General features: G+C 45.2%; 1 protein-coding gene across 1 annotated transcript; it reads right to left on the reverse strand.

Annotated features, from left to right (window-relative positions):
- Positions 1-21,513: 21,513 nt before the first annotated feature.
- LOC143933243 (nicotinamide N-methyltransferase-like) lies at positions 21,514-83,228 on the reverse strand. Its single transcript, XM_077456130.1, has 3 exons — positions 83,078-83,228; positions 31,172-31,379; positions 21,514-21,937 (listed from the first exon to the last, which is right to left on the reverse strand). Exons 1-3 carry the CDS (start codon positions 83,226-83,228, stop codon positions 21,514-21,516), a joined length of 783 nt encoding a protein of 260 aa, XP_077312256.1.
- Between the last annotated feature and the right edge of the window lie 60,951 nt (positions 83,229-144,179).

Here is a 144,179-nt window from a genome sequence, read left to right on the forward strand (position 1 = left end):
AGTCGCGTTCTGTAGAATGTTGGCACCTCCACACATCAAACAATCCCGCTTTGGACATGAAGTGCGCAAGTGTGACCCTCGCCCTGGATTTGTGGAGACGAAATGAGACATCCAAAGTCTGGTTAGGGATAGTATTGAAATCACCGCAGAACAAAAGGAAACCCCTGCGCACTGCATCCACTTTCTTCTTTACTTTATGTAGGAAGGACAATTGCTTACTGTTCGGGACATAAACATTCACTATTGTATATACTGTACCATCAATCTCTCCAATTAAAATAATGTACCTGCCTGCTTTATCTATTTCGACCTGTAGACATTTAAACTGAAGAGTATCTCTAATCAATATTGCTACCCCCCTATGTTTCTTCTGAGCATTCGAGAAAAAGGATGACGGGAAACGTCTGTTACTCAGTTGCGGATGTTTAGAGTCCACAAAATGGGTTTCCTGCAGACACAAAATGTCACTATTGATTTTAAACGCTTCTTTCCAAAGCATGCTCCTCTTGTGAGGGCTATTTAAGCCTCGTACGTTAAATGATGTTATCTTGAAACCCATGTTGTGGCTCTCTCAAAGTTAACCTCTTGGATGAAAGCACTTAGACAGTATGGAGTAGTTTATCACCAGCAAGTCCCAGTATATATTCAGGTAAAGCCCAAAAGGAGCACAAAACCACCCAGGAAAATAGGTATATTGCTGAGTCCAAAAGTTAGTGTGAAAAAGGATGAAAAACCAAGGATCGCTGACTAATCTGCGACCAAAACAAATGTTCCAACAGAAACCTGCCCCCTCCCTATGGGAGAGATCGTAGTCCGTATTAAACCCCAAGTAGCGTGCCAGAAACTGTAGTACCGTATGACTAGATTGTACCAAATACACCTTATCAAAAATTTTTAAGAACAAAAACAAATTTAAAAAAAAAAGATTCACGCGAATCAGTGGGAAAAATAACCCTTAACTGCTAGAGGGTATAAAGAGCTTAACCATAGTCCGCCACACACCGGAGCCTAATGAATGATAATTGGAAGTAACCCTGAGCTATCAGTCCGAAATTTGCCTCGGCCAGGCTGGAGATCCTGTTCGGGATGAAGGAGATCCGGAGCGAGAGCCATCATCAAAATCCAAGATCCGCCATTCGCGAAGAAGTCGAAGCCCGTCTTCCACCGATTTAATAGCAATTGTCGCACCGTCCTTTGAGACCAGAAGTTTCGCTGGGTATGCCCATTTATATGGGATGCGGTGATTTCTTAATGGCTTTGTAATGGTTGCCATACCTCTGCGCCTCTGCATCGTGAAGGCTGAGAAATCAGGGAAAAAGGATAGGCCTTGAGCAGATGGAGGAATGTCATCAGGATTGCGGACACACATAAGAAACTTCTCTTTCGTTTGAAAAAAGTGGATCCTTACAATCGTGTCTCTCGGTAGATGGTCCGGAATATGTTTGGGCTTAGGGAGCCTATGGATCCTGTCTATCGAGAGATCCGCCACTGACGCTTCTGGTAAAGCTTCCTGTAGGATTTTTTGGAAGTAGACAAGGAGGTCCGGATTCTTGACCGTTTCTGGGATGCCTCTAATTTTTATATTGTTCCTCCTCGAGCGGTCCTCGAGGTCGGCCATTTTTCCCTTCAGGGCTAAAATTTCATCTTCCCTCTCATTATGAGCGTCAATTACTTTGTTAATAGTCCCCGCAAATTCACCCATCTTCCTTTCCACATGTGACACCCTTGTATCTACCGCCTTCACTTCTTCCTTAAAGTGTTTAGTAAGTGATAGAATATCTGCATGCAGCGTACTTCTGAGAGATACCAACATATCTTTAAGTGTGGTGTCAATTACTGGCAAATTATTAGTGGGGAATTCAAGGATGGAGTCTTGCAGTTCCCTCGTGTCATCAAGGGGAGCATTACACATGCCTTCCTCCTCCTCTCTCTGAACATGGGGCTGCTTGGCTTTAATGGGGCTAGATGTGGAGGAAGCTGTAGGGGAAATCTGATTACCTCTCCCCGAAGTGTCCCTCCGGCGTGTAGGCATGTCTGGCATCTGTAGATCCCCATCAGCATGTTTACTGCTCTCCCCGCTCTCCGACCGTCCGGCGCCATCTTGGGCCTGTACTCCGCGGGGCTGACGGTAAAAATCCGTCATGCGGCTAAGTCGTTTAGCCTCCTTTCTCCGTTTCGACATGGTCCGCACCTCTGCCCGACCACAGGGGGATAAAAACCGCCGTTAAAATCCGCTCAGGGATGTCGTAGATTGCTCCGGTGTATTGGCTGTGGACGGAGCTCTTTCACACTGCGGCCATACTCCTCGGCTGCCGGCCACGCCCCCCAGGTCCAAGAGTTTCTGAAAGTGTATGTACATAGAAAGCAGGTGTATAAGAAGGTAAAAGTATCAAATGCTATTTCACTGTTTCATTGTTTTTTTTCTGCACCATTCTAAACCCTGTGTGTATTCCTCCAGTTTGTAATGAGGAGGAAAAGGAAGATGATAATGGTGAGAATCACAATTTTCAAACCAATAATACTAACCGCTCTAATTTTAGCCAAGTTTGTGACAGGTGACTGGGCCATTGTAAAGAAGCTTGAGGGATGGGACAACTGGGTCCACAGTAGCCAATGCAAGAAGCTGCTCAACCACACCAAAGGATGAGGAGTATCTTTGTTTATTTATATTTTTTAAGTATATTTTCCAACTAGACATTTCCAACATGATTGGGTCTACTCTGAGTCTCCACTGGGCTCTAGTGCCCCAGTGATGACAGCGGTACATGATATATAGGATGTTCATATCGGTATGAGGAGTTTTGACAAACTGGTAAAATCCAGACACTTGTCAATGGAATTTAACGGTACATTTCTAGAGGGTAAAAATAATTATAATTTTATCAATAGCTCTGGTTCTTGCCAGCTTTGGTATCGGGATAACTAGGTAGCCCACAAGTGTGTTTTAACTTTAGTTTGGTATTAATGTGGATCTACAGCTTATAAGGTAATTCCCCCTAATGCAGGTTCATGCGTCCGGGTGAAACTCGTCCGAACATCTTATCCATTGAGGATTGGATATTTCATGTAACTGTTGAAGCTATAAGGAAGTTACCACAACCCAAGGGGGGTTTCTGGGAATTCATAAGTAAAGATTGTTATACCTGGTTCGGGGATACTAGTGACAAAGTTCAGGCCCATATGGATAAGGTGGAGAGCTCTATACTATAGCTCTATACTATAGCTAGTGAAGTTTGAAGTTCTTTCAAGGGTCTGGGAATCTTTGGGAATTAAATTTTTTTATTTTGCAGCGGATCATAGTTGAAGGAAGTAGAGATATATATATAAACTCACGTTATTTTTGTTTCTATTCCTTCTATATGTCGTGATGAGGTGCTACTGTTGCCTGATTGGAAGAATGAACAGAGCCTGAGCAGATGACGACTCCCTGAAGCCCAATCCACGTACAAGACACAGAGGATCCCAGACCAACAAGCCTTCATGTCCTCTTCTAAGTCATCCCTCCTGAAGAACAGAGTCTACATGTCAAGCCGTGTTTTCCTTTTTATGGACTTATATGTACTGTAAGGACTGATTCATTTCCAGGTGTAAGAAGAAGATCATGACTCATCGAGGGGCACATGGGAGCATATGACAAAGAGGAGGGACTGTTGTGGAAATGTTATGAAGATGTATTTTAATATGTATTGTCATAAGTGTCTCCCAGTGTTAGTACTCCCGTAACCCGCTCTAAAGAGCTGACTGGGGCAGATTGACACAGGTTGAGATGTTTGGTAGTGAAAAGCTCCTTAGGGATGTAGAGAGGTGTTTGCAGAGTGGGGACACGTCCACTAGCAAAGGGCCCCTGTGTGATGCACAGAACAATCGTCTGGGGGGGATGTGTTCACTTTGCAAAGACATTATCGGTTTAGCGGATGTGCACTCGAGTCACCCCTGTAATGCCCGATCAACATATTTGTGGTGCTATGATCATACAAGTGCAGATAATCTCTCATCCACAGAGACAGTAGTATAGTCCGGGTATGCCATGTTCTCTGAATAACGCAGAATAAGGATTCACGAACAAATGATAAGAACAGGATTCTTTGAATCGTTGTGGTCGGGAGAAGTGTTCATGATCTCAGGCTTCCTGTGATCATGCTGACAGAGACAGGGGGCTGGAGATTGTACACGCTGCCCCCGCCCAGACATGCCCATAAGACTCCCCTAGTCATTGTTCATTGGTTGTTGTATAAATACATTTTTCCTGTGTTGTTACATCCTTATTTGGTCATATCCTGTGAGGTCACATCCTGTGTAGGAGATGATTGGCTGTTGGAGGCTGGACTTCCAGTTTGTGGCTTCCTGTTTGTATGTGAATAAAAGAACCAGTGAACCGCTCACCAAGGCAGTTGTGCTGAGATGAGGACGTGAGAATGTGGTAATGTCTGTTTACTGGGAAAAGGGGGAGACATGGGTTATTTTAAGATGCATTATACCATTATGGTGAAGGGGTGCTTATTAGCACAGGTGAGATTGGTTATGTATAGCCAATCTCTCCACCACAAACATCAAAGCTCTTCTGGATAAATAAACAATATTTAAATGGATGCCATCAATGCTCTTTAAAGGGGTTGTAAAGGTAAAAAAAAAATTCACCTTAATGCATTCTATGCATTAAGGTGAAAAAACATCAGACAATTCCAGCCCCCCGTTTTACTTACCTGACCTCTCTAAAGTCCCACGCTTGCACCCGACATCTTCTTCGCCGATCAGCCTGGCTGCTGATTGGTTACAGTGGATGGATTGAAACCAGCGCAGCCATTGACTCTCGCTGCTGTCAATCACATCCAATAATGCGGGGCGCCAGGGGGGGCGGGGCCGCCAGCTGTATCACGAGAGCGTACCCGGAAGTACTTCTCACCATGCGAGGGAGCTTGCATGAACGGGAGAAGTCCTTGCGGGGGGGGACGGAGACAACCGCCGAGGGACCCCAGAAGACCAGGTTCGAGGCCACCCTGTGCAAAACAAGCTGCACAGTGGAGGTAAGTATAACATGTTATTTAAAAAAATATATATATCTTTACAACCCCTTTAAGTATATTTTCCAAATCTGACATTGTTTGATACTATACTATTAACCTAAAAATATAAGTGACAGTAGTGATGGTCTATAAAGTCCATATAGAAGCTGCACTCATCACAGTAATCAATCTTGCAATGATGGGTGCTTGAACTGAATGCCACAGATGGTGCCCAAACCAAATGCAAAGATGCAGATTCATTAAAACCAAATGTTACAATGTTTTGAGGTTTTCCTGTGTTTTGAGAGCTGGAGGTAACCAGGATGTAAGGGTTAAAGTGACACTAAAGATATTTTTTTTAAATAACAGACATATTATACTTATCTCCACTGTTCAGCTTGTTTTGCACAGAGTGGCCCCAAACCTGTTTTTCTGGGGTCCCCCGGCGGCTGTCTCGGCTCATCCCCGCATCAGATAACCCCCTGGGAGAAGTCCTCTCCCGGGGGTTACATTGCGGGGGCGCTTCCGAGTCCACCTTTTGGTGTCCATAGATGCTAAATGCAGGAATCGGCCCCACCTGAGGCCGCGTCACTGCATTTGATTGACAGCAGCGGGAGACAATGGCTGCGCTGCTATCAATCTATCCAATCAACAGCCGAGAACCCACTAGCAGAAAGACGGCTTTGAGGGTTCAGATAGGTAAAATGGGGGGGGGGGGGAGCTGGGGGCCGGTCACTCACAGGTGTTTTTTCACCTTAATGTTACAACCCCTTTAATGTGTTTCCTGCCATTTTCAGAAAGGTTACTGCCCCCTACAGGTCAATCCTCATAAAAGGTGCTAACTCCAAACCCCTGGGTCGAGCCCTGGGGAAATACTGGCAAAATGTAGCCTGTTACTAAATATCAATGTAAAAAAGACAAATAATTCCACAGTAGCACACTAAATTAAATGATCAACATAAAACACCCATACATAATGAAAAGTGTTCATATGGCATATTCAAAAATATATTTATGCTCCAACATATGCAAATCAATATGGTTATACAGTCCACCTTAAAGTGATGAACAGATAGTGAAACAGAATCTCATTGATCAACCAAAATCCTTCACCAAAGTGATGTGTGCCAATGCCACTCCCTTAAGAATAAAGCTCACCAGATGCTGTTCCCATTCACATCTAATTATTAAATGTTATTGAAGAGCCGCTTTTACACGCCAATCTCCATGCAGATTAATAAAGACACTCTCCACATGTGGCGATAGAAATTGAGACAGAGCCTCCAATAATGTAAAAATACCTTAACCACTTACAGACCGGTAGATTTGGCTGCTTAATGAGCAGGCCATTTTTTGCTATACAGCACTGCGTCGCTTTAACTAACAATTACGCGGTTGTGCAGTGTTGTACCCACACAAAATTAACGTCCTTTTTTTCCTGCAAATATAGCTTTCTTTTGGTGGGATTTGATCACCTCTGCGTTTTTTATTTTTTTGCGCTACAAACAAAAAAAAGAGCAACAATTTTGAAAAAAAACAAACAATATTTTTTACTTTTTGCCTCTGGCTTTAACCATGTGCTTAAATAGTTTTGGGAGGCTGGTGGGGATGGGCATTAACATGGTGGCAGTCAAAACCAATCTATCAGTGTGCTACAGTCTTGCACAGTCAAAATAAATGTGAACAACAGTGCCAAATAATGTAGCAGCAATTACTGATACCATTGTAAATCATTTTCTACAGAAACGTCACCTCTTTTCCTTCCAACCCTGTGAGATTGGTTGTAAGAAGGTGCAATCTGCATTCTTCCCCACTGCAGGTGGCGCCTGACCAAAGCAGCATCACAGCTTGGAGAAGAAGTCTGTCTGTGGTTTCCTGGTTCATGGGGGCAGCATTCCAGTTAGCTGCGCTGCATCCAGGTGGTCCTTGGTGTCCATCTTGGGTCAGCAGAGTCTTTTTACGTCCCTGCTCTCCAGGTTTTGGTGGGCATTCACGTGTGGGTAGTGTAGGGACAGGTCTCCAGTCTGTCAGGGACAGTATTACCGGCAGATGAAGGTTCCAGACAAGAAGGGAAAGCTTAGGGCTTGCAATTTCCTTAGACATATTCCCGTTTGGGTATGAGACGGCCAGATCGCATTCTGCTCCTCCAGACAGACAGTGTCAGTTCCGCTGATTACCTGCTCAGCTACACACTGTTGGCATTCATGAGTGCTGTCGATTGGGCCCTCTCCCACTGAGTTTGCTGTGAACTGTTTTGCCCTTAATACGAGACAAGTTCTACTGATTGCACCTGTATGTTGTTATAAAATAAAGTGCTGTGTACATACATCGGTAGATTAACAATCTAAAACTAAAAAATAACTAAAATCTAACAGGAGCTTTACATGTTCATGTAATTCCACATTTTATGTTTAGTTTTTTTTTTTAATCTGAAACTAACATACAATAATTCCATACAATAATCCCTGGGATCCTGCTTTGAAGATATATCCTGTTTGTAAAGGTAAATGATCACTGTCTTCCAACTGTTCTTCTACCCCAAGGTTTCAGGTAGCTGTTTCAACCCACCCTGAGAAATGCCATGCAGCCATGCTTGGAGTGCATGTAGACAGTAAATGGCTGAAAATACGTTAGCTGCGTGAGAACAACAGCTTTGAGATGTAACAAAAGATGGAAAAATGATTTAGTAAACTAAATTTTGTGTAGCACCCTTGTCCTAAACAGGGCTGCTAGTAAACTTAGTTGTGCTGGGTGGCAACTAGCCTGGCTAATTTGTAGTCTTGATAAACTGTATTTTCTCCTAAGCTTGAGTTTAATTGTAGTCTCTTTCTTCTGTCAATAGGTGGCACTGTTGTCTTTGACATTAGGATGATAGATTACAGTGAATTCAGGTTATGAGCAGATATGTTGTCTCAGCCAATCAGCAGGAGTTTTCTTTGGTCGCTGAGCATGCTGGGATATTCTATTTATTTGGAGAAAGTCAGGTGATCGGGATTCAGTCCACCCGGGTTGCAGCCTGGCTGGGTGTGTGTGGAGCAGTAGCCAAGGTGTAGGCCTAAAGCCTGGGGTTTAGCCACGTGTGGAGCCTAATCGCTGCCAGGAGGCAAAGTAGAAGAAGTTGACAGAGGGTCAACCATTCTTGTTGCCAGAGGCAGGTGCAAAGGGATGGAGTTCTGAAGGAGTACCAGATGCTTCACTAGCCTGGGAAGGTGAAGTATGTGGGAAAGATTCAGGAGAGAACTCATCCAAGAATACAGGGGGTAGCTGTGGGCAAAGTGTGAAGGAGTGCAGCATGTAGCTGTACTTCCAAAGTAAGACTTTGTCTCCCACTGCTCTGAGCCATACAATATTTGATCAAAGCAGATAGCTGTAAGTAAAGCTTGAAGAGAAGTACTGCCAGTAGCTGTGAGTAAATCTTGAGGGATCCAGCGGGTAGCTGTGAGCCCGAGGAACCCAACAGGTAGCATGGGTGAAGCTTGACGAATACAGTGGTACTGTGAGTTGAGCTTGAGGGATCCAGCAGGTAGCTGAGAGCCCAAGAAGTCCAGTGGAATACTGCCAGCTGTGCTTGCAAAATACAGCAAGTAGCTGTGAGTGAAGCTTAAGAAGTCCAGCAGGTAGCTGTGAGCTAAGCTTGAGGATCTACAGTGCGAATCTGTGAGTAAAGTTGTTGCTCTACAAGCCCTTGTACACACGGTAGGAAATTCTGACGGAAAATGTCCAATCGGACCGTGTTGTCAGATAATCCGACCGTGTGTCCGACCAACAAAGTTTGAGAGCTGGATATAAAATTTTCCGACAACATGATCTGATCAGACTTTGTCCGATCATTTGTAGAGAATTCCGATCGAACAAAGTGCCATGCATGCTCAGACCAAATTACGAGACCAAAGCTGTAGGCTACTAGCCTGAACGTAGTCCCGTCATAACGAACAAACGTCATCACGTTCTGAACGATCAGATTTTCCAACAACTTTGTCCTACCGTGTGTATGCAACACCAGTTTCGGACAAAATCCATCGGAAAAAATCAGACAGATTTTGTTGTCGGAATGTCCGACTGTGTGTACATGAGCTAAGAGATAGCTGCTGCTACAAGATGCAGATCACTGCATTCAGCTTAAAGGAGTTGTAAAGGCAGAAGTTTTTTTTTTATCTTAATGCATTCTATACATTAAGATAAAAAACCTTCTGTGTGTAGCAGCCCCCCAGCACCCCCCAATTTCCTACCTGAGCTCCTTCTCTCTCCAGCGATGTCCACGATCCCCTCAGCCATCCAGTACACTCCTGATTGGATGAGACAGAGCAGCCACGCCATTGGCTCCTGCTGCAGTCAAAGTCAGCCAGCCAATCTGGTGGAAAAAGGGGGCAGGTCCAGGTCGGGGGCTCTGTGTCTGAATGGATACACGGAGCTCTGACTTGGCTTGGTTGCCCCCATAGAAAGCTGCTGGCTGAGGGGGCACTCAAAGGAGGGAGGAGCTATGAACAGCAAACGGGGGCCCAAGAAGAGCATCTAGGCTGCTCTGTGCAAAACCAACTGCACAGAGGAGGCAAGTATAACTTGTTTGTTATTTAAAAAAACAACAACTAGACTTTACAATCACTTTAAAGGCCCTTTTTCTGTATTGCTGTCTGCCTAGTTCTATATAAATGTAGCACTAACCCCCAAAGGAGCTTCCGGTTTTTGCTGGGCTTAACATTACCTCACCTGTTCACTGTGTCCGTCCTAGGGGTCCCGTTGTAGAGTGGATTAAAGAATGTTAGCTCCGACACTTCCAGAGGACAAACAGCTTCCACAGGCTGGATCTGGCAACCACCAGATAGGCCTCTCTCACTGACCTAGCAGCCGATGAGATGCTCAGACAAAGTCTCTGCCACAGACTTGTCAATTCAACGGAATCGTTGTGCAATCCTCTGCTACAGGAAAGTGCAACCAGCAACTTGTAAAATTAAAGAGCTGTCATACAGTGCCAGTTTCTTTCAGCCAATCCGGCGGTACTGTGTGGTAGGTGACCCGGGATGCATCCTCCAACTGAGTCTCTAGGATCTTCTAGAGGCACCGGCCTTGTTGCTCGGTCCTCCCTCTGAAAAGTCCTCCCCTGGACCCTCCAGTCGCTTGACTTCTACCTGCAGGCAAGACAGTTCAGGACCATCCCTGGATTGGTAGGCCCTAAGACATCGCTAAAGCCTGCTCAGTGCCCAACTGCAGCCTCGCCTTTGTCCATCATTGCAGCCTGATGGAAAGTAACTACCGTATTTATACAATGCCCTTTTTCACCCTGAAATTTGGGGGCAAATCACGTGTGTGTGTTATATGCCAATTCCTGGCTGCCTCGAAGTGGAAGAAGGGGTGAGCGCCACTGGATTACACAGAGCCACGATCTGTGTACCCGGCGATCAGTCACACACAGTCTCGCTTCCTGGCCCGCCTCCTATGATATACAGAACAGTGGTCCAATGCTGGGCCAGGAGGTGGGACTGTGTGTTACTGAGCGCCAGGTACACAGGAGATCGTGGCTCTGTGTAATCCGACAGTGCTCGTCCCCTCCTTCCACTTCGAGGCAGCCAGGAATTGGCATACAACACGCACACATGATTTCCCCCCCATTTGCAGGGGGGAAAAGTATGTGTTATACGCCGATAAATACGGTAGTTGCTTTTCATCAGTAGCTCAATATTGTGAGTTTTACTGTTATCAATAGTATTTCTAACTTTTTTGCAAAAATGGCTTGCATTTTTAAATTAATTGATTCATACATACAACTGCTGCATATATATATATATATAGTGAAAATTCATAATTGGAAAGTTCAAAGAATTGTAGCACCCTTGTCTTAAACAGGAGCTACTGGTAAATTTAGCTGTGCTAGGTGGTAACTTACCTGACTAATTTATAGTCTTTGTGGTCATTTGGGTTTTCTCCTAAGCCTGGTTTAACTATGGTTACTCCCTTCCGTCAATAGGTGGCACTGTTGCCTTTGGAATTAGTATGATCAGCTGCAATGAGGCTGAGTTATGAATATGCATATCTCTTTAAGCCAATCCGTAGGAGTTTTAGGCCACAGAGCGTGCTGGAAGAGGGTATATATTTGGAGGAAGTCAGGTGATGGGGGTGCACCCACCTAGACCTTGGTTTGGTGTGGATGTGTGAAGAACAGCTTTGTTGGGTGAGGCCTGGCCATGTGATTGAGGCTCTGCCAGAGAGAGCCTGTTTATTGCCTTGGAGCAGGGGAGAAGCTCTGCCAGAAAGAGAGAGCTTTTTGTTGCCTGGAGGTATATAGAGAAGGATGGAGTTCTGAGATGAAGTACCAGAGGTTGCTCTTCATGAGATGGGGAAAGCGCCAAGGGGAATTCATCCTGTATGGTGTTGTGAGTTTTCGCTATAGGAGACAGCTGTTGCTATGTAAGTACCGAATATTGGTTGCAGGCCTAAGGCCCTTGTTCTGGATTGCTGTCTACATGGCTGTTTTGCTTTTGGAGTTTGCTGATCTGTCTGCATATTGTCCTAGGGTGTCCTGTGCCCTAACACTCTCTTCCACATTTTTCTGCTGTGAGCAATAAACTCACTTTTGACTGGCTCCCATCATTTCTGCAAATGTCCACACCCATTATGCCTAAGAACCAGCACCCTGAGGTGAAATGTCAGCCCTCCCTTGTTAGGAAAGTAGAATTCAAGATAACTTCTAGCATCAAATCCATGGATGTGGTAACATTTTCAACACAGAATCTATCTTGTGATTTTAATAGGGCCAAACTTATCTTCTTTCATTTCAGCTTTCTAAAAAACTTAACGTTCAGTTTATATTTGTCTGTGATAAATAAGGTAAATCTATTTTAATGTTGCAATAATTTTGTTTATTAAATTCACAGGCCAGTCATGGGGAATTCAGCTGACAGAGCCCTTAGTGCCCTTTCACACAGGCTTTATCTGCTCCATTAGGCTGGGTTCACACTGCTGCGGTGTACGAGATCGGATGTGATTCGCACCGCACTGCAGTGCAAATCACATGCGATCTCTGTGCGATGCGATTTCAGCCATACAGATAGTATAGCTGAATTTGCATCGCATCCGGCCCAAACTCGTACAGGACCCTTTTTTAGGTCCGCAGCAGAATCGGATCGCATGGGTGTTCACACCATGCGATCCAATTCCTGTCCGAGTTTTCAGATCGCACTGCGATATGCGAACTGATTTGGAGGTGTCATTAACTTTTCACTGGCACTCCCAGCAGTTCGCATAGGACAGTGTGAACTGCCGCCGGGAGGCATGCGATGCAGGAACCCGCAGTAGATTCGCAGCATTCCCACATCACAGCAATGTGAACCCAGCCTTAAGCAGAAGATCCATGAGCAGACCCCCTGCTGAGACGGAGCTGAACAGGACATAAGTCAGTTTTTTTCATCCGCGCCAGTTCACTTATAGTGTCCATTTACATCAGGCTACTTCTGATCCATCACATTTAGATGCAGAAAAAATAGAAAGAAGACACAGCCTTGTCTTCAGCCCTAAGCATTTACTGAGGGAGCGGAGGCAGGTAAAACCACTCCATAAGGGAAAGGATTTGGGCAACTACAGCTGGCCAGAACTTTGAGTATCGAGACCTGCAGGGCAGCTTATGCATTTACCAGCTTATTCACCCGCATACCAAAAATTAAGATACAGTCCCTTTTTGCTTCTGCCAACTGAACTTCTCTGTTCAACTGAGATTCCTGAGAAAATGTAATTTAAGTCCTGGCAAGTGGCAAGCCTGGGAATGGTGGTAGTCATCTATTAAAACCAGGCATGTACTGTACTGGCCATTGGGACTACAGGGAGTTTCTCGGTGGGCCGATGGCTCAGTGGGCCGGTTTCAGTAACAAAGGCTGCGCAGCTCGCCCTCACCTTCATGCAGTGATGTGAGAAAGATGAGAAAAATACAGAGGAGAATAAGTGAAATAATAAAAGAGGTTAGTGGGGACTCCTTATGTTATGCTACTTATGTGTGCGTATAGTTTTATAAACTGTTTTTGTTTTGCAAAATTAAAGTGGGCTGGTCTGGATAAAGTCCAGGAGCACATTTTTGTCCCAGTCCAGCTCTGATTAAAACCGATTGCATAAGCCCATAAATGAACAATAATGTTGCCCAGACCCCTCTTGCTGAGCTGATGGGGCCCAGGCTCTGTATAGGAGAGCCAGTGGTATTGCCTTCTCCTCAGCTACAGTATAGTACAGCACAGTGTTCTCAGAGTGGGATGGCAACTTACCTTCCTACTTCCAGATAAAAACTCAGGATGAGCACCACTCAGCTTTGTATTCTTTGATTGGCTGAGATGGAGAGGCAGGTGAATGACATTACGATTTCCAGCTCAGCCAATTAGAGGAAGTTTTGCATTCTCATTCAGAGAATACAAATTTGTTTTTAAAAAATTCCAGGATGCATTCCTAGATACACTAAATACAACAGATATTAAGATGTATGGATAATAGCACCAGAGATGGTTGATTCGGAGAAGATCTGATTGCTTACTGGGTGATCAGGAAGAATTTTTATTTTCCCATCTGAGGAAATTGGATCATAGGTTTTATAGGTTTTTTTTTTTTTTATTTCATCTGGATCAACTGTAGAGTATATGGAGGTTTCTATTTTTTTTTTTTTTTTTATGTTGGCTGAACAACCTGACTAACAATGTAACTACTGTATGTACCATTTTTTGGTCTGCAGTGTTTTTTTGTGGGCACAGCCATCTAGGTAGGACTTTGCTTTGCTGAAGACTGGAGTGAAATCATACCTTTTTTGATAAAAGTCTACAGGGAAAGTAAAATGAAGGTTTTGGTTTTAAAGTAACTTTGCCAAAGGGATCTCACCTACAGAGCAGATTCAGAAAACAGATTACTGGACAGGTAATGCTGATTTCTTTACAGGGTGCTGCCATTGTAAGATTGTTAAAACAGTGATTGGGTCACTTTAAGGATTCAATAGATTTTTAATGGCTCCTGAAAATTACAGAAGCTTCAACTATTTACCTAGGGCCTGTCCTGGTACTAAAAACAGACCCAAAATAGAGACATTTTATTCTATTCTTTTCTCTTTTTATTTTTGTTTTAATGAAAAGAAAAAAAAAGACAGTAAAGAAATAAGGCCTCATGCACACGAGACGCAGATGAAACCTCTGTTAAAAAAAAGCTGAAACGCGCGTTTAGAAACGCGCGTTTTGCCGCGTTTGCATGCCGCGTTTAGACGCGTTTAGACGCGTTTAGACGCGTTTGCGTTTAAACGCGTTTATAAAGATAACATCATGTAGACCCTCCCCAAGCTCTCAAAGCATTTTTTTTAACTATTTCTGCTATTTTGATCAGAGTGAGCAGCAGCAGCATAGAGAGCAGTTGTACACTTGCATTTGCCGTGTCACTTGCCACGGCACCTGCCACAAGTTGTGGATTGTCCACTTGCCACGTCACTTGCCACAAGTTGGGGATTGTCCACTTGCCACATCACCTGCCACGTCACCTGCCACAAATTGTGGATTGTCCACTTGCCACGTCACTTGCCACATCACCTGCCACGTCACTTGCCACGAGATGTGGATTGTCCACTTTCCACGTCATCTGCCATGCCACCTGCCACAAGCTGTGGATTGTCCACTTGCCACGTCACCAGCCACATCACCTGCCACAAGTTGTGGATTGTCCACTTGCCACGTGACTTGCCACATCACCTGCCACGTCACTTGCCACATCACCTGCCACAAGTTGTGGATTGTCTACTTGCCGCGTCACTTGCCACATCACCTGCCACGTCACTTGCCACGTCACCTGCCACAAGTTGTGGATTGTTCACTTGCCACGTCACATGCCACGTCACCTGCCACAAGTTGTGGATTGTCCACTTGCCACGTCACTTGCCACAAGCTGTGGATTGTCCACTTGCCACATCACTTGCCACGTCACCTGCCACATCACTTGCCACGTCACCTGCCACAAGTTTTGGATTGTCCACTTGCCACGTCACTTGCCACGTCAGCTGCCACGTCACTTGCCACGAGATGTGGATTGTCCACTTTCCACGTCATCTGCCATGCCACCTGCCACAAGCTGTGGATTGTTCACTTGCCACAAGCTGTGGATTGTCCACTTGCCACATCACTTGCCACATCACCTGCCACAAGTTGTGGATTGTCCACTCGCCACGTCACTTGCCACATCACCTGCCACAAGTGGATTGTCCACTTGCCACGTCACTTGCCACGTCCCCTGCCACAAGTGGATTGTCCACTTGCCACGTCACTTGCCACGTCACCTGCCACAAGTTATGGATTGTCCACTTGCCACGTCACATGCCAGTCACCTGCCACAAGTTGTTGATTTTCCACTTGCCACGTCACCTGCCAAGTCACTTGCCGCGTCACCTGCCAGGTCACTTGCCACGTCACCTGCCACAAGTTGTGGATTGTCCACTTTCCACGTCACTTGCCACTTCACCTGCCACGTCACTTGCCACAAGTTGTGGATTGTCCACTTGCCACATCACTTGCCACCTGCCATGTCACTTGCCACGTCACTTGCCACAAGTTGTGGATTGTCCACTTGCAATTGCAATTGTTTAAAATATTTTTCTAATGGTTTTTCATCATTTGCAATCATTTTTGAGATTTTTAATGTAAAAAAAAAGGTCACCTTTAAAAACGCATATAAACGCAAACGCGGCTAAACGCGGGTGCCGCGTTTAGCCGCGTTTAGCCGCGTTTAGCCGCGTTTTGCGTCTGAAACGCAGAAATTTTTGTTTCTGAACGCATTTTTTTGCTTCTGGAAAAACGAGATTAAACGCAACTGCATATAAACTGAAAAAAACGAGACTGTGTGCATGGACACATAGGATAACATTGAATGAGTTCAGGTGCAGTTGAAAAAACTGTCCAACTGCATCTGAACGCGCGTTTAACTGCGTCTCGTGTGCATGAGGCCTAAGAATAAAACAATTAAAGTAACAATCAAATACAGAAACAAAAAAATATATATTCAAATACAAATAACTCTGAATAAATGATCTTGACTATCCTTAATTTCCTCTTCTATTTAGTTTAATAATAAAACTTAACAGTTTCAGATTTAGCATTATTTTGCCAACAACAAAATCATTTTCATTAAAATACTCTTTTTATCCCTAGCAGTGTGTATGTATTATTAGTTAATACAAATAATTAATTAACAAAGTAATTTATTGGTTATACGGTACCATTATAACACAAAAGTCATGCATTTATTTCTACACATATTTATTAAATTCATTGTTTTTTGTTATTATTATTTCTTGTAAACTACTAGGAATTTTTATACATTGAACCAGATAATGTGATTTAAAAAAAAAAAAAAATGAAATGTATTATTAAATTATTACATCTTATGCTATATTTTACAATGGCTCAAAACAGTTTTTTTTTTTTTTCATAGGTTTAATTTTTACATAAGAAAGTCAAAAAGAAGGTGACAGTTTCTTTTAACTGGAGAATGGCTTGCCGGTTTCTTCCTTTCCTTCGTTTATGCTATATTTTAATATCATCTTAATTTATGGTCCTGATAAAGATGACCCTGTAATTGCCCTAATGATCATTGGCTATAGATAGATAGATCAATAGTTGCTAAATGCTTAAGGCCGGGTTCACACCACTGCGGGGGGAGATCCGGATGTGATTCGCACCGCAAATCACATCCGATCTCCGTAGCGATGCGAGTTCAGCCATACAGATAGTATGGCTGAATTCGCATCGCTCCCGCAGCAAACTCGCACGGGACCCTTTTTTTGGTCAGCAACAGAATCGGATCGCATGGGGGTTCACACCATGCGATCCGATTCCTGTGCGAGTCGGCAGATCGCACTGCGATATGCGGACGGATCTGGGGGTGTCATTAACATATCATTGACACTCCCAGCCGTCCGCATAGGGCAGTGTGAACTGCCGGCGGGAGTAATGCGATGCGGGAAAACGCATCTTTACAAAAGTTCATCTTTACAAAAAAAGCACAGCAGCCATTGGGACCAACGCCCCCTAGTGTGACAGGAGGGAGCGCCATCCTGTCCCTTTGGACAGTTCAGTTTATACTCTCTCCTGTCACAGCTGCTGTCTTTGAGCCAATGAGGAAGGAAAGAGCTGGGAGAGATGCTGCTCTTGTGTGCATTTCTGGATTGAGATCGTGCTCAAGTAGGTATAAGGGGAGGGGGAGCTGAGCATTGAAGGTTTTTTACCTTAATGCAAAGAATGCATTGGCCACTTGAAGACAAGGCTTTTTCTAGCACTTTTTGTTTACATGTAACAATCTTTTTTTTTCTTCTTTTTTTTGCTAGAAAATATCGTAGAACCCCCAAACATTATATATATTTTTTAACCACTTGCTTACTGGGCACTTAAACCCCCCTCCTGCCCAGACCAATTTTCAGCTTTCAGCGCTGATGCAATTTGGCACTGGTGGGCACTGATAGGCTGCAATGGTGGGCACTGATAGGCTGCACTGGTGGGCACTGATAGGCATAGTTAAGGCGGCACTAATAGGCACAGATAAGGTGGCACCGATAGGCACAGATAAGGCAGTACTGATGGGCACAGATAAGGCGGCACTGATGGGCAAAGATGGGCACAGATAAGATGGCACGGATGGGTGGCACGGATGGGTGGCACTAAGGGGCACTGATAAGTACCATTGATAGATGGGACTGATAGGCACTGATAGGTGGTTCTCATAGGCTCGCTGATCACAGAGTGTGCAGGCCGCTTGTGCACGGGACGACGTCAATAGACGTAGTCCCGGCAAAGTAGGTCCGTGCTGTAGCCGTCATTCAGCTATAGCGCGGATCCCTAGTGGTTAAAGCAGAGGCCCTAGAGAATAAATTGGTGGGTTTTGCAATTTTTTAGGTCACACAATACTTGTGCAGTGGTTTTCAAATGCAATTTATTGGAAAAAATACACCTTTTTTTAATTTTAATGCAAAAAAAAACACAATGCATAACCCAACTTTTTTGTAAAATATAAAAGATGATGTTACTCCAAGTAAATAAATACCAAACATTTCATACTTTAAAATTGTGCATGCCGCACAGCAGAGACAAATGGCGTATATTTCACTATGCATAGGTGACATTTTAAAAGCTGTTATAGGTAACCACTTTAGAAAAAAAAATTGAAATAATTTTTTCACAGTGCTTCTGGGGAAGTAGTCAGTAGTAGAGTCAGTAGTTTTTAATTTTTAAGTGTTAATTTTTTTACAATTTAATTTGCTTTAAAAAAAATTCACAATGCTTTTTGGGGGGAGGGGGATGGGGCAGTGGACAGTGTTGGTAGGGTAGGGGAGAGTGGTGTCAGTTTTTTTTTTTTTTTTTTTACACTTTAACTTTTTAGAATTTTTTTACAATAATGTTTTAATATTTTTTGGGGGCTTTGGTGAGATATCAGGGGTAGGGAAGAGACCAATGTTTGAGTCGAATGTTGGGTGTTCCCTTGTTCAACGAACAGCAAACATTATGCAGTGTTCGCAGTAAATTTGAAAGCTGTGGAACATCGTTAAAGTATATGGGACATTAACATGAAAAACCAAATGTGTTCATTCTAAAGGCTTATATGCAATTTATTGCCATAAAAAGTGTTTGGGGACCTGGGTCCTGCCCCAGGGGATCGATTTACATCGTGGGACATTTATATTTTTTTAATAAAGGACTTGTCCCAAAGTGTCTCCTGTCTTTTTTACTATTTTTGACACTTTTTTTGTGAAATGGTAGGGGTACAATGTACCCATTACCAATTCACATGGGGGGGGGGGCCCGGGATCTGGGGGGCCCCTTGTTAAAGAGAGCTTCCAGATTCCAATAAGCCCCTGCCCACAGACCCCTACAACCACCAGGCAAGGGTGGGGACAAAGTCCTCTGATAAGGGTCTGGTATGGATTTTGGCAGGGACCCCTATGCTTTAAAAAAAAAAATAATTGAGCGCAAGGTTACACTTAATTTCCATACCAGACCTGAAGGGCTTCGTATGATTTTTTTTTTAAAAAATTTGGTTCGGGGTTCCCCATAATATTCATACCAGATCCAAAGGGCCTGGTAATGGACTGGGAGGGGGGGCAAATGCAATTTTTTTCAATCAGTTTTATGTATACTGCAGAGACCCAACAATTAATTAAAGCCACGATCAATTTTAAACATTGTGGCGATCGGTGGTGCGGTGTATCAGTCTGACACACCGCTACACAGATCTCGGTAAAGAGCCTCTAGCTGAGGCTCTCTACCACATGATCGGCCATGTCAAATCACGGCTGATCACAATGTAAACAGGAAGAGCCGTTGATCGGCTTTTGCTCACGCAAGTAAAGGAGAGCCTATCGGTGGGGGGGGGGGGGGGGGGGGGGTCTGCGATGATTGTTTATAAGTGCAGCCCCTGCTCAGATGCCCACACTAGACTACCAGGGAAGCCCCCAGGAGCACCAGGGAAGCCCCCAGCATGTGGAGGGCCAGGCACATCCCTCATGGCCATCTACATGCAAAAAAATATGTCCAAAATTTGCCAATCAGTGCCCACAAATGGGCACTGACTGGCACCTCTGCAGCACATTACAAAATAGGGATGCCCAACAATGCCACCCATCAGTATCATCAGTGCCACCCATCAGTGCCACCTATCAGTGTCCATCAGTGCCTATCCGTGCCACCCATTAGTGTCACCCATAAGTACCCATCAGTGCCCCCCATAAGTACCCATCAGTGCCGCCCATAAGTACCCATCAGTGCCACCTATCAGTGCCCATCAGTGCTGCCTATGAGTGCCCAGTGTCACCTATCAGTGCCCATCATCATGCCCATCAGTGTCACCTCATCAGTGCCACCTCATCAGTGCCACCTTATTGGTGCACATCAGTGCCGCCTTATCAGTGCCCGTCAGTGCAGCCATATCAGTGCCCGTCATTTATGTACGTGTCCCATAGACTTTAACGGTGTTCACGTGTTCATCCAAATTTTTTGCCTGTTCACAGGTTCTGGTGTGAACCAAACCAGGGGGGGTGTTTGGCTCATCCTTAATCAGGGGTCTAAACAGACCCCTGACATCTCCCCTTTGACACAGAGAAAGGGACTGAGGACACAGATTCCCCAGTCCCTTTCTCAGCACTGAAGATGAATGAAGAGGAGACAGAGGCTCCTGTTCATTCATAAACTGAGTAAACACAGTTATCACAGGACACAGGAGCGATCTCGTTCACTGTGTCCAATTCCTGACAGATCCCCCGCAACTGGTAGGAGAGGAGAGTAGGGGAGGCGGCTGTGGGGGATGAGGGGAGATGGAGGACACACAGAACAGCTGGGAATGATCGGTGCGGCGGGAGGGACAGCTGTGAACACGATCTCCCTGTATAGCTTTTTAGCTGACAGCCGCTTCTCCTTCTCTCCCTTCCGTTGCTGACGGCTAAAAAGCTATACAGGGAGATCAGTGTTTTTACAGCTGTCCCTCCCGCCGCACCGATCATTCCTGGGAGATTGCGAGGTGCTTGCGGGTGTGCGGGAGCGGCAGCAGAAATGTGGGAGACTCCCGCACCTCGTGGGCAGCCCATCAAAGATGCTCAGGTTGCCTGGTGGGACATGAGAGCCCGAGAGAGCCACAGAAGGCAGCGGGGGGATAGGATTTCCCCTTCTGCTGCTTGTAATAGCAATCAAGCAGCTAGTTACTCTACTTATGCCGTGTACACACAAGCATTTTTTCCGAAGGAATTCCGCTCAAGCTGTCTTGCATACACACAGTCACACCAAATTCCGACTGTCAAGAACGCGGTGACGTACAGCACGGACGACGGGACTAGAAAAAGGAAGTTCAGTAGCCTGTAGCCAATAGCTTCCATCTCGTGCTTGCTTCAGAGCATACATTGTTTTTGGTCCTTCGGAACAGCATACAGGCGAGCGGTTTTCCCGATAGGAATTGGTTCAGTCGGAAAAATGTAGAACATATTCTCATTCTAGGTCAGAATTTTCGACAGTCCGATGGGACATACACACATTCATCGGAATATACGATGAAAGGCTCACATCTGACTTTTTCTGTTGGAAATTCCGCTCGTGTGTACACGCCATTTGGCTCTAAAAACTGGAACCATTGTGAAGCTGCAGGCATCACCCTGGTACAATCACTTGAAGTACAATGAAGTACCAGGTAAGTGATTGTGCGACAAGAACTTTAAAACTGAGAATAATGCAAACTAATATTTCTAACTTTAGCACAGTGGTGACCCAATAGGGGTTATTTACTAAAGGCAAATCCACTTTGCACTGCAAATGCACTTGGAAGTAAAGTCGCTGTAAATCCGAGGGGGACATGCAAGAAAAAAAAAAACAGCATTTTAGCTTGCACATGATTAGATGAGAAAATCAGCAGAGCTTCCCCTCATTTCAGATCTACCCCTTAGATTTAGAGCGACTGCACTTTCAAGTGCACTTGCAGTGCAAAGTGGAGTTGCCTTTCGTAAATAACCCCCAATGAGATGGATGCGGTCAGCTACAATCACCTACTCCCCCTTGTGGGCTACGGTGAACATAGCAGCTTTATAATCGATGCTATCATTCATATGGCGTCTCCTCTGCACTGCGCAGTAATCGATGACTAACCCCAGCTTATCGAAGGCATTTTTTACAAAGCTCTCATTGTATTTTAAAAAATGTAACCGTTCCCCTCTGACAATCATGTAACTTTTATCTATTGTTGAAAAAAGTAACAGTTGGCCTCCGGGTTTCAGCAGCTTTATGATCTTTTCCAGGTTCCTCATATAATCATCTTCATTTTTACTGATAGCTTCCAGTAGCAAACCACTGACCACGCAGTCAGCGAGCGGTAACGTCACCGGGGAGATTATGTTTTCCTGTTCAAAGTCACATTTCAAAACCTGCTTGATGGACGACTTTAGGCGCATTTCTATGTCCTGATGTTGATCTCTAAAAACATAATACGGGCATTACAAGGAGAGTTTCAAAGTATGCTGCAAGTGAAGAAATAGTTTTGTAGTTAATATAGCACAGCAAAGAAAGCCCTGCCTACACTTATATGCAGGCCCGGATTGGGACATAAAATAGGCCCGGGCATTCTAAGCTGAGCAGCCCATTAAAAAAAAAAAAAAAAAAATTATAAATAATGGCAACCGGTTTCTCAATGTATTTTGGGGCCCCCCAACCGCTCTTAGACATTTAACATATAGCAGTAAGACTCAAAATCCGTTTACTGCAGAAGATCAGGCAGCAATTGCAATTGGTTGCCAGAGGATACAGCATATTATTACTGATCACTGACTGGTTGTTAGAGGTTACAACACATAATTTCTGCTTCCTCATTCATTGATGGAGGATACTGCACATTATTACTGCTCGCTGAGAAAAGTACGACAGGAGATGACCAGAGACTGCGGATCTAATACAGGAGATGACCAGAGACTGCGGATCTAATACAGGTGATGACCAAAGACTGCAGATCTAATACAGGAGATGACCAGAGACTACAGATCTAATACAAGAGATGAACAGAGACTACAGATCTAATACAAGAGATGACCAGAGACTGCAGATCTATTACAGGAGATGACCAGAGACTGCAAATCTAATACAAGAGATGACCAGAGACTGCGGATCTATTACAGGAGATGACCAGAGACTGCGGATCTATTACAGCAGATAACCAGAGACTACAGATCTAATACAAGAGATGACCAGAGACTGCGGATCTATTACAGGAGATGACCAGAGACTGCGGATCTATTACAGCAGATAACCAGAGACTACAGATCTAATACAAGAGATGACCAGAGACTGCGGATCTATTACAGGAGATGACCAGAGACTGCGAATCTATTATCGGAGATGACCAGAGACTGCGGATCTAATACAGGAGATGACCAGAGACTGCGGATCTATTACAGGAGATGACCAGAGACTGAGGATTTAATACAGGAGATGACCAGAGACTGCGGATTTAATACAGGAGATGACCAGAGACTGCGGATTTAATACAGGAGATGACCAGAGACTGCGGATCTATTACAGGAGATGACCAGAGACTGCGGATTTAATACAGGAGATGACCAGAGACTGCGGATTTAATACAGGAGATGACCAGAGACTGCGGATTTAATACAGGAGATGACCAGAGACTGCGGATTTAATACAGGAGATGACCAGAGACTGCGGATCTATTACAGGAGATGACCAGAGACTGCAAATCTAATACAAGAGATGACCAGAGACTGCGGATCTATTACAGGAGATGACCAGAGACTGCGGATCTAATACAGGAGATGACCAGAGACTGCGGATTTAATACAGGAGATGACCAGAGACTGCGGATTTAATACAGGAGATGACCAGAGACTGCGGATCTATTACAGGAGATGACCAGAGACTGCAAATCTAATACAAGAGATGACCAGAGACTGCGGATCTATTACAGGAGATGACCAGAGACTGCGGATTTAATACAGGAGATGACCAGAGACTGCGGATCTAATACAGGAGATGACCAGAGACTGTAAATCTAATACAGGAGATGACCAGAGACTGTAAATCTAATACAGGAGATGACCAGAGACTGCGGATCTATTACAGGAGATGACCAGAGACTGCGGATCTAATACAGGAGATGACCAGAGACTACGGATCTAATACAAGAGATGACCAGAGACTGCGGATCAATTACAGGAGATGACCAGAGACTGCGGATGTATTACAGGAGATGACCAGAGACTGCGGATGTATTACAGGAGATGACCAGAGACTGCGGATCTAATACAGGAGATGACCAGAGACTGCGGATCTAATACAGGAGATGACCAGAGACTGTGGATTTAATACAGGAGATGACCAGAGACTGCGGATTTAATACAGGAGATGACCAGAGACTGCGGATCTAATACAGGAGATGACCAGAGACTGCGGATCTAATACAGGAGATGACCAGAGACTGCGGATCTAATACAGGAGATGACCAGAGACTGTGGATTTAATACAGGAGATGACCAGAGACTGCGGATTTAATACAGGAGATGACCAGAGACTGCGGATCTAATACAGGAGATGACCAGAGACTGCGGATCTAATACAGGAGATGACCAGAGACTGTGGATTTAATACAGGAGATGACCAGAGACTGCGGATTTAATACAGGAGATGACCAGAGACTGCGGATCTATTACAGGAGATGACCAGAGACTGCGGATCTAATACAGGAGGTGACCAGTGTGAAAGGGATCTCTAAGAGAGACTGACCACTTTTATTTTTTATTAAGATCAGTTTTAGGCTGGGTTCGCACTGCTGCGACTATGAGAACCGGATGTGATTCGCACCGCACTGCAGTGCAAATCACATCCGATCTCTGTGCGATGCGAGTTCAGCCATACAGATAGTATACAGATAGTATGGCTGAATTCGCATCGCACCCGCCCCAAACTTGAACAGGACCCTTTTTTTGGTCCGCAGCAGAATCGGATCGCATGGGTGTTCATACCATGCGATCCGATCCCTGTCCGAGTTTGCAGATCGCACTGCGATATGCGAACTGATCGGCGCGTGTCATTAACATTTCACTGACACTCCCAGCAGTTCGCATAGGGCAGTGCGAACTGCTGCCGGGAGGCATGCGATGCGGGAACCCGCCGCGCATTTGCGGCGTTCCCGCATCGCTGCAGTGTGAACACAGCCTAAAGCATTGCCAGGCATGAAATAAAAAAAAAAACACTATCAGCCAAGAAAAAACACATTGGCAGGCATGATAAAAAAAAAAAAAAAAAAACACTATCAGCCAAGAAAAAACACATTGGCAGGCATGATAAAAAAATAAAAAAAAAAACATTGGCAGGCATGAAAAAAAAACACATTGGCACAGGCATGATAAAAAAAAAAAAAACATTGGCAGGCATTGAAAAAAAAAACACATTGGCACAGGCATGATAAAAAAAAAAAAAAACATAAAAAAAACATTGGCAGGCAATGAAAAAAAACACATTGGCACAGGCATGATAAAAAAAAAAAAAAAAAACATTGGCAGGCATTGAAAAAAAAAAAACATTGGCACAGGCATGATAAAAAAAAAAAAAAAAACATAAAAAAACATTGGCAGGCAATGAAAAAAAACACATTGGCACAGGCATGATAAAAAAAAAAAAAACACACATTATCAGCAAAGATGCATAAAAAAATATACATATGAGGCAGGCAATATTGTCACTTACCTTTCTAGTTGCAGGTTCTTTTACGACAGTAAGAAGATGAGTTCTCCTCCAACTCCTTCCCCTTCGGTCACATGACCTCTTCTCTTCTTCATTTCCCTCCAAAGGTGAAAGGCCGCGGAGGTGGCCGAGGAGATGTCTGTGGTGAGCGGCGCTGGCACAAGGAGAGTCCAGCCCGCAGCCCAGCCCGCAGCCCGCAAGTCTCTGCCAGTGCCAGAAATAAATGCGGCCGTCTCCGCGGAGTCGGCCGCGGAGCCGGCCGTGGAGCTAATGACTGGACCAGCTTCCCAATGATATGCGGCCCGGCGGTCCGCGGCCCACCGGGCAAATGCCCGGTGTGCCCTATGGCCAGTCCGGGCCTGCTTATATGAGAGGCCCCTGCTGCCCATAAGATCAGCTTCTTTTCTCTGCTGAAAAACTCTGCTCTATAGAGGACTCTGCTCCTTCCTCTATCCAACTCCTCTCCTAAAATACTCTGCACTGCTGGAGAACTCTACCCCTTCCTCAAATGGCGCGTACACACGACCAGACTTTTCGAGGGACTAGGTCCGACGGTCTTTCTGGCGGACTTTCGGCGGAGTTCCGACGAACTTTCTGAATGAACGGACTTGGCCACACACACAATCACACCAAAGTCAGACGGATTTGAACGTGATGACGTACGACCGGACTAGAATAAGGAAGTTCATAGCCAGTAGCCAATAGCTGCCCTAGCGTCGGTTTTTGTCTATTGGACTAGCATACACACAAACGGATTTCTCGGTCCGGCGGAGTTCTGGTGGGAAAATTTAAAACATGTTCTAGTTCTAAAGTCTGCCTGATTTTTGGCAAACAGCCCACACACGATCGAATTGTCCGACGGACTCGTTCCGACGGACCTTTACTATCAAAAAGTCTGGTCATGTGTATGCGGTATAACTCTCCTCTTCTGAAATACTCTGCATTGCTGGAGGACCTCCGCTATTTTTCCTGTCTATAGCTATATGCTATGCATAGCAATTTAACCACCACAAACGCAGCCGGCTAGTTCTGGGAGGCCTCCGGTGTGCATGCAGCCAGGAGTGTCCATGATGGCTGGGTCCTAGGGGCTCAGCGTATCACAGATTGGGTAAAAAAGGACGATCGCAGCAGCCCTTTACCATGCAATCGCTCCATCCAATGACGGAGCGATCACTTTGTAAACAAACCATCGTCATGTCCAGTTCAGCTCTCTCCTCTCCTCATACCGATTGATACAGCATGTGAGGAGAGGAGGGAGACAATGTAGCAGCGTGAGTGGGCTGGATTTGTAGTGCCCACAGTGCTCATCAGTACCACATCAGTTCCATCACAGTGTTCATTCATGCCACATCTGTACCATTACAGTGCTCATCAGTGCCCCATCAGTGACATCACAGTTAGAGTTGCCACTTCATCCCTTTAAACCTGAACACATATTAATTTACACAGGTTCTGTGGCTGATTAAGGTGGTAATGAAATAATGAAACTCACTTGGTGCCTTATGTGCATTAAATTAGGCCTCAGAACCTGTGTAATTCACATGTGTTTAAAATAATGAGGTGGCAATCCAAATCATAGTGCTCATCCATGCCACATCAGTGCCATCACAGAGCTCATCAGTACCACATCAGCAGTATCACAGAGGTTATTCCATGCCACATCAGTGCCATCAGTGCATCCCAATGCCCATCAGTGCCATCACAGTGCTTATCCATGCCACATCAGTGCCATCACAGTGCTTATCAGTGCCCCATCAGTGACATCACGGTGCCCATCAGTGCCATCACAGTCCCCATCAGTTCTATCACTGTGCTTATCCATGCCACATCAGTGCCATCACAGTGCTCATCTGTGCCACATCAGTGCCATCACTGTGCTCATCCGTGCCATGACAGTTCTCATCCATGCCACATCAGTGCCATCACAGTGCCCATTAGTGCCACATCAGTGCTATTACAGGGCTCATTTGTGCCACATCAGTGTCATCACAGTGCTCATCAGTGCCAACACAGTGCTCATCCATGCCACATCAGTGCCATCACACTGCCCATCAGTGCCCCACCAGTGCCATCACAGTGCCCATAAGTGCCCCATCAGCATGCATCAGTGCCATCACAGTGCTCATCCGTGTCACATCAGTGCCATCACAGAGCTCATTGGTGCCATCACAGTGCTCATTCATGCCATCACAGTGTACATCAGTGCCCATCAATGCCACATCAGTGCCATCACAGTGCTCATCTGTGTCACATCAATGCCATCACAGTGCTTGTCTGTGCCAGATAAGTGCTCATCAGTGCCACACCAGTACCATCACAGTGCTCATCAGTGCCATCACACTGTTCATCAGTGCCATATCAGTGCCATCACAGTGCCCATCAGTGCCATCACAGTGCTCATACTTGTCACATCAGTGCTATCACAGTGATCATCAGTGCCACCTCAGTGCCATCACAGTGTTCATCAGTGTCAAATTAATGGCATTACAGTGCTCATGAGTGCCACTACAGTGCCCTACAGTATCCATCAGTGTCACTACAGTGCTCATCAGTGCCCCTACAGTGCCATCAGTGCCCTACAGTGCCTCACAAAAGTGTAATATGTAGTCAGGAAATTAGATGTGTAATTTATGTCTCTAGAACACCTGACAGTTCTCCCTGCATGTTGGGCCTCTGTATGTGGTCAGGCTGTGTAAAAGTCTCACGCGTGTGGTATTGCCATACTCTGGAGGTGTAGCAGAATGTATTTTGGGGTGCCATTTTTGGTATGTACATGCTATGTGTTATAAATATTATATAAATTGACAACTTTGTGACATGTCAGCTGACACCCGCCACTATCCGATCCAATCCTTTCCGTGAATTCCAGATGGATGGAGACCCTATTTTCCATTCGTCTGGAGGATTGGATGGGATCGGATGAAAGCAGACAGCCGGACCGTTTTTATCCAATCTCCCTATAGAGGAGAGAGGGACTCTGACAGGTCCATCTCTGCACAGTGAGCGGAGACCGACTTGTTGTTTGCATGCTTAGCCGGGGATTAGCAGATCGATTCACCTCTGAGCAAAGTCCATCATGCCCCAGGCAGTGACATCACAAGGGGGCAGGGCCTCTGGATAATGTGACCGGATGGCCAAACCCATGTCTATAAAAGAACTCGTTCAGAGAGCAGAGCTCGCACTACTGCGGGAGCTAGCGTCAGGAGAAGATCAGAGGAAGAACTAGCAGATGAAGAAGACAGCAGAGAGAGAGGAAGAAGACATCAATGCAGCGAGAAGTACTGACGAGAGGAAGAAAACATCAGTGGAGGAGAAAAACCGGAGGATGAAGACATAACCGGAAGAGAGAAGAACCAGTTGGAGAAGATACAATACAAAAAAAGAGAAAGTGCGCCAGACTAAGTGCAGTATATGGAAAAGCATTTATTTGAATAAAAGCATACAGCCAAGTGGCTACTCACAAAATTGGTAATAATCGGGCATGTAGGTAAGTAAGAGAATTAATCCACGTCACAGGCAGGTCCATGGAGATGCGGAGGTGGAATAATACTGGCAAGCCAAGAAAGAGGGCGAATAGCCAAAACCGGAAGTGCGCCTCAGCATGGAGCGCAAGCTCCGTAATCCAGAAGTTACATGTCAGCCAATTCCGGTTTCGGCTATTTGACCATCCGGACGCTGTAAGAGAAGCCACACCATTGCCATCAAAATTTTATATCACCGATGAGGACGCTGAGGACTTTTTATCACTGCCCTCTTTCTTGGCTTGCCAGCATTATACCACCTCTGCATCTCCGTGGACATGCCTGTGACTTGGATTAATTCTCTTACTTACCTACATGCCCAATTATACCTACTTTTGTGAGTAGCCACTTGGCTGTATGCTTTTATTCAAATAAATGCTTTTCCATAAATACTGCACTTAGTCTGGTGCACTTTCTCTCTTTTTTACATCGTATCTTCTAGAGAGCTGTGCTTCTCCTCTCAAGATTGCTGCTGCCGATGGTGCATCCTCATTTAAACATTACCATACCATATTTTACTTTGGACTTTTAGTCTATTTATCCTTGTTTTAACTGTCTAAAGAGACTTTACAGTGATTGGTCCCTCGCACCATCTTACCCCATGTGTGTTTTTATCTAGTTGGAGAAGAAACGCTGGAGCTGCTATAAAAAATGACTTTGTCAAAACCTTTGTACTGTTTTTATTTTTTACACTTTTTTGGGTGAATGAGTAGGGGTATGTACCCCTACTCATTCACATAGGGTGGGGGGCCAGGATCTGAGGGCCCCCTTTAAAGGGGGTTTTGTAGATTCCGATAAGCCCCCCCCACCCAAAGACCCCGACAACCATCGCCCAGGGTTGTCGGGAAGAGGCCCTTGTCCCATCAACATGGGGATAAGGTGCTTTGGGGTGGTGGGGGCAACGCCCCCTGCCCAAAGCACCCACATTACCATATTGAGGGCATGTGGCCTGGTATGGTCCAGAAGGAGGGGGGAGCTCACTCATCCTTTCCTGACCTGCCTGGCTGTGTGTTTGGATAAGGGTCTGGTATGGATTTTGGGGGGGGATCCCGCTCCGTTTTTCGGGTGTGGGGGTTCTCCTTAAAATCCATACTAGACAGAAAGGCCTGGTATGGAATTGGGTGGTAACCAGTTAAGACGGCTTTCATAGGGAACCATTGATTTATACACGTCATGCGACATGTGCTCCCAATGTCGGAGCCTCAGGCTGGGTTCACCCTGGAACACGCAGCTTCCATTCGCCGTTTCAGGTTCAATTTCAGCCCGAATTTTGGACTGAATTTGAATCTGAAATGGACCAAAAGATGCCCTGTGTTCTGGATCCGCTGCGGAGATGTGTGAACCAGCTCCATAGAGTGGCGGTCACAATCTCCTGCTATGCGAATTGGATGCGAGGAAAAAACGCATCCAATTCGCATAGGTGTGAGCCCAGCCTCAGTGTCTCAAGAAATGAGATAGACCTTCGGTACATCAGGTGTGATAATTTTTAAATGATTGGCACCATAGCTTGTAGGTGTAGACTCTATAAGCTTCACAAAGACCAAATAATATACACTGATTTGGGTTATTTTTACAATATGTAGCAGTATAACTTTTGGCCAAAATTTCTGAAGAAAAATTACAAATTTTCAAAGATTTATAACAGAAACACATTTTTTTACAAAAGTTTTGGTCTTTTTATATTTACAGTTTAGTGCAAAACCCCCCCCAAAAAACAAGGATTGATTAAATACCACCAAAAGAAAGCTCTATATGTGTGAAAAAAGGACGACAGACATTGCATATGGGTACAGTATTGCATGAGTAGTTGTCATTCAAAGTGTGAGAGCGCTGAAAGCTGAAACTTGGCCTGGTTAGGAAGGGAGTATAAGTGTCCAGTGGGCAAGTGGTTAATGGGCCAGTGCACAGTTTTTTTTCTCTTAATTTCTTTTACCATATAACCAAAAATACAAAAAAAAAAATAGAAAAAAAATCAAAAAGGGGCAATTTTGGGCGGAGGGGTTATTTTGTTTTACGTTAATATTTTAAAACCCTCTAAAAAAACAACAAAATAACAGAAATGTTTTCACACCAGTTTTTTTTTTTGAGTGACAATCTTACATTGTGGGACCACACCACAAGCCAGCGTCTGGTTTGCGTTTGTTGTGCGCATCCCACCCTTTGCAAGCTGAGTTGAAATTGCCACAGCCATGAAGCACAGCATCACAGCCATGGCATATGTATAGTCCTGTCAGACCGTAATATTAAAATTGGGTGGGTTGGAGGTGGTAAAACCATGACTCGGCTACCTGTTCCCTCCCCCCCCCCCCCCACCCTTCCTTTTCTGCAGGTGTGAGAGATCCTCTATAAATAGACATGGTGTGGTTTAAAAAAAAAAAATCAGACAAGTACTGAAAAATAAAGCCAACAATCGTGGAACCATTAAGGGACATGTTACCTCTTTTCTTCTAAGTCGGCAACAACAGATGATGCATGCTTCCAATCATACGCTCCGGTGCGGTCGTGTAGCCATCTGTTCAGTTCCATGATACATTTCTCATTGGATTTTAGTACAACCATTTCTTTGAAGAAATTGGATGCAGAATAGAGATGGTGGATGATAGAACCAACAGTGATGTCAATGCAAAAATTACCCTTAGCTTGACCTGCAGGAATATTAAAAAATCTGATGTTATGTACATTGTAATTAAAATAAAATTCCATTCATCCAATAAACCTTGGTTCATGAGGCTCTGGTGCTTAGCTGCATCTGGAGGCCAGAGGCAAACTGTCCAGCCCTCCAGTTGGCAGCCTGTCAAACTCTATGAAAGTCTGACAGCTGCTGTGACTGGATGGGGCTGGGAGGTGCATCTAGTATGTACGTTTAGGGCAGTATGCACCCAGGGATAGATGCCCAGAAGCATACTACCTTAAAGTGTTTGCAAACCCATACAGCCAACTTTGACCTACAGGTAAGCCTAAATTAAGACTTACCTGTAGGTCCAAGAAATATCTCCTAAACCTACATGGTTTAGGACAGGGATATGCAATCAGCGGACCTCCAGCTGTTTCAAAACTACAAGTCCCATCATGCCTCTGCCTCTGGGTGTCATGCTTGTGGCTGCCAAGAGTCTTGCTATGCCTCATGGGACTTGTAGTTCTGCAACAGCTGGAGGTCCGCTAATTACATATCCCTGGTTTAGGAGATATTTGCCGAAAGACAGTCACTGCTGTCTACGGCGCATGCGCCGTAGACAGCGGCACGCAGGCGCACTGAGTGTGCCACGGTCAACGATGATATGCCGCGAGTGGCGGCTCCCATGAGCATGAGCAGGAGTGATGTCATTGCGGCTTCGCCGAATCACAGCGGCGGAGCAGGAGACCCACCGAGAAGATGGATGCGCCGGACTACAGGGGACAGCGGTGACTTTGCTGGCTCCTGTGTCAGGTAAGTGACACATAATGGACTACTATGCGATGCATAGTAGTCCATTATGCTTTACCTTTGCAGGGAATGAAAGAGGAAGTAAACTCATCAGGGTTTACTTCCTCTTTAAATGGAAGTACTACTGAGTACATCACCCAGCCCCATTCACACTTCAATATAGTTTGACAGGCTACAGGAAGCAGGGCTGGACAGTTCACCTGTGCCATCCAGCCACAGCCACATACCAGAGCCATGCATGTCAAGTGTGCATGAGGCCCTAAAGTGAACCTGTTAAGTAAAAAGGGCATGTCCTATTAACACCTAAATGCAAGCACCCCAAAATGCTTGTACTTATCTTTTATAGGGCTCAGTTTACCAAGTTGTGGGCGTTATTTTAAAGTGTATATACAGTGCATCTGGAAAGTATTCACAGCGCTTCACTTTTTCCACATTTTGTTATGTTACAGCCTTATTTCAAAATGGACTAAATTCATGATTTTCGTGAAAGAAGTTTGTTTGAAATCTTTGCAAATTTATTATTAAAAAAAAAAAAACTAAAAAAATCACATGTACATATACATGTGCACACTGAAATATTTTGTTTGGGAATTTTGGCTTCGTACGAAAAATGTATTTATTCAGTTAATCCCAAAATTAATTTTTATTTTGTTTCATTTAAAAATGAATTTGTGCAAAAATCAAAACTAATTAAGGTTGAATCTGTCAATTGAAGGCTGTCTGTGGGGTGTCTGTGGGATGTTCTAAGAAGATTCAACGAAGCAGTTAAACTGTACGACACCGCAATCTTACATTTCCGGTCAAATGCTCCATCCACAAGCTATAGTAGAATTCTAATGCTGTTTGACTAGTAATAATTATAATTATGAATTATTATTACTAGACAAACGACATTAGAATTCTTCTATAGCCTATGAGCGGAGCATTTGACCGTAAATGTAAGCTCGCAGCGATCGTATGTTTTAGCTGCTTCACCGAATCTTCATGTTGAAGGGTATTATACATATTTTTGATCGTATCGAATTATCTTGTTTGTTTCTGTTCATGTCGAACAGTCTACCCCAACAGCCAATGGAATTGTGTTGTATTGAAATTCAAGCATATAACTTCCTTCCTTTCACTTCCTTTTGCACTCCTAATGGTTCTGGTTCACACTGGTGATGGCAGCATCCGACTGTGGCTCCAGGTAGTTAGGCCCCATGGAGGTTCCTGGCCTTTTTATGGAGGTAGCAGCAGCAGCACCACCACCACCGTCAAAAAAGCACAGGAGAGGGACACAAGCTGCAACCAGCATGAAGCTTAACCTTCTGTGGACTCACATTGAGTCCCAGGTCCTTGTAGGGGAAATGCTTCCTTGCTGGATGCAGCTGTGTGGCACCCGCTCCAGGGAGACTACTCCGGAGTGGAAGCGGGAGAAGTGGGAGGAGATCTCCCGAACAGTTGAGGAGATGCAGCGACCTGTGACCTGTCTGCCTGTTGTAAAAAATTAATCGAAAATAAAACGTTAACGTGTCTGATTATTTTATTCTTTTACATTTAAAAAATTCCATATTATGCCCAAAAACAAGTCCCCCTCCCCACACACACACATAAACATATATTATTGCTATCACATGTCTTTAAAGTTACGTGAATTATAATTTTTTTTTAAAAGGAAAAAAATATTTTCAAATCGTCCTCCCTCCTGTGAAAAACCTAATTTGCGCATAGTTTGCATGTTAAATATTATCACCACGATTGTTTTGTGAGAGGAATATTTCCATGGCTGTTATTTGTTCTTATCACTAAATTGATGAGCAGTAAGTGCATTTAAGTTCCACTTGACCACCTGTAGATTATGCCCCCTCCATGACCAGGCCATATTTTGCTATTTAGCGAGCTGCAAGTTTAACTTGTGTGCTCCTGAGATGTAGTACTCAAATTAAATTTACGCCCTTTTCCTGCCACATATAGAGCTTTTTTTTTCGTGGTATTAGATCACCGCTGGGTTTTACATTTTTTGTTATTAAAACGAAAAAAATTGTTAAATATTTTAAAAAATTAATAAAATTGTTGTGTATCGGCAGCTGGACTTAACGAGCTTGTGGACCCGCCATATATTTACTATGGGCGGGTCTGCATCCGCAAGTGGTTAATGCTTTGCAAAGGAAAAAAGAAAGGAAATTTACACCATTTCACAGTTCACACAAGCGCGTAATTAGAAAGGTGGACTGGACATATTATTTAGTTCTAACAGAAAATGGACTGGCGATAGTGATCAGACCGGCAAGCAGGTAATGATGTAAAATCAAATGAAAAATAGATCACAAGAAATAGAACAAAAACAACAAATATTCCAGAGTTGGTAAAACTACCTGCATGCAGGTAACAAATTAGGGTATATAGAATCTATATAGAATCTATAATATAGAATCTATAATGAAAAATAAATCCCCCCCCAAAACAAGGACAGGCTCTGGGGCTATCACAACTAGGGATGAGCTTTGTGTTCAAGTCGAACCCATGTTTGACTCGAACATCGTCTGTTCGTCCGTTCGGCGAATTCCGAACATTATGGGCCGTTCGCGCCAAATTCGAGTGGCGTGTCATGGCCCATAATTCACTGCAGCATTGCAGTGCATTGCTGGCTGATGATTGGCCAAGCATGCACTATGACCCGCATGCTTGGCTAATCACAGCGCCGTCTGTACAGAGAGCCGTAATTGGCCAAAGCCAGGGTGGCTTTGGCCAACTATGGCTCAGGCGGTTTAGTACATGCCTCACACTATATAAGGCGGCCTGCGTGGTGGCCTTGTGTAGTGTGTTGCGGCGGAGACAGATAGACAGAGAGACAGTGTGATTTCTTTTCATTTGAGTTAGATAGAGCAGGCAGGAGGCTGGTCAGTTAGCTGCAGTCAGTGTATATATATATATATATATATATATATATATATATGCATCCTAGGTATACTGTATTCAGTTTAGCTAGATTTGTTCCTGTGTACTGTGTCCTTTGCACAGTGTTCACTTAAAGCTACTTCAATTTCTGGTGTTCTGCTGATCCTATTCGCAGGCAGCTGTAGCAATTACAGTTGGTGTATCGTGCCATCTGCACAGTGTGCACCTAAAGCTACCCCAATTGCTGGTGTTCTGCTGATCCTATTCGCAGGCAGCTGTAGCAATTACAGTTGGTGTATTGTGTCATCTGCACAGTGTGCACCTTAAGTGACCCCAATTGCTGGTGTTCTGCTAATCCTCTCCGCAGGCAGCTTTTGCATCCTAGGTATACTGTATTCAGTTTAGCTAGATTTGTTCCTGTGTACTGTGTCCTTTGCACAGTGTTCACTTAAAGCTACTTCAATTTCTGGTGTTCTGCTGATCCTATTCGCAGGCAGCTGTAGCAATTACAGTTGGTGTATCGTGCCATCTGCACAGTGTGCACCTAAAGCTACCCCAATTGCTGGTGTTCTGCTGATCCTATTCGCAGGCAGCTGTAGCAATTACAGTTGGTGTATTGTGTCATCTGCACAGTGTGCACCTTAAGTGACCCCAATTGCTGGTGTTCTGCTAATCCTCTCCGCAGGCAGCTTTAGCAATTACAGTTGGTGTATTGTGTCATCTGCACAGTGTGCACCTAAAGCTACCCCAATTGTTGGTGTTCTGCTGATCCTATCTGCAGGCAGCTGCAGTAAATACAGTTGGTGTACTGTGTACTCTGCACAGTGTTCACTTAAAGCTAACCCAATTGCTGGTGTTCTTCTGATCCTATACCACAGGCAGGCAGCTGCAGTAATTACAGTTGGTGTATTGTGTCATCTACACAGTATGCACCTAAAGCTACCCCAATTGCTGGTGTTCTTCTGATCCTATACTGCAGGCAGCTGCAGTAATTACAGTTGATGTACTGTGTACTCTGCACAGTGTGCACCTAAAGCGACCCCAATTGCTGGTGTTCTTCTGATCCTATACCACAGGCAGGCAGCTGCAGTAATTACAGTTGGTGTATTGTGTCATCTGCACAGTGTGCATCTAAAGCTACCCCAATTGCTGGTGTTCTTCTGATCCTATAGGTACTAACATAGGTAAAGTTGATCCAGGGAAAATCCGATCGCCTATTGGGGGATCAGGAAGGAATTTTTTTCCCCTGCTGTAGCAAATTGGAGCATGCTCTGCTGTTTTTTTTTTTCACCTTCCTCTGGATCAATTGTGGGCATAAAATTGGGTATCTGGATTGTACGATTATTTTTTATTTTATTTATTTGTTTTTAGGGTTGAACTGGATGGACTTGTGTCTTTTTTCAACCTGACTAACTATGTAACTATGTAACTATACCACAGGCAGGTAGCTGCAATAATTACAGTTGGTGTATTGTGTCATCTGCACAGTGTACACATAAAGCTACCTCAATTGCTGGTGTTCTTCTGATCCTATACCACAGGCAGCTTCAGTCATTACAGTTGGTGTACTGTGTACTCTGCACAGTGTGCACTTAAAGCTACCCCAATTGCTGGTGTTCTCATACTACTAATACTACAGGCAGGCAGTTGATTCTGCTAGCTGCAGTATATCAGTATCAATGGCATCAGTCACTCCTTCCCTAGCCCCACCATGTCCTCCTGAGGAGTCCCCCAACCTGCCGCTTGGGCACCACATGCTTGACCAGACATATGTCGACCTGCCATGCAGTTCATTGGCAAGCGTACCTAAAAGACCCACACCAAAGAACAAAGCGGACCTTTCCTTGCTCCTCATCAGCTGGGATCTCCAACCCCACTATACCTTCAGTCCTCTCTGAAACCTGCGCTGAGAGGAATGAAGGTGTAAAATTAAGTCACAGTCACAGCCAAGTACTTGCGGGCAATCTGCTATCGGTACACTGACGCCCGATTGTACCAGGCAAATTTCCCTGCCCCAGCTGCTGCACCGCAGAAAGAAGTTAACTCCCAGCCATCCACATGCCCAGCGGTTGAATGCTAGCTTGGCTAAATTGCTAGCACTTCAACTGCTGGCTTTTCAGTTGGTAGACTCTGCCCCCTTCCGTGAGTTTGTGGAATGTGCAGTTCCTCAGTGGCAGGTTCCCAAATGCCACTTTTTCTCACGGAAGCCGATTCCGGCTCTCTACTGGTATGTGGAAGGCAATGTCTTGGCCTCGCTGGACAGGGCGGTCAGCGGTAAGATGCATATTACCGCTGACTCATGGTCCAGCAGGCATGGACAGGGACGTTACCTATCTTTCACGGCACATTGGGTGACTCTGCTGGCAGCTGGGAAGGATGCAGGACATGGTGCAGTAGTGTGGGAGGTTGTTCTGCCACCATGCCTCCAAAATGCTTCTACTGGTGATTCTGACACACCTCTCTCCTCCACCCCTCCTTTTCTTCTTCCTCCATGGCCTCTTCCTCTGCTTTTTCCTCGGAACCAGCGGTGCTCCGTTGGCATTCAAGGGGCTACGCAAGTACGCAGGCAAAAAGATGTCATGCGGTGCTTGCGCTGGTGTGCTTAGGGGACAGGAGCCACACTGGGGCAGATATTCTGGCAGCTCTGCAGGGGCAGGCTGAGAGGTGGTTGACGCCATGCCAGCTTAAGCCAGGAATGGTGGCTTGGGACAATGGCAGAAAACCTCCTCTCCGCCCTCCAACAGGGACAACTGACCCATGTGCCCTGTGTGGCTCATGTCCATAACTTGGTGGTGCAGCGGTTCTTGGGCAGTTACCTGGGCTTCCAGGATGTCCTGAGACAGACGAGGAAAGTCTGTGTGCATTTCTGCCAGTCATGTAATGCCAGTGCTCAACTGGCTGACCTCCAAAAGGAATTTAACCTGCCCAAGAACTGCCTAATCTGTGACATGCCCACCAGGTGGAACTCAATGTTGGCCATGCTGCAGCAGCTGCACACGCAGCAGAGGGCCATCAATGAGTACCTGTGCGACTACGGCACCAGGACAGGGTCAGGGGAGCTTGGTTTTTTTCCCACACCAGTGGGCCATGATCAGGGATGCATGCACTGTCACCATTTGAGGAGGCCATGAGGATGGTGAGCAGTGACAGTGCATGCATCAGTGACACTGTCCCTCTTGTCCACCTGTTGGAGCACACGCTGCCTGGAATAATGGACAGGGCACTTGAGGCAGAACAGAGGCAGGAAGAGGAGGACTTCCTTACCTCTCAAGGCCCCCTTATCCAGACAGTGTTTCTGCTGGGCCGCCGATCACACAGGAAGAAGAGGAGGAGGAGGATTGTGTCAGCATGGAGGTGGAGCCTGGCACTCAGCATCAGCAGCAGTCTTTTAAGGATCATTTACAGTCCCAAGAAACCCGTGGACTTGTACGTGGCTGGGAGAAGGTGGCTGCAGATCATGTCGTCTTTAGTGACCCAGAGGACTTCGGACCGAATGCCTCAGCTAACCTACGCTGCATGGCCTCCCTGATCCTGCAAAGCCTGCGGAAGGATCCTGGTATTCATTGGATCAAGGAGAGGGATCATTACTGGCTGGCAACCCTCCTTGATCCATCCCTGTGCTGTGCTGACTTCCTCCTGGGGCTGCTTATTATGAGGGGCTCCCACCATCCCTGTGCTGTGCTGACTTCCTCCTGGGGCTGTACCTCTGCTGTGCATATTATGAGGGGCTCCCGCCATCCCTGTGCTGTGCTGACTTCCTCCTGGGGCTGCTTATTATGAGGGGCTCCCATCATCCCTGTGCTGTGCTGACTTCCTCCTGGGGCTGTACCTCTGCTGTGCATATTATGAGGGGCTCCCACACTCCCTGTGCTATGCTGACTTCCTCCTGGGGCTGCTTACTATGAGGTGCTCCCACCATCCCTATGCTAAGCTGACTTCCTCCTGGGGCTGCTTACTATGAGGGGCTCCCACCATCCCTGTGCTGTGCTGACTTCCTCCTGGGGCTGTACCTCTGCTGTGCATATTATGAGGGGCTCCCACCATCCCTGTGCTATGCTGACTTCCTCCTGGGACTGCTTACTATGAGGGGCTCCCACCATCCCTGTGCTGTGCTGACTTCCTCCTGGGGCTGCTTACTATGAGGGGCTCCCATCATCCTTGTGCTATGCTGACTTCCTCCTGGGGCTGCTTACTATGAGCATCGACTGTCATATTGAGGTATATTTTTGCCTTTAAATTCATCGTAACAAACGTTCATACAAATTAACAAACCTAACGACAATTTGTATTTCGTACGAAACGAAACGGAATTTCGGACACGAAATACGAAGTACGAATTAATTTTAATACGAACCGTAACGGAACAGAACGAAACAAATTTATTGACGGCGCCCATGTCTAGCTCACACCTTTGTCCAGTGTCAGCTATGGCACAGTTTTTCCTAGTCCGACCGTGGGTGGAGAGCGCTCTATTTGTACATAGGGGTGGTTCTTTTCTGTCAAAATTCCAGTTTACGGCACTGTTTAGAAAATGCTTAGCTGCAAGGGTTTTGGTTCCTAAGGAATTTTCGACTCACTCTTTTCGTATAGGGGCAGCCACTGAGGAGTCACGGTGGGGTCTTCCAGAAGAAGTGGATTTTCACGGTGGGGTCTTCCAGAAGAAGTGGTCAAACATATCGGTAGATGGGATTTTTTGTGGTATCATATCTATGTTAGGCCCCATTTGTTGTAAAATGGTCAGGGCTGCACGTGGGGGGTAACAATTTGGGACTCCGTCCCATTAGGCAAGTCATCAAAGATGTTCAGTGGGATTTCCTCAGATTGCAGTCCTCTTTTCCAGACATGATTGTGGTGTGGTCAGACATTGTGGCCCGCATGTCCTAAAGAGGGGCACGGCCCCTTGAGAAGCTGAACAAAGCCTGCATTAAGGTCAACAAAGAGATGGGGAGTTTTGTTGCCCGTAATGGTGGGGTGGTGGTATGCCATTTAGAACTGGAGGTTGACACGTGGAGGTGCTTGAGAGGGGATGGAGTACATGTCAATGCCGTGGGGATTGATTTATGGGCTTTAGGCTTGCAGGATGGTATCCAGAGGGCTTTGATGGTGTGGTAGTGGGCACAAGTTTAAGGTGTCACACTTCTGCCGCTGTGGCGATTGGGGTCCTTGATGAAGACACAAACATTTTTATGTTGATAAATGCGGTTGGATCCATCTCAGGTATGGAGTCCTCCTGGGTTGTCTAGTTCAGTCTAGACTACCAGGTAGTAAGGTGGTAGGGGTCCGTGGTCAGTTATTAAGTCCTCGAGGCGGTGTTGTGGCTGGGGACAGAATCTAACTTAGAGGTACCACAGATTCCAAAAGTTTTGGATTGGTGTCGTCAAGGATCTGTAATCATCTTTCATATAAGGTTTATGGTTGAATATGTTTTTGAGTTAATAAAAGGCTAAGCGGCCATTTAAATCCAACACAGTGTACGTGTCATTAATGGGAAAGGAAGGCAAAGGTTGAGGTAGACGAAGTCTAGTGAGACGAAACGCGTCGGTTGACTCCATTGTTTTTATAAAGCTCTTTGAAGGTACTTCTTAAATGTAAGTGCACTACTTACTAAATATTTTGCTATATTTACGGAATTACACTATGTGGCCCTCTCTTTATTCCTCCTATTTATTGAGTATCAATTGACATTAACCACCCGTTGGCGGAGAGGCAGTGTCCACACGTTTTGGGACAAGATCCTGATGGGTTATCCATAAGGTTCGGGACAAGATCCTGACAGGTCACACTCCAGCTACCAGTGGACACCATAGAGCAGGGATATGCAATTAGCTGACCTCCAGCTGTTGCTAAACTACAAGTCCCATCATGCCTCTGCCTCTGGCTGTCATGCTTGTGGCTCTAAGAGTCTTGCTATGCCTCATGGGAATTGTAGTTCTGCAACAGCTGGAGGTCCGCTAATTGCATATCCCTGCCATAAAGCCTTATTGACTCATAGAACATACGTTCTTTTTGAGTCTGCATCTTCTGGTAAGCTCACATCCTCATCGGTGGTGGTGTTGTCACATGGGTGGTCACAAGAGTATGTCCTAATATTTGGTGGATTTTAAGATTTTCAAAGTTTTGATTACTATGGATTTTCACATTACTTTTTTGATCTAAAATTTAGTGTTTACACACTTTACTTGACACATGCGAGTGTTGCTAAAACATATTATTTTTCGCATTTACTAAATAAGCGCATAGTTCAAATGTGCGAATAATATTTTTTTCATATGTTGTTTTTTTTGGTTTATGTCACAATATTTCACTCATACTTATGCATGATTTTGCCATATAAATCTGGTGAGTTTTAGCGCTGCACCATATGCACTTTTTACACTTGAGAACAAATGTATCTGTTTGTTGTGCTAGCTGCTAATTTTGTTCTATTTAATTTTGGTTGCGCAGGGTATTTTTATATATTGCATTTTTAAAGGTTGGGTAGGTACATAATTGAGTTGGGGCAGTAAGTTATCTGAACTACCCTAGTCAAGAAAAAGCTAAGTTGAACTAGCTTGCTTCACTATCTGTTCTGCTGCTGTGCTTATTGCTTAATAATTCAGATTGTCTGTTAACAAACAAACGGACCAGCTAAGATTGACTGTCTGAAATGATTCAGTGTGTTTCTCTCTGCTAGCAATCGTAAGTGAAAGTAAGTTGGCTGTACGTGTATACTTAAGTTGTAACTATTTTACTGCTCCTCCTCTTTGTTTACAATTAGTGATGGACGAACTTCCGACGGGACGTTTCATGAACGCAAACCGCGAAAGCGGGCAAAAGTTAGCGAACCGCAAGGTTTGCGGCGGACCCCATTGACTTTAATGGCAGGCGAACCTTAAAAACCTCCAGGTCATATTTTCAGCCACAAAATACTTACTAGCTGTGCACACATAGTCCCACAACATGGACACTGACATAACAAAAGTATTAAGTGAATCTGGGATCGACAACGACAAGCATTCTTTTTTTATCTATGAAATTTTGACAATTCAGGAGCGCATGAAGGCCATGGAGGAGAGGCAAGGTCAGGCCAGGCTATGAAGGGGGTGCAGGAGATGATCAGTGCCACAGTCAGGGCAGCGCAGTCCTGTGCCAGTGTCCCAGTGTGCCAACCTGTGCTTGAGCCCCTCCCTCTGCCCGGCCCTTACCCCAACCTATGCAGGGCTCCACTGTGGGGGTCCGGAGGTGCCAGTCCAGTGCTGATCCTCAGCCATGGTGCTGGCACTGCCTGCTGATTGGCTTCTCCGCTGCTATCTCCCTCACTGTCTGAAACCAGCACCATGATAGAGACCGAGCACTGACACCAGCACGAGATAGAGAGCACTGACACCAGCACCGTGATAGAGAGCACTGACACCAGCACCGAGATAGAGAGCACTGACACCAGCACCAAGATAGAGAGCACTGACACCATCACCGATATAGAGAGCACTGACACCAGCACCGTGAGAGCACTGTCACCAGCACCGTGATAGAGAGCACTGAGACCACACCAGCACCGAGATAGAGAGCACTGACACCAGCACTGTGATAGAGAGCACTGACAACAGCACCATGATAGAGAGCACTGACACCAGCACCGAGATAGAGAGCACTGACATCAGCACCGAGATAGAAAGCACTGACACCAGCACCATGATAGAGAGCACTGACACCAGCACTGTGATAGAGAGCACTGACACCAGCACTGAGATAGAGAGCACTGACACCAGCACCGTGATAGAGAGCACTGACACCAGCACCGAGATAGAGAGCACTGACACCAGCACCGAGATAGAGAGCACTGACACGCGCATCGAGATAGAGAGAGAGCACTGACACCAGCACCGAGATAGAGAGCACTGACACCACACCAGCACCATGATAGAGAGAGCACTGACACCACACCAGCACCGAGATAGAGAGCACTGACACCAGCACTGATACCAGCAACTCGCTGCGGGACCCAAAAATATGACACCACTCAACCTCTTCAAACAGGAGGGTACAGTCATATAGTACGGTGTGCTTTTTTTGTACAAGGAAGTGAGCCAAAGGTAGAAAAAAGGTCCGTGTGCTAGATTAAATAAATCTTTATAGAGTTATGCATATACATGGTCTACTGGTCACATGTGTTGAATTCCTCTGAGATCCATGCCTCATTAATTTTTATAAATGTGAGGTAGTCAACACTGTTATTGAGCTAGGCAAGTGCCCTTATCGGTCACGATCCCCCCTGCTGCGCTGAACGCCCTTTCGGACAGAACACTGGACAAGGGGCAAGCCAACAGTTCCATTGCAAATTGGGCAAGCTCTGGCCAAAGGTCAAACCTGCCCACCCAGTAGTCCAGGGGTTCAGCACTTCTCAGAGCTTCCACATCGGCCGTTAACCCGATGTAGTCGGACACCTGTTGATCTAGGCATTCCCTGATGCTGGATCCGGATGAGACCTGTCGATGGGTCAGCTGAAAGAATGACCTCATATCAGAAGTCGCCAACACATCTTCAAACCGCCCTCTTCTTGCAGGCTCTGTTGGATTGGTACCCGCAACTCTTTCTCTGGGAGTGGGAATTCCTCCTCTGCCAGCGCACGCAAAAGCAGAATGTAGAATTTCTCGAAGCAAGGCCTGGAAGTGCTCCATTCTGACAGCCCTCTGTGATGGTGGTAACATTTCCGCCATTTTGTGTTTGTACCGGGGGTCTAAGTACGTTGCCACCCAGTACTGGTCCTTGACATTTATGCTTTTTATACGGGGGTCCCTGTTAAAACACCGGAGCATGAAGGCCCCCATTTGCACTAAACTGGAAGCGGTGTGGTGGCCTGGCTCCTGCTCATCATGCAGGATAATGTCGTCCTCCTTGTTCTCCTCTCCCCATCCACGCACAACAACAGGGATCCCAGAAAGGTTTAAAGCATGCTTTTCTTGCTCCTCCTCATCCGCCCCGGCACCATCCTCCTCTGACTCCTCTTCAGACTCCTGTTGTTGACTTGTCTCAGATAGAGTAGCCCCCCTGGGAATTCATCCAGCATTGCGACTTCCTCATGATCCTGCTCCTGCTCCTCCACGGCTTGATCAATGACACAACGCAATTCACGCTCCATAAAGAAGGCATAAGGTATCATGTCACTGATGGCGCCATGGCTGCGACTGACCAGTTTGGTGATCTTATCAAATGGCTGCAGAAGTCTGCATGCGTCATGCATGAGCAGCCACTGGCGCGAAAAAAAACAAGCTCCCCAGAACCTGGTTTGCCGCAGAGTTCGTACAGGTAATCGTTAACTGCACGTTTCTGCTGGAGCAGCCTATCAAGCATAAAGAAGGTTGAGTTCCATCGCATTAGGCAATCGCAAATAAGACTTCTGACCGGCAGATTGTGTCGCCACTGAATGTCAGCAAGGCGAGCCATGGCCGTGTAAGATCTTCTGAAATGAGCAGAGATTTTCCTTGCCTGCCGCAAGATGTCCTGGACCCCATGGTATTTGACAACGAATCGCTGCACGACCAAGTTTAAGACGTGTGCCATGCATGGCACGTGTGTAATTTTGCACTGTTTCAATGCACTAAGCACCGTTGTCACACACCACTTTACCAACTGTCAAATTGAGCAGTGTTAGCCACTGATCTGCCTGTGAACGCAAAGCTGAAAGGAGTTCAGGGCTAGTGTGGTTCTTGGCTTCCAGGCACAACAGACGCAGCACAGCATGGTAATGTCTCACCTGGCATGTCGAATAGGTTCTGGGGATCTTGGGCGGCGCAGCGGAAGAGGCGCTAGCAGTGGAAAAGGAGGAGTCAGCCAAGGAGGAGAGGGAGGAGGATGGAGTAGGAGGAGGAGAAGAAGAGCCAGGCCTGCATGCAATCCGTGGCAGTAAAACCAATTCTACACGGGTGCCACGGGTTACATGCTTGACAGCCGTCAGAAGGTTCACCCAGTGGGCAGTAAAAGTTATATACCTTCCCTGCCCATGTTTGCTAGACCACGTATCTGGGGTCAGATGTATCTTGGCACCGACATTGTGTGCCAGAGATACATTCACTTGCCGCTGAACATGGCCATATAGCTCTGGGATGCCCTTCTATGAGAAATACTTCCTTCTTGGGACATTCCATTGTGGTGTTCCAATGGCCACAAATTTTTGAAAGGCCTCCGAGTCCACCAGTTTATATGGCAGTATTTGGTGGGCTATCAGTTCTGACAAGCCAGCCGTCAACCGTTGGACAAGAGGGTTATCCGGCGTCATCATTTTTTACGCTCGAACATTTGGCCCACGGAAGCCTGCCTTTTTCCAGAAAAACGTGAAGATGGCATGATGGAAGGTGGAGTGGAGGACAATTTTGAGGAGAGAGGAGAAGGAGAAGTAGAAGACGAGGCTGGACGGTGAGAGCCTGTAGTGTGGCTATGTGGGTTCCGCTGTTCCCACTGGGCTCGGTGATGGCAGGTCATGTGCCTCCTTAAGGTGGTCGTCCCTAGGTGAGTGTTGGGCTTACTGCAACTTATGCGTTGACTGCAAAGATTGCAGATGGCAACACTATTGTCAGCAGTGGACACGTTAAGAAAAGCCCACACTGCGGAGCCATGTGCCGGCGTCCTGGGAGCGCCAGATGTGACCGTACATGGTTGATGCCTCGCTCCTGATACATTAGCAGTCTGCTTTGTCCCTCCTGTGCAATCTAAGTACCGCCTGCTTCTCCTCCCTATCTGCTGGTCCATATCTCCCTCTGAACTCCCCTCCTCTTCCTCTCTTGTGGGCACCCACATGACATTACTAGACATGTCATCATCAACGTCACCTTCCCCACCGCTATAAGTAGAGATCTTGGAGTAGGCAGCAACATCGGGGACCAACCTCCTCCTTGGGCTGATCTGGGTACTGTCGTCAGACTGCTGAGTGGCGGTTGTTGCTACCTCCTCTTCCTGATCCAATGCCAAGAGTGGCTGCTCATTGGCAATGTCTTGTGATGGATCGGAAAATAATTCCTGTGACTCAAGCGGAGGGTATATGGTGGTGGTGGTGGTGTTGGTGGTAGTGTATTTGGGGGTGCACACAGCAGAGAGTGAAGAAGAGGGTGCAGATCGAGAGGATGAGGAGGGTGCAGAAGAGTAAGGCCGCGTACACACGGGCGGACTGTTCGCCCAACTTTGTTCGTCAAACAGTACGACTAAGGCCGCGTACACACGGGCGGACTGTTCGTCCAACTTTGTCCGCTGAACAGTGTTTGGGCGGACAGTCCGCTCGTGTGTGGGCTTTCAGCGGACAGTTTCAGCGGACAGTTGGACGGACAAGGTTTTTCGGAAATTCCGTAAAACTGTCCGCTGAAACCTTGTTTCAGCGAACAGTCCGCTCGTGTGTAGGCTTGTTCGTCAAACAAAGTTGCGCGCATGCTCAGAAAGGATTTTCACGCCGAAAGCTATAATGCAGTGTATAGGACGTCGTATTTTTCGTCCCGTCGTACGTGCCGTTCACGTCATCGCGCACGGTTTCAGCAAACTGTTCGTCCGTCGTGTGTGGCCATGTCCGTCCATGCTAAGTTTGAGCGGACTGTTTGCCGAAACTGTTGGACGGACAAAGTTGGGCGAACAGTCCGCGCGTGTGTACGCGGCCAAACAGTCCGCTCAAAATTAGCATGAGCGGACTTGACCACACACGATGAACGAACAGTCCGCTGAAACCGTGCGCGATGACGTGAACGGCACGTACGACGGGACGAAAAATACGACGTCCAATACACTGCAATGCAACCTTCGCCGTGTAAATCCTTTCTGAGCATGCGCGACACTTAGTTTGTCGAACAAGCCTACACACGAGCGGACTGTCCGCTCAAACCAAGTTTCAATTCCGAAAAACTTTGTTCGTCAGACTGTCCGCTGAAACTGTCCGCTAAAGCCCACACACGAGCGGACTGTCCGCTGAAACACTGTTCAGCGGACAAAGTTGGGCGAACAGTCCGCCCGTGTGTACGCGGCCTAAGGCTGAGTGAGCCACTCAACCAAGTCCGGTGCGTCCTTTGACGTAATCGGATGCAACTTCTGCAATTTGCCACTTTGGCTCAAGCCTGTTGCTCCTGCCCTACCCCTACCACCCCTGCGGAAGGGCCTGCCTCTTCCTCTGACTGTCACTTTTTAAATGACCCTGTGACAAAAGTCTCTAGAGAAGTGCAGTATGTATGTGGAAGAAGGTATATAACACCCCGCTTCAATCTATCGTTTTCGGGGGCCACTGGTCTATCACACCAGTTATACTTTTTTTTAACTGTGTTTGACACTCTTTGTAGTATCGCTGCAGAACCGCTCAGCAGTCACAATGCTGCACAGTGGAAATGCACTATACTATGCTTTCTATATTTGAAAGTATTTTATAAGTTTATTACACCCCTATATACTGCACACCAAATAGTACACCTATACCAGTCCTTAAAAGGACCTTTTTGGACCTAATAGTAGCAAGCTAGTAGCTAGTGAATTGTAGACTGTCCCTGCTCCAAACACCAAACTGTCCCTCCCTAAACTGAGAAATCACAGCTGCAGTGCACTATAATAATTTCTATAATTGAAAGAAAGTATATTATACGTGTACAACCCTATATAACCCCTTGCCGCAGAGCGTACGAAAATGTGCGTACTCGGCTTCCGGGGGTTATACCGGGATGATGCCCGCACCTGCAGGCATCATCCCAGTACCGATTTTCAGAGCGGGCGATCGGCTTTCCAGCCATAACAACCGATGTGGCTTAAAGTCGCTCGGCTGTTATGCCGGAGAAGCGGGAGGGGATGTCCCAACCTCCGCTCTTACCGGGGCTCCCGTTCAATCGGGAGCACCAATGCACGATCCGCCGCTTCTGGCGGCTAGGGAGGGACTGGAATGAAGCCGTAAGCGGCTTCATTCCAGTCTCCTAATTGTAAACACGGAAGCGACGTCATGACGTCACTTCCGGGTTACTCGGCTGCCAATGGTGCAGGATTTAAATATATATACAGTATTCAGAATCGCCGAAAACGGCGATCTGAATACTTTGAAGTGTAAAGGAGGGATCAGGGGTCTTTTAGACGTTTACATTCCTTGTGACAGCAATAAAAGTGATAAAAATTTTTTTTAAACAATTTATTAATTTTAAAATACATAAAATAACTAAGAATTTTTTTTTTTTCAAAGCGCCCCACCCCCCGTTGCTGTGAGCTCGCGCAGCAAAGAAAACACATACGGAAGTTGCGCCCACATATGTAAACGGTGTTCAAATCACACATGTGAGGTATTGCTGCGATCATCAGAATCGCAATAATTCTAGCACTAGACCTCCACTGTAACTCTAACCTGGTAACCGGAATTTTTTTTTAAAGTGTCGCCTATTGAGATTTTTAGGTACCGTAGTTTGTCGTCATTCTACGTGTGCGTGCAATTATAAAGTGTGACATGTTTGGTATCTATTTACTCAGCGTAACATTATATTTCACATTATGCAAAAAAATTGGGCTAATTTTACTGTTTCTTTTTTTAAATGAGTGTCCCTTTTCCCAAAAAGTTGAGTTTAAAACACCGCTGCGCAAATACCGTGTGACATAAAATATTGCAACAATCGCTGTTTTATTCTCTAGAGTCTCTGCTAAAAAAATATATATCATGTTTGGGGGTTCCAAGTAATTTTCTAGCAAAAAATATGGATTTTAACTTGTAAACACCAAATGTCAAAAATAGGCTTCGTCATGAAAAGGATAATGTACACCTATACCAGTCCTTAAAAGGACCTTTGTGGACCTAGTAGCTAGTGATTTGCAGACTGTCCCTGCTCCAAACTCCAAACTGTCCCTCAGTCCCTAGACTGATAAAAGACAGCTGCAGAATTGGTCAGCACTCAGCAGCACAGCAGTCAGCAGTGCACCATAATATACTTTCTATATTTGAAAGAAAGTATATTATACGTGTACAACCCTATATACTGTACACCTATACCAGTCCTTAAAAGGACTTTTGTGGACCTAATAGTAATAGCTAGTGATTAAACTGACTGTCCCTGCTCCACACAGCGTCCTGTCCCTACATTGACAAAAGACAGAATGTAAAATGGCCACCAGATCAAGTCGATTCATAAGGTAGGGGGTATGTCCAATTGTCCATGTGCTGAAATGTCTCAATTGGCTGTCCTGTACCCCATGATGGATGTGTCATCATGGGTCAAAGTTCTTCACAATGTAAACGCATATGTCTGCCCCGTGAACAGCACCAGAAGTCCGCCGGTTTGGCGAATCGCGAACGAGCAAAATTCGCTGCGAACCGACCGCCGGGTGAACCGCAAGGCCATCCCTAGTTCCAATCAGCCAATAACATTCATCATCATCATCAATTTACTTCCCTCACCCATTCCAGCAGCGACCGCTAACAGCTCTTTTACTATTGTCTCTATAATGTCAAATCTTTTCTCTCTATGTTGTATAATCTTGGACTAATAGAGTTAGGTTAGGCACATTCGACCGCAAGTTCGAAAGACACAAATTGCTCTTGTCACCATCATGTTGAATCTTCTATTTATCTACATCGAACTGTTATCGCAACAATACGAAAAAATAATGGATACAAAAATAAAGCATTTTTCATTTCAGATCAGTCGGATTTTGGATCATACATGTTCGTTATCGTTTTGTTAAAACAAACATGAAAATCCCTGAAATTCGTACGAAAATGCATTTGGACGATAATGACACATGTCTAGTATTCACAGCCTTTGCCATGACACTCAAAATTGAGCTCAGTTGCATCCTGTGTCCACTGATCATCCTTAAGATGTGTCTAAAACTTGATTGGAATCCACTAGTGGTAAATTCAGTGGAACATGATTTGGAAAGGCACACACCTGTCTATATAAGGTCCCACAGTTAACAGTGCATATCAGAGCACAAACCAAGCCATGATGACCAAGGAATTGTCTGTAGACCTCTGAGACAGGATTGTATCGAGGCACAGACCTGAGGAAGGGTACAGAAAAATTTCTGCAGCATTGAAGGTCCCAGTGAGCCCAGTGACCTCCATCATTCCTAAATGGAAGTAGTTTGGAACCACCAGGACTCTTCATCGAGTGGGCCAGCCAGCCAAACTGAGTGATCGGGGGAGAAGGGCCTTAGTTAGGGAGGTGACCAAGAACCCGATGGTCACTCTGATGGCGCTCCAGCTTTTCTCTGTGGAGAAAGGAGAATCTTCCAGAAGAACAACCATCTCTGCAGCACTCCACCAATCAGGCCTGTATGGTAGAGTGGCCATGACTATTGTATAACAGGTGTATCCTGCTTACTCTCTACTGCCAGCCAACCCTCCAGCTGCTACTTCCCCATACCTTTTCCCAAAAACTGAGACACACCAAGCTGCAGTAAATATTGGCTGTAGCAGCCATTTTCTTTATTAACACTCAAATAAAATTAACATTAACTGTATAACATCTGTTAGAACCACCCCATCAGTTAAATAATCACGTTGGTCTTTGCAGGAAAAAAAACCCCAATCTTGCAACTCGATCCACTCCTGCACTGCGGTACCTTAAACTGAACTAGGCCTCCAGCTGACATACTAGCTCGGAGACAACAAACCATTGACCGCAGTGCACCCATTAACAAAATTCCAGCTAAACCACTGTTAGCTGAACAACCACTAACGGGATCCATACCACCGATGGGTCCCGATCTCTTCCATATCCGGGGTTTCTTTCTTCACCCGCAAAGACCAACACCCCGCTTCTGCCACAACATCAACAACACCATACTTACCGATATCAGGGAGGGAGGGTGGGAAGCTTGCTCCCCCTGCTACACTGAGCGGAGGAGGGACCCACTTTTTCCTAAGTTCCACTCTACTCCACCCCCTTCTTCTCTTATCAAATCCCTACCTCTCTTACATTTTACACTGACTTGCCACCCTCTTAACCCTGTCATGCCCGCCCTCCGTTCATTGTTTATTTTCTTTCACTCTGGACTTTTAATGACTATTGTATAACAAATGTATCCTGCTTACTCTCTACTGCCAGCCAACCCTCCAGCTGCTACTTCTACCATACCGTTTCCCAAAAACTGAGACCACACCAAGCTGGAGTAAATATTGGCCATGGCAGCCATTTTCTTTATTAACACTCAAGTAAAATTAACATTAACTGTGTAACATCTGTTAGAACCACCCCCACCAGTTAAATACTCAAGTTGGTCTTTGCACGAAAAAAAAAACACCTGATCCACTCCTGCACTGCGGTACCTTAAACTGAACTAGGCCTCCAGCTGACATACTAGCTTGGAGACAACAAACCACTGACTGCAGTGCACCCAGTAACAAAATTCTAAGTGGGGACAAACATATGACTTAAACCTCCGCAATTCCCATCTCCCAATTCTTTTTACAGCGGCCTCGTCCAACCCCCATCTAACTGACTCCGTAGCCACCCCGATGTGAAACTAATAGATTAGAAAATTTCTGATCCCCAAACCCAATGCCTCCAAATATTTTTGAAAAACTGAAATAAATTGAAAACATCACAAGATATGACCATCCCGGTGCACCAGGAAGGATCCCGACACTTCTCCGCATATTGCGACGAACCCCCTTACCAACTCTACTGGGCACAAAGGCGAACCAGGCAGTAGGAAAACCTGCACCGTCCTTACCTTGCCCCGCTGATCTGTTTTATATTTGCACACCAATATGGAAAACCTATCCACGCTACAGCTGACCTCCGCCACACCTATGCCCCCCTTCGACTTCTTAGATGGACTAACTAACTCACTAATCCGAAAGGCCCCAAAGAATGCCAGAGCGAACGCTGCTTTAACCACTTTCAGACCGGACCATTTTGCTGGTCAATGACCAGAGGTCTTTTTACAATTTGGCACTGCGCTGCTTTAACTGGTAATTGCGCGGTCATGCAATGTTGTACCCAAACAAAATTTGCGTCCTTTTCTTCCCACAAATAGAGCTTTCTTTTGATGGTATTTGATTGCCTCTGTGATTTTTATTTTTTGCGATATAAACGTAAAAAGACCGCAAATTTTTTAAAAAAATGATATTTTCTACTTTTTGTTATTAGAAAAATCCAATAAACTCAATTTTAATCATACATTTAGGCCAAAATGTATTCAGCCACATGTCTTTGGTAAAAAAAAAGTCAATAACTGTATATTTATTGGTTTGCGCAAAAGTTGTCACATCTACAAACTAAGGTACGTTTTCTGGAATTTACGCAGCTTTTAGTTTACGACTGCCTATCTCATTTCTTGAGGTGCTAAAATGGCAGGGCAGTACAAAACCCCCCCAAATGACCCCATTTTGGAAAGTAGACCCCCTAAGGAAATTGATAAGTGGCATGTTGAGCCCATTGACTATTTTATTTTGTTGCCTCAAGCGATTGAATAATGACAAAAAAAAAATTTTTTTTTTTTTTTTTACACAAAGTTGTCACTAAATGATATATTGCTCGCACATGCTATGGGCATATGTGAAATGACACCCCAAAATAAATTCTGCTGCTTCTCCTGAGTACGGGGATACCACATATGTGGGACTTTTTGGGAGCCTAGCCGCGTACGGGGCCCCGAAACCAAGCACCGCCTTCAGGCTTTCTAAGGGCGTAAATTTTTGATTTCACTTCTCACTACCTATTACAGTTTTGAAGGCCATAAAATGCCAAGATGGCACAAAACCCCCACAAATGACCCCATTTTAGAAAGTAGACACCCCAAGCTATTTGCTGAGAGGCATGTTGAGTCCATGGAATATTTTATATTTTGCCACAAGTTGCGGGAAAATTACAAACTTTATTTTATTTTTTTATTTTTTTCACAAAGTTGTCACTAAATGATATATTGCTCACACATGCCATGGGCATATGTGAAATGACACCCCAAAATAAATTCTGCTGCTTCTCCTGAGTACGGGGATATCACATGTGTGGGATTTTTTGGGAGCCTAGCCGCGCACGGGGCCCCGAAAGCCAAGAACCGCCTTCAGGTTTTCTAAGGGCGTAAATATTTGACTTCACTCCTCACTACCTATTACAGTTTTGAAGGCCATAAAATGCCAAGATGGCACAAAACCCCCACAAATGACCCCATTTTAGAAAGTAGACACCCCAAGCTATTTGCTGAGAGGCATGTTGAGTCCATGGAATATTTTATATTTTGCCACAAGTTGCGGGAAAATTACAAACTTTTTTATTTTATTTATTTTTTTCACAAAGTTGTCACTAAATGATATATTGTTCACGCATGCCATGGGCATATGTGAAATGACACCACAAAATAAATTCTGCTGCTTCTCCTGAGTACAGGGATACCACATATGTGGGACTTTTTGGGAGCCTAGCCGCGTACGGGGCCCCGAAAACCAAGCACCACCTTCAGGCTTTCTAAGGGCGTTACAGTTTTGAAGGCCATAAAATGCCAAGATGGCACAAACCCCCCCCAAATGACCCCATTTTGGAAAGTAGACACCCCTAAATTTAGGGGTACACTAGTGAGACTAGGTAATAAATGGCGGGTGCCCTGAAACTATAAAAAAATAACTAACCAACCAGCGTCACCTGTAACAGTTATATGGTGATCACTGGTGAAAGGGTTAACTAGGGGGCAATCAGGGGGCTTTATGCGGTAGTATATGGGGGTCCCTGGCGCTATAAAAAGCTGCGGCGAACCTAAATACCTACCTGCCTAACTAGCGTCACCTGTGACACTAATACAGCGATCAGAAAAATGATCGCTTATTAGGCTGGGTTCACACTGGAGCGATGCAGGAACGCCAGGAATCCGCGGCGGGTTCCCCCATCGCATGCCTCCCGGCGGCAGTTCACACTGCCCTATGCGAACTGCTGGGAGAGTCAGTGAAATGTTAATGACACCCCCAGATCAGTTCGCATATCGCAGTGCGATCTGCAAACTTGGATCGCATGGTGTGAACACCCATGCGATCCGATTCTGCTGCGGACCAAAAAAAGGGTCCCGTGCGAATTTGCGGCGGGTGCAGCGGGTGCGGCGCGAATTCAGCCATACTATCTGTATGGCTGAACTCGAATCGCACAGAGATCGGATGTGATTTGCACTGCAGTGCGGTGCGAATCACATCCGTTCTCATAAACCACTGCAATGTGAACCCAGCCTTAGTGACACTGGCGACGGGGGGTGATCACGGGGTTAAACCTTTATTGGGGGGGTTAGGGGGGTACATTAGAACTAAAGGGGGCTAACCCTAACTGCCCTAACAGTTATTACAGTCACAAATGACACCAATGCAAAAAAAAAAAAATGCAATTGGTGTCACTGTGACTGGGGGGGCAGGGGTAATTGGGGGGGGTGATCGGGGGGTGAAGGGGGGGTGTGAGTGTGCCTGGCATGTTCTACTGTGTAGTGTCGTGTTGGTGCAACTCACCGATCCTCTCTCCTCGGTGCCGGAACGAAAAATACCGACACGGAGGAGAGATTACATCACTTCCTCTCCTGTGTTTACATTACAGGAGAGGAAGTGATGTCACGGAGCATTTCCATTCGTCGGGAGCGATCGCGAGGAGGTGGCCATGAATGAATGAATCGGGCCCCCCACCCGCAGGAAGGCAGGGACGTACAGGTACGCCCATATGCCTGCCCGTGCCATTCTGTCGACGTACATCGTTGTGCGGCGATCGGCAAGTGGTTAAACAACACCACCTCATACTGTGATGAACACGTAATACCTAACTGGGCCACTATCCTTCCCAACAGCTCAAACGAGACCAGGCGCCCAGAGTATTTGCATGGCTGAGACCGACAATAACCCTTCAATGCTTGGCGCACCCAAAAAATCCTTAGTGAAGTCTGGTAAACCCTGAAATTTGAACCAAAATGCCAATCCCGCCAACTTCTTTTACAACCCAGACAGCGACACCCTGGCTTCCAAATTCTGCAAAACAAAGTACAGAACTAGCAACCTGAAATCCTGTTCTTCCTGCTCCTTCATGACCTGCTGCACCATGGGTCCCCATTCACGCCATACCCTGTTATATGCTGACCACGTTGCAGCGCCCACCGACTGCCTTATCCATCTGGATACTCATCCAAGGCAATACTTCACAGCCACTCAGGACAAGGGACCCCGCACTGCTCCGCCTCCGGTGCCAACTCCCGGAACCTGTCCCACTGAAAGCGAGACAAAGCATCATCAATGACGTTGTCCACTCCCAGGAGGTAGACAGCATAAATGAATACATTCAGCTGCAGGCACCACAGAATGAGGTGCCTGAGCAACCTGGCCACCGGTGGGGATGCCGCCTTGTTAATTACCTGTACCACCCCCAGGTTGTCCCCATGAAATCACACTTTCAGGTTTCTGAAGGATTCACCCCATAACTCCATGGCCATAACCACTGGAAACAGTTCCAGCAACAACATATTCCTCACTAGCCCTGCCTCCGCACTCCACTTACCTTGGAAAAAGGCTCCAAAACCTGCCGAACCAGCCACATCCGTATAAAGTTCCGAATCAAAGTTGCTAACTGGCCCTGACATCCACAGAGCCCTGCTGTTGAAATTAGCCAGGAATGCGTGCCATACCCTAAGGTCCTCCTTATGTGCCGTCAACAAGTGCACATAGTGCTTGGGGGCTGTAACTCTTGCTCTACTTGCTGACAGCCATCTGCAAAATATCCTCCCCATTGGTAGAATGCAACACGCAAAGTTCAACTTACCCAGCAATGACTGCAGAGTGCGAAGTTGCACCTTTCGTAATTTCATGATCCCCGAATCTCAACCTTCCATGCCATCAGCTTATCTTCTGGAAGTCTACATTCCATTGCATCAGAGTTCAGGACAATGCCCAGAAAACTCAGCACCATATTTGGACCCTCCATCTTCTCTGGGGCCAAGGGGATGCCAAACTTGTCGGCAACATGTTCCAGCATAGCCAACAATATCACACAAACTTCTGATGAGGCAGGACCCACGCAAATTAAATTTATATAATATATGATCAAATATGATCAAATTCACTCCCGCGACATCACGCACCACCCATTCCCCAAATGAAATAAACTGCTCAAACAAGGCACAGGATATAGAGCAACCCATGATCAGGCAGCGATCCACAGAACTCCTGCCAATGACAACCTAGCAAACGGAAGCTATCCGGATGGATCGGGAGCAAACGAAAAGCCGATTCTATGTCGGCTTTGGCCATATGAGCCCCCCGCCCATACTGCCGAACCCAAAACACTGATACATCAAGGGACGTGTATGATGCCGCACATATCTCGAGGTCAATGGCATCATTCACCGAACCCCCTTTTGGAAATGATAAATAATGGAACAACATAAATTTATTAGGCTCCTTGTTTGGCACCACCCCCAATGGTGAAACCACCAAATCCTGTAATGGCAAAGAAGAAAAAGGACCATCCATGCGGCCCAACGCAACATTCTTCTGTAGTTTCTCCGAAAGCAGGTCCGCATGCTCTAAGGCCGACTGCAAGTTATGTGACAACGGGGAGTATCGACCAGCTTCAATGGAATCCGAAACCCTTCCAAGAACCCCAGGCCCAACAACCGTGCCGCCCCCTATCAGGGTACCTATCGAGTAAAGGCTGTATCCTTACCACTTTAACCGGCGTTGTCCCCTTTACTGACAGACTCACCTGTGCAAACTTTTCCTTGCTTACAACAGCGGGACACGGGATGCGCACCTCCGCAACCTAAGCACTCGTGCTTGTACTTGCAAAACCCCCCAAATCTGCATGAACCTTCATTATATTGCCAACACACCCCTCTCTTTTTTGTGCCGATTGTCGGGGGTTGGATGAGCCACTGGATCCCCTTGGAAAAAACTGACTCGTCGTACTCGCAGAAGTCATCAGGCGCATGCATAGACTGATGTCCTTGTGATCCCACCTCAAGGATGGGCATATTGCCCTCCTCTGCCTAAATTGCTTGTCGTAATGCAACCACACCGTTCCCCCGTAAACTCTGTATGCTTCTCCCACGGTGTCCAAATAGCAGAACAGTGCCGAGCAATGTTCTGGGTTCTAATCCCCAATAATGCTAGTCAGTATGGCAAAGGCCTGCAACCAAGTCGGGAAGGTCCGTGGTATGAGCCTATACCTCCTTTTTCTTTATCCTCGGGCTTAACCCTCTCCAGGTTGAATTTTTCCAGTGGAAATAGTGCAAAAATCTCCCCGTACTCGACCCTTCCCTACTCACCCTTCCCCTCAAAACACACATAAACCTCACACTTCGCTGTGTCTGCCAGCCTGACCAGATCTTGCTTTTTTGAAGCCTCCCCTGCTGTCTTGGGTACCATGTCCTGTCCTGCCACCACCTCAACCACAGTCGCGGGTGCTGCCGGCACTGTCGTAGTTGGTGGGGTGACCCCTGGTCCTGGAGTACCCAAACTAGTTGACCCCCCGGGAGCCACCCAAGCCACTACGGGCGAACTGAAGCCGCTCGTCCCTGGCTCAAACCTGTTTACCAATTCTTTTAAATCTGCTAGGAAACCCTGTAACCCTAAGTCCACTGTGGCGTGGTCTGTGACCGGCACGGCCAGAGAGGGTGGTCGACCGCTCCACTAAGGGCTGACTACCCAAACAAACCCCTCCTCCTGATCCCACACCCCCCCCACATCAGTACCCTCAACATGAAAAGAAGAACAAAACGACTTACCGGGCAGCCTAGGAAGGGTCCCACCAGCCAAAGGTCCTGCCTCCATCACCGCTGGAAGCCGCTCATCCTCAGACTGTGACAGCTCACTTTCCGACTGATCGACCGCCATTTATTCCTCCCCTGCCGACTGCCCTCCAGTGGATGTGTCACTGAATCCTGGGGATCTGCGCTGCTCCAAGCCCTTCCTTCACACGCCGGATCCGCCCACCGATTCTTCTGTTGCCTTTCTCTGCCTCTTTCTTCCTCCAGGCGGTGCCGTCTTGGGTCTTTCCGCTCCTCACTCCTCTGTCTCTGTTCCACAACTGATGGGGGTCCGCCGGTTGAGGATCATGAATGTCCGGCGGCCGTTGCTGTAGAAATCCCCCACGGAAGCCTTGCCCCCGCTGCAGGAAAGCCAGGGCAGGTGCCGCTCTCTCCATCTCCTGCTGCGTGGAAGGCCTGGCGGCTGCCCCCTCTCCGGCTGAAGCTTCCATCTGCCAATCTCTGACCAGGATGATGCTTCTTGGCGGGACCCCCTACCAGGGGCGACGCTGTGTGCTTCCCAGGGGGCGCTGAAGGAGCCCTGATGTGACTCCCGAGTTGCCGCTGTGTTCTGGGGGGAGGGGGGATCAGGAGAGAAGCGAGCCGGTGGCCGTGACTGCCGGGTTCATGCAGACTCCCATCCTGCCATGCTGGCCGCTGTGGACCCCTCACCCAGCGCTTCCATCAGCTTCTGTTCCAGCCATCCACTCCCTCTGGATGCCGCCTTGGCCTTCAGCCTGGAAAAAAGCTCCTCCACTGCGCCCATGCTTCAAAGCTCGCTCCTCCTGCTACACTGAGCTGGGGAGAGACCAACTTCTCCCTAAGTTCCACTCTGTTCCACCCCCTTCTTCTCTTATCAAATCCCTACTTCTCTTACATTTTACACTGACCGCAGTTGCCACCCTGTTAACCCTGTCATGTTCCTGGCTTTTCTGATGAAAGCCACTCCTCTATAAAAGGCACACGACAGCCCACCTGAAGTTTGCCAAAGGGCACCTGAAGGGCTCTCAGACCATGAGAAACAAAATTCTCTGGTCTGATGAAACAAAAATTCTTTAGCCTGAATGGCAAGCGTCATCTCTGCAGGAAACCAGGCACCACTTGTCACCTGGCCAAGACCATCCCTACAGTAAGGTGATCAGATTTTTAAATTACTAGTAATGGCAGCAATCAGGGACTCATAGTGGGACTGCGATATTGCAGTGGACAAATCGGACACTAATGCCATGTACACATGACCGGAGTTCCGCTAAAACTGTCTTGCCTACACACGATCACACCAAAGTCTGACCGTCTAAAACGGGTTGACGTACAACAGAACTAGAAAAGGGAAGTTCAACAGCCAGTAGCCAATAGCTGCCATTTCGTACTTGCTTCATAGCATGCGTCGTTTTTGGTCCGTCGGAACAGCATACAGACGAGCGGTTTTTCCCATAGGAATTGGTTCTGTCGGAAACATGTTCTATTTCTAGGTCCGTCAGAATTTTCGAAAAAAAAAAGTCAGATGAGGCATACACATGATCGGAATATCCAATGAAAAGATTCCATCTGACTTTTTCTGTCGGACATTCCGCTCCTGTGTACGTGGCTTTAGGGACACTTTTGACACTTTGTGGGAACCATTGTCTCAGCAATGTACAGAGACATACTTGATGAAAACCTGCTCCAGAGCGCTCTGGACCTCAGACTGGGGAGGTTTATCTTCCAGCAGGACAATGACCCTAAGCACACAGCCAAGATAGAAAGGAGTAGCTATGGGACAACTCTTTGAATGTCCTTGAGTGGCCCAGCCAGAGCCCAGACTTGAATCAGATTGAACATCTCTGGAGAGATGTGAAAATGGCTGTGCACCGACTCTCCCCATCCAACCTGATGGAGCTTGAGAGGTCTTGCAAAGAAGAATGGGAGAAATGGCTCAAAAAAAAGGTGTGCCAAGCTTTTAGCATCATACTCAAATCGACTTGAGACTGTAATTAGTGCTTCAAAGGTGATTTTTTTTTTTATTTGTAATAAATTTGAAAAGATTTCCAACAAATTTCTTTTGTGTTGTCATTATGTGGTATTGTGGAATTTTGAGGAAAAATATAAATTGAATACATTTTTGAATAGGGCTGTAACAAAATGTGGAAAACTGAAGCTCTGTGAATACTTTCCAGGTGCACTGTAAACATTAGCATTGCAATGCTCATATTTGCTTTTTTTTCTGTATTGTTAACTGCTTCCCGACCAACTGCCGCAGTTATACTGCGGCAAGTTGGCTCCCCTGAGAGCCGACGCATAGCTATGATGGCTCGCGGGGTCGGGACAGCAGGTGCGCAAGTGCCCGCTGCACATCGGGGGTGCAGATGCTCATGGCCAACGGTCGTGATGACTGCCGGCCACGAGCGACCATGAGCAGGAGAGACAGAACAGGGATGAGTGTGTGTAAACACACACTCTTCCCTGTTCTGTTCTGACAGGAGTGACAGATCGTGTGTTCCTATTAGCTAGGAACCACGATCTGTCACTTCCTCCAGTCAGTCTCCTCCCCCTTCAGTTAGAATCACCTCCCCTTCACTGCCAGTGAAATTTTTACAGTAATCAATGCAATTTTATAGCATTGATCTCTGTATTAATGCTGATGGTCCCAAAAATGTGTCAAAATTGTCCAATGTGTCCGCCATAATGTCGCAGTCACGATAAAAATCGCAGATTGCCACCATTACTAGTGAAAAAAAAAAAAATTATAAAAATGCTATAAATCTATCCCCTATTTTGTAGACGCTATTTAACTTTTGCACAAACCAATCAATATACGCTTATTGTGATTTTTTTTTTTTACCAAAAATATATAGAAGAATACATATCGGCCTAAACTGAGGAAAAAAATGTTTTTTTTAAATATATATTTTTTGGGGGATTTATTGTAGCAAAAAGTAAAAAAATAATGTTTTTTTTTTTCAAATTGTGGCTCTTTTTTTGTTTATAGCGCAAAAAATAAAAACCGCAGAGGCGATCAAATACCACCAAAAGAAAGCTCTATTTGTGGGAAAAAAAGGACGTCAATTTTGTTTGGGTGCTAAGTCGCACGACCATGCAATTGTCAGTTAAAATGACGCAGTGCCGAATCACAAAAAGTGCTCTGGTCAGGAAGGGGGTAAATTCTTCCGGGGCTGAATTGGTTAAATAAGCCAGGGTTTGATGTACCAAAATTGCGAGCAATCACACACATTCCAGAAAGTTATATTGCTTCTTGTATATTGTAATATAATTAACAAAAATAAATGCAATTAGTTGTTTCAGTCACTAGTATCCAAGTAACACACTGTGGGTGTTCATACCATTGCTAATGGCATAGTATTGCACAGTATTGCAGTAAGGCAGTGTTCCAGAGATAGCCCGAAGTATAGTACCAGTTAGGATGAGCTCCGGCGTGTTCGCACACCCCATGTGCAGAGCCCACCGGGAAGTTGGCACTGTGCTGCACTAATCACAGGCAGTGAGGCATTGTCCCGATTCGCTGCTGCAGAGATCGGGAAATGTCTCACTGCCTGTGATTAGCGCAGCACAGTGCCGACTTCCTGGCGGGGTGTGAACACGCCGGAGCTCATCCTTAAGTACCAGAGGACGGATTCTGCTGGAAAGAGCCACTTCAATTTTTTCTAGACACTGATCTACACCCCCATGCTGTTGCTCTACAGGGTAGTGAGACAGAGCACCAACATTGCTGTGCAACCATCCTTAAAACAAGCTAACCAAACCACCCACAACTGTTCTAGGGCTCCTGGTTTGGCAGATTCTAGATAAACCAAGGTGTTGTTGTCAGTATAGATGTCCACCTGCCCTCCTGTAAGGTATTCTACAAATTTCTCAGTTATGGCCCAGACCAGAGCCAACAGTTCAAGTCTGAAGGAGCTATAATTGTGGGAATTGCATTCTGTAGGCTGCAAACTATGGTTAGCATAAATGATAACATGCTAAACTCTACCTTGTTCTTGAACAAGCACAGCACCCAGTCCTTGAAAACTGCCATCAGTAATACTCGAAAAGGTTTTGTATAGTCAGCATATGCCAGCAGAGGAGCCATAGCCAAATGATCTTTAATGGTTTCAAAAGCTTCCTTCCGTGGATCCCACCAGTTGACCTGGATGGAGGGCAATTAATTGCCCTTCTGCTGAGTGGACAGTCTACATAGTAACGGTGGAAGCAAATTTAGGGATAAAGTATTGGTAGTAACCAATCTGCCTCCACACTACATGGCCTAAGTACTGTATTTGGCTTCTGACCAGATGCAATTTAATGAGCTTCAGGGATCAAAATGCTGAATATGATCTGCAAATACAATTGAAAAGATAAAAATATCATCCAGGTAAATGAGTATGGACTCAAAACAGTGTTCCATCAGTTTCTGAAAGGTACTGAGGGCATTTTTCAAGCAAAAGGCATGCACGTGTATAACCCCAGGGGGATTTTTTTCTCAGTCCTCCTCTCCCATGGGAACCTGCCAATAGTCACTGGCTAAATCCTGAGTCAAAAAGTAACAGGCTTGCTCTAAGGCCATAAGACATCTTGATGCAAGCAAAAATGTAATGTCCAATAGTCCATTATGGGTGCCACCTATGGACTCCGACTTTCTCAAACTACTCCAATCTGTGGCATATTACACAGCAAATTTCTAACTTTGTGAGACACAAAGCTGTTGGTATGCTATGGTACCACTCTCTAATATTAGTATTAGTATGTATTATGTAACTGGTAGCAGAGCCTGATATGATAAGGAAGGCCTCTCTTACACCTCTGAGTCGGGGGCCCTGCCCTGACAGAAGGCGCAGGAGTACAGAGTGGCAGGAGTGCCTGTAAATTACATAGTTACATAGTTAGTCAGGTTGAAAAAAGACACAAGTCCATCCAGTTCAACCACAAAAAAAAAAAATATATATATAATAATATCATACCAGCCCATATACCCAATTCTATACCCACAGTTGATCCAGAGGAAGGCAAAAAACCCCAGCAGAGCATGATCCAATTTGCTAAAGCAGGAGAAAAAATTCCTTCCTGATCCCCCGAGAGGCAATTGGATTTTCCCCGGATCAACTTTACCTATAAATGTTAGTACCCAGTTATATTATGTACACTTAGGAAAGAATCCAGGCCTTTCTTAAAGCAATCCACTGAGCTGGCCAGAACCAACTCTGCAGGGAGTCTATTTCACATTTTCACAGCTCTTACCCTGAAGAAACCTTTCCGTATTTGGAGATGAAATCTCTTTTCCTCTAGATGTAAAGAGTGCCCCCTTGTCCTCTTTGTTGACTGTAAAGTGAATAACTCGACACCAAGTTCACTATATGGACCCCTTATATATTTGTACATGTTGATCATATCCCCCCTTAATCTCCTCTTATCAAGAGTGAATAAATTCAGTTCCTCTAATCTTTCCTCATAGCTGAGTTCCTCCATGCCTCTTATCAGTTTGGTTGCCCTTCTCTGCACCTTCTCCAGTTCCCCGATATCCTTTTTGAGAACTGGTGCCCAAAACTAAACTGCATATTCCAGATGAGGTCTTACTAATGATTTGAACAGGGGCAAAATTATATCTCTCTCTCTCTGGAGTCCATACCTCTCTTGATACAGGAAAGGACTTTGCTCGCTTAGGAAACCGCAGCTTGGCATTGCATGCTATTATTGAGCTTATGATCTACCAAACCCCCCAGATCCTTCTCCACTATGGATTCCCCCAGTTGTACTCCCCCTAGCATGTTCTTATCCCCCAAGTGCATAACTTTACATTTCTCAACATTAAACCTCATCTGCCACATGGTCGCCCAATTAGACAGAGCATTGAAGTCAGCTTGTAAATTGGAGACATCCTGTAAGGACATTATTCCACTGCATAGCTTGGTGTCATCTGCAAAGACGGAAATGTTACTTTTGATCCCAGACCCAATATAATTTATAAAGATATTAAAAAGTAAGGGTCCCAGCACTGAACATTGGGGTACACCACTGATAACCTTAGACCATTCAGAGTAAGAATCATTAACCACTACTCTCTGAATTCTGTCTTTTAGCCAGTTTTCTATCCATTTACAAACTGATATTTCCAAACCTGTAGACTTTACCTTACACATGAGCTGTGTGTGCGGAACTGTATCGAATGCTTTTGCAAAATCCAAGTATACCACGTCCACTGCCACCCCTCTGTCCAAGGTTTTACTTACCACCTCATAGAAAGAAATCAGGTTTGTCTGACAACTTCTGTCTTTCATGAATCCATGCTGTCTGTTGCTTAAAATATTTTTTTCCTGCAAGAACTCGTCTATGTGGTTATTTATTAATCCCTCCAGTATCTTCCCAACTATAGAAGTTAAAACGAACGGGTCTATAATGACTTGGTAAAGACTTTGTTCCCTTTTTAAATATAGGCACCACATTGGCCCTGAGCCAATCCAGTGGTACTATTCCTGTCATTAATGAGTCCCTAAAAATTAGATACAATGGCTTTGAAATTACAGAGCTCAATTCTTTTAGGATCCGTGGGTGGATGCCATCAGGTCCAGGTGCTTTATCCACCTTTATTCTGTCCAAATATTTCTGGACCATATCACTTTTGAGCCATTGTGGATTTGGGGCTGCGTCACTACCACCCCCATTATGGACATTAGCTCCCCCATGCTCCTTTGTAGACACAGAGCTGAAGAAAGTATTTAATAAGTTAGTCTATGTCACCAGTCACCCACTCCAGATTATTTTGCAAAGGGCCTGCATGATCAGACTTCAACTTTTTACTATTAATATATTTGCATTTTTTGGGGGGGTTTGTCCTACTATCTTTTGCAATCTGTCTTTCATTTAGAATTTTTGCATCCTTGATTTCCTTTTTACATATTCTGTTATATTCTTTGTAATATTTAAATGCCACTAGCGTTCCTTCATTTTTATATTTTTTAAAGGCTTTTTTTTATAGTTTATAGCTTTTTTAACTTTGGCCGTGAGCCACATCGGTTTTATTTTTAGCGTTTTAAACTTATTGCCCATGGGAATATACTTTGCTGTGAGATCACAAACAGTCTTTTTGAAGAATTCCCATTTCTGTTCTGTGCCCATTGATGCCAATATTCTCTTCCAGTTTAGGGAGAGCAGCCCTCATCCTTGGAAAATTTGCTCTCTTGAAATTGTTTTTATCTTTCCCGTATGTGATTTTTGCTTACAGCTAAAATCAAATGATATCATGTTATGGTCACTGCTACCCAGGTGTTCCTTTATCTGAACATTAGTAATACGTTCTGCATGGTTTGAAATTACCAGGTTCAACAGAGCATCATTCTTAGTTGGGGCCTCAATAAACTGGACCATAAAATTGTCCTGTAATAGGTTTATAAATTTTTGCCCTTTAACTGTCCCAGCAGTGCCATTACCCCAGTCAATTTCTGGGTAGTTAAAATCCCCCATTATTATCACTGTCCCAGCCCTTGCAGCCTTTTCTATCTGTGCAAGGAGCTGAGTCTCCACCTCCGCAGGAGTACAGAGTGGCAGGAGTGCCAGTAAGTCTTGCTAGCAGAGCAGGTGTCCACACCAGGCAGGGGTAGTCGCCAGAGTTCTTCAGTGAAGTAGGCAGTCTGGGTGGCAGCTGATGAACAGCAGACCAAAGCAGGCTGGTACTGGCAATAGCAGGCAGTTGAGACATATACTGGTAGAAGACAGTGGGTAAGTAGTTACAGCCAGTTGACAGGTAGGTACTGGCAATAGCAGGAGGAATAGTAGAGTCAGGCAAGCCAGGTAATATACTGACAAGACAGATTAGGTATGGGGCACAGGCAAAAGCGTGGTCAAGGTACAAGCTGGTTCAGGAACCGATCAGTGGAACAGTAGCAAATAGAGCGGGAAAAAGTGGTGGTCAGAAGGCAAGCTGAGGTCAATACAAGCAGAGTTCATGGAGTAGGCAGACGAGCCAGTCAGTAACTAGAGACATGATACAGGATCACAGGTTCTCAGTACACAGAAAGCTGAAGACAAAGCAGCACTGAACCTGAGCACTGGCTCAGTTTAAAAAGCCCAGTTAGTGTCTCTATTTGTCACTAGGGATGAGCCGAACACCTCCCGGTTCGTTTCGCACCAGAACCTGCGAACAGACCGAAAATGTGCGTGAACTTTAGAACCCCATTAAAGTCTATGGGACTCGAACGTTCAAAATCAAAAGTGCTAATTTTAAAGGCTAATATGCAAGTTATTGTCCTAAAAAGGGTTTGGGTGCCTGGGTCCTGCCCCAGGGGACCTGTATCAATGCAAAAAAAACTTTTAAAAACTGTCGTTTTTTCAGGAGCAGTGATTTTAATAAGGCTTAAAGTGAAACAATAAAAGTGTAATATTCCTTTAAATTTCGTACCTGGGGGTGTGTATAGTATGCCTGTAAAGGGGCGCATGTTTCCCATGCTTAGAACTGTCCCTGCACAAAGTGTCATTGCTGCAGGAAAAAAAGTGCTTGCGGCTGTAATGAATTGTCGGCTCCCGGTAATACAGAGAACAGTCATTGAAAGTCATAAAAAAAAAAAAAAAAGTAATGCGTGGGGAACCCCACGTCATTTGTTTTTCAAATTTTATGCGGGGTTCCCCTTAATATCATACCAGACCAGAAGGGCCTGGTAACTGAATTTGGGGGGAATCCCACACATTTTTTTTTTGATCAATGACTTTCAATGACTGTTCTCTGTATTACGGGGAGCCGACAATTCATTATAGCTGCTATAGAGCGCTTTTAAATTACTTTTTTCATCTGCAGAAATGACACTTTGTGCAGGGACAGTTCTAAGCATGGGAAACATGCTCTCCTTTACAGGCATACTATACACACCACCCAGGTACGAAATTTAAAGGAATATTATACTTTTATTGTTTCACTTTAAGCATTATTAAAATCACTGCTCCCGAAAAAACGGCCATTTTTGACACTGGGACAGGACCCGGGTCCCCAAACACTTTTTTTGACAATAACTTGCATATAAGCCTTTAAAATTAGCACTTTAGATTTCTCCCATAGACTTTTACAGGGTGTTCCGCGGCTTTTCGAATTTGCCGTGAACACCCCAAATTGTTCGCTGTTCGGCGAACGGGTGAACAGGCAATGTTTGAGTCGAAACATGAGTTTGACTTGAACTCGAAGCTCATCCCTGTTTGTCACAGGTGCAATTGACCACACTGGTGCACACGGGTGCGGGCATTCATGCACGCACAAATATAAGTATGCATATGTTCGCATGTGCCAAATTCCTACGTCCATGAAAAGGAATGTGGTTTAGCCTGTGAAGATACCTAGAAGTCCACCCAAAGGAGTCATCTTGTCTACTGGCATGCCCATCCTGAGAGTATGTCTGGATAATCTTCAGGTCCAGTTGCAAACACTAGCATATGATTCTCTAGGAGTTGGTGCAATCAAAAACCCAGGGATTGCTCAGTTCTCAGTGCTCCATGAGCAGAGAGCTGGTGACTGTCCATCTCCCCTGTCTCTGCTCTGTCCCCCCACACTGGACTGTGCCGGTCTCTGGATGGATGACCATATGGTTGCATAGTTGCCAACTGTCCTGAATTTCGCGGGACATTCCCGGGATTAGGACATTTGTCCCAAATTAATTTTGTCCCGGGAAATGTCCCGGGAAATTGAATTTTCCTGTTTTTTTGCCGCCGGCCGCTAGAGGTCAGCGGCCGGCGGAGACAATGTCTCCACCGGCTGCCATTTTTAAGAAGACCAGAAGTTGGTCTACACCTGTGGCGCCGCCCACCCCCGCTGCTAGTGTGTATTTGTGTCAGTGTAAAGGGCGGTGGGCGGCACCACAGTTAAATGTCTGCGCGCGGCAACGGCGGCATGTCGGGGGCCAGTCTGTCAATATGGATGTTGGGGCGGGGGCCAGTCGGATGTCGGGGACCAGTGACAGTCATGGTATGTGGATGTCGGGGGCCAGTCTGTGAATGTGGGGGTCAGTCTGTGGATGTCGGGGGCCAGTCTGTGAATGTGGGGGCCAGTCTGTGAATGTGGGGGCCAGTGGTATGTCGGGGGCCAGTCTGTGAATGTGGGGGCCAGTCTGTGAATGTCGGGGGCCAGTCTGTGAATGTCGGGGGCCAGTCTGTGAATGTGGGGGCCAGTCTGTGGATGTCGGGGGCCAGTCTGTGAATGTGGGGGCCAGTCTGTGGATGTCGGGGGCCAGTCTGTGAATTTTGGGGGCCAGTCTGTGAATGTGGGGGCCAGTCTGTGGATGTCGGGGGCCAGTCTGTGAATGTGGGGGCCAGTCTGTGGATGTCGGGGGCCAGTCTGTGGATGTGGGGGCTAGTCTGTGGATGTGGGGGGCCAGTCTGTGGATGTGGGGGGCCAGTCTGTGGATGTGGGGGGGGGGGCAGTCTGTGGATGTGGGGGGGGGGCAATCTGTGGATGCCGGGGGACAGTCTGTGGATGTGGGGGGGCCAGTCTATGGATGTGGGGGGCCAGTCTGTGGATGTCTGGGGCCAGTTGTATGTCGGGGGCCAGTCTGTGGATGTTGGGGGCCAGTGGTATGTCGGGGGCCAGTCTGGAGATGTGGGAGCAGGTCTGTGCAGGATGTGGGGGGGGCGGTCTGTGGATGTGGGGGGGGCGGTCTGTGGATGTCAGAGGGGCACCAGATGTAAGGAGGGGCTCCGCTGAAGGACACAGATGTGAGGAAGGTACCTCTGATGGGGCACCTGATGTAAGGACAGACTCCGCTTGGGACATCTGATGGCATCTGGTGTCAGGCAACGTGGCTAGTGACGCGCTCATGGCTCCCACTGATTCTGCATTATGGTGAGTTGAAGTATTTTATTTTATATTACAATGTAATAATAGAAATAATGCGCTTCAATCATCCTGACACCATAACAATCATGGCGCCGGGATGATTGAAGCGCCAACACCAGGTATTTGGAGTATCTTTATCTGCTGATTGTCAAACTCTGGAAATTGCTATTGTGGTGTAAGATCGGGGGGGCTGCTGTCCCTCCTTTCCCTCTCCCCCCCCTTTCCCTCTCTTCATCCCGCATTCATCTCAGACTCTAACCACACCCCTTTGAGCCACGCCCCATGTAAGCCACGCCCACTATTTTACGTAAACCATGCCCATCTGTCGCCGCGGCGCACTGCGCGCACCGCATTTTTACCTTTTCCTATATCACACCTATAAACGCATGCCCCGCCCCTAATTATACCATGACTCCTCCCACTGCCAACAAAGTGTCCCGAATTTTTTTTTTACAATGTTGGCAACTATGTGGTTGCAATCTTTCTCCAGCCTGGACTGGCTCTGTGACATCATCCAACAACAGGCTTCAGCCGCTATCAGCTAAAAATGGTTTACAGGAGTAGTGATGGATGAACTTCCGACGGGACGTTTCGCGGCCGATAGTTCACGAACGGTAACGTTCGCGGCGGGCCCCATTGACTTCAATGGGAGGCGAACTTTGCAAACCTACAGGTCAAATTTGCAGCCACAAAATAATTACTAGCTGTGCAAACATAGTCCCACCACATGGCCAATGACATAACACATGTATGAGGTGAATCTGGGATTGACAACTACAAGCATTCTTTTTTTATATGTGAAATTGTTGTGACAATTCAGGATTGTGGAGCGCATGAAGGCAATGGAGGAGAGGGAAGGTCAGGGTAGGCAAAGAAGAGGGTGGAGGAGATGATCACCAGCAGCGTGACATGCAGCAATGACACCTGCACCGTGATAGAGTCATCTGACACCAGCACCGTGATAGAGAGCACTGACATCAGCAGCGTGACATAAAGCAATGACACCTGTACCGTGATAGAGTGATCTGACACCAGCACCGTGATAGAGAGCACTGACATCAGCAGCGTGACATACATCAATGACACCTGCACCGTGATAGAGTGATCTGACACCAGCACGGTGATAGAGAGCACTGACATCAGCAGCGTGACATAAAGCACTAACACCAGCACCGTGATATACAGCACTGACACCAGCACCGTGATATACAGCACTGACATCAGCAGCGTGACATACAGCAATGAAACCTGCACCGTAACAGAGTGATCTGACACCAGCACCGTGATAGAGAGCACTGACATCAGCAGCGTGACATAAAGCACTGACACCAGCACCGTGATATACAGCACTGACACCAGCACTGCGATATACAGCACTGACACCTGCACCATAAGCAGCCCCAGGAGGAAGTCAGCATAGCCCTGGGATGGTGGGAGCCCCTCATAATGAGCATAGCACAGGGATGGTGGGAGCCCCTCATAATATGCAGCCCCAGGAGGATGTCAGCATAGCACAGGGATGGTGGGAGAACCTCATAATAAGCAGCCCCAGGAGGAAGTCAGCACAGCACAGGGATGGTGGGAGCCCCTCATAATAAGCAGCCCCAGGAGGATGTCAGCATAGCACAGGGATGGTGGGAGAACCTCATAATAAGCAGCCCCAGGAGGAAGTCAGCACAGCACAAGGATGGTGGGAGCCCCTCATAATGAGCATAGCACAGGGATGGTGGGAGCCCCTCATAATGAGCATAGCACAGGGATGGTGGGAGCCCCTCATAATATGCACAGCAGAGGTACAGCCCCAGGAGGAAGTCAGCACAGCACAGGGATGGTGAACTTTACAAACCTACAGGTCATATTTGCAGCCACATAATAATTACTAGCTGTGCACACATAGCCAATGACATAACACATGTATGAGGTGAATCTGGGATCGACAACTACAAGCATTCTTTTTTTATATGTGAAATTCTGACAATTCAGGACTCTTGAGACAATGGAATGGAGGCGAGGGAAGGTCAGGGTAGGCAAAGGGAAGAGGGTGCAGGAGATGATCACCAGCACCAGCACCGTGATATACAGCACTGACACCAGCATCGTGATATACAGCACTGACATCAGCAGCGTGACATACAGCAATGACACCTGCACCGTGATAGAGTAATCTGACACCAGCACCGTGATAGAGAGCACTGACATCAGCAGCGTGACATAAAGCACTGACACCTGCACCGTAAGCAGCCCCAGGAGGAAGTCAGCATAGCACAGGGATGGTGGGAGCCCCTCATAATGAGCATAGCACAGGGATGGTGGGAGCCCCTCATAATATGCACAGCAGAGGTACAGCCCCAGGAGGAAGTCCGCACAGCACAGGGATGGTGGTAGCCCCTCATAATAAGCAGCCCCAGTAGAAATATGACACCGCTCAACCTCTTCAAACAGGTGGGTACGGGCATATAGTATGGTGTGCTTTTTTTGGACAAGGAAGTGAGCCAAATGAAGAAAGAAGGTCTGTGTGCTCGAATAAAAAAATTGTTTCTAGACATATACATGGTCTACTGGTCACATGTGTTGAATTCCTCCGAGATCCATGCCTCATTCATTTTTAGAAATGTGAGGTAGTTAACACTGTCGTGAGCTAGGCGAGTACGCTTATCGGTCACGATCCCCCCTGCTGCGCTGAACGTGCTTTCGGACAGGACACTGGACGAGGGGCAAGCCAACAGTTCGATTGCAAATTGGGCAAGCTCTGGCCAGAGGTCAAGCCTGCCCACCCAGTAGTCCAGGGGTTCATCACTCCTCAGAGCGTCCACATCGGCCGTTAACCCGATGTAGTCGGACACCTGATGGTCTTGGCGTTCCCTGATGCTGGATCCGGATGACACCTGTCGATGGGTCGGCTGAAAGAATGACCTCATATTCGAAGTCACCAACACATCTTCAAACCGGCCTCTTCTTGCAGGCGCTGTTGGATTGGTACCCGCAACTCCTTCTCTGGGAGTGGGAATTGCTCCTCTGCCAGCGCACACAAAAGCAGAATGCAGCATTTCTCGAAGCAAGGCCTGGAAGTGCTCCACTCTGACAGCCCTCTGTGACGGCGGTAACATTTCCGCCATTTTGTGTTTGTACCGGGGGTCTAAGTATGTTGCCACCCAGTACTGGTCCTTGACCCTTATGCTTTTTATACGGGGGTCCCTATTAAAACACTGGAGCATGAAGGCCCCCATTTGCACTAAACTGGAAGCGGTGTGGTGGCCTGGCTCCTGCTCATCATCCAGGATAATGTCGTCCTCTTCATTCTCTTCTCCCCATCCACGTACAACAACAGGGATCCCAGAGAGGTTTAAAGCATGCTCTTCTTGCTCCTCCTCATCCGCCCCGGCACCATCCTCCTCTGACTCTTTTTCAGACTCCTGTTGTTCACTTGTCTCAGATAGAGTAGCCCCCCCTGGGAATTCATCCAGCATTGCGACTTCCTCATCTTCCCGCTCCTGCTCCTCCACAGCTTGATCAATGACACGACGCAATGCACGCTCCATAAAGAAGGCATAAGGTACCATGTCACTGATGGCGCCATGGCTGCGACTGACCAGTTTGGTGATCTCCTCAAATGGCCGCAGAAGTCTGCATGCGTCGCGCATGAGCAGCCACTGGCGCAGTGAAAAAAACCAAGCTCCCCAGAACCTGTTCTGCCGCAGAGTTCATACAGGTAGACATTAACTGCACGTTTCTGCTGGAGCAGCCTATCAAGCACATAGAAGGTTGAGTTCCATCGCGTTGGGCAATCGCAAATAAGACGTTTGACCGGCAGATTGTGTCGCCGCTAAATGTCAGCAAGGCGAGCCATGGCCGTGTAAGATCTTCTGAAATGGGCCGAGATTTTCCTTGCCTGCCGCAGGATGTCCTGGACCCCGGGGTATTTGACAACGAATCGCTGCACGACCAAGTTTAAGACGTGTGCCATGCATGGCACGTGCGTAATTTTGCCCTGTTTCAATGTGCTAAGCAGATTGGCACCGTTGTCACACACCACTTTACAAACTGTCAAACTGAGCGGTGTTAGCCACTGATCTGCCTGTGAACGCAAAGCTTAAAGGAGTGCCGGGCCAGTGTGGCTCTTGGCTTCCAGGCACAACAGACGCAGCACGGCATGGCAACGCCTCACCTGGCATGTCGAATAGGTTCTGGGGAGCTTGGGTGGCGCAGCGGAAGAGACGCTAGCAGTGGAAAAGGAGGAGTCAGCCGAGGAGGAGAGGGAGGAGGATGGAGTAGGGGGAGGAGGAGAAGAAGAGCCAGGCCTGCATGCAATCCGTGGCGGTAAAACCAAATCTACACGGGTGCCACGAGTTACATGCTTGACGGCCATCAGAAGGTTCACCCAGTGGGCAGTAAAAGTGATATACCTTCCCTGCCCGTGTTTGCTAGACCACGTGTCTGTGGTCAGATGTATCTTGGCACTGACACTGTGTGCCAGAGATACATTCACTTGCCGCTGAACATGGCCATATAGCTCTGGGATGCCCTTCTCTGAGAAATACTTCCTTCCATTGTGGGGTTCCAATGGCCACAAATTTTCGAAAAGGCCTCCGAGTCCACCAGCTTATATGGCAGTAGTTGGTGGGCTATCAGTTCTGACAAGCCAGCCGTCAACCGTTGGGCAAGAGGGTTATCCGGCGTCATCATTTTTTTACGCTCAAACATTAGGCCCATGGAAGCCTGCCTTTTTGCAGAAAAACGTGAGCTTGGCGTGATGGAAGGTGGAGTGGAGGACAATTGTGAGGAGAGAGGAGAAGGAGAAGTAGAAGACGAGGCTGGACAGTGAGAGCCTGGAGTGTGGCTTTGTGTGTTCCGTTGCTCCCACTGGGCTCGGTGATGGCTGCTCATGTGCCTTCTTAAGGCGGTCGTCCCTAGGTGAGTGTTGGGCTTACCGCGACTAATGCGTTGACTGCAAAGATTGCAGATGGCAACACTATTGTCAGCAGCGGACACGTTAAAAAAAGCCATGTGACTCGCTCCTGATACATTAGCAGTCTGCTTTGTCCCTCCTGTGCAATGTAAGTTATTCCTGCTTCTCCTCCCTATCTGCTGGTCCATATCTCCCTCTGAACTCCCCTCCTCTTCCTCTCTTGTGGGCACCCACGTGACATCACTAGACACGTCATCATCTACGTCACCTTCCCCACCGCTATAAGTAGAGATCTCGGAGTAGGCAGCAACACCGGGGACCAACCTCCTCCTTGGGCTGATCTGGGTACTGTCGTCAGACTGCTGAGTCGCGGTTCTTGCTACCTCCACTTCCCGATCCAATGCCAAGAGTGGCTGCACATCAGAAATGTCTTGATATGGATCGGAAAATAATTGCTGTGACTCAAGCGGAAGGTATGTGGTGGTGGTGGTGGTGGTGTTGTTGGTGGTAGTGTCTTTGGGGGTGCACATAGCAGAGAGTGAAGAAGAGGGTGCAGATCGAGAGGATGAGGAGGATGCAGAAGAGTAAGGCTGAGTGAGCCACTCAACCAAGTCTGGTGCGTCCTTTAAAGTAATTGAATGCACATTCTGCAACTTCCGACTTTGGCTCAAGCCTGTTGTTCCTGCCCTACCCCTACCACCCCTGCGGAAGGGCCTGCCTCTTCCTCTGCCTGTCATTTTTTAAATGACCCTGTGACAAAACTCTCAGTCCCTATACTGATAAAGGACTGCTGCAGAATAAGGCAGCAGTCAGCAGTAGTGCACCTCAACCCTATATATTGTGGACCTATACCAGTCCTTAAAGTGGAGGGCCACCCTGAAAAAATTTTTTTTTTAAAAATGACAAAAAAATCTAAAAAATAAAAAAATGAAAAAAAAATTTTTTTTACTTACCAGAAATGCCTGTTGCTAGGCACATAATCCTAATCTTCCTCTTCCTCCTCAGCGGAGATCTTCTGTCTTCTCTCTTCGTCGCGGCGTCTTCTGGGTAATGGGTCGCGCTGTGTTCTGGGAACTGTGTGTTCCAGAACACAGCACGTCCCATTCAGAAAGCGCTGCGGGCAGGGCCGCTGATAAGCCAGTACAACTGGCCCTGTTATACCGGGCCTGGCCACCAGGGGGGGCCCGAGCAATCTGAACAGATTGCAGAAGAAAAAAAAAAAAAAGTCTTTCTGCAACTCCCCGTCCGCTCCTCCCTCAGCAGCTGTTCAACTGCTCAATGAGCACTCACTGGGGCTAAACATCTCAGAGGCAGAAAGGTGGAGCCTGACACTGAGATCTTGTAGTTTGAGTGGGCGGGAGGGGGTGTGGCCGGCTTGGAGGATGGTCGTTCCTGGCTTCTTCTGGTGTGCACACATGAGCTGCATTATGGTGGTAGTGGATCTGGATTCTCAGGGGACTGCAGGTTAGCCCAGTCACATTAACTGCAATGTAAAGTCTAATGTCTGCTTTTCATGTAGCACAGCTGTCCTGACTGTGAGAAATTGGGTTTTATACTGCACTGCCATATTTCTCACAGAAGTGCTGCATGAAAAAGGAGATGCCATCAATGTCAGCAAACCCCACTTTTTATTCTATTTAAATCACTGGATCACACCATGCCTGGAGCTGAATCACACAGGAATGCACTGTGCGTTCCTGTGCAATTCACATGCAAGTCTGTGCAGTGCAATTTCAAGCTCATTCATTTTGAATGGGCTAAAATTGCAATGCACCAAAAGTAGCATATGCACTACTTTTTAAAATGCGATGTAACCAGATCACATGATCCAGGGCTGGCAGGGGCAGGGCAAACACACTACGTTTGCAAACCTGCGTTTTGAGGTGTCATTGACTTTTTATTGACACCTGGTGCAGATCACAAAAGCAGTGCATTTTGCGTGCAGGTTGAATTTTACAGGAATCCACAGCACATTTATTCGCAATTCTGATGCAGCCATGGTGTGAACCGCTCCCTTAGACATATTACTTCTCATTAAAAGTTTAGAATATTATTATTTTTTTTGAACCACTTCAGCCCTGGAGGATTTTACCCCCTTCCTTACCAGAGCACTTTTTGCGATTCGGCACTGCGTCGCTTTAACTAACAGTTGCGCGGTCGTGCGATGTTGCACCCAAACAAAATTGACATCCTTTTTTTACCACAAATAGAGCTTTATTTTGGTGGTATTTGATCACCTCTGCGGTTTTTATTTTTTGTGCTATAAACAAAAAAAGAGCGAAAATTTTAAAAAAAAAACCACAATATTTTTTACTTTTTGCTATAATAAATATCCAATTTAAAAAAAAAAAAAAAAAAAAATTTTCCTCAGTTTAGGCCGATATGTATTCTTCTGCATATTTTTAGTAAAAAAAAAATCACAATTAGTGATTATTGATTGGTTTGTGCAAAAGTTATAGCATCTACAAAATAGGGGATGGATTTATGGTATTTTTTTTTTCTTTTTTTCTTACTAGCAATGGCGGTGATCTGCAATTTTTTTTTCATGACTGCGACATTATGGAGGACACATCGGACACTTTTTTTGACACATTTTTGGGACCATTCACATTTACACAGCGATCGTGCTATAAAATTACACTGATTACTGTGTAATTGTGACTGGCAGGGGAGGGTTTAAAACCAGGGGGCGCTGCTGGGGTTAATATGTTCCCTATGGGAGTGATTCTAACTGTGGGGGGAGGGGACTCGCAAGGGGAGGAAACCGATTGGTGTTCCTCAGCACTGGGAACACACCATCGGTCTCCTCTTCACTGACAGGACGTGGATCTGTGTGTTTACGTACACAGATCCACAGTCCTGCTGTGTACCGAGGCAATCGCGGGTGCCCGGCGGACATTGCGTCCGCCTTGCACATGCACCGGGTCCCAAGCGATGCCGCGGGTGCGCGTGCCGCCGGCGGTGCTCGTGCGCCCCCTAGACGGCCAGGAATCAGAGGACATCATATGACTCCCACCCAGGATGGGAGACAAGCATGTACTGGCCATTGGGACTACCGGGAGTTTCCCGATGGGCCAATGGCTCAGTGGGCCACTCTGATGCAAGGGGGCTGGTGATGGGACACTATGATGCAAGGGGGCTGGTGATGAGACACTCTGATGCAAGGGAGTGCTGATGGGACACTCAAAATGTAAGTGGGCTGGCCCCGATGAAGTCCAGGGCCAAATTTCTGTCCCAGTCCAGCCCTGATGGGAGATCCTATCTGTGGGCGTCATATGTCTATAGGCCGGGGCTGAAGTGGTTAAAATGGGCTTAGCTGACATGGCATCTTCTTTTTCATGTAGAACTGTTTGACTGTGACAAATTGGACAGTGCAGTTATGAACGCAGTACAGTATCATCTGCATCCTACACCCAGTCATCTTAGACTAACCACACCTAATAATTAAGCGTAATTTAAACCATGTCCATTTTCCAGCTAGCGCATATTTTTTAATTGGCCACGCCCACAATTTTACCTTTATGTATACCCTAGCCTCTCTGTAGAGGGGCGGGGCCAGGGGTGGGGCTTAAGGAGGGACCAGGGGAGGGGCTAAAGGGGGCCCTGTCAGGTAGGCTGTACAGGGCCCCATGATTTCTATCAGCGGCCCTGGCTGCGGGACTCGCGCATGAGCAGTAGCTGCGGGACTCGTGCATGCGCAGTAGTAAACGGGCAGTGAAGCCATAAGGCTCCACTGCCTGTTTCCCTTAGAGGGAATGGCGGCGCCGGGACCCGAGAGCCGAGGGACGGGTCGGCCTCGGGCGGCCGACATCGCGGGCGCCCTGGACAGGTAAGTGTGTTTATTAAGTCAGCAGCTGCAGTGTTTGCAGCTGATGACTTTTTTTTTTTTTTTTTTTAAATGGCCCTCCTCTTTAAGGATTAGCAGACTGTACTTCATTCAACCCTATGTACTGTAGTACACTATGCCTTACCAGTCCTTTTAAGGACCTTTGTGGAACTAGTAGGTTATGATTAGCAGACTGTACCTCAGTCCCTATACTGATAAAGGACTGCTGCAGAAAAGGGCAGCAGTCAGCAGTAGTGCACCTCAATCCTATATATTGTGGACCTATACCAGTCCTTAAGGAATAGCAGACTGTACCTCACTCAACCCTATGTACTGTAGTACACTATACCTTACCAGTCCTTATAAGGACCTTTGTGCAACTAGTAGGTTGTGATTAGCAGACTGTACCTCAGTCCCTATACTGATAAAGGACTGCTGCAGAATAGGGCAGCAGTCAGCAGTAGTGCACCTCAATCCTTTATATTGTGGACCTATACCAGTCCTTAAGGAATAGCAGACTGTACCTCACTCAACCCTATGTACTGTAGTACACTATACCTTACCAGTCCTTATAAGGACCTTTGTGCAACTAGTAGGTTGTGATTAGCAGACTGTACCTCAGTCCCTATACTGATAAAGGACTGCTGTAGAATAGGGCAGCAGTCAGCAGTAGTGCACCTCAATCCTTTATATTGTGGACCTATACCAGTCCTTAAGGAATAGCAGACTGTACCTCACTCAACCCTATGTACTGTAGTACGCTATACCTTACCAGTCCTTATAAGGACCTTTGTGCAAATAGTAGGTTGTGATTAGCAGACTGTACCTCAGTCCCTATACTCATAAAGGACTACTGCAGCAGTCAAGTATAATATTCTTTCTATATTTGGAAGAAAGAATATTATACGTGTACAAGTCTATTACCATACCAGTCCTGAAAAGAACCTTTGTGGACCTAATAGTAACAGCTACTGATTAAACTGACTGTCCCTCACTGCCACACATAGCTTCCTGCCTGTCCCTATTTAAACTGACAAAACACAGGCTCCTGCAACAAGAACTTGAATAGCACTCAAAACTATATCCTGTACTACTTTACCATACCAGTCCTGAAAAGGACTTTTGTGGACCTAATAGTAACAGCTAATGATTAAACTGACTGTCCCTGCTGCACACAGCGTCCTGTCCCTCTCTCAGCCCTGACAAAAGACAGGCTGCTGCAACAATGACTTGAATAGCAGTGCCTCAAACCTATATCCTGAACTACACCTAACACCTATACCATACCAGTCCTTAAAAGAACTTTTGTGGACCTAATAGCTAGCGATTTGGGTCACTGCAGTCTCTCCCTGCTCCACACAGCAACCTCTCCCTATAGTGACATACGAAAGAATGTAAAATGGCCGCCGGATCGGGTCTATTTATAAGTTAGGGAGAATGTCCAAGTGTCCATGTGCTGTAATGTCTCAATTGGCTGTCCTGTACCACATGATGGATGTGTCATCATAGGTCAAAGTTCTTTTACACAGTAAACACGGAAGTCCGCCGGGCGAACAGCGGCAATAGTCCGCCGATCGGGCGGACCGCGAACAGCCGAAATTCGCCGCAAACCGACCGCCGGGCGAACCGTTCGGCCACCCCTAGAGTGCAGCACGAACTGCACTCCTGTGATCCACAGGTGAAGTACAGTTAAAGTGCTCCATTACCCTCCACCTACTCAACTCAAAATCATTACTCCCCCTATACTGGAAATGACAGACTGTACCTCCCATAAAACTTTAGTACCAAATCTTAGCCCACATCTGTAAATTGGAAGACCTTACGCATGAGTTATGCCAGTCCTCATCCTATTTTTGCAACATATGGGCATGTTGGTTGGCCTTTAAGTCCACTCTCCGTTACTTATAGAGTATGGCCTCTAACACCTCTGAAAGCCATTAAAGTGGATGTAAACCCTAAAAAAAAAAAAAAAAAAACCCTGCAAAACAAAGGCATAATGAGTTAATTACTAGCTCATTATGAATTACTTCCCTGAGATCGAAGCCCCTGCAGCGGTCCTCTTTCACCGCTCCGGCGGCCGACATCACTCCTGGAGTTACTTACGGGTATCGTAGGCTCTGGCACTGTGATTGGCCGGAGCCGCGATGACGTCACTTCCCGCGCATGCACACAGGAGCCGCAGGTAACGGCACATACGTGCCGTTGCTTCAGTTTGCTTCAGTGCACATGTGCCAATGACATTGGCACATGCAAATACAGGAGATATCCAGTGTAGCTACAGGTACGCCTAATTATAGGGGTTTTTTGTTTAGGGTGGAGAGGGGGGTTATTGTTTAGGGTGTAGAGATGGGGAGGGGTTTTTTGTTTAGGGTGGGGAGGGGGGTTACTGTTTAGGGTGGAGAGATGGGGAGTGGGGTTTTTGTTTAGGGTAGAGAGATGGAGAGGGAGTTATTGCTTAGGGTGGAGAGGTGGGAGGGTTTTTTTTTTGTTTAGGGTGGTGATATCGGGAGGGGGTCATTGTTTAGGGTGGAGAGGTAGGGAAGGGGTTTCTTGTTTAGGATGGAGAGGTGGGTTATTGTTTAGGGTGGGAGGTGGTGAGGTTTTTTTTTGTTTAGGATGGAGAGGTGGGGAGGGGGGTTATTGTTTAGGGTGGAGAGGGAGCTATTGTTTAGGGAGGAGAGATGGGGAGGGAGTTTTTGTTTAGGGTGGATAGATAGGGAGGGAGTTATTGTTTAGGGTGGGGAGTTTTTTTTTCTTTAGGGTGGCAATATGGGGAGGGGGTTATTGTTTAGGGTGGAGAGGTGGGGGGGGGGTTTGGTTTAGGATGGAGAGGTGGGGAGGGGGGGTTATTGTTTAGGGTGGAGGTGTGGGGAGGTTTTTTTTGTTTGCATATATATAGGAAGGGAGGAAATGCAGGAAGGGAGTGGGAGGGGGGTATTTGGGAACCCCACAGCTGCCAATCACTGCCTGCACTACAACACCTAGCAGACCTGCCCTCCCCTCTCCAAGAAGTTCTGCAGCAGCTGAGACACTTAGGGAAATTTAGCAGAGGTGGGGAGAAGCAAAGCCTGGCTCAGTGCAGGACACACTACTCACCAGGCAGATCAATCACCCAGCAGCTGCCCGCAGAGGAGAAGCACATAGCCTGGAGGACACAACAAATGGATCTAAGGGGGAGGGGCGTGGTTGGCACGGGAGAGGCGGGACCAGCATGGGAGGGCGCGGGGCCAGGGTCAGCGTGGAAGGGGGCAGGTCCACTGCGGGGAAGGGAAATTCCACTGACAGCTGAAATGTCATTGGTTGTTAAAGAGAAAGTAAACTCTGCATTTTAAACTGCTTTTTTCATACTATGTAACATGGTATAGTATTTACAGTCATTGCCCAGTATAAAGGATGGAAAAATGCTTGTTACTTACTCTTTTTTATCTTTTTTAATTATTGCTTGTTTCGGGAATCGGCAGGGCCACCTTAGGTATTGTTTAGTGAGTATCCTGCGGACATCATTTCCACCCTTCCTTCGGTTTCCTTGTCAAAATCTCGTGCATGTGCCATCCTGTGCTTAAAAGTCTATAGGATTCCCTGGTTTACTGTGAATGCTGCTGGCTACCTTACCAGCGCATGCGCTCTGAAGGTATGGGCACCCAGGCCGTTCCTTCAGAGTCCTGTTTTGTAAACGGCGGCGGGAGTGACATCATCAAGGCTCCAGCCAGTCACACAGCCGGAGTCCGCAAAGCTTAGAGGAAGATGGGTGAAGATGGAAGCCTTGTCGGCGGTGACAGCTCACCGCTGGGAGGGCTTCATTCTAAGGTAAGTTTCACGTAATGTGCTAGTATGTGATGCATTTAACTTTACCTTAAAAGTACAAAGCAATAGAGAGCGCACACCAACCCTAGTGCATTAACGTTTATTAAATCTAATAAGTAAGTAAAAAGCCAAGTATCACACTCACAGATTGCCGAATTTGTTGTAGCATTGAAATCAGAAGCCTCCACGGCTGCCTCATCTCCAGATTTCCTGCTCCCTGTAGCGGCTTACAGCGGAGATAATCAGGCTTTCAATTCGCCTGCTTGCTATGAGTACACAATCCCTCTCTCCACGTCTCACATGCACGGACCAGCCAGCTGTGAATGACGTCACTCGCGGCCAGGGGGCGGATCTCTCGGCGTGTGTGCTGACTCCTAGGCTCTGTACTCATAGCAAGCAGGCGAATTGAAATGTAATAAACGTTAATGCACTAATGCACTAGGGCTGGTGTGCGCTCTCTCTTGCTTTGTACTTTTTAGAATTGTCTGCCACCCAGTGGATTTCAGAAAGAGCAGCAACGCCCAGAGTGGATTCAATACTTTTTAGATGCATCTCAGTGGAACTGGATAGGTGGGGACAGTGCCGTTCTTGATTTGGATATATAATTTTGCATTTAACTTTACCTTGCAGATTATGAAAAAAAGCACAAATCGGTTTACTACCGCTTTAATAAGACACAGAAGTTGAATCCAATGCAAACTTACTTCCGATAATTGCAGTACAGAGGATGTTTTAACAATCTTTTGGAGTATAAGAAGACAATGACTTTACTAAGCCCTGTCTCTGTGAAATACTTATAGTGACTGAGGGAACATGGAAGAACTTTGAGGGCCTTGCCAGGATTGAACTAACTAGCACTAAATGGGAGGGGAGGAAAGGGGGAAAATCCAAAATCACATAGTAAACACTTTTTGTAATGGCCCAAAAATGTCAACATACTACAAAACCATAATAGTCTGAGGCAGTTCAATACAACACAGAAAAAAAAATACATACACATGGGGCATAACAGTAAAAGCCCAAATGTATTTATTATTAAATGATTTATTATATTTTTCTTCTACTGTAGCATTATGTTCTATTTTGTGTACATTGGTGGTATACAATCTCAGTCAAATTCGGTTTCATTGTAGATTGTAACATAACAATATGCAGAGAAGGCCAAGGGCGACCATTAAATCATTTTTTTCCATAGAAACAAATGAATTCTCCGGTAAGAAATAAAGCATATTCCATTAACATAATTTAAATAGGAGGATGGAGCTATGGGGACTTCCATTCCCAACTGGCTCTTTCAGGCAGCCACAATACCAGGCAGATGTAGGAGCGTTTATGTATACGACTGATGCTCTTAGGGCTGGTTAAAATTGATGGCCGTGGGAAGGGGGGAAGGGGTCGTAAAGGTAAAAACAGGGGGTCGAGCTGCAATTTTACTGCCCCGTAACTAGCCACCTGAATACAGATACGCATTTGCTCAGGGCTGTATACATGCCACGATCACAATGCTTTGCTTCACAGCCATGGCAACAATTAAACCCCCTATTACCCTGTTTCCCCTAAAATAAGACCTAGTGTGATTGTCGGTTTTGGCTGAAATATAAGCCCTACCCCCCAAATAAGCCCTACTCTGTTTCCTCAAAAATAAGCCCTACCCTCAAAAGAAGACCTACAAGGACTTTAACTAGGGCTTATTTGGGGGGTAGGGCTTTTATTGCAGCTATCACCGACAATCACACTAGGTCTTATTTTAGGGGAAACAGGGTATGTTTTTTGTCATACTGCACTTCAAGTAAATGGGGCTGCAACCACCTTACAACCGCTTGAAATGTATGTGTTTGCGGCACAATGAGTCCTCATTTTGAGGGTTAAAACAGGCAGTGAGGGGGCGACATATCGCTTCCTTACTGCCTGTCAAACGCCCTCTGAAAAGCAGTCCACTTCAGATTGGTTTTCAGAGGGGCGGCAAAAATAGCCACATGTGTGAACAAGCCCCTATTTTTTTAATATAAAGATGTCTTGTATATTAAATCTACTAATATATATTGTACATACCACGGCAGAACCAGTAGTGAAGATTCATCATTGGAAACCTCAAAGAATCATCTGCAAAGGCCATGTCCTCCTTGTCAGAGTAATATGAATTTGAATATTCTCTGGAATCCATTCCATGTATATGATAGAATCTATGTGTTGAGGAATCCATCGTTCTACAATGCTGAACAGTGAACAGACCTTATTTTACCTCTTTGGTATCTACTTTCTATTATACAATACTAATGCTGATATTCAATTTAAAGTCATCTGGAATAAGACAGCAAATTCATTAGCATGTAATTCAATATCATCAAGAAACTATTATTTATTTTCCCAGAACAGTCATGAGGATCCACCTGACCGAGGGATGATCTCCGCATGGGTTTAAATATGTTTATATTTCAATATAATATCTGCAAGTGTAAAATTTTTGTAAGAATTAAAAAATAAATCCATCAAAATAAAAATACAAGAAGAAAGACTAAAGTAAAAATGTGTTGACCAATGTAACTAGATGCCACCTGAAATGAGGACTGTAGTCCCTGATCTGCATTCATGTCCTAAATAATAAAACAAAGATGAGGATGACAGGTAGATGTACCGACATTGATAGAAAGTTAGATATGCAAGTTTGCAAGGATGGCATAGAGACAAGGAACAGGTGAATGTCAAAGTCCTTAATATTATAACACCAGCACATTTTGCAGATGTTCAGGGTCAATAAAACAAATTAAGACTTTTTAGGTATTGTAAGGTGCGCCTCCCTCCTTAGCTCGAGTTGGACTTTAGTGACCACTGGAAAGCCCTTTCAATCGATTGGGTAAAATCAGACAATCACACGACTTGAGGATTATCATGACTACGAGTTCTTTATTTCCTGTATACTACTTTTTATGTGCTTCAAATTGCATTGTCAGCCAATCAGGTTTAGACAAGACATTCAAGACATTTGACCAATCATGAAACATTAACATCTAGTGCGTCATACAATAAGCCGAGTTTTTTAGGGGAATTCTGTATAAAGGTCTCCAGACATACAGACATATATTTATATAAATTACCTTAAGAAATCATCTATAATTAAACCACATAGCTTCATTTCACCTTATGAATATTTCCTACTTCCTATAAATTCTAACAGCTAGCTCTGACCACAGATGCATCCTGTTTCTTGCAGACTTCAGAAGTAACTTGCAAAGCATGGTGTTTTACTAAACTTCAGTAAATATCTGTTCAAGCAGCTAAATGTAATAAGACGAGTTTAAACTTAAAGGGTGACTCTCCCTACCCTTACAATCCCTCCTCTGATCATGAAGGACGAAGTCCTTTCTTGATCATTCTCAGAACCACCTATGTTCTGAGTAGAACATAGCCATGGCTCTGTCTGGGTCTGAAGTGGAAGGTTTGATTTTGGTAATTCTACCCATTTAGACAAAATACAATCTTAATGGTGGCATAAATTGCAATTCCCAGGATAAGTATGATGATGAGGATCATTCCTACTTTCTTAAAGAAATTCATGATACTATCCCAGAACGAACCAAACCAACCTCCCACTCCAGAAAATGGATTCCAGGAGTCTCCCAGACGTCTCATTCGGTCCTGTAATTTCACCCTTTCATCATTGTGTCCCTTTATATGTTGCTAACAATATGATTGCTGTTATATTACATGTCCCATCCCTCCTCTGGATGCGATACTCAGTTGTTGCTGCAATTTGTGCTTTTGACATTATATCTCCTGTCTGTACACAGCAGGGATAATTATAACTCATTCCTGTAAATGTTGCTCTACCCCTGACCCCTATACTGTTATTCCTACTCATTCCGCATGAAGATGTAACCCAGCACCCAAAAACAGTTAATAAGAATACCTTCATGGTTAATGCAATTGACAAAATAAGAATAACTTTAACATTGCACCTTCTGGGCTTTGTGAATTGGGGCTTGGGGGACCCTAGAAGGAAGGCAGCTTAGCTGTGGGATAAAGGGGGTCTGTGGGGCTGGAGGGGAGAGGGGCAGGGAGTGATGGGATCAGAGTCTCTTCGGATCCGAATGGAGGAGGGGGGGTGGCAGGGAGTGGTTGTGTCAGAGTCTCTTCGGAGCCGTTTGGTCCTGGCTTTGGGTCCATCTCTGGTTCTTGCTGCTGTGGCACTTTTTTTATCCTTGATGCGTGGATCCATTGCGGGCTTTGCTCGGTCATAATTGCGGTCCTGGAGACCTTGAGGACTTCAAATGGACCTTGGAAGACAGGACCTGGTTGCTGACGGACTGCAAGTTGTTTGATCAACACTTTGTCTCCTGGTATGAAGGGGTGCCTGGGCTCTGTGGAAAGAGGAGAGAAAGTGCCAGCAACCTTATCATAGTTTTCAGTAAGGCTACTTACCAAATGTTTCAGGTGCTCTTCCTGTAAGGAAAATAAGTTAGACTCCTCACCTATTTTAGGGGCTTTTGTGCTGGCCTACCCATTAGGTTTTCAAAGGGAGAGAGACCTGTCCTGGCATGAGGGGTGGTCCTTATCTGGAAGAGTACCCCTGGCAAGAAATTAAGCCAGTTCTTCATTGTACCCTATGTGGCCTTCCTTAGCGTGTCCTTAATGTTCCTGTTCATCCTTTCCACTACTCCTGCACTCTGTGGATGGTAAGGAATGTGGAACTTCCATATCCCCAAAACTTTCACTAACTCTTGGGAGAGTTTTGCTGTGAAAGCGAGCCCCTGGTCAGAGTATATGGTAGCAGGTAAACCAAACCTACTGATCCAATGATCTTCTGGGATCCCTATGACTCCCTCCTTGTTTGACCACAATCCATCCGGATTGCGTGTCAAACCTGCATGAACCCAGCAATCCATGTCTTTGGGTTGTGCTTTTCTTTGTACAAGGTATCCTGTTGGCTGCTCTGTCAGCTAAATTGTTACCTTTAGTAGTTTTTGTTTTGTCAAAAGAATTGCCTTTCACTCTTATAATATTAACTTTGGATGGTAAATGGAGTGCTTGCAGGAGGTTTTCCACCCATTTTTGGTTGGCAATTTGTTTGTTGTCTGCAGTTTTAAACCCCCCATTAGTCCAGATCATTCCATAATCATGGGCCACGTTGAAAGCGTATTTGCTGTCAGTTTAAATGTGTAAATGTTCACTTCCTGTCCCTGAAATAACTGGCATGCTCTAGTTAAGGCATGTAGCTCAGCTTGTTGTGCTTAACTGGTCAGGCAAAGTAACTACTGCATACCCTGTTTTGTACGTGCTATCTGAGGGCCTGGAACAACTTCCGTCAACAAAAATGTCTTAAAATTCAGGGTTGAGAGTGTCAGTCTTGGTGAAGTTGTATTAGTCAATTCTTTAGAACAGTCATGGGTGGGAGTGATTGCACTGGATCTCTGAGCTGTCATGTGTTGAGTTGACATGTTTTGTAGAAGATGCACTACAGTGTGTATGGTACCAGAAGTGGGGTACAGCCATTGAACCAGGTAAGCTTTCTTTAAAATTACTTTTTATAAGTCTTTTTGAGAAGCTTACCTGTTTTGATGCTGTACCTAGAACACTTGATGTACTTGATGGTGGGTTTCAAGACAATGATATAATTTGTCTCTGTCTTTGAAAGAAGGTAGCTCACTCAGTTAAGGAGTTATAAGTGTTGATACCCTCGCTAGGTTGGCCGGGGTCAGGAATAAGATAAAAAATCCTCGCTAGGATGGCTGGGATAAAGCATAAGAATATAGACAAATAATTGAAAATTTAAGTTTTCAATTACAAAGGACTGGTCACTGGAAACCTCTAAAATTAATGTCAGGACATTGTCCTGGGTATTTGTTGGCAGGACGCTGCCCTGAGTGTTTAACAGGCTTATTATTTGTATACAAATAATCTCAAACCTATTTGGTTGCTAGTGTTGATGATGGTTATTATCACAAGGTGGGAAAGGGGTCTTATGTTCCGTGAAGGTGCACCACAGATACAAACATTAAGGTTTAATATATATAATAATTTTGTGTTTCAAGAAGGTTTAACTGTTAAAGGTGTCAGGAGTATCATTGAATTCAGAACACGTGAACAATTTATAGTCTGTCCAAAATCATTAAGAGTGTGTTCTGCAACTGATGTATATAAATAGAAGTCATATTATAAGTTAAAGTATAAGAATTGAACATGGAAAATCAGCTGGGTAAGGGAGGTCCAGGAGGTAAGCTGGAACAGCCCACCCCATTTGATTTCGTGTTGGGAAATTATGGAAAACATTGTACTGAACCCTTTTGGGCAAACATACTATCCAGAGCTCATATTCTTCAAGTTTCAGGTTTAACTACTGACGGCCCTTGTTGCCTAGAGGATTGGGAGGAGGTTACTAAAATTTGTGGGCAACACAAACAGTACAATTATCCACCATTTCCCCATAATAATGATTACATGATTGAATGTTATAAAGCATGGTCTAAAACATTGAAGGAATATAGAAAACAGTTCCCTCATCCCCTAGATGCATGCCCCCTGTCCCTTACGTAATGACCCCCATTTTATCACTGAGAACTATACCGAGGTACACTTCTGGTACCATTTGTAAGGTGCGCCCCCCTCCTTAGCTCGAGCTAGACTTTAGTGACCACTGGAAAGCCCTTTCAATCCATTGGGTAAGATCAGACAATCACACGACTTGAGGATTATCATGACTACGAGTTCTTTATTTCCTGTATACTACTTTTTATGTGCTTCAAATTGCATTGTCAGCCAATCAGGTTTAGACAAGACATTCAAGACATTTGACCAATCATGAAACATTAACATCTAGTGCGTCATACAATAAGCCGAGTTTTTTAGGGGAATTCTGTATAAAGGTCTCCAGACATACAGACATATATTTATATAAATGACCTTAAGAAATCATCTATAATTAAACCACATAGCTTCATTTCACCTTATGAATATTTCCTACTTCCTATAAATTCTAACAGCTAGCTCTGACCACAAATGCATCCTGTTTCTTGCAGACTTCAGAAGTAACTTGCAAAGCATGGTGTTTCACTAAACTTCAGTAAATATCTGTTCAAGCAGCTAAATGTAATAAGACGAGTTTAAACTTAAAGGGTGACTCTCCCTACCCTTACAGGTATCACGGAACGTCCCACATTCCGCTTGAGTGCTTCAGAGAGCAAAAAATAAAAGAAAATAGGCGCAGGGATGGCATGACAGTGCTGGACCGCACAGTTAGGCTGATTTAAGAAGTGTTGCCCCTTTTAAGGAAAGGGGAGGAGCCGGGAGAGGGAGGCGCTCTGGGTCTTAGTAAGCTAAGGAGAAAGGGGAAGTGACATCAGTTCAGAGCTGCGGAGGAAACGGTTGAACGGTTCACCCTCACTGCTCACCTCTCCCTATCTCTACAGCAGCATGGCGGCGATGGAGGGCTCCATAGCCCAACTGAGAGCGGCTGTTGCCGCACAAGGCACGGACTGGCTGCAGGCGCAATTAGCAGGCAGACGGCGGAGCGGCAATGAATGGGGGGTGGAGGTGACACCTCGTGGATCGTTCCCTGCCGAGGGGATGCTCCATCTCATGTGCCTTCTTTGAAATGTTCATCTCCTTCTTGGAATGGGCAGTACGGGATGTTTCCAGTATCAATTCGGTCATTCACTACTTAGATGACTTATTATGTGTCAGCCCGGTGGGTTCCAACATCTGCGCCGTCCTATTGGGGACTTTACAACATAACGTTTCGGGGTCCCGTTAGCTCCAGAAAAAACAGAGGGCCCCACAACAACCATTACTTTCCTGGGAATTGAAGTAGACTCGATTGGGATGGAATGCCGGTTGCCAAGGGACAAACAAGAGAAGCTTAAAGCCGAGGTGCGAGGGACCATGGGTACATGCAAGTTACAACTACATCAACTACAATCCTTGCTGGGGAAGCTAAATTTTGCTTGCCGAATAATTCTCATGGGTAGGGTTTTTTTGCTGCCGGCTGGTGGGCACCCATTCACTTTGTGAGCCTCAACAAGGAACACAGAGAGGGCTTGTGGGTGTGGCAGGATTTCCTAGAGTCGTTCAACGGGAGCGCTCTTTGGATGTCAGGTCCCATCAGCAATTGTGATTTGGAGCTATTCTGCAGGCCCCACGGGGGTTTGGAGACTTTTTCATGGGACAATGGAGCACAGCTCGTTGGCCCCCAGCTTGGGGCGAGGCTGGGTTTTTGAGGAATCTGGTTCTTTTGGAATTGTTTCCAATTGTAGGGGACATGGAAATTTGGGAGGAATCCTTCCGCAATCTGAAGGTCCATCTTAACTGCAACAATGTAGGGGTGGTTCAGGGGTTAATCGGCTTTCGACGGCATCCATGCCAGTGGTCAGGTTGTTGCGACATCTGGTTCTACGCTACTTGCAAGTAAATGCATTCATTTACGCTGTACACTTACCAGGGGTTGAAAACACTTTGGCTGACGCTTTGTCTCGTTTTCAGTGGGACAGGTTCCTGGAGTTGGCACCAGAAGCGGAACAATACGGGGTCGCCTGTGCCGACTGGATGTGGAAAAATTGCCTTGGGAACTCAGCAAAGTGGATTCAGCGATCCGTGAGTACAGCTACTTGGAATGCCTACTCAAAGGTATGGCAGGCATGGTTTGCTTGCTTGAACAGGCTTGGAATGGCCTCAGAGGTTTATGAGGTAGCTCATGCAGTCCTCTATTTTATTAATATGGGACTGGAGAGGGGTATCTCAGCAGCTGCCATTGACTGCAAGTTGGCAGGTTTGGCCTTTCTTTTTAAGTTACAAGGGAAACGGGACCATAACAAAGATTTTTGGGTGAAACAAACGGTTAAAGGGTACAGGAGGGCGCACAAGAAGAGGGATGGGCGGTGCCCGGTCTCATTTGACATGTTACAGGTTTTGCATTCTAGTTTGAAAAAGGTCTGCAGCTTTCATGAATGTGCTTTATTCCGGGCAGCTTTTGCACTAGCTTTCTGTGGGGCGCTACGGATAAGCGAGCTGGTCAGTCCTTCAAAAAGGGTTCAAGGAGAGCTGTTGCTAGGGGATATAGAGTATTTTCAGGATTCATTTAGAATTTGGATCAGACGATCAAACCTGATCAGACCGGAAAGGGAATGCAACTCGAAGTGTTCAGGATTGCAGCGTCACGCATTTCCCCCGCTGGGGTGGTGGAATCCTTCCGGGACATGTGACCTGTAGCAGACTGTCTGGTTCCAAAGGCCAATGTGGCTAGCTCTTTCAATTAACCACTTATAGACCGCCCGTCGTCGTTATACGTTGGTACTTTGAAAATCAATATCATTGTTATGGCAGCAGTTAGCTGCCATAACCCTGGTATCCTTTTCTTCAGCGGGTGGTCCGCTTTCAGATAAAAGTGGTTTGTGGCAGATTCGATGCGTGATCACTTTTATAGGTGGTGGGAGAGGGCCCTCAGCTGCTTACAGGAGCCATCAGTAGTGGCGGAGGAAATTGGGTCCTCTCCCTGTCTTGGTATGGAGACAAGTGAGGGGGAGATGGCCCCACCTGTCTCCATACCATTGCAGGGCGGAAGCAATGTCAAAATGTCACTTTTAGTGTAAATATGAGACCTGAGGTCTTTTTGACCCCCATATGTCATATTTATGAGGTCCTGACATGCTTTTTTTTTCTATTACAAGGGATGTTTACATATTTTTGGTAATAGAAATCGCAATAAGCGTATATTGATTGATTTGCGCAAAAGTTATAGCATCTACAAAATAGAGGATAGATTTATGGCATTATTATTTTTTTTTTACTAGTAATGACAGCAACCTGCAGGTTTTTGAAATATTACAAAAAATATATATATATATTTTTTACACAAAGTTGTCAATTAAATTATATATTGCTCACACATGCTATGGGTATATGTGGAATTACACCCCAAAATCCATTCTGCTGCTTCTACTGAGTATAAGAACCAACCACAGCCTTCAGGATTCCAAAGGGCATAATTTGCTCATTTCACTGCCGCACTACCTATCACAGTTTCAGAGGCCCTGAAATTTCCGGTCTGGGACAAGGTTATCCAGCGCCCAGGGCAAAGATGCCAAACTGCGCCCCCCTTTCCCTTAGGGTTAGGGTCAGGGTGCCCCCTACCCCTGCAATAAACCATTGTGCCAGGGGCAACCGCCCCTCCTGCCTACCCCTTGTCCCGGCTCTGCTGAAATGTCAAGAGGGCACAACCCCCCCCCATTACCCCTTTTTGGAAGGTAGACACCCCAAGCTATTTTCTGAGAGGCATGTTGAGTCCATGGAAAATGTTATTCTTGTCACAAGTTTCTAAAACTTTTTTTTTACACAAAGTTGCCAATTTAATGATATATTGTTCACACATGCTATGAGTATATGTGGAATAATATCCCATAACACATTCTGCTACTTCTCCTGAGTATGGAGATACCACATGTGACATGTGAGAGACTTTTTGGCAGTCTAGCCATGTACACGCCCCCGAAGTCCAATGACCACTTTAAGGCTTTTGAAGGGTGTATTTCCTCATGTCACTTCCTCACTACCTATCACAGTTTCAGAGGCCCTGAAATGCCAGGATAGTACAAACGCCTCCCCAAATGTACCCTTTTTGGAAAGTAGCCACCCCAAGGTATTATGATAAGAGGCATGGTTGCAGATCTCATTTTTTGTCACAAGGTTTTGAAAAAGAAAAAAGAAAAGAAACAATACCTGTTTTCTTTCTTCATTTTGCAAAAAAATGTGACAACAAATGAGATCGGCAAAATACTCACTAATCCTTTTATCTAATTGCTCTCCAGCCATAGGGGGAATGCGAGATGCTTTTGTCTCAGTGAATCAATGGTGTATAGTAAGTTTATTTGTATATTCTTTGGCAACAGATTATGGAAATTTTTTTGATATATTTGTTACATACATAACGGATTTTGTCTAATCTATTATAGAGAATGTTACAATATTTCATCCCTGAAGAAGATTATACTGTTTGAAATATCAAAACGCGTTGGATGACCCGCTTATTCCGTTTCCACCAGCTTCTGGAGGTCTTGGAACTCATAAGTGGACAGTATCATTCTCTCACCAATCAATTGTTTTTAGATGCTATGTAGAATATGCAGTGCTTGTTCTATTCTCTTCTTTTTTGTTATGTACACTTTGACTATGTTAATAAATGTATATGTTTTTATAATTTTTTCTTCTTTGTATTGTTGCCTTTACAATCCCACTCAATAGTAGACATGGGCGTCGTCAAAAAATGTATTTTGTTTCTTTCCATTTTGTTCCGTACGAAAAATCAAAATTCGTTTACGAAATTCAATTCGGATTTGTACGAATTTTTGCTAGATTCGTAAACTTTTCGTTAAAATAACAAAAATTTGTTATGATGAATTTATCATTATGAGGGGCTCCCACCATCCCTGTGCTGTGCTGACTTTTTGGGTTTTTAACTTTTAGGTTTGTTAACTTTTCGTAAAAATTACAAATGTTCGTTATGATGAATTTATCATTATTAGGGGTCCCCACCATCTCTGTGTTGAGTTTCCAAGTCTGTACACTTGCTGTGTCCATTATGAGGGGTTCCCACCATCCCTGTGCTGTGATGACTGCCTCTGATTGGTGAACAAAACACCAGTCATGTTTCTGTTAATTTGGATCCGAAATTCCAAAATTCGTTACTGAAATTTCATATTACGTATGAAATTCGTGAGCATAGAAATTCCCATAGGGTTCCTACTATCCCTGTGCTGACTTCCTGGGGTTTTAACTTTTAGGTTCATTAAATTTTCGAAACAATTGCGTATTTTCGTTATGATGAATTTATCATCATGAGGGGTTCCCACCATCCCTGTGCTGTGATGACTTCCTGGGTTTTTAACTTTTAGGTTTGTTAACTTTTCATAAAAATTACAAATTTTCATTATGAATTCTGATCCGAAATTTGTAAACAAAATTTCGCATTTCGTACAGAATTCGTATGCATAAAAATTTGTATTTTGGATTTGTACAATGCAATGGATTAAAGATCAAGCAAAAATCATAGACGGCCGCAAACTGATACAACACATTTATTCGTGAATTAAAATCCGAAACAGTCAGTCCATGCTATGCAGAGGTAGCGGCAAATAGCTTATGCATTTCACACCGTGAGTTGGTGCTTAATCATAGCTAATGTAGCATGGTTTGACTGTGCATATAAATAGGGGTGAGTGGCCAATCGTAATGAATTTTCATTGAGGCCGCCCCCCCTGCACAATCAAAGCAAAATAAGGAACACATGGGGGAGAACCCAGAAGCAGGTGCAGGTATGTGAAATCCCATCAAGGAAATGTTCACAATCTGCATCTCCCTCAGAGGACATCCCACCTGAAACATAAAAAGTCATAAGTGAATCATGTTGTCATGACAAAATAAACGTATGAATGAAAACCTAAACCAATATCATGTCACATCACATAGAATAAAATTGAACTAATGATTACATATATTTCAACATAATATAAAATTATTGATATACAAATCTTAAATCGGTTTATATATAGGTCATGAACCATAAATAAAATCAAAATGTATGATTTAAAATACCTTATTTATCGGCGTATATAACACGCACTTTTTTCCCCTTAAAACCAGGGGAAAATTGCGGGTGCGTGTTATATGCCAATCCCCCGCTGATTGTGAGCAGAGGAGCGAGCCACCGAGATCATAGCTCAGTGCACCCGGCTAGACTTGGCTCCGTTCACAGTCATGCCCAGTCCTGCCCTATGATGGACATAACACAGGGACTGGACGTGAATGGGCGTGACTGTGAGCGGAGCCAAGTTTAACTGAGTACACTCGGCTATGATCTCGGCGGCTCTCGGCTCCACTCACAGTCAAGCCGAGTCCTGCAATTGGACCTGTGTTATGTCCATCATAGGGCGGGACTGCGAGAGGAGCAGAGAGCCACTGAGAGCCACCGAGTGCCGCCGAGATACACAGGACATCCGGCTCTGTATCTCGGCAGCGCCATTTTTAGACTGGAAAGCTGCAATGACACTGGAGCAAGGCTACACTGACAAGTCTGCAAATGACACTGGAGCAAGGCTGCAATGACAAGGCTGCAATGACAAGGCTACACTGACAAGGCTACACTGACACTGACAAGGCTGCAATGAAAAGGCTGCAAATGACACTGACAAAGCTGCAATGACAAGGCTGCAATGACACTGGGGCAAGGCCGCAATGACAATGACAAGGCTGCAATGACACTGGGGCAAAGCTGCAATGACACTGACAAGGCTGCAACGACACTGACAAAGCTGCAAATGACACTGACAAGGCTGCAATGACACTGATAAGGCTGCAAATGACACTGACAAGGCTGAAATGACACTGGACAAGGCTGCAGATGGACACTGATAAGGCTGCATTGATGGGCATTTAAATGTAAGTTTATTTCCTTTAAATTCCCTCCTAAACTTGGGGTGCGTGTTATACGCCGACACGTGTTATACGATGATAAATACGGTAGTTATTTGGAAAGATGTGTTTGTTTCAGTAACACATCCATACGGAGAATCACTTTAATTATATTGTAAATGTACTGTATTAAACACATAAACTCTCACTCGTATTAAGGGGGGGGGGGGGGCAAAAAAGAAAAGTGACTTTCGATCGATAAATGATGGACATGAGGCATACCCTTAATAGATATAACAAGAGAAAAGAACAATGAAAAATTAAAAATGAAAGAAAAATAATGAAGGAAAAATAATAACCTCATAGAGGGTATAGATGTATAATCATACAGCATGCATAATTTGCTTAATAGGTATACTGACTCACATTAGAATACGCAAAAGAATGAAGAATGAATGTTGATAAATTAATCGATCAGCAGAAAAATTCATAATATTGTTTATTATGTGAATCCTATCAATTAATAATTAACTCCTAATAATTCACAACATTCATGTCAAGTAGATCAGTTAATAACTAATGATATATAACATGAATATTTATATTTAAATTTCAGTGAGGGGAGAACTAGATCAGTCTAAAAGGGAACAAGAAAGTCAAGATACATTTCAATTTTAAGGAGTGATAATCATATAACATGATGTATTTTTATATCATCAAAATGTATTGATGACCAGGATAAAAGACCTATGGTCATATTAGGAGACTCTAATGCCCCATACACACGATGAGATTATCGGACGAATGATCGTCCGTTTTTTATTGCATGCTATTCTCAGATCGAATCTGATGAGTTTACTAAAGTCACGAAAATATCCCCGCACGACAGAAAAAAAATTCGGAAGTGATGTCATGTATTGTAATGCATTTGTATTGCATTTTCGAACGATAGCTGTACTGATTACACGAAAATCGTACGATCTGGCATCGTACGAATAAAATTTCCGTGCACGTCCGATAGAATAATATCGGATGAACTGTTCGAATCGGCTCTCGAAAGCTCTGTACTAACGATCCGATTATCGTACGATCGCTTCGAAAGCGGTATTTCCCGTATGATTTTCGGATCGTGTGTACGGGGCATTAGGATACATCCCACTCAAAGCTGAGGCCAGCTGGTTTTCTAGTATTTAACCACTTCAGCCCCAGAAGATTTGGCTGCTCAATGACCAGAACATTTGTTGTGATACGGCACTGTGTCACTTTAACTGACAATTGCGCAGTCGTGTGATGTTGCACCCAAACAAAATTGATGTCCCTTTTTCCCCCCCACAAATAGAGCTTTCTTTTGGTGCTATTCGATCATCTCTGCGGTTTTTATTTGTTACGCTATAAACAAAAAAAAGCGACAATTTAAAAAAAACACAATATTTTATACTTTTTGCTATAATAAATATCCCCAATTTTTTTTTTTAAAGCAATTTTTTTTCTCAGTTTAGACCAATATGTATTCTTCTACATATTTTTGGTAATAAAAATCTCAATAAGCGTATATTGATTGGTTTGCGCAAAAGTTATAGCCTCTACAAAATAGGGGATAGATTTTTGGCATTTTTATTATTATTATTTTTTTTACTAGTAATGGTGGCGATCTGCGATTTTTATCATGACTGCTACATTATGGCAGACACATCGGACACTTTTGGCAAATTTTTGGGATTGTTTGACAATTATACAGCGATCAGTGCTATAAAAATTCACTGATTACTTGTATAAATGTCACTGTCAGGGAAGGGGGCGATCAAGGGGTTGACTGTGTTCCCTGACTGTGTTCTAACTGTAGGGGGAAGGGACTGACTAGAGGGGTTGACAGATCGTGTTTTCCTAGCTAGTTCCTCACAGAACACACACGTCCATGTTCTGCCTCTCGTGCCCATGATCGCTCATGGCCGCCGGTCATTGCGACCGTCAACCACGAGCATCGGCACCCCTGTAGTGCAGCGCGCGTGTGCCTGCTGTCCCGCTTAAAGGAGCAGACGCACAGCTAAGATGGCTTGTGGGAACGTGCCGATCTGCTACAGTATAATGACGGCGGCTGGTCGGCAAGTGGTTAAACTTAAGATCCAATAAACTTGTTCTTGTTTACAGAGGATTTTGAATTTATCGCCACCTCTATTTTTTATTTTTTCCATACCTTGGATGACCAGACTGGATACATCTTTGTGGTGATGGTCGTTCCAATGATGAGCCACATTAGTTAAGGTTCAGTGGGGTCACCCCTCAATTTGCAGTAAATGGCAGTGTCAGGTATTATCTGCAGATTGAGGGGTGACCCCACTGAACCTTTCAAAAAATAACTTTTCAGCCATATAGTTAGAGCCGTATCAGTGGGGATTTTTAAATCTAAGGAGAGAGAAATGTTCATACCTGAATTTCCAGTAATGCCAGTATTCCACCATCTTCTGAAAGTAAATAAGGGGTTAAATCCCCTTACTGGTAGACCCATTGTGGCTAGAATAGGCTCATTAAATGAGCGTTTAGGTCAATGGTTAGACCAACAATTACAGCCATTATTAATGGACCTACCAGGCTTTCTCCAGGACACCAAACAACTTTTGTTAATGCTGGGAGATCTAGAGTGGAAAAGTGACTATAGTTGGATTTTATGTGATGTTTCAAATCTCTATTCCTCCATTCCACACACTCTGGGCCTGCAAGCTGTTTCATACTTTTTAGGTAGATCAGTAAGGTTTTCATTTGCTTTACAAGAATTTATTTTGATAAGTTTGGAATATTTGCTCAAACAATTTCTTTGTGTTCGACGGGGACTATTACCTCCAGAAGTACGGAGCCTCCATGGGGGCTAAGTTCTCATCGTCTTTGGCCAATTTATACATGGGATGGTGGGAAAAATTCAGCATTTTTGGACTTGATAGTCCCCTTCGAAGTCACACTGTATTTTACTGTAGATATATTGATGACCTCCTCTTTGTAGTTTCTGGACAACATATTAGCCTTGACACATGTTTACAGTATATGAACAATTATAATTAAACCTAAAATTCACTGGACACCATGATTTGGAGTATATTGAGTTTTTGGATGTGATGTTAACTGGAGAAAATTGTGAAATCACATCCAACTTGTATAGGAAACTGTTATATTCTTAATATCTAAATTTTAATTGGCTTTATTATACTTTATTTAGAATATAAATTCTCTATAATTGTGTGTATGAAAACTCTGAATCAATCAATCTCCAGATGGTGACATGTTGTAATTGAAAAAGTAAACATTTAAAACTTGTCAGGATTTTGATGAATATTGTAAATCTTATATATGCTTTTAAAGGATATATTCCTATGTAACTGAGATGTTGTTTGCGGTTTAGATTTTCCCTTCCCCCCACTTCATTAGAATGGTCAGCTATGTTTAGTGATACCAGATGTTGGTTATGCTAACCACTCTTTAGCCCACACCCTTGTGAAGGAGGGTTTATTCTTTTGGCGCAAATTTAGAAGCTTTGGTTGCTATAAGCAAAAGGCTGGTGAGGAGACTCTCTCTCGCAATTACACTCAGCTTTGAATAAACCATCTATTTCAGCACACAGACTTTTAGCTATTCTTCAGCATACAAAGGGTTATTCCGCCATTTTAGAATCCAAAAAAAAACATTGTTTGATGTTAAGTATTTTTATATCTTTGAAACGAATGAACGATACTAGAATTTTATCATTGTACTATTTTTGTAAGTATTATTTTCTACTTTAGTGTGTATAATAAAACACACATTTTTGATTTACGATGACTCAGAACTAATTAAGAAAATTTGTCTCACAATCTCAATCGGTCTTACCAGATATACAGTGGTGTGAAAAAGTGTTTGCCCCCTTCCTCATTTCCTGTTCCTTTGCATGTTTGTCACACTTAAGTGTTTCGGAACATCAAACCAATTTAAACAATAGTCAAGGACAACACAAGTAAACACAAAATGCAATTTGTAAATGAAGGTGTTTATTATTAAAGGTGAAAAAAAATCCAAAACCATCATGGCCCTGTGTGAAAAAGTGATTGCCCCCCTTGTTAAAACATACTATAACTGTGGTTGTCCACACCTGAGTTCAATTTCCCTAGCCACACCCAGGCCTGATTATTGCCACACCTGTTCACAATCAAGACATCACTTAAATAGGAGCTGCTTGACACAGTAAGGTCCACCAGAAGATCCTTAAAAGCTACACATCATGCCGAGACCCAAAGAAATTCAGGAACAATTGAGAAAGAAAGTAATTGAGATCTATCAGTCTGGAAAGGGTTATAAAGCCATTTTCAAAGCTTTGGGAATCCAGCAAACCACAGTGAGAGCCATTATCCACAAATGGCGAAGACATGGAACAGTGGTGAACCTTCCCAGGAGTGGCCGGCCGTCCAAAATTACACCAAGAGCGCAGCGACGACTCATCCAAGAGGTCTCAAAAGACCCCACAACAACGTCCAAGGAACTGCAGGCCTCACTTGCCTCAGTTAAGGTCAGCGTTCATGCCTCCACCATCAGGAAAAGACTGGGCAAAAATGGCCTGCATGGCAGAGTTCCAAGGAGAAAACCACTGCTGAGCAAAAAGAACATCAAAGCTCGTCTCAATTTCTCCACAACACATCTTGATGATCCCCAAGACTTTTGGGACAACATTCTGTGGACCGATGAGACAAAAGTGGAACTCTTTGGAAGGTGTGTGTCCAAGTATATCTGGCGTAGAAGGAACACTGCATTTCATAAAAAGAACATTATACCAACAGTAAAATATGGTGGTGGTAGTGTGATGGTCTGGGGCTGTTTTGCTGCTTCAGGACCTGGAAGACTTGCCGTGATAAAAGGAACTATGAATTCTGCTGTCTACCAAGAGATCCTGAAGGAGAATGTCCGACCATCTGTTCGTGTACTCAAGCTGAAACGAACTTGGGTTCTGCAGCAGGACAATGATCCTAAACACACCAGCAAGTCCACCACCGAATGGCTGAAGAAAAACAAAATGAAGACTTTTGAGTGGCCTAGCCAAAGTCCTGACCTGACCATGTTGTGGTATGACCTTAAAAAGGCCGTTCATGCTCGAAAACCCTCTAATGTAACTGAATTAGGACAATTCTGCAAAGATGAGTGGGCCAAAATTCCTCCAGGACGCTGTAAAAGCCTCATTGCACGTTATCGCAAACGCTTGGTTGCAGTTGTTGCTGCTAAGGGTGGCCCAACCAGTTATTAGGTTTAGGGGGCAATCACTTTTTCACACAGGGCCATGATGGTTTGGATTTTTTTCACCTTAATAATAAACACCTTAATTTACAAATTGCATTTTGTGTTTACTTGTGTTGTCCTTGACTATTGTTTAAATTGGTTTGATGTTCCGAAACACTTAAGTGTGACAAACATGCAAAGGAACAGGAAATGAGGAAGGGGGCAAACACTTTTTCACACCACTGTATATATAAGAGATATATATATATATATATATATATTCTAATACATTGGCTCAGCCATCAAGTCAATCATAAGTCGGAAGTTTTTTTTCAACTTCCTTCCTTTGATCAGAGGGGAAAGAAGTGATGAACAGAAATTAACTTTGCAAAGATTGAAAAGAACCTAGAAGAAAATTATGATATTGATGATTGTGAAAGACCGGAGAATTTCAGATATACAGAAGTCTTGACAGACGGTTGAATTCGAATCCAGCGGGAAAGCGGAAAAGTTTTATATTTGGTGAGTAGAAAATTAATATGGAATTTGTAGATGTTTTAGCTGATGAAAGTAAATTAGAATTTACAGGTTTATCGAAACAGGTCTCTTATGCTGTTTTATGGTAATCAATGTATAATCAATGCTTTCAGGCAAATACTGACATTGAGAAGGATAGATTCTCATTAGTTAAAACAAAGAAAAAATTACGTAATGTAATGAAGCTAGTTAAAATGTATACTATGGTGTTTGATATGCCAGGAAAACAAATGCAAAGTGTTACAGAGATTGCAGAAACGCAGGAGAAGATATATATTGAACAATTATTGACTGAAAAAGTTGAATTGGAACATAAAATGAATGCATTATTGCAATCGTTTAAAGAAAAAGAAAGTCAAATTGCTTTTTTGACTCAGGAAAAGACTGCACATGGTCAGTATTCAACAAAAATGGAGGATCTTGAACATGTGACAAAGTCGGATGTGAGAGTTAATGATGTTGACTCAGGAATTGAAATAATGTCTTTTGATGAGTCAATTGTTAATATTTCCTCAGACAATGAAAGTGGGAAGTCAGTTGACTTCAATAATACTGATGTTAAGCAGAAATGTAAATTTACATCGCCATATGCTCAGAGAAAAGTTTATGCAAAAAGAGAAACTCTTAAATGTTTTGTACGAGAGGGTCACATATCTAGGTTTTGTTTGTTGGCTAATAATAATAATAATGATATACAAAAGAGGTTGTATTATCCGAAAACCATGCCAAGGTGTCATGAGGTATACTCTGTACGCTGGTGTAGTAATTTGAAGTATAGGCTGAATATTGAAAGGTTTAGTTCAAGAACAGCTTTGTACTCAGTTAGTAACGGAATATATTTTCAGCTTGGTACTCAATTAGCAACTGAATACCTTAGGTTTAAGACAACAGAGAGTTAGCTGTAGGCAGTAGAACTACAGACACAATTAGCTTCAATTAGCTAAGAAAACAGATTTGTATGGAGAATTAGTAGGTCAACTTGAAATGGTCTCAATTAATGTTGTGAAGAAAACAGACACACAGATTCCTTCATTTTCAGAGGAACAAAAAGGGGACACATCACTTTTTTCTTCTTCATCGGTTGTCACAAAATTATTATTTTGGGTCATTAGACCATAAGTTTGTGTCATGACTAAAAGGGTTTTTGTGTTTTATATACCACAACACCTACAGGTGGGATTCACTAATGGTGATGATTTAACTATTGTTGGGATGTTGATTAATCATGTTTTTCCAGTTTGGGGTATACCAGCACACCTCAGTAGTGACAGAGGATGTGCAAAATCTTGGGAATAGAACAGAGATTTCATTATCATATCATCCACAGTCTGCAGGTATTGTTGAGAGGATGAATCGGACAATTAAATCTAGGATTGCAAAAATGTTGTTGGACAGAGGAAATACTTGGGTTGATGTTGTTCCATTTATTTTAATGGATGTAAGAAAGTATTTTCCTTTTGAGTTTAAAATAGAAAGGAAAATGGCGTTTGTGTTACCTCGAGAATTTTTTTGTTTTCACCTCAAAGAGAGGCTATAGAGAAGTCAAATTGGTTGCAGATGTTATGAAAAGAATGGTCCCTCTACACATTTCCAGTTGAGAAAGGAAGTTAATTCATGATAAAAAGTGTCATTGTGTTAGCTAAAAATATAAGTCTTTTATATTACAATATTTCTTGATTAGGAGATTATTAAGAAATTATTTGTATATATACTGATATGTAGTATTTGTTTTAAGGTAAAAAGGATTGTATATGTTTAAAATGTTTTTATACATATCAGACTCATAGGCCTACCCTTAGAAATTTAGAATGAGTAACGCCCATTGTTTTAGAAAGGTGGGAGGGAAATTGCTCATTCTGTGGCACTGTATAGCCCAGACAAACTTTTAAAGGAAAAAGGTGGGGGTTGGTGTTTTAGGATTAGATCTTGTAACATGAGGACACAGTCAATTAATGGAGGACACACATTCCAGAGAGATTTTCACTCTAGCATACACAAGGTACATATATAGCATAAAGAATTGTTAAATCCACACACATATCGGATTTAATCTTCATTGTAAGAATAATCTATTTTTGATATTCTACAATTGATATTGTTCTTTTAACATTTTGTTATTTTGTTATTAAACCAAAATTATCTTTTGTACAAGATAAGTGGTCTATCAAGTTGACCAAGAACAGAAAGGTTTATTTAAAACAAAATTAGATGTTGTTAGTATAAGTCTAAGGCCGCGTACACACGGGCGGACTGTCTGACGGACTTGGTCCGCTGAAACGTGTTTCAGCGGACAGTCCGCTCGTGTGTGGGCTTCAGCGGACTTTTCAGCGGACAGTCTGGCGGACTAAGTCTTTCGGAATTTCCGTAATATTGTCCGTCCAACTTTGGTTTCAGCGGACAGTCCGCTCGTGAGTAGGCTAGTTGGACGGACTAAGTATGGCGCATGCTCAGAAAGGATTTACACGGCCGAAGGTTGCATTGCAGTGTATTGGACGTCGTATTTCTAGTCCCGTCGTACGTGCTGTACACGTCATCGCGCAAGCTTTCAGCGGACTGTCTGTTCATCGTGTGTGGTCAAGTCCGTTCATTCAAAAGTAGGACGGACTGTCTGTCGGATTGTCTGACGGACTTAGTTGGACGGACAATCCTCTCGTGTGTACGCGGCCTAAGACAGAAGGAAATGATGATTAAAGAATTGTTACATGTAAGGCCACAGCCAGAGATGGTGAGATGCACGTCACAGGCAGAGCTAAAGTTCCAGGAGTTGGAACATGGAAAAGTAATTAGGAAGGTCCATTTGACATTTTGGATGTTCAAGGGGTACAAATACCTTCTCAGTTCAGTGAAAAATGTATGTAGAAAGTTGGGTATAACAAGTTGTATATGCCGAGATAATGATGCTGCATTCCTTTTTTCAGGAATGAATTATAAAAATCTAATCTGGAGGAATCATGGATCCCAAAAAGATGAAAAGATGTCAGCTCAATAAAAGAAAAGTTTTAAAGAGAGAAAATGTATCATCATCACAGGATGCATCTTTTCCCTAGTGACAATTCTATCTGTGGTAAAATATATAATGAACTGTTCCAGTTATGCAGAGGTTAACAGGATTGAAGAATTACACAACAAAGATCATGTATTATTCAGAAATAAGAGAGATGTAGACATTGATATCAATGCAGATGAACTAAAAAATAAGAACATTGATATCATTACAAAGGACAAAAATTATAGAGTTATTGATATTAATGCATATGACAAAAATCATAATTTTAGAGATGTTGATATTAATACAGCAGAAGATTTGTATGGATTTGTATGTGTAGGACAGGGATATGATATCTGTTTACATTTGTATTTCATTCACAGCAATAATATTGAAATCAAAGTTAAAATAGAATCCAAAACAAATTTTGTTAAAATGCAGGGATCTTATAGACTACATAACAAAACCAGGACTTTTGAATGTAACATATTGTTGAGGAGTTTCTGGTCTATATATTTAAAAGGTAATGATTCAACATTGTGGTCTGGAGATGTTACTAATACTATGTCAAGATCTGGGAAAATACTTTATCCCTTTGATCAATTTTATTACCTTTTTCAAAGTTTCGTAAAGATATTAAATCCAAAACATTTAAACATCATTGGAGATGAAAAAGGGGACATTGTAAGAACATGGGATTTTAAAGTAACAAGAAAATGTTCTCAAATAAGGGTCAACATTTATATTTTTATAGTTGATAGGATTGTTCCAGAAATTTATATTTTCCCACAATCTTTGAAAATTATGGAAGATAAAGATAATTTGCATTTGATATGTGATACAAAAATATCTTTACCTCAAAATTCATTGTTAACTTGGAAAAGGAATGATGAGTTTTTGGGTAGTTTTCTTTACAGTTCTATTATCATAATTCATAAAGGAATTTTTAGTAGTGTAAATTGGATCAATGATACATTTGTTTATCAACAAATGAGAGTATCTTTGAATGATACTGGCATATATGAATGTTGCATATCAATAGGAAATTATCCGGTGAAATGTGCTAAGGCAAGTGTTATTGTTATGTCTCCAAGGAAAACTCCATGTGTCAGTAAGGAAAGTTTATCTGCAAGTCCTTTTCAGATTAACCATATTCCACTAATTTTAAAATAATTGTGCAAGCATTTCAGAGTGGAATAACTCCTCTTGACATTTTACAGTATGTTCCCAAAGAATTTGCATATGCTATAAATCATACAGATTTATGGGTAAATAAATGGATAGGACGCAAGCAGGACATATGTTATAGTTCTTCTATGATTCCAATAGCCGGAAAAGAACAAATTTTGGTTCCAATCACTGTTTTGGGATTACCTGTCAGCAATACACAATTATTATACTATAAATTACAGTATACAGATTTTGTATTTAACAATGAAAATTCTGACTTAGAACAATTAGATCTGTCATCATGTTTACAATTCCAGTCTAAAGTTATCTGTTTACCTAATCAAGATAAAAGTATATTTCATTCTTGTTATCATAATCACACATTATGTTCAGCAAGAATAGAAAAAGTTGAAACAATTTCTGAATTAATTACTTGTGTAGATAAAAAGAAGGTTTGTTTTCAGATTATGTCAGATACAGAAAGGGTTAAAACTTTTTTCTCTTCTTGTACAAATATAGAAAACCTAAATCAAGGTGTGTATTGTATAGAAGGAGACATTGTGGCAATAAGTATTAATGGGTTGAGAACAAATTTAACAAATATGTTTATGAAAAATATTAGCGCTCTTCCTACACAGTATAATATTTCTCAAATAGATGAATTTCCATGGGAAAAATGGGAAAATATCATTCAAAAGGATCAAGGTTTATTAATAGCTTTGGCTAAGGAATTGCAAAATGCAGAAGTATTGTTTAAACATGAACAAGGTAATTTGCAAGAAATATCACATCAATGGTCAGAATTTTCAGGAAGTAATTGGTGGAAAAAATGTAGTAATAGTGTATCCATTTGGGGAAAAACTATGATAACTTCAGCAGCAGGAAATATTTTATCACATCCTATTGTAATTCTTTTTATTGTTATTATGTTATTTCTTATATTCCAGTTATGTTTGATGTTTAGAATGAAAAAATTATATTATCGAATTAGAAGTGAAATTAAGAAAGGAGATGATTTACTGCAAAACAAGCTTAAAAGGAGAATGGGTTTTGGAGTTACGGATTCAGTTACACATGACAGAACATTTGGAGTTATTGAATCAAAGTCTGCTTGAATGAGATATGTATGTTTTTGAATGGATTTATATCTGAAAAATATGATTAGTATTCATATTTCAGAGGGGACTGTTATATTCTCAATATCTAAATTTTAATTGGCTTTATTATACTTTATTTAGAATATAAATTCTCTATAATTGTGTGTATGAAAACTCTGAATCAATCAATCTCCAGATGGTGACATGTTGTAATTGAAAAAGTAAACATTTAAAACCTGTCAGGATTTTGATGAATATTGTAAATATTATATATGCTTTTAAAGGATATATTCCTATGTAAATACATCCATTTATTTCAGCACACAGACTTTCAGCTATTCTTCAGCATACAAAAGGTTATTCCACCATTTTAGAATCCAAAAAAAACATTGTTTGATGTTAAGTATTTTTATATCTTTGAAACGAATGAACGATACTAGAATTTTATCATTGTACTATTTTTGTAAGTATTATTTTCTACTTTAGTGTGTATAATAAAAAACACACATTTTTGATTTACGCTGACTCAGAACTAATTAAGGAAATTCGTCTCACAATCTCAATCAGTCTTACCAGATATATATATATAAGAGATACATACTGTGAGGGGTTAGCTCGGCAGCGGGTGTGTGTGACCCCCTGGATGGGTTCACAACACAAAATCAGGCACAGCAGACAGCGTTGTAGGTGCAAAAAACAAAAGATGCGGTTTATTTATGCTACATGCAGTGAAACATATAACAGCCAAACAAAAATAAAACATGAAAATAAATCCTGGTCAGCTTGACCTCTAATTACACACTTTGATTCCCTGTCTAACAACTGAGTGCAGCCTTGTGCTGCACCAGTCCCTGTCTCTGTTGTAGAGGTTTGCCACACAGGCGTTAACTCACCGCACAGAACAGATATCACACTCCCCAGTCTATACAACACAAAACTGGTTCCAGGATGGAGCATCTCCCTAAGCATGCTGGGGTTTTTTGTAGAGGTCTTAATGAGCCCACTTACTTCAGCTGGGCTCATTAACTCTTCCCCTCTAATTGTACAAGTCTGCATAAAGCCTGAATCTAGGGCACACATATTTCCCATCCTGGATACAACCAGGTGATTTTACCTGCGTGTTGCCACATACCCCCCCCCCCCTCTTGTTTAAACCTTGGGGTTGTAACACAAGCAGTCAGACACGCATGTATCCGAGACAAAGCATCCACATTCCCCATTTTAACACCAGGGCGATGCTTAACTGTAAAGTTAAATTCCTGTAGGACCAGGAACCACCTATTTACCCTTCTATTGGTCTCCTTGTTTTGAGCCATCCACTTTAAAGGAGCGTGATCAGTCACCAGGTCAAAGTGTCTACCTAGCAGATAGTACCGAAGGGAATCTAGAGCCCACTTCACTGCTAAACATTCCTTCTCAATCGTGGCGTAATTTATCTCATGGGACTTCAACTTCCTGCTGAGGTAAATGACTGGGTGCTCTTCACCGTTCCAGACCTGGGATAACACTGCCCCTAACCCAACGTTTGATGCATCAGTTTGTACCACAAAGTCCTTAGAGAAGTCTGGTGAGTACAACACTGGCTGGCTACATAAGACTGTTTTTAAGGACTGAAATGCTTCTTCAGCCTCTGGGGACCATTTACCATGACCAACTCTTTCCCTTTTGTCAGGTTGGTGAGGGGCACAGCCTGAGAAGCAAAATGGGGAATGAATCGTCGATAATAGCCAGCGATTCCCAGAAAGGCTCGTACCTGTTTCTTGCTGTTGGGACGTGGCCAACTCTGTATGGCCTCGACTTTATTGACTTGGGGTTTTATCACCCCCCTCCCAATAGTGTACCCAAGATAACTAGCCTCCTCCTGTCCAATGGTACACTTCTTTGGATTGGCCGTAAACCCAGCTTCCCGGATAGAGTCTAGGACTGCTTGTACTTTTGGCAAATGTGAGACCCAGTCTGTGCTATGGATAATCACATCATCCAGGTAAGCTGCAGCATATTTCTGATGGGGCCTCAGAATCTTATCCATTTTTCGCTGGAATGTTGCCGGTGCATTCTGTAACCCAAACGGCATTCTCTTATATTGGAATGCCCCATCTGGGGTTACAAACGCAGTTTTCTCCTTGGCCGACTCGGCAAGGGGAATTTGCCAATACCCTTTGGTGAGATCAAGAGTTGTCATATATCGGGCTGTTCCCAGCCGGTCAATCAACTTATCTATGCGCGGCATGGGGTAGGTGTCAAATGTTGTAACTTTATTCAATTGTCGAAAATCGTTACAAAACCGCCAGCTCAAATCAGGTTTGGGCACTAGTACGATAGGACTGGACCAGTCACTCTGGGACTCCTCTATCACACCCAATTCCAGCTTTGAACCTCCCCACGTATTGCCTCCCGTCGGGCCTCTGGTATTCTATAAGGTTTTAGTTTTACCCTTTCTCCTGGCGGGGTGATAATGTCATGCTCTACGCCAGATGTTTGTCCCGGCAGCTCAGAGAAAATCTCTTTGTTACGAAGTACGAACTCTTTAACCTCCTGTTGTTGGGCTTTCGATAAGGTGTCTGCTATTCCAACCTCAGGAACTAAGCAATCAGGCTGTGCTTGTGACAAAGTCTCTGCGACTAGGGATTCCCTATCCCTCCAGGCTTTCAGCAGATTGACGTGATAGATCTGCTCCGGCTTTCGCCTTCCTGGCTGTCTAACCCTGTAGTTCACCTCACTAATTTTTTCAATTACTTCGTATGGACCTTGCCATTTGGCCAGAAATTTGCTTTCAACCATAGGGACTAGCACCAAGACCCTATCCCCCGGGGAAAAAGTACGGGTCTTGGCCCCACGGTTGTACACTCTCTGCTGTGCTAACTGCGCTTGGGTTAAATGTTCCTTTACGATTGGCATTACCTGTGCAATTCTATCTTGCATCAGGGCGACATGCTCAATCACACTCCTGTGAGGAGAACTCTAATTTTCCCAAGTTTCCTTGGCGATATCCAGCAGCCCTCTTGGGTGTCTCCCATAGAGCAACTCGAAGGGTGAGAAACCCGTAGAGGATTGGGGTACCTCCCTAATGGCAAACATCAGATAGGGTATTAGACAGTCCCAATTCTTTCCATCTCTATCCACCACCTTCTTTAACATTTGTTTTAGGGTTTTGTTGAATCTTTCAACCAACCCATCTGTTTGGGGGTGATACACAGATGTACGCAATTGTGTCACTTTGTACAACTTGCATAATTCTTTCATAACCCTGGACATAAAGGGTGTACCTTGGTCTGTAAGCAGTTCCTTACAAATACCCACGCGGCTAAAAACAAGAGATAGCTCTTTGGCTATGGTTTTGGCCTAGGTATTTCGAAGAGGAATTGCTTCCGGATAACGGGTGGCATAGTCCAATATAACCAAAATGTACTGATGTCCCCTAGCAGACTTCATTATCGGACCTACCAAATCCATTGCTATCCTCTCAAAGGGGACCTCAATGATAGGAAGAGGTAGCAGCGGGTTACAGAAATGTGGCATAGGTGCCGACTTCTGACACACAGGGCAGGAGGAATAGTGATGGCCGAACGGTTCGCCCGGCGGTCGTTTCCCGGCGAATTTCGGCCGTTCGCGGTCCGCTCGTTCGCTCGTCTATTGGTGTCGTTTGCCCCGGCGGACTTACGTGTTTAATGTGTAAAAGAACTTTGACCTATGATGACACATCCATCATGGGGTACAGGACAGCCAATTGAGACATGACAGCACATGGACACTTGGACATTCCCCCTAACCTATAAATACACGCCATTTTACATTCTTTCTTCTGTCACTATAGGGAAAGGTTGCTGTGTGGAGTAGGGAGAGATAAATCGCTAGCTATTTGGTACACAAAAGTTCTTTTCAGGACTGGTATAGGTGTTAGGTGTATATAGGTTTGCTGTGCTACTGATTGTTGCAGCAGCCTGAGTGTCTTTTGTCAGTTTAGAGAAAGGGACAGGACGGTGTGTGCTGCAGGGAGAGTCAGTTTAGTCATCATCATCATCATCATCATTAGCTGTTACTATCAGGTCCACAAAAGAGCTATTCCAGTAACCACTAATCGTTCCAGTCTCCTCTTTTTTGCCACTTTGTATAGGGACAGGAAGGAAGCAGTGTGTCAGGCAGTGAGGGTCAGTTGAAAGAGTTGCTGTTACTATTAGTTCCACAAAGGTTCTTTTCAGTATCAGTGGTATGGTAATAGGCTTGTACACGTATAATATTCTTTCTTCCAAATATAGAAAGAATATTATACTTGACTGCTGCCCTTCTGCTGCAGTCTGCTAATCATTCACAACTCACTTGGTCCACAAAAGTTCTTATAAGGACTGGTAACTTGGTCTAGGGTGCTACAGTACATAGGGTTGAGTGCGGTACAGTCTGCTGTTCTGTAAGGACCGCTATCGGTCCACAATAGATAGGGTTGAGGTGCACCACTGCTGACCGCTGCCCTATTGTGCAGCAGTCCTTCATTGGTATAGGGACTGAAGTACAGTCTGCTAATCACTAACACACAACCTGCTTGGTCCATAAAAGTTCTTATAAGGACTGGTAACTTGGTCTAGGGTGCTACAGTACATAGGGTTGAGTGCGGTACAGTCTGCTGTTCTGTAAGGACCGCTATCGGTCCACAATAGATAGGGTTGAGGTGCACCACTGCTGACCGCTGCCCTATACTGCAGCAGTCTTTCATTGGTATAGGGACTGACGTACAGTCTGCTAATCACTAACACACAACCTGCTTGGTCCACAAAAGTTCTTATAAGGACTGGTAACTTGGTCTAGGGTGCTACAGTACATAGGGTTGAGTGAGGTGCAGTCTGCTATTCTATAAGGACTGTTATCGGTCCACAATACATAGGGTTGAGGTGCACTACTGCTGACTGCTGCCCTATACTGCAGCAGTCCTTCATTGGTATAGGGACTGACGTACAGTCTGCTAATCACTAACACACAACCTGCTTGGTCCACAAAAGTTCTTATAAGGACTGGTAACTTGGTCTAGGGTGCTACAGTACATAGGGTTGAGTGAGGTACAGTCTGCTATTCTATAAGGACTGTTATCGGTCCACAATACATAGGGTTGAGGTGCACTACTGCTGACTGCTGCCCTATACTGCAGCAGTCCTTCATTGGTATAGGGACTGACGTACAGTCTGCTAATCACTAACACACAACCTGCTTGGTCCACAAAAGTTCTTATAAGGACTGGTAACTTGGTCTAGGGTGCTACAGTACATAGGGTTGAGTGAGGTACAGTCTGCTATTCTATAAGGACTGTTATCCGTCCACAATACATAGGGTTGAGGTGCACTACTGCTGACTGCTGCCCTATACTGCAGCAGTCCTTCATTGGTATAGGGACTGACGTACAGTCTGCTAATCACTAACACACAACCTGCTTGGTCCACAAAAGTTCTTATAAGGACTGGTAACTTGGTCTAGGGTGCTACAGTACATAGGGTTGAGTGAGGTACAGTCTGCTATTCTATAAGGACTGTTATCGGTCCACAATACATAGGGTTGAGGTGCACTACTGCTGACTGCTGCCCTATACTGCAGCAGTCCTTCATTGGTATAGGGATTGACGTACAGTCTGCTAATCACTAACACACAACCTGCTTGGTCCACAAAAGTTCTTATAAGGACTGGTAACTTGGTCTAGGGTGCTACAGTACATAGGGTTGAGTGAGGTACAGTCTGCTATTCTATAAGGACTGTTATCGGTCCACAATACATAGGGTTGAGGTGCACTACCTTCTTTCTTCATTTGGCTCACTTCCTTGTCCCAAAAAAGCACACCGTACTATATGCCCCTACCCTCCTCTTTGAAGAGGTTGAGCGGTGTTATATTTCTACTGGGGCTGCTTATGATATCCCTGTGCTGTGCTGACTTCCTCCTGGGGGTTCTTATTATGAGGGGAATCACACCATCCCTGTGCTGTGCTGACTTCCTCCTGGGGGTTCTTATTATGAGGGGATCACACCATCCCTGTGCTGTGCTGACTTCCTCCTGGGGGTTCTTATTATGAGGGGATCACACCATCCCTGTGCTGTGCTGACTTACTCCTGGGGGTTCTTATTATGAGGGGATCACACCATCCCTGTGCTGTGCTGAATTTCTCCTGGGCCTGCTTATTATGAGGGGATCACACCATCCCTGTGCTGTGCTGACTTCCTCCTGGGGGTTCTTATTATGAGGGGATCACACCATCCCTGTGCTGTGCTGAGTTTCTCCTGGGCCTGCTTATTATGAGGGGATCACACCATCCCTGTGCTGTGCTGACTTCCTCCTGGGGGTTCTTATTATGAGGGGATCACACCATCCCTGTGCTGTGCTGAGTTTCTCCTGGGCCTGCTTATTATGAGGGGATCACACCATCCCTGTGCTGACTTCCTCCTGGGGGTTCTTATTATGAGGGGATCACACCATCCCTGTGCTGTGCTGAGTTTCTCCTGGGCCTGCTTATTATGAGGGGATCACACCATCCCTGTGCTGTGCTGACTTACTCCTGGGGCTGCTTACGGTGCTGCTGTCAGTGCTGTATATCACGGTGCTGGTGTGAGTGCTTAATGTCACGGTGCTGCTGTCAGTGCTGTATATCACTGTGCTGATGTCAGTGCTTAATGTCACGCTTCTGATGTCAGTACTCTCTATCACGGTGCTGCTGTCAGTGCTGTATATCACTTTGCTGATGTCAGTGCTGTATGTCACGCTTCTGATGTCAGTGCTCTCTATCACAGTGCTGCTGTCAGTGCTGTATATCACGGTGCTGATGTCAGTGCTGTATGTCACGCTTCTGATGTCAGTGCTCTCTATCACGGTGCTGCTGTCAGTGCTGTATATCACGGTGCTGATGTCAGTGCTGTATGTCACGCTGCTGATGTCAGTGCTCTCTATCACGGTGCTGCTGTCAGTGCTGTATATCACGGTGCTGATGTCAGTGCTGTATGTCACACTTCTGATGTCAGTGCCCTCTATCACGGTGCTGCTGTCAGTGCTGTATATCACGGTGCTGATGTCAGTGCTTAATGTCACGCTTCTGATGTCAGTGCTCTCTATCACGGTGTTGCTGTCAATGCTGTATGTCACGGTGCTGGTGTTAATGCTTTATGTCACGCTGCTGATGTCAGTGCCCTCTATCACGGTGCTGTTGTCAGATGCCTCTATCACGGTGCATGTGTCATTGCTGTATGTCACGCTGCTGTTGATCATCTCCTGCACCCTCTTCTTTGCCTACCCTTCCCTCTCCTCCATTGCCTTCATGCGCTCCACAGTCCTGAATTGTCAGAACAATTTCCCATATAAAAAAAGAATCCTTGTAGTTATCGATCCCAAATTCACCTCATACATGTGTTATGTCATTGGCCATGTGGTGGGACTATGTTTGCCCAGCTAATAATTATCTTGTGGCTGCAAATTTGACCTAAAGGTTTGCGAAGTTCGCCTCCCATTGAAGTCAATGGGGCCCGCCGCGAACGTTCGGTTTCGCGAACGGTCGGCCTCGTTCGCGGTCCGCGTTCGCGAAACGTCCTGTCGGAAGTTCGTCCATCACTAAGGAGGAACAATAATTTTCTGTTTCCTTCATGACCCCAGGCCAATAGAATCTCTGCAGTACCCTCTCTCTGGTTTTCTCGGCCCCCAGATGACCTCCCAGAATGTGCCCATGGGCCAATTCTAACACCAACTTCCTGTAAGGTTTGGGCACTACAAGTTGCTCAATGGTTTCTTCTGCCCTTTGAGCCACTCGATACAGCAGGTCCCTTTCCATAGTGAAGTAAGGATAAGTGCAAGTCTTATCTGGGTTCACTAACTTGCCATCTATTTTCACCACATTTTCCCGTGCCTTTATTAGGGTGGGGTCTTTTAACTGTTCTGTGGCAAAATTTTCCCTGTGAACCTCAAGATCCGAAAACTCCACAGACTGCATGTTTTCATCTGAGGATGTTGGCTCCTCCCCAGTTTCTCGAGTTTCCCCCGCCAATACCGACAAGGGAAATTCAGGAGAGTCCTCACCACTCCCAGAGGAATTCTGGTCATCTTCCTGGTTTATAGGGGCACCAGTGGGGGGCTCAGGACAATCCCAGAGTTCCCAGAATTTTGGAAAATCCCTTCCCACAATAGCATCATGTGGTAAGTGAGACACTAACCCCACCTGATGAGAGAGGTTACCTTTGGGGGTCTCAAAAAACACTGAAGTTACAGGATACTCTCGGGTGTCCCCATGCACACAAATAACAGCCACCCTGTTCTTCCCAGAGACCTCTGTAGTAACTAATTTAGCTTTTATCAATGTTACCAGGCTACCTGAATCCAGCAACACATCAACATTTCTACCATTAATACACATTTTACATAAATGTTTCTCAGGTCCCCGAATGGCAGTGCATGCAACTGTCGCAAACAGCGACTGACGTCTCTCCCTTATAAAGTCACATTGCATAGGCTCATCCACAACGGGGCAATTGGCTGCAATATGTCCCTCTTGCCGGCATGGGCTTGTTGCTGAGCTTCCAAACTCTGCAGGTGAGCTTTCTGCTGAGCTTCCAGACTCTGCAGGTGAGCTTTCTGCTGGGCTGCAAGGCTCTGTTGTTGAGCTGCAAGGCTCTTTTGTAAACCCGCATTTGTTTGCTGCTGATTTGCATTTGCTAGAGCCAGCTGTCTCAGTATCTCCTCCATGCTGGCCTTAAAAAAAATGAAAAAAAAACTGCCAAAATTCTCCACCAACTGTGAGGGGTTAGCTCGGCAGCGGGTGTGTGTGACCCCCTGGATGGGTTCACAACACAAAATCAGGCACAGCAGACAGCGTTGTAGGTGCAAAAAACAAAAGATGCAGTTTATTTATGCTACATGCAGTGAAACATATAACAGCCAAACAAAAATAAAACATGAAAATAAATCCTGGTCAGCTTGACCTCTAATTACACACTTTGATTCCCTGTCTAACAACTGAGTGCAGCCTTGTGCTGCACTAGTCCCTGTCTCTGTTGTAGAGGTTTGCCACACAGGCGCACCGCACAGAACAGGTGTCACACTCCCCAGTCTATACAACACAAAACTGGTTCCAGGATGGAGCATCTCCCTAAGCATGCTGGGGTTTTTCGTAGAGGTCTTAATGAGCCCACTTACTTCAGCTGGGCTCATTAACTCTTCCCCTCTAATTGTACAAGTCTGCATAAAGCCTGAATCTAGGGCACACATATTTCCCATCCTGGATACAACCAGGTGATTTTACCTGCGTGTTGCCACAATATATATATATATATATATTCTAATATTTTTTTACAGAAACCCACTGCAGGAAACACCCTGTTGAGGGCTGATTCTACTCATCCAGGGCACACAATAAAAAGTATTCCTGTTGGCCAGTTCCTCAGACTTAAACATCTGTGCAGCAAGCTTTCTGGTTTCAAGCAGTAAGCCATTCATATGGCCTCCAGATTCGAGGCAAGAGGCTATCCTAAGTCGGTTGTCAATAGGGCATTCAATATTGCTGACAAGACCCCCTCAGTGTAAATTATTGTTAGCCCCTGTACACACGGTCGGACATTCCGATCACCAAATCCGTCGCATAATTTCAGACGGATTTTGTCTGGAACTGGTGTTGCCTACACATGGTCAGACAAAGTTGTCGGAATTTCCGGTCCTCAGGAACGCGGTGACGTAAACCGCTTACGACGGGACTATAAAAGGGAAGTTCAGCACCACGTGTGGCACCCTTTGGGCTCTTTCTGCTGATCTCGTGTTTATCACGTGGTAGTAGAAGTTTGGTTAGAGACGATTTGCGCTTTTCAGACTTGTGCTTCAGATCGTTACTGCTCTACACTTTGTGCTTGTGGGTGCGTATCTGCTTATCAGTGCGTGTAGTCAGTTTGCATTTGTTTGTCATTGCGGCCTATATCTTGATATAGTACGCTTTGATTTTCAGTGCTTATTGTCCGCTCATTTCTGGTTTTCAGTTGGTCCTTTCAGGCCTTGCTGTTTATCGGTGCTTTATGTTAGTCCGTTCTGACTAGCCGACCGCTTTGAAGCCATGTTTCGTGTACGTACTCGTTATAGAGTTCATGCTGTGCAGGGGCTTGGTGTTGGGCTTTTAGCTTTGACACAAGCCCGGTCCATGAACAGGGCAAGGAGGAGTTCATGGAGCAAGAATTGGTTGCTCCAACATGACCAATTCTCGCACATGCCTTTGTTTCGTGAGATCTGGGAGAATAATCCTGGTGATTTCAGGAATTGTCTCCGGATGACAGACCTCGTTTTTCACCATCTGCTGGCTTTACTGTCCCCTTATATCAGCAGGCAGGATACCTGTATGTGGCAAGCCATCACTTCGGAACAGAGGCTAGTTGCCATGTTGCGGTACTTGGCAACAGGGAGAAGCCTTCAGGACCTCAAGTTCTCCATAGGCATCTCCCCCAGGCTATGGGGATCATTATTCCAGAGACCTTTTCTGCCATCATACAGGTCCTGCAGAAGGACTATATTAAGGTAAGATTTCTCCTTTAACATCACATTCTATATGTTTAAGCTTTGCTAATGTATTGTATTTCTTTCATCATTCCATAATTACCATGATTGTAATATGCTGTAATTGATATGCCGTGCCCCTGTGTCCTCATGCATGCTGGAAGCTTTTAAAGTTCCTTTTTTGTCCTTCATACATATTTGCCTTAACTAACCTCCCCAGCATGCCCTTCTGGGCCCATACACCTCTAGCCTAGTCACTTAGCAATGTATTTTGTCAGCTCCATAGTATTGCTTTCCCCTAAACACCCCCTAAAATCTGTACAAATGTTATGTGTGTGCTTAAATTCATACAGAGTGCCAGAGGGTTTTTTTTTGGTTGGGCCAAACTCATTAGGAACTGCCCTCCCCCCAACTGCTAGGTCAGCTGATAGCAATCCTCTATCTCTTGACTTTGCCAGATCCAATACACACTATACCTACCTCTTTTGTGGTCAGATTTATGGATGAGTTCACCAAAGCATGTAGTGCAAGGGCCTGCCTCAATACTTTCAAATGCTGTTTTAAGTTTTTTTCTCCTATTATTAACTTGATAGGTAATAGCAGAATGTAAAAATGTGCTTCCATTTGTTAATTTATTTTTTGTATTATGACACTTCTTACCTGTCCAGTGGGCTGCCAATAGTGTAAGTAAGGAGGGGCTGGCCAAAGTATCACACATTATTTATGCATTCAGCTCTCAATGAAGTGGAGAGGGTTACCTGTCCAAAACACCCCCCCCCCTAATTTTTTGAAAAGGGCTATCAGATGGTGGGAATGTGGGGGGGGGGGGGTATTGTTGAGGAATCTGATAAGGGGACCTTATACTTTTTGCTTTAAATACTCATTTCCAAAAATGTTATACCGATCTTGGCCAAAAATGTTTGTGTCTAATCTGCTTGCAATGTTGATGTGCAAATTTTTTCTCTTGTTTGACCCCACAGTTTAATTCAAAGCCACAGGAATGTCAGACTGTGGCCTCCCACTTTGCCACCCATTGGGACTTTCCCAATTGTGGAGGTGCAATTGATGGGAAACAAGTCTGCATCGTCCCACCCCCCCAACTCGGGGTCCTACTATTATAATTACAAAGGGTATAATAGTATTGTGTTGTTGGCGGTGGTGTCAGCGACATATGACTTCTGTATGTGGACATGGGGAAAAATGGCCGGATGTGGGATGGTGGAATGATTGCACAGATGGAGTTCTACTGGCATCTCCAGAGTGGCAGTCTGGGCTTGCCACCTCCAGAGGAGAATGTGTAAGGACTCCCTTTTGTCTTCGTAGTGGATGAAGCGTTTGCTCTGGCAAACCATCTGATGCGGCCTTTCCAGATGGGGACGCTCACCCCAGACCAGAGGGTCTTTAATTTCCGGCTGGCCAGAGCCAGAAGAGTAGTGGAGAACACTTTTGGGGTAATGGCCAGCCGGTTCCGCCTATTTTTGACTCCAATCCACATGGCAGAATATAAACTCAATCATATTGTGCTTTCATGCTGCATTCTGCACAATTTTTTGAAGAAACACTCACCGAACTATGTGGCCTCAGTTGGGCCTGACACAGACTTACCTGAAAATTACAACCTGATGGCCCTTGAAGCTGGCCGTCCTGGCTTGCCCCCCCAAGGCGCCCACAAAGTCAGAACAAGATACATGGAGTACTTTGTGGGTGGGGGGCCATTGATATGCCAAACAATGTCTGAGAGGCATTTTTTTAATACATTTTTCTTTCAAACTGCAGTAATCTTTGTTTTCATTTACTGCTTGAGTTTGTTTTAGGTGTCTCCTAGCTTTTTTTTGTTTTTTTTGGGGCCTTTTTCTTCAGCAGTGCAAACCCAATTTCTGTGCGAGATGAGGTGACAGTCTCTTCTTCAGATAATATTATTATGTTGTGGGTCTGCTACACACACACCTTGTTTTTGTTGTTAATGTATGTAGTGCATTACTGACAAAAATATTGCTCATTTTCAGCACCATGACAGAAATGTGTGGAGCCAGGAAAATGGCATGATTGGGGCAAATTAAAAAGCACTGTGGGTGCTATTTACTAAAGGCAAATCCACTATGCACTACAAGTGCACTGCAAAAGTGCACCTGAAACTGCACTTGGAGTGAAAAGTGGATTTGCCTTTAGTATATAACACCCATTGTCACAGAAAACAAGAACTTTACTACAAATACTGCTTTTGCGCATTGAAAAAGGAAGCCACACATTGTTGATAATTAAACTTTATACTCAAAGCACATTCACATGTGCGTTTATAAAAGGGTTCTACAACAAACCAACATATTTGGTTTATATAACATTATTTTTGGTAACATTAATATAACTTGCCGTTTTTTGTGTAAACAGGCATGTATCAAAGCATAACATACAGAACACAGGAACTTACAAAGTTCAACTTTGAAAAGTGAAGATAATATCAGACATGAGTATGCACAAACTGTGTTGATATTGCCTTCATCACATGGGGTGTCACCCCTGTAAAAGCCAAATTTGAAAGATGCACACAAATTGGGCATTTTCCTCCTGATCCCATGCCTAATGTCAACATGTGCTATCTCCCATCATGGGGGATCAATGTACGTGTTTTGGGGGTGCAACCTCTTCATCTCAGCCGCTTTAGTAGCAAGGAAGGGGTTGCACCCACAAAACACGTACATTGATCCCCCATGATGGGAGATAGCACACGTTGACACACTGTGTGCATCTTCCAAATTTGGCTTTTCTAAAAATATAAAAGTGTTTTTTAAAAATGAAAACGGATGCTAGCTAGATTGTGGGTGTTTCAGATTCTCCCTAAAACATCAATGATGTTATTCCTTTTTTGTTGAACATCATTGATGTTTTTCTTGATATTATCTAAATCGCGATTCCACTCCATTATCTCCCTGATGATGATCTGAGCACTTTCACTGGTAAAATGCAATTCTTCTTCCACAACATCCACATCACCTAAAAATAAACCAAAAAAAACCTGTGTATTATAAATATGCAGGCATACATTGATTAGCTTACATGAAGCTGTGGTCTCAGACACTCACCTGTTGTGGTGCCAATTTTGCCAGTAGTGATGGCCGAACGGTTCGCCCGGCGGTCGTTTCGCGGCGAATTTCCGACATTCGCGGTCCGCACGTTCGAACGCCTTTTTCCGTCGTTCGCCGCGGCGGACTTACGTGTTTAATGTATACAAGAACTTTAACCTTTGGTGACACGTTTATCATGTGATACAGGACAGCCAATTGAGACATGACAGCACATGGACACTTGTACATTCCCCCTAACCTATAAATACACCCGATCCGGTGGCCATTTTACATTCTTTCTTCTGTTACGATAGGGACAGGTTCCTGTGTGGAGTAGGGAGAGATAAACCACTAGCTATTTGGTACACAAAAGTTCTTTTCAGGACTGGTATAGGTGTTAGGTGTTGATAGGTTTGCTGTGCTGCTGATTCTTGCAGCAGCCTGAGTGTCTTTTGTTAGTTTAGAGAAAGGGAAAGGACGGTGTATGCTACAGGGACAGCCAGATTAGTCTTTCATCATCATCATCATCATCATCATCATTAGCTGTTACTATCAAGGTCCACAAAAGAGCTGTTCCAGTAACCACTAATCGTTCTCTTTTTTTGCCAATTTGTATAGGGACAGGAAGGAAGCAGTGTTGTCAGGCAGTGAGGGTAATTTTAAAGACTTGCTGTTATTATTAGTTCCACAAAGGTTCTTTTCAGGACTGGTATCAGTGGTACAGTAATAGGCTTGTACATGTATAATATTCTTTCTTCCAAATATAGAAAGGATATTATACTTGACTGCTGCCCTTCTGCTGCAGTCTGCTAAACATTCACAACTCACTTGTTCCACAAAAGTTCTTATAAGGACTGGTAACTTGGTATAGGGTGCTACGGTACATAGGCTTGAGTGCGGTACAGTCTGCTGTTCTGTAAGGACCGCTATCGGTCCACAATAGATAGGGTTGACGTGCACCACTGCTGACCGCTCACCTATACTGCAGCAGTCCTTCAGCGGTATAGGGACTGACGTACAGTCTGCTAATCACTAACACACAACCTGCTTGTTCCACAAAAGTTCTTATAAGGACTGGTAACTTGGTATAGGGTGCTACGGTACATAGGCTTGAGTGCGGTACAGTCTGCTGTTCTGTAAGGACCGCTATCGGTCCACAATAGATAGGGTTGACGTGCACCACTGCTGACCGCTGCCCTATACTGCAGCAGTCCTTCAGCGGTATAGGGACTGACGTACAGTCTGCTAAACACTAATACACAACCTGCTTGGTCCACAAAAGTTCTTATAAGGACTGGTAACTTGGTATAGGGTGCTACGGTACATAGGCTTGAGTGCGGTACAGTCTGCTGTTCTGTAAGGACCGCTATCGGTCCACAATAGATAGGGTTGACGTGCACCACTGCTGACCGCTGCCCTATACTGCAGCAGTCCTTCATCGGTATAGGGACTAAGAGTTTTGTCACAGGGTCATTTAAAAAATGACAGGCAGAGGAAGAGGCAGGCCCTTCCGCAGGGGTGGTAGGGGTAGGGCAGGAGCAACAGGCTTGAGCCAAAGTGGGAAGTTGCAGAAGGTGCGTTCAATTACTTTAAAGGATGCACCAGACTTGGTTGAGTGGCTCGCTCAGCCTTACTCTTCTGCACCCTCCTCATCCTCTCGATCTGCACCCTCTTCTTCACTCTCTGCTATGTGCACCCCCAAAGACACTACCACCAACAACACGACCACCACCACCACCACCACATACCTTCCGCTTGAGTCACTGGAATTATTTTCCGATCCATATCAAGAGGACATTTCTGATGCGCAGCCACTCTTGGTATTGGATCAGGAAGAGGAGGTAGCAACAAGCGCTACTCAGCAGTCTGACGCCAGTACCCAGATCAGCCCAAGGAGGAGGTTGGTCCCCGGTGTTGCTGCCTACTCCGAGATCTCTACTTATAGCGGTGGGGAAGGTGACGTTGATGATGACGTGTCTAGTGATGTCACGTGGGTGCCCACAAGAGAGGAAGAGGAGGGGAGTTCAGAGGGAGATATGGACCAGCAGATAGGGAGGAGAAGCAGCAATGACTTACATTGCACAGCAGGGACAAAGCAGACTGCAAATGTATCAGGAGCGAGTCATCGACCATGTACGGTCACATCTGGCGCTCCCAGGACACCGGCACATGGCTCCGCAGTGTGGGCTTTTTTTAACGTGTCCGCTGCTGACAATAGCGTTGCCATCTGCAATCTTTGCAGTCAACGCGTTAGTCGCGGTAAGCCCAATACTCACCTAGGGACGACCGCCTTAAGAAGGCACATGAGCAGCCATCACCGAGCCCAGTGGGAGCAACGGAACACACAAAGCCACACTGCAGGCTCTCACCGTCCAGCCTCGTCTTCTACTTCTCCTTCTCCTCTCTCCTCACAATTGTCCTCCACTCCACCTTCCATCACGCCAAGCTCACATTTTTCTGCAAAAAGGCAGGCTTCCGTGGGCCTAATGTTTGAGCGTAAAAAAATGATGACGCCGGATAACCCTCTTGCCCAACGGTTGGCGGCTGGCTTGTCAGAACTCATAGCCCGCCAACTACTGCCATATAAACTGGTGGACTCGGAGGCCTTTCGCAAATTTGTGGCCATTGGAACACCACAATGGAAGGTCCCAGGAAGGAAGTATTTCTCAGAGAAGGGCATCCCAGAGCTATATGGCCATGTTCAGCGGCAAGTGAATGTATCTCTGGCACACAGTGTCGGTGCCAAGATACATCTGACCACAGACACGTGGTCTAGCAAACACGGGCAGGGAAGGTATATCAGTTTTACTGCCCACTGGGTGAACCTTCTGACGGCCGTCAAGCATGTAACCCGTGGCACCCGTGTAGATTTGGTTTTACCGCCACGGATTGCATGCAGGCCTGACTCTTCTTCTCCTCCTCCTACTCCATCCTCCTCCCTCTCCTCCTCAGCTGCCTCCTCCTTTTCCGCTGCTAGCGTCTCTTCCACTGCACCGCCCAAGCTCCCCAGAACCTATTCCACATGCCAGGTGAGACGTTGCCATGCCGTGCTGCGTCTGTTGTGCCTGGAAGCAAAGAGCCACACTGGCCCGGCACTCCTTTCAGCTTTGCGTTCACAGGCAGATGAGTGGCTAACACCGCTCAATTTGACAGTTGGTAAAGTGGTGTGTGACAACGGTGCCAATCTGCTTAGCGCATTGAAACAGGGCAAAATCACGCACGTGCCGTGCATGGCACACGTCTTAAACTTGGTCGTGCAGCGATTCCTTGTCAAATACCCTGGGGTCCAGGACATCTTGCGGCAGGCAAGGAAAATCTCGGCCCATTTCAGAAGATCTTACACGGCCATGGCTCGCCTTGCTGACATTCAGCGGCGACACCATCTGCCGGTCAGACGTCTTATTTGCGATTGCCCGACGCGATGGAACTCAACCTTCTATATGCTTGATAGGCTGCTCCAGCAGAAACGTGCAGTTAACGTCTACCTGTATGAACTCTGCGAAAGAAACGGTTCTGGGGAGCTGGGTTTTTTTTCACCGCGCCAGTGGCTGCTCATGCGCGACACATGCAGACTTCTGCGGCCATTTGAGGAGATCACCAAACTGGTCAGTCGCAGCCATGGCGCCATCAGTGACATGGTACCTTATGCCTTCTTTCTGGAGCGTGCATTGCGTCGTGTCATTGATCAGGCTGTGGAGGAGCAGGAGCGGGAAGATGAGGAAGTCGCAATGCTGGATGAATTCCCAGGGGGGGCTACTCTATCTGAGACAAGTCAACAACAGGAGTCTGATGAGGAGTCAGAGGAGGATGGTGCCGGGGCGGATGAGCAGGAGCAAGAAGAGCATGCTTTAAACCTTTCTGGGATCCCTGTTGTGCGAGGATGGGGAGAGGAGAATGAAGAGGACGACATTATCCTGGATGATGAGCAGGAGCCAGGCCACCACACCGCTTCCACTTTAGTGCAAATGGGGGCCTTCATGCTCCAGTGTTTTAATAGGGACCCCCGTATAAAAAGCATGAGGGTCAAGGACCAGTACTGGGTGGCAACGTACTTAGACCCCCGGTACAAACACAAAATGGCGGAAATGTTACCGCCGTCGCAGAGGGCTGTCAGAATGCAGCACTTCCAGGCCTTGCTTCGAGAAATGCTGCATTCTGCTTTTGCGTGCGCTGGCAGAGGAGCAATTCCCACTCCCAGAGAAGGATTTGCGGGTACCAATCCAACAGCGCCTGCAAGAAGAGGCCGGTTTGAAGATGTGTTGGTGACTTCGGATATGAGGTCATTCTTTCAGCCGACCCATCGACAGGTGTCATCCGGATCCAGCATCAGGGAACGCCTAGACCGTCAGGTGTCCGACTACATTGGGTTAACGGCCGATGTGGACGCTCTGAGGAGTGATGAACCCCTAGACTACTGGGTGGGCAGGCTTGACCTCTGGCCAGAGCTTGCCCAATTTGCAATCGAACTGTTGGCTTGCCCCTCATCCAGTGTCCTGTCCGAAAGGACGTTCAGCGCAGCAGGGGGGATTGTGACCGATAAGCGTACTCGCCTAGCTCACCACAGTGTTAACTACCTCACATTTCTAAAAATGAATGAGGCATGGATCTCGGAGGAATTCAACACATGTGATCAGTAGACCATGTATATGTCTATAAACAATTTTTGGAATCAAGCACACAGACCTTCTTAATTCATTTGGCTCACTTCCCTGACCCAAAAAAGCACACCGTACTATATGCCCCTACCCTCCTCTTTGAAGAGGTTGAGCGGTGTCATATTTCTACTGGGGCTGCTTATTATGAGGGGTTCCCACCATCCCTGTGCTGTGCTGACTTCCTCCTGGGTGTTCTTATTATGAGGGGCTCCCACCATCCCTGTGCTGTGCTGACTTCCTCCTGGGGGTTCTTATTATGAGGGGATCACACCATCCCTGTGCTGTGCTGACTTCCTCCTGGGGCTGCTTACGGTGCTGCTGTCAGCGCTGTATGTCACGGAGCTGCTGTCAGCGCTGTATGTCACGGAGCTGCTGTCAGCGCTGTATGTCACGGAGCTGCTGTCAGCGCTGTATGTCACGGAGCTGCTGTCAGCGCTGTATGTCACGGAGCTGCTGTCAGCGCTGTATGTCACGGAGCTGCTGTCAGCGCTGTATGTCACGGAGCTGCTGTCAGCGCTGTATGTCACGGAGCTGCTGTCAGCGCTGTATGTCACGGAGCTGCTGTCAGCGCTGTATGTCACGGAGCTGCTGTCAGCGCTGTATGTCACGGAGCTGCTGTCAGCGCTGTATGTCACGGAGCTGCTGTCAGCGCTGTATGTCACGGTGCTGCTGTCAGCGCTGTATGTCACGGAGCTGCTGTCAGCGCTGTATGTCACGGAGCTGCTGTCAGTGCTGTATGTCACGGAGCTGCTGTCAGCGCTGTATGTCACGGAGCTGCTGTCAGCGCTGTATGTCACGGAGCTGCTGTCAGCGCTGTATGTCACGGTGCTGCTGTCAGCGCTGTATGTCACGGAGCTGCTGTCAGCGCTGTATGTCACGGAGCTGCTGTCAGCGCTGTATGTCACGGAGCTGCTGTCAGCGCTGTATGTCACGGAGCTGCTGTCAGCGCTGTATGTCACGGAGCTGCTGTCAGCGCTGTATGTCACGGTGCTGCTGTCAGCGCTGTATGTCACGGAGCTGCTGTCAGCGCTGTATGTCACGGAGCTGCTGTCAGTGCTGTATGTCACGGAGCTGCTGTCAGCGCTGTATGTCACGGAGCTGCTGTCAGCGCTGTATGTCACGGAGCTGCTGTCAGCGCTGTATGTCACGGTGCTGCTGTCAGCGCTGTATGTCACGGAGCTGCTGTCAGCGCTGTATGTCACGGAGCTGCTGTCAGCGCTGTATGTCACGGAGCTGCTGTCAGCGCTGTATGTCACGGAGCTGCTGTCAGCGCTGTATGTCACGGAGCTGCTGTCAGCGCTGTATGTCACGGTGCTGATGTCAGTGCTCTGTATTACGGTGCTGCTGTCAGTGCTCTGTATCTCCTGCACCCTCTTGTTTGCCTACCCTGGTCCCTGACCTTCCCTCTCCTCCATTGCCTTCATTAGCTCCATAGTCCTGAATTGTCAGAACAATTTCCCAAATAAAAAAAAAATGCTTGTAGTTATCGATCCCAAATTCACCTCATACATGTATTATGCTATTGTCCAGGTGGTGGGACTACGTGCTACCCCCTAATAATTACCCCGTGGCCGCAAATTCGACCTAAAGGTTTGCGAAATTCGCCTCCCATTGAAGTCAATGGAGCCCGCGGCGAACGGTCGTTTTCGCGAACGTTTGTGTCCGTTCGCGTTTCGCGTTCGCGAAACGTCCCGTCGGAAGTTCGTCCATCACTATTCTTTAGAACTTTAGTCATGATCTTGGCCTTTCTAAAATTTGGGTTTGGGTAAGGTCCATACTTCCCATCGTAGTCGTTCCTCTTCAATATGTCCACCATCTCCAACATCTCTCCAAAAGACATATTTGAGGTCTTAAATTTCCTTCTCCGGGAATCGGGACGTTTCTGGCTCTGGGCTTTCCTCATCCTCCTCCTCCTCCTCGTTACTGGTATACTTTGTGTACATAGAAAAATAGAAAAATAAATAAGCTGCTCTACAATAGTGACATAAAAAGACGTGAAGAATCACCTGCATGTTTGTGTTACAGAGGCTATACCAAGCAGCCAAAGTGATGCAAATATCACATGCTCACCCTAAACTGACCCCGTATACATGTGCAGTAATAAATACAAACTTAAATGAGCTCTATGTAAGCAACACAATTGAACACTAATTATTGCAATACAGTCCAATTACTAGTGAAACAGCAATGTGACTAACACCCATGTGTACTGATACAGGCAAATGAAAATATATTATAATTGGATGAAAAATAAAATTAAATAAAAGTCCTTTCAATAAAGAAGGCAAAAATGAAGAGCGAATTCTTCCACTTGTGAACAGTGCACAATCCACCACCAATGTGTAAGGATTTACTTCTTACCAGAAGTCCGTGAGCCCCCACTACAGAGGGTCGCAGAAAGCGTGTAAATTTAAGTGTTTCCCCAATTCTGGAACCGATCTTGCTGATCTCCTTAAACGACCTTCTCCACCAAGCAGATTATGAGACCGGACCTCTTCAGTTTATCCCACATGAACTTAGGACTCATGAATACGTATAGGTATCATAAAAAAGATATAATAGCTTCAATAGTGTAAAACCTTTTTAATTCGTTCCAATAAAAATACAAAAATACAATTACAATGTGCAAGAAATCAAGAGATTTAAGTCCGGTTCTAACCCGTCCTTCCTGGATCCCCAAACCACTCAGCACGAGGTGACGTCAATGCGTCGCTCCGCCCTACGCATTTTGTAATAGAATTACGTCGTCCAGGAGCGCACCTGCTGTGTCTCCGCCATGTGCTCTCCCCACTGCGCCGAAATAGAAGGGGAGGGGAATAGACTAGAGAGAACATCAGGGGCGGGCGGAGTTTCACGCATGCGCACTGTATATAAAACGCAAGCAGAGGGAGCTGATGCGCCGATCGTTCGAACAAAGGTACAATTTTAACTTGGTGTCAGAAACCATGAAACAGACTGAGACAGAAGTACAATCAAATCACACTTGTTTATTAATAAAAATAAAAAGGTAAATGGAAAAAAGCATAGTCAAGCATAGCCAGAGTCCAGTAGCCAGATCGGATAGTCAGCCAGTCCAAAGTTCATTAACCAGATCGGGTAATCAGCCAGGCCAGAAGTCAGGGATCCAAGGAGAGTAATTGCAAGCAGGATATAAAGCCAGGAGGGATGTCAGCAAGCCAGTCTTGAAACAAACAGCAGGAGATAGTTCCTTGTGATGTGACCAACGCGAAGGCAAAGGAAAGAGTGAGCTGGAAGGCTTTAAATAGGCAGGTCAGACGAGCATCATCGGGAACAGCTGGTAACTGTGGAAAGAGAAGAGAGCTGGCAATTAACCGACAGCTGAGCGGCCAGCCCAGAGGAGGAAGGGCTAAGCCAGCCCTGACAGTACCCCCCCAATGACCCCTCTCCCTCGAAGGGCCACCGGGCTTGAGGGGAAACTGTCTATGGAACTCACGAAGGAGGACAGGGGCATGTACGTCAGAGGATGAAACCCTGGAGCATTCCTCCGGACCGTACCCCTTCCAATGCACCAGGTACTGTATGCGCCCACGAAACCTACGGGAGTCAACAATGGATTGTATCTCATACTTCTCATGGTTCTCAACCAGAATAGGGTGAGGATGTGGCACCGAGGTGGTAAATCGGTTACAGACTAACGGTTTCAATAAGGAGACATGAAACACATTTGAGATGCGCATACTAGGAGGAAGGTCCAACGCATAAGCTACTGGGTTAATCCTGCGAAGGATACAGAAAGGCCCAATAAACCGAGGTGCAAACTTCAGTGAGGGAACACGAAGCCGGAGGTTGCAAGATGACAGCCAGACCCTGTCCCCAACCTGGTAGGAAGGCGCAGGCAGGCGTCTGCGGTCAGCATGGAGTCTGTACCTATCATTAGCATGACGCAAAGCCTCCTGGACTTGTACCCAAGGGGAACGAAGACCACGGAGATGCTCCTCTAACGCAGGAATACTCTGCGGAACAAACGAGTCAGGCAACATGGAAGGTTGGAGACCATAATTCGCCACAAATGGAGACAATCGGGAGGCAGAATTCAAGGCACTGTTGTGAGCAAACTCTGCCCAAGGTAATAGGTCAGACCAGTTGTTATGATGGTCAGAAATATAGCAACGTAGGAATTGCTCCAAGGACTGATTGGCTCATTCTGTGGCCCCATTAGACTGCGGGTGATACGCAGAAGAGAACGCAAGCTGGATTCCCAACTGTGCACAAAAGGCTCACCAGAACCGGGAGACAAACTGACTGCCCCTATCTGAGACAATCACCTTGGGTAGCCCATGTAAGCGAAAGATCTCCTGAGCAAAAATGGAAGCCAGTTCTTTAGAGGTGGGCAACTTCTTAAGTGGAATACAATGACACATCTTTGAAAACCGGTCAACCACCATAAGGATAACAGTGTTGCCTTGGGAGTTGGCCAATTCCACAATGAAATCCATAGACAGGGGAGTCCAGGGCCTCTCTCCATTGGGTATGGATTGTAGGAGGCCCACTGGAAGGTGTCGTGGAGTCTTACTCTGAGCACACACGGGACAGGCAGCTACGAAGGCAGTAACATCAGCCCATAGACTAGGCCACCAGGATTGTTGGGAGATGGCCCAAATGAGTTGATTCTTCCCAGGATGGCCAGCTGCCTTGGGAGAATGGTAAGTCTGGAGCACTGCAGTACGGACAAAGCAGCGGTCACAAGGTTTATCAGGCAGAGCATGGACCTGAGCAGCCAGAATTTTGTCACCCAAAGGAGAAGTAAGACTGGTGCGAACCGTAGCCAAGATACGATCAGGAGGAATCATAGGAACTGGAACCGACTCCGACTTGGAAGTGGAGGAAAATTGTTGTGACAAGGCATCAGCCCTTACATTCTTAGTACCGGGTAAGAATGAGACAATGTAATTGAAGCTCGACAAGAAAAGAGCCCATCACGCCCTTCTGGGAGAGAGTCGCTTAGCCTCAGACAAGAATGTAAGATTCTTATGGTCAGTAAGAATAAGAACGGCACAGTGGTACCTTCAAGGAGATGTCTCCATTCTTTAGGGGCTAAAATGATCGCCAACAGCTCTCTGTCACCAATCTCATAATTGCACTCAGCAGGTGACAGTTTCTTGTAAAAGTAGCCACACGGATTCATAACGCTCTCAGAGTTAGGACGTTGAGACAGAAGGGTGCCAACTCCAGTCTCAGAAGCATCAACCTCTAGGATAAAAGGCAATGTAGGATCAGGATGTGCCAACACAGGAGCAGAAACAAAGGCAGCCTTGAGAGTCTCAAAGGCCTTAAAGGACTCCGGAGACCAACTCTGTGGGTTACCGTCCTTACTGGTCAGTCAGAGGCTTGAGCAGAGACGAGAAGTTACGAATAAACTTCTGATAGTAGTTGGCAAAGCCCAGGAAATACTACAGAGGACGTAAACCCACGGGTCGAGGCCACTGTAGGACTGCCGACAGTTTCTCTGGGTCCATCGAAAAACCAGCAGTGGAAATGACTTAGCCCAGGAATGTAACCTGTTCACGATGGAACTCGCACTTCTCCAGTTTACAATAGAGATTGTTCTCTCTTAGTTTCTGAAGAAAACGACAGACATCTGTGTGGTGGCTTTTCAGGGACTTGGAAAATATGAGGATATCATCGACATAAACCACCACACACAATTGCAACAAATCTCGGAGGACATCGTTAATAAATTCCTGGAAAACTGCCGGGGCGTTACAAAGGCCAAAAGGCATTACCGGGTATTCATAATGGCCTGTTCTGGTATTAAATGCAGTTTTCCACTCGTCGCCCTTCTTAATGCGCACGAGATTGTATGCCCCTCTCAGGTCAAGCTTTGTGAAAACCGTTGCTCCCTTGAGGCGGTCAAATAACTCTGTAATCAATGGAATTGGGTAGGCATTCTTAATCGTGACACGATTGAGACCCCTATCATCTATACAAGGTCTCAGTTCACCGCTCTTCTTTTTCACAAAGAAGAAACCAGCACCAGCAGGAGACGAGGACTTGCGGATGAAACCTCGAGAAAGTGCATCAGGCAACATACTCCTCCATGGCCTTATCCTCCAAGACCGACAAAGGGTAAACCCAGGCACAAGGAGGTATGGCACCAGGTTGAAGGTCAATTGCATCATAAGGCCGGTGTGGAGGCAAACTAACTAACGCTATAGCGCCTGCAAAACGCCCTTGCTGTGAAAGGGGTCTTAATAAGCGTGGGGGTTTATGTGTTTAATACAGTACATTTACAGCATAATTATAGTGATTCTCTGTATCGTTTATTATGGATGTGTTACTGGAACAAACACATCTTTCCAAATAACTATTTTAAATCATACATTTTGATTTTATTTATGGTTCATGACCTATATAAGCAGCTTGCATTAGCCTTGATAGATTTACACAAATCCCATTATGCAGTCTCCTATCATGAGTCCATAAACATCCTGCCCCTGCACCATTCAAACGCTGTACTGAATGTTTCTCTTAATTCCTAGTTTCCACTTCCTCTTATTTCCACTGTTCACATACAAAGGAAAAAAAAGAGAGAGACAAGGCATAGCATGATACTGCAAAAAGAGATGAACTATTTATTGTGTACTCTGTCTGTCACTATTTAGCTCATGTTGGGAGCTCGGATGGAGGCGGCAGGATGTTTATGGACTCATGATAGGAGACTGCATAATGGGATTTGTGTAAAACTATCAAGTGTCATGATTGCATAAGATAACAAATATTTGTGATTCATTTATCCATTCATCCCTTGTGTAGCAGCCCACCTAAACGAGTGATTGGAAACCTTTTATTCTGCTCATAATTTTATTTATTTATTTATGGAGCACATTTTGTGAAAGGTTATTTTACACACGGATGTTTTTATATATATTTAATTGGTCTGGCATATTGCCACACATGGTATTAACGCAGTAATAATATTGTTTTAATTTTGTACATCATAGGTAAGGGTTCACTATAATTGGTGCAGCTTTTATTTTCATTGTTATATTATAGATTTATTTAATTACGTTTTTTATGCACTATACCAGCGCTTGAGCACATTGCACTTTATTAGCCACTAGGATTGCTTTTACAAGAAAGCCAGCTGAACAAAACAATACAAAGATGATATCTGCACCTGCAGGCAACATCCTGGTATAACCACTCTAAGCCCTTGTACACACGGTCGGAGAATCTGTCGGGATGAGTCTTATCGGACCGTGTCGTCAGATAATCCGACTGTGTGTGGTATGCATCGGACTGATTCCGTCCGAATCTCCGTCCGACCCAATTTTCCAACATGTTGGAAATATTTCCCGACCAACTGGGCCGGACGGACCTAATCTGATCATGTGTAGAGCATTTTCATCGGACCAAGTGCCACACATGCTCAGATCAAATTCCTACATAAAAGCTATTGGCTACTAGCCTGAATGTAGTCCCATCGTAACGAAATTACGTCATCACGTTCTGAAAGATCGGATTTTTCGCCAACTTGGCCCGACCGTGTGTATGCAACAGTTTCGGACACAATCCGTCGGACTAAATCCGACAGGCAAAATCCGACGGATTTGGTTGGCAAAATCTCCGACCGTGTGTACGTGGGCTTAGTCCAGCGACATATCAGTATGTTGTTGGTCCTTGTTTAGCATATATATAATGTTCTTTTTTTTACTGCAGCTTCAATCGATGTGGATGAAGGAATCTCTGCCAGAAAAAGTGTGTGGTATTCCCACCATTAGAATATACCATCCTGCATCCATCCACTTCTAATGATGGGCATCCAAGCAATATTCTTTTTTTTTTTGGGCTTAACAAAATAAATAACCTAACAGATTCCTCCATTCAAATTGATCGATATGGATAAAGAAATCTTTGCGAAAAAAAGAGAAAAAAATATATGCCGAAGCATAGATGCGAGCTGCCCACTGACCAACCCAGTCCCCTATGCTTGGGCGTATGCGTTCTTTTTTTTAAACTACGGATGAGAAATCTCCTGCTGCAATCACTGATGTATGTATTCTGAAAGCATACACTACTGCTGTCAGAATAAACAGATCAGTGCTGCAGCTGAATGGCGTTCCTGCAAAGCAAACAATGGTAACAATAAAACACAGTAACAACATTAACTCAATAAAACAACAACTTTTTTATTTTTAATCTGTGCCAAAAAGTAAAATGACAACTATTTTTACCATTAAAAAAAAACATTTTTTTTTTACTTTTTGAACATTTTTTGTAACTTAAAAACTGTAAACTTTCCAGACTAGGGTCTCTCAAAATGCAATTGCTAGTTTCCTGACTATCTAACATCTTTCAAGACCATGTGTGAATGTGTGCCCTAGACTTTGCCGTGCTGTACCCTATACTAATACTCCAATAGTGTGTGGTAGGCACAGATGCAGTCTTTGTGGCAGAGACCAGGTTGGCCAGGACAGGAGGGACAACAAAAGTGGGTGTCTCTTCTTATTCCATGTGTGCTACAGACACAACATCTTTTTTGGGGTGACTTTTGGGTCAGGGTACCAGGAATGGCATCTGCAAATGCCTCTCATGCAGTCGACTCACAGCATCTGGATTGGGGGTTTAGGCCACAGTACCTTCTGAATACAAAAAGACCGTGATGATCTCTTCCTGAAATTTTAGGAAGGATCCACTTCTTCCTGATGCTTTGTAAAATACAAAGCATTATACAAAGCCAATTGAAATAAATATACAGACACTTTCTTGTACCAGCATCTGGCTTTCATCCATCCCCTCCCATGTCAAGGTTGTAGTTTTGGACACAGAGGAGCTTCTCAACAACACCAGATGCCGTTGTAATTTGGACTGCCTTGATTACAAAGTTACATAGTAGGTAAGGTTGAAAAAAGACACAAGTCCTTGTAAATACCCCTTATGCCGCCTACACACGATCGGAAAGTCGACCAGCAAAAGACTGATGAGAGCTTTTCGTCTGAAAATGCGACCTTGTGTGCTCCATCTGAGTTTTGCTGGCCGAATTTCCTCCAGAAAAAGATTGAGAGCAGATTCTCAATTTTGCCGACAGAAAAAGTTTAGATCAGAAAGCTCGATCGTCTGTAGCAATTCCGATGCGCAAAATTCCTACGCATGCTCGGAAACAATTCAACGCATTCTCGGAAGCATTGAACTTAATTTTCTCGGCTGGTCAAAGTGTTGTACATCACCACGTTCTTGACGGTTGAAAGTTCAGCGATCTTTTGTGGGACCATGTGTAAGGAAGCCAAGTTTGAGCGGAATTCCGTCTGAAAAACCATCATAGCTTTTTCCAACGAGAATTCCGATCGTGTGTATGTGGCATAAGTTGGATATTTACAAGTCGTTGGGGGAAGCCCCAGCAATTAGGTTGCAGGTTGCCACATGAGCCAATTTCAAATTCAAAAAGGTGTCTAAAAAGTGACATGCTTGTATAACATTTTTCCACAAACAAGTGGTACCCTTTAAGCAACAAGGGAGACACCAAGTCCCAAACTATCTTGCCACTCTTCCCCATGTAGTCTGGCATCCATGGGGTGCCACGTGACTATCTTTTCCCTCGTAAATCAAAAAATTACATATATAGCCTGTTGCCCTCTCACAGAACTTATAAATATTGACCCCAGATCTAGCATGCTTGTTGGGGAGAAACTGTTTGAATGCAAGGCGATCAGAAAAATGAATGAGGGACTCATCTACGCAGGCAACTTGTTGGGGCGTATACAAGTCTGCAAATTTATGGTTAAGGTGATTTATGAGGGGCCAAATTTTCATGTTCAGAGTCACCCCGAGGACGATAGAGTTAAAATGCATAAATAGAATTATATTTTCTGGCCTTGGCAGCAGAGAACACGGGCATGTGATGAATCCGGTCTGTGGAACAATATGACCGTGACTCATATTGAGGGCTAGGCCCAAAAAAGTTTTAAATTCGGAAACCGTGATACATTTTTATTTAAATGGTCTGGAAAGGTACATATTTGGGTTGGTGGCGATAAATAGCTCGGAATGCTTTCATCCACAATCAATCGATAAAGATTTTCTGTGAAAAACAGCTCAAAAAAATCAAGGGGAGTTACATTTTGCTGTTTAGATTTAAATTCTGGGTTGGGCAGTGAATGGGAGAAGTAAAGGTGCTGCAGAATATGTTAGCTGCCAATCAGGATTTGCAAACACACCAGGAAGGAAACTATGGACTCTGAGGCCTGTCTTCTAATTCTTGGTGGCTGTGGGACACTACTTGTTCTAACCACCGCACCAACTTGGGCTGCACTTATGAGGCTCACCACGTCCAGGGCCGCTGATAAGCCAGTACAACTGGCCCTGTTATACCGGGCCTGGCCACCAGGGGGGGCCCGAGCAATCTGAACAGATTGCAGAAGAAAAAAAAAAAAAAGTCTTTCTGCAACTCCCCGTCCGCTCCTCCCTCAGCAGCTGTTCAACTGCTCAATGAGCACTCACTGGGGCTAAACATCTCAGAGGCAGAAAGGTGGAGCCTGACACTGAGATCTTGTAGTTTGAGTGGGCGGGAGGGGGTGTGGCCGGCTTGGAGGATGGTCGTTCCTGGCTTCTTCTGGTGTGCACACATGAGCTGCATTATGGTGGTAGTGGATCTGGATTCTCAGGGGACTGCAGGTTAGCCCAGTCACATTAACTGCAATGTAAAGTCTAATGTCTGCTTTTCATGTAGCACAGCTGTCCTGACTGTGAGAAATTGGGTTTTATACTGCACTGCCATATTTCTCACAGAAGTGCTGCATGAAAAAGGAGATGCCATCAATGTCAGCAAACCCCACTTTTTATTCTATTTAAATCACTGGATCACACCATGCCTGGAGCTGAATCACACAGGAATGCACTGTGCGTTCCTGTGCAATTCACATGCAAGTCTGTGCAGTGCAATTTCAAGCTCATTCATTTTGAATGGGCTAAAATTGCAATGCACCAAAAGTAGCATATGCACTACTTTTTAAAATGCGATGTAACCAGATCACATGATCCAGGGCTGGCAGGGGCAGGGCAAACACACTACGTTTGCAAACCTGCGTTTTGAGGTGTCATTGACTTTTTATTGACACCTGGTGCAGATCACAAAAGCAGTGCATTTTGCGTGCAGGTTGAATTTTACAGGAATCCACAGCACATTTATTCGCAATTCTGATGCAGCCATGGTGTGAACCGCTCCCTTAGACATATTACTTCTCATTAAAAGTTTAGAATATTATTATTTTTTTTGAACCACTTCAGCCCTGGAGGATTTTACCCCCTTCCTTACCAGAGCACTTTTTGCGATTCGGCACTGCGTCGCTTTAACTAACAGTTGCGCGGTCGTGCGATGTTGCACCCAAACAAAATTGACATCCTTTTTTTACCACAAATAGAGCTTTATTTTGGTGGTATTTGATCACCTCTGCGGTTTTTATTTTTTGTGCTATAAACAAAAAAAGAGCGAAAATTTTAAAAAAAAAACCACAATATTTTTTACTTTTTGCTATAATAAATATCCAATTTAAAAAAAAAAAAAAAAAAAATTTTCCTCAGTTTAGGCCGATATGTATTCTTCTGCATATTTTTAGTAAAAAAAAAATCACAATTAGTGATTATTGATTGGTTTGTGCAAAAGTTATAGCATCTACAAAATAGGGGATGGATTTATGGTATTTTTTTTTTCTTTTTTTCTTACTAGCAATGGCGGTGATCTGCAATTTTTTTTTCATGACTGCGACATTATGGAGGACACATCGGACACTTTTTTTGACACATTTTTGGGACCATTCACATTTACACAGCGATCGTGCTATAAAATTACACTGATTACTGTGTAATTGTGACTGGCAGGGGAGGGTTTAAAACCAGGGGGCGCTGCTGGGGTTAATATGTTCCCTATGGGAGTGATTCTAACTGTGGGGGGAGGGGACTCGCAAGGGGAGGAAACCGATTGGTGTTCCTCAGCACTGGGAACACACCATCGGTCTCCTCTTCACTGACAGGACGTGGATCTGTGTGTTTACGTACACAGATCCACAGTCCTGCTGTGTACCGAGGCAATCGCGGGTGCCCGGCGGACATTGCGTCCGCCTTGCACATGCACCGGGTCCCAAGCGATGCCGCGGGTGCGCGTGCCGCCGGCGGTGCTCGTGCGCCCCCTAGACGGCCAGGAATCAGAGGACATCATATGACTCCCACCCAGGATGGGAGACAAGCATGTACTGGCCATTGGGACTACCGGGAGTTTCCCGATGGGCCAATGGCTCAGTGGGCCACTCTGATGCAAGGGGGCTGGTGATGGGACACTATGATGCAAGGGGGCTGGTGATGAGACACTCTGATGCAAGGGAGTGCTGATGGGACACTCAAAATGTAAGTGGGCTGGCCCCGATGAAGTCCAGGGCCAAATTTCTGTCCCAGTCCAGCCCTGATGGGAGATCCTATCTGTGGGCGTCATATGTCTATAGGCCGGGGCTGAAGTGGTTAAAATGGGCTTAGCTGACATGGCATCTTCTTTTTCATGTAGAACTGTTTGACTGTGACAAATTGGACAGTGCAGTTATGAACGCAGTACAGTATCATCTGCATCCTACACCCAGTCATCTTAGACTAACCACACCTAATAATTAAGCGTAATTTAAACCATGTCCATTTTCCAGCTAGCGCATATTTTTTAATTGGCCACGCCCACAATTTTACCTTTATGTATACCCTAGCCTCTCTGTAGAGGGGCGGGGCCAGGGGTGGGGCTTAAGGAGGGACCAGGGGAGGGGCTAAAGGGGGCCCTGTCAGGTAGGCTGTACAGGGCCCCATGATTTCTATCAGCGGCCCTGACCACGTTACCAAGTGATACTGCAGTGCTGGTATGTAAAAGACCAGGATGTACTAGGCCACTGGTGCTTACCAGTTCACCAAAAGGTAGCGTGGTACTAGTACTAGCACTCTGCTGCATACGAGAATCATAATGCGATTGTAGCACCTCAGCAATCTGGACATGGGATCGGGTATGTCTGACCTTAGTGGGACCGGGAACCCATCCCACTGGCTTTCAATCATAACCCTTGACTAAGAACTGTCAGTAACATCTCAGTCAGTGTGCTAGGAGCACAGTGTAAGCTCTTTAGCCAGTATTTGGGGATGGAGAAGACTATTTCTCAAAGCATATCCCAGATATTAGCTCTGCTTCTTCAAAAAAGTGGTCATAAATAGGGATGAGATTCATGTTCGTCTCGAACCAGTGTTCGACTCGAACATCGGCTGTTGGACCGTTCGGCGAATTCTGAGTGGCGCGTCACGGCCCATAATTCACTGCGGCATCGCAGTGCATTGCTGGCTGATGATCGGCCAAGCATGCACTATGACCCACATGCTTGGCCAATCACAGCGCCGTCTGTACAGCAATCTGTAATTGGCCAAAGCCAGGGTGGCTTTGGCCAATTATGGCTCAGGGGGTCTAGTACATGCCCCACACTATACAAGGCCGCCTGCGTGGCAGCCTTGCGTAGTGTGTTGCGTCAGTGGAGAGAGAGAGATAGATGGAGAGACAGTGTCTTTAAATTTCATTTGAAGCTGTTGCAATTACAGTCGGTGTATGGTGCCACCTGCACAGTATACACCTAAAGCTACCCCAATTTCTGGTGTTCTTCTGATCCTATACCACAGGCAGCTGCTGCAGCAATTACAGTCGGTGTATTGTACCACCTGCACGGTGTACACCTAAAGCTACCCCAATTGCTGGTGTTCTGCTTGTCCTATACCACAGGCAGCTGTAGCGATTACAGTCGGTGTATTGTGCCACCTACACAGTGTAAAGATAAAGCTACCCCAATTGCTGGTGTTCTTCTGGTCCTATACCTCAGGCAGCTGTAGCAATTACAGTCGGTGTATTGTGCCACCTGCAATACAAACTGGTTAACAGGGGCGTGTAATTACATTTTTTGATGCAATACTTTGCAGCAGGGCTCATTCCTGCGCTCCAACTAGAATATCTGTGAGGGGTTGCAGTGTCATGGCACCAGTACCAGTGACTAAGGCCCAATTTGTCAGCCCCTGTTTAACAGGGGCGTGTGATTACAATTTTTGATGCAATATTTTGCAGGAGGGTTCGTTTGCTACGCTCAACTACAATATTTGTGAGTGGTTGCAGTGTTGTGGCACCAGTGCCTAAGGCTCCATTTTTCAGCCCCTGTTTAACAGGGGGGTGTAATCACAATTTTTGATGCAATGCTTTGTAGCAGGGCTCATTCCTGCGCTCCAACTAGAGTATCTGTGAGGGGTTGCAGTGTCACCAGTGCCTTAGGCCCAATTTTTCTGCCCCTGTTCAACAGGTGCATGTAATTACAATTCTTGATATAATATTTCACAGCAGGGCCCATTCCAGTGCCCACCAAGAGTAACTGTGAGGACTTACAGTGTTATGGCACCAGCACCATCACGACCACCACCACCAAAGGCACAATTTTTCTACCACTGATATAATAGTTCACAGCAGGGGGTTCCAGCACCCACCAAGAGTCACTTAGAGGGCTTACAGTGTTGTGGCAACACCAACACCTTAGGCCCAAATTTCTGCAGAGCATATAGGGAAGGCCCCTACTTTCAAACATCCAACTTACAAAAGTCTCCTACTTGCAAACGGAAGGAGACAATGAGAAGTGAGATGAAATCTACACCTAGGAAGGGAAATTGTCTCCTGTAAGAGTTGATATGGGAAAAACCTGTCTCCTCTCCACTGATGCTTTATCCCAATCCTTGTTTTACTAAAAACCCAAAATTTTCAAAAAACATTGGTCATTGGGACAGAAAGTGAGGTGAAATCTTCTGAAGAGGTGCAGAGACGGAAAAAAAAATGTTACAGGGGTGATAACCCTTCCCTATGTTTTCCAAAAATCTTAAAAATAGATTTTTTGACTGGAGCTACATTTTAAAAATGTACCATTTCAAAATTACAAACAGATGCTACTTAACAACAAACCTACACAATCCCTGTCTTGTTTGCACCACCTGTATACTGCTGTTCTGAGTATATAGGGCCTGGGGGCCCCACGCCTTTCCTTTTTTACATTTGGGTACGGGGTTCCCCTTAATATCCGTACATGACCCAAAGGGGCTGGTAATGGGCGGGGGGGAGGTACCCATGCCATTTTTCTCAATGATTTTCATCCATATTGCCGGGACCATACATTACATTAAAACCGCAAGCAGTTTTAAATGACTTTTTTCCGTTAGAAATGTAATTTTGTGCAGGGACTGTTCTAAACACGGGAAACACATGCCACTTCACAGGCATACTATAGCCACCCCCCCCCCCCCCCCCAGGCATGATATTTAAAAGAACATTTCACTTTTTTTTCACTTTAAGCGTCATTAAATCAGTGCTCCCGAAAAAATGGCCATTTTTAAAACTTTTTTTTTGCATTGATACTGTACATGTCCCCTGGGGCAGGAGCTGGGTCCCCAAACCCTTTTTAGGACAATAACTTGCATATTAGCCTTTAAAATTAGCACTTTTGATTTTGAACGTTCGAGTCCCATAGACTTTAACGGGGTTCTAAAGTTTGCGCAAATTTTTGGTCCGTTCGCAGGTTCTGGTGTGAACCGAACCGGGGGTGTTCAGCTCAGCCCTAGTGATAAATAATGTATTTTTTTATAAGAGGGACCCCTAGGATATTTCCACGTAACCGACACACGCAGATGGTTCCACTAATGCATACAGGGTTGCAGGACGCCAGAAGGTGTTCAGCCCAAACCACATACTGCCACATGCATGGATGACAGTTCAAGACCTCTAATCCTCATCCCCCAGGTGATTTAACCTTTAACCCCTTCCCACCTGGAGTACTCCCACACATAGAAATATGTTTAAAACGTGGTCCAGACAGAAGCTCCTGAAGCCCAACTGTTCACCCGGGTTCTCTCTCACCATCATGTGGGGGACTACTTTTCTTCCATTACCACCCACTCCAAAGCCAACCAGTCTTGCACCAGTAAAGCACATAGAATTCTCTCCTCACCCCAGACATTGGCTGTACTCAACACTTTACTCTTTTAGGTCATCACACAGAATCTATATTCTGCTTAGGGGACTGCTTAGATGTACCTGCTCATCTGCACTCTCATGACCCTGGGAACACTCCAACCCACCTGACACTCTGGGTTCAGACATCTTTGCACCTCCTTAGAGTAATAAATCAAACCAATCAATGAGTTTGCATTCTACTAATGTTTAGTGAATAACACAAAGGAAGATTTTGTTGCACAAAGAAGGAAATCGATCAACTGAACTTCGGATAACAATCCTTGTTCAGAAGAAGAATTCCTCCGCAATAATACAAGTTAAGACAATATGAAGGTAACAGTATACGTATATATAGGTTTGTACAATGTAGTACCACTTGAGCATGACCTGAAAAGGATAAGCAAGAGTTAAGCATTAATTCTGGCAAAACTTCTAAAGTGGAAACCCAGCCCAGCCTATTCAACTTCTAATCCTGATGAGAGATCAATTGAACAAGAACAGTAAGAGGGCCCTTTTTATAGTAATGACAGTAATGTCCTGTTGCAGGCCTGATGGTCTTCACTAGCAGTCGGAGATCTTTAACTATATCCAATAGGGTGCAGCAATAAGGTAATGATACTTCTTGGAAAAAGGGTTGATGCAATAAGTGTATATGTACAGTGTTCAAATTGCGATGCAGTAAAGTTTTTCCTCAAGGTAAAGCTGTCTGTGCACAGTGTCCCAGTGAAGCAGCAAAGAAAGGTTTGTAAAGGTGGGCAATTGCCTTCTCGCTAATGGCCAGGTTAATCCAATGCCTTTCCGAACAGCGATTCCTGAAGGAGCGTCCTTGTAGCGGTCACACTCGCGACTATCATCCGATGAACAGCATGAGGCATGGGATGTTGGACTGTCAGGGTAAAGCTGGATAGGTGCCTGATGATCAGCAAGCAGGGACGGGTACATCTTGACCGGGTTGGAATGTCTTAGCCCTTGTACACACGGTCGGACATTCTGCCAACCAAATCCGTTGGATTTTGTCCAAAGGATTTTGTCCGACAGATTGTGTCCGAAACTGTTGCATACACACGGTCGGACCAAGTTGACGGATTTTGCGGTTGCCAAGAACGCGGTGACGTAAGCCGTGTATGGCGGGACTAGAAAAGGAAAGTTCAGCACCACGTCCGGCACCCTTTGGGCTCCTTCTGCTGATCTCGTGTCTATCGCGTGTTAGTAGAAGTTTGGTGAGAGACGATTTGCGCTTTTCAGATTTGTGATTCAGATCGCTACTGCTCTTCAGTTTGTGCTTGTCTTTGCGTATCTGATAATCAGTGCGTGCAGTCAGTAAGGCCGCGTACACACGTGGCGGACTGTCTGGCCAACTTAGTCCGTCAGACAATCCAACGGACAGTCCGTCATACTTTCGAATGAACGGACTTGCCCACACACGGCACTTTTTGAGCGGACTAATACGGCGGACTAAATCCGCCATACAATCCGCCCTACTTTTGAAATGAACGGACTCGCCCACACACGCGGAGGAAAGTCCGCTCATTTCGAGCACGTCTCCAGGTAGGTGGGGCCCGCGAAGGAGACGTCGCTGGCCCCGCCGCCCGGTATGGACTTAAAGGGGAACCCCAACGCCGAAAAAAAATCGGCGTGGGGGTCCCCCCCAAGTCCACAACAGACCCTTGTCCGAGCACGCTACCCGGCCGGCCAGGAAAGGGGGGCGAGCGAGCGCCCCCCCCTCCTGAGCCGTACCAGGCCGCGTGCCCTCAACATGGGGGGGTGCCTTGGGGAAGGGGGGCCGCGCGGCCCCCCCACCCCAAAGCACCTTGTCCCCATGTTGATGAGGACAAGGGCCTCTTCCCGTCAACCCTGGCCGTTGGTTGTCGGGGTCTGCGGGCGGGGCGTTGAGGGCACGCGGCCTGGTACGGCTCAGGAGGGGGGGGGGGCGCTCGCTCGCCCCCCTTTCCTGGCCGGCCGGGTAGCGTGCTCGGACAAGGGTCTGTTGTGGACTTGGGGGGGACGTTGGGGTTCCCCTTTAAGTCCATACCAGGCGGCGGGGCCAGCAACGTCTCCGTCGCGGGAAAAGTCCCGGGCGGGAAAAGTCCGCTCATTTCAAAAGTAGGGCGGACTGGCACACACACGGGCGGACTGTCCGCTGAAATGCGAGTCCGACGGACAGTATTTCCAACATTCCGAAATACTTAGTCCGCCAGACTGTCTGCTGAAAAAGTCAGCTGAAGCCCACACATGAGCGGACTGTCCGCTGAAATGTGTTTCGGCTGACTAAGTTGGGCAGACAGTCCGCCCGTGTGTACGCGGCCTAAGTATTTGTTGATCATTGTGGACTATATCTTGGTATAGTACGCTTTGAAAGGCATTTTTTATTGTCTGCTTGCTTCTGCTATTCAGGTCGTTCTTTCAGGCCTTGCTGTTTATCGGTGCTTTCTGGTGTCCGTTCTGACGAGCCGACCGTTTTCAAACCATGTTTTGTCTACGTACTCGTTGTAGAGTTTGTGCTGTGCAGGGGCTTCGTGTTGGGGTTCTTACTTTGACACAAGCCCGGTCCATGAACAGGGAGGGGAGGCGTTTGTAGACCAAGAATTGGTTGCGCCAGCGTGACCAGTTCTCGCACATGCCTTTGCTCCGTGAGATCCGGGAGAATAATCCTGATGATTTCAGGAATTATCTCCGGATGACGGACCCCGTTTTTCACCATCTGCTGGCTTTGCTGACCCCTTATATCACCAGGCAGGATACCTGCATGCGGCAAGCCATCACTCCGGAACAGAGGCTCATTGCCACGTTGCGCTACTTGGCGACTGGGAGAAGCCTTCAGGACCTCAAGTTCTCTACAGGCATCTCCCCCCAGGCTCTGGGGATTATTATTCCAGAGACCTGTTCTGCCATCATTCAGGTCCTGCAGAAGGATTATATGAAGGTAAGTTTTATCCTTTAACATCACATTCTATGTATTTCATGCTCGCTAATGTCTTGCATTTCTTTCCTCATTCCCTAATTACCATCATTGCAATATTCTCTAATTTATATGCTCTGCCCCTTTGTCCTCATGCATATTTGCCTCACTAACTTCCCCACCATGCTCTTCTTGGCCCATAAAACTATAGTCTTGTCACTTACCAATAGGGATGAGCCGAACACCCCCCCGGTTCGGTTCGCACCAGAACTTTCGAACGGACCCCACGTTCGTTACGAACTTTAGAACCCCATTGAAGTCTATGGGACTCGAACGTTCGAAATGGAAAGTGCTAATTTTAACGGCTAATATGCAAGATACTGTCCTAAAAAGGGTTTAGAGACCTGGCTCCTGTCCCAGGGGACATGGGTCAATGCAAAAAAAAGTTTTAAAAATGGCCGTTTTGGCAGGAGCACTGATTTTAATGACGATTAAAGTGAAAAAAAAAAAGTGAAATATTCCTTTAAATATGGTGCCTGTGGGGTGTCTGTAGTATGCCTGTGAAGTGCCACGTGTTTCCCGTGTTTAGAACAGTCCCTGCACAAAATGACATTTAACGGAAATAACACCATTTAAAACTGCTTGCGGTTTTAATGTTATATCTGGTTCCTGCAATATGGTTGAAAATCATTCAGAAAAATGGCATGGGTAGCCCTCCCTGCCCATTACCAGCCTATTTGGGTCTTGTACGCATATTAAGGGGAACCCTGTACCCATATTAAAAAAAGGAAATGCGTGTGGCCCCCAGGCCCTATATACTCAGAACAGCAGTATACAGGCGGTGCAAACAAGACAGGGACTGTGTAGGTCTGTTGTGTTAAGTTGAATCTGTTTGTAATTTTCAACTGGTACATTTTTAAAGTGTAGCTCCAGTCAAAAAAACTATTTTTAAGCTTTTTGGAAAACATAGGGAAGGGTTATCACCCCTGTATAATTTGTTTTGTCGTCCATCTTTTTTCATCTCACTTGCCGCTGTCTCCTTGCGTTTGCAAGTAGGAGATGTTTGTAAGTTGGATGTTTGAAAGTAGGGGCCTGCCCTATATGCTCTGCAGAAATGGCGGAACAAGGTGTTGGTTTTGCCACAACATTGTAAGCCCTCAAAGTGACTCTTGGTGGGCGCTGGAGCGCCCTGCTGTGAACGATTATATCAAGTATTGTAATTACATGCCATTGTTGAACAGTGGTAGAAAAATTGACCTTTGGTGGTTGTGGTGCTGGTGCCACAACACTATAAGTCCTCACCGTTACTCTGGGTGGGCACAGGAAGGGGCCCTCCTGTGAAATATTATATCAAGAATTGTAATTACATGTCCCTGTTAAACAGGGGCAGAAAAATTTGGCCTTAGGCTCTGCTGCTGGTGCCACCACACTGCAACCTCTTCCATATACTCTAGTTTTTTTGCTGGAATTAGCCCTGCTGCAAAGCATTGCATCAAAAATTGTACTTAAACGCCCCTGGTAAACAGGAGCAGAAAAATTGGGCCTTAGGCACTGGTGCTGGTGCCACCACACTGCAACCTCTGCCATATACTCTAGTTTATTGCAGGAATTAGCCCTGTTTTATTGCAGGAATTTGCAGGA

Source organism: Lithobates pipiens, unplaced genomic scaffold (genome assembly GCF_037356315.1).
Source record: "Lithobates pipiens isolate NorthernLeopardFrog02 unplaced genomic scaffold, aLitPip1_a1.2 Scaffold_27, whole genome shotgun sequence".
In the NCBI taxonomy this organism is placed as follows: domain Eukaryota; kingdom Metazoa; phylum Chordata; class Amphibia; order Anura; family Ranidae; genus Lithobates; species Lithobates pipiens.

Excerpts from the sequence above, each read along its gene's own strand:
- LOC143933243 (XM_077456130.1), bottom strand. The coding sequence starts at position 83,228 with ATGGATTCCTCAACACATAGATTCTATCATATACATGGAATGGATTCC. Across the intron at positions 31,380-83,077 it reads TCACTACTGGTTCTGCCGTG|GTCAAGCTAAGGGTAATTTT; the intron begins GTATGTACAATA and ends ATATTCCTGCAG. Across the intron at positions 21,938-31,171 it reads GCCGACTTAGAAGAAAAGAG|AGATCAACATCAGGACATAG; the intron begins GTAACATGTCCC and ends TTATGTTTTTAG.